A 141,619-nucleotide genomic window follows, 5' to 3' on the forward strand; every position below is an offset into this window, starting at 1 on the left:
ATTTTCTTGCAGCCCAGGAGCCTGCTGGTGAGCCAGGGACTTGCCCAGGTGGTTCAAGCAGCAGGTCAGGGCACCCCATCTTCCCTCCTGCTGGGTGAAGCTCCCCAGTAGCTCCGGTCTGCAGCTCCTTGTTGCCGCTCTGAGCTGCTGAAGCAAAGGTAAAAGGCTCTGTATCCTCTTACCATTCCTTCCAGCTCCCAGCCCTTTCTTTAGGGGCTTAAACCCGGGCGTGGTGGGTGAGGAGGGGGAGAGGGTCTTTGAGAATTAGTGCAGAGAAAGATGATGACTGTTTTAAGGCCTGTGCTGAGGGGGGTGGAAAAAGGCAGAGCTTATGCCTGTGCTGCTTCAGCTGTATTGAAGAGGACTTAGCACAGATGGATTGTGCATTACAAAATGTAACACATAATTCAAGCTGTCAGCTTAATCAGACTGTTTCCAGGAAGCAACCTGTAAAAGAGAAGGACCTCTTGTTTGCTGACCTCTGATCCGTAGCCTGCTGCAGATTGTCATACATTTTGTTTTTCTTTATGTTGGTGTCCCTTCCTTCCCCTTCCCTTTTTATTATTGTATCCCTCTCGAGTGGCACCCTGGAAGGACCACCCAGCAGGATAAAAACAATGGGAAACGAGCCTGCAGCTAAAATACAGGGTTTGTAAGACTGGGGTGGGGGGAAAGAAAAAGCACTGTTTAACTGCATATGTGATCCCGTTGGCATTGTTTTGCTTATTAAATGTCTCAGAAACTTGACTAAATGCACAGCAGCTCCCCACTTAATTGTTCACTGTTGCCCAACAGTCCGATGGAAAACAGAACTTGTGGTGCAGCTTAGCACGACTGCAAAATCCATGTGAATTTTCATGCACGGAGCGTTTCCTTTGAGGGAGGGCAAACTAAGATTAAGTGTATAAATACACTTAAAGCTTCTGCACACAGCAAAAAAGGGTGGGGAGAACGTTGTTTTGGTTTTGTTTGGTGTTTTTTGTTTTGGTGTGGTTTTCTTTTTTTTTTCATACTGCCTGTGGAACTATGAGCAGGCCCAGCTGGGGCATTGCTGGTGGAGACCTGGCCTGGAAAGTCCCCAACAAAGCAGGCAGCCGGCCTGGACCTGAATAGCCATTTACACCTCTGTTGAAGGATTAGCCTGCTGCATTGTTTCAGTGGTTAAGTCCTAATTTGCATCATTATAGAGGTGCAGCTTCATCAAAACCCCTCTGAGGTCCCAGTTATGTCCCCATACCTGTAGGTGGTCACCAGATTTCTTTTGATTGTGGAGGTGAAGGAATTGTACTACTTCGAGCAGGATAATTTCAGTGAAGACTCTCAGGCCCTGATTTGTTTTGCTCCTCTACTTTTGCCTCTCCTACAGAGCTCAAGTTTTGCTGTTTGTTTTGAAAAACTAAGACAAGGTGTTTATTTCCCAACTGGTGCAATGGGAATGCAGTTAAAATACGTGTCACAGCTCGGGTCACTTCAAGCTGTTTGTTGTCTGTCCATAGGCACAGCGGGACGCTGGTGGGACCCTCCCCTGTGCTGCAATTGATCGAAGAGGCTGCGATGAGGATGAGCCTCCAGCACCGGGCGTTGTACCAGGACGTGGAGACAATGGGGACAGCAGAGCTGCTCAGGTTAATACCTCTTCCCTGTGAGCTGCCTACACCTCAGCCCCATCCCCTCTGTTCTTGTTTGCTTGCTGCCCTGCATGCATGCAGCACTTGTAATCGTTCTGTTGTTGATTGCTTACACGCTTCTAATTGAATTCAAGCGAGCAATGGTGAGAGGCTGTTGCTGAGCAGCTTTGCAGGAGTCTGTTGAGATTCAAGCTGGGGTCCTCGCTCCTGCGGTGACAAATGGCCAGTGCAAAGAGCATGAGGTCTCCTGCAAACAAACATTGCCAGTTGCTAAGAGGTCTGCCTCCCCTTCCACCGTGTTGATGTCATGAGGAAGGTGAAATATGGCACTCAGAGCTGCATACCCAAATGGCTTCCATAATTGCTTGATCCTAAATGTCGTGCTTTTTGCAGCCTTGCTCCACAGATCCCTTAGGTGAGGTAAATACTTATTTCCAAGAATGAGAGCTGCTATGATTTACTGAGATAGACAACAATAACCAGAAAAATTATTTCTTCTTCGAGGTAAAAGAACAAAGAGAATCACCAAACCCCATGTGTTAGCAGAACCAGGGTCAGAGAGCCCTCACTGTCCTTCCACAGCAGGGACCCTCAATTATAAGAACTGGAAATGGCTTTGTAATTTCATTTAAAATTGGATGTCAGCATCCATAACCTAGGATTCTCTTAGGCATCTGATGGTTAGAGGATTCCTAGGGAATTAGGAGGTTCCCAACCCAAATCGGCCTCTGTGACGTAGACTGCACTGTGGCTGGGGCTGCCTGGCCAAGAAGCAGTTTCACCAAGTGGCCATGCACAGATTTCCTTCTCCCTGTCAAAAGCAAATGTGGGAGATCAAACCTGGCCCTTTCTAAGTGCTGGTTTTGACCTCCCTCTTTTGTTGCGCATCTTTGGTAGAGCGTCTGTTTGTCCCTCTGGGCTGTCCCACCAGTTCTTCCATTAGCCAAAGGAAGTGTTGCAGATTCTGCCTCCAGCCCAATGCTGGCTGTGTGGGCTTTGAATAAACCTTGCATGTAATACCTGCTTTATTTTGTAGCTTTTGTCATCGAGCTGACAGCCTGAAAGAAGTTGACCTTGAAGCCTGTGAAGCAGTTGTCCTTCATCAGCTGCGGGCTTTATTGCAGAGCAGGCTGAATGGATGCCTCCCACCTGAGGAAACACTTGATGCTAAAGGTGCAGGGGTGGATGAAAAGCAAACCAGGTATCTCCAACACAAAACTTGGGTGTGGGTGTGATAAACATTCTTCTTACTCAAGTCAGCTCTGCCTCTCTGGTGCAGAGAAAGCAGCCTGAGGCCAGATCTCTGATCACGCCTGGACAATAAAGACGTCTCAGTGTTGATCTTTGCACATCTTGACAGCAGCTGTGAGACTCGAAATTAAAACATTAAGCAAATTGATTTATTTTCCTTTTCATTCGTTATTTACTTATTCTGGCCCGGTCCTCCCAGTCTCCTCCAGTCCACAGCATGTCACACCACAGGCTGCTCTGGCAGGGTGAGAAATGTATTAACTGTGGAGATCTTTTAGGCAGTAATTTCTGTCGTCTTCAGCATGAGTCTCAGGCACGTAAGGATGAGGAATGTAATTTTGAGAAGAAAATTATGCTTCTGTGAAGCAAATGATGCATATAGCCTTTAAAAACAATAAACCACAGTTATTCAAAATTATTTCTTTCTTGTGTGTGTGCCACAAGGACAAGTGAGAATTGTTTTGTTTTGTTTTTTTTTTTTTTAGATCTCTTTTAATACAGTAATAAAAGAATGGAAATTGTTTTCTTACTTAGCTTCTGTTTAGACCTTCCTCCCTGTTAGAGGCTCAGCAGTGCTCAAGTGTTAGCAGGATCTGGGCACTTGTGAGTGCTGAAGAATGGTCTATTTAACTATATCTGGTTCTCCTCACAAGGCTGATACGCCTGCAAGCACTAATACCTTCTTGTATCTCCTGAATGGTTTCTTGGGGACAAAACACTTGTGGAGTTAATTGGAATTCACTCCTCTGTTTGTGAAACTTCATCGGAGCAACTGGAAAAACAAACATCTTTGGCTAACAAGATAGCAGTATTTTTTTCTGTGTTCAAAAGATATTTTTGATCAAAATAATAAAGTACTCTGGGGGAGGAAACAGCTTGACAAGGCTGGGAAGTGGGAGCCCAGCAGAGCATGTGATGGAGTGAGTGAGGTCTGCCCAAAGCTGAGACCAGGGGCTGCAGAAAAGCTTTCATGTCTCCTGAGTGTCAGGACAGACCTAGGTGAGAGATATGATGATGATTGGTCCTGGTCATCCTCCTTGTGTCTGCAGAAGTCACAATTGATTCCTTACATTTCTGCTTTGGACACTTTTTAAAAGGAAAAAATGGGAATTATGGACAAAATGTAATGGCTTTTCCTTGACTTTCTGCAGGGATGGGGCCTTAACTGCATCCTTGGGCAAACCTGTTCCAGTGTTTCACCACTCCCATTGTGCAGAACTTCCTCCTGGTGTCCAGTCTAAATCTCCCCTTCTCCAGTTTCAAGCCATTGCCCCTCATCCTATCACTCCAAGCCCTTCTAAACAGTCCTTCCCCAGCCTTCCTATAGGTCCCCTTCAGACAGTGAAATGTAGCTATAAGCTGTCTCTGGAGCTTTTTCTTCTCCAGACTGAACAGCCCCAATTCTTTCAGCCTGTCTTCATAGGGGAGGTTCTCCAACCCTCTGATGATCTTTGTGGCCCTTCTCTGAACCTGCTCCAGCAGGTCCATGTCCCTCTTCTGAAATGTAATTATAAGGTCTCCCCAGAGTCTTCTCTTCTACATTTCACTGCCTGCTGACTCGCTCATCCAAAGAAACGAGTGTGACATAGTGCCTGTGTGAGCCCTGTGTATGTAGGACATCTCACTAACGGTGCTTGGGTTTGCTTCTCAGGCCAGTTCTCCTGTGGGACACGGATATGCTGCAGAGTCAGCTGAGCCACCATGCCTTGTTCTTGAGGAAGCACCAGGTGCAGCTCCCAGAGGAAGTGGCAGGGATGTTTGACTGCCTTCTGGTTTCCAGTGAGATGGTGCAGGATGGTCAGGTGGGCACTTGGATTGGACAGTAATTTGCACCAGTAGGGTGAGACAGGCCCTGTGCCACTTCAATTGAAGGGGTGTGTCAGTGTGAGCTGAAAATTCCCCCCACACTGACAATAACCAGGCTAGCTCAGGCTGGAAGCAAATGAAGGCTGTATTTACAAGCAGAACCTACAATCTATGATGAAATGCAATTAATATGTACAAATATACAAAATTCACAACATTTACAAATATATACAATCAACAGAAAAGCACAACCACTCTCCCTTTGCTTCCCCCTGAAGGGGACCCTTCCCAAAGGGGCCTCTCTCCCAGGAGCTTCCCCCCCCAGACCCCCCTGGACAGAGAAGCAGAGTTAGTTAAGCAGAAAGTTGTTAACTTAGCTGCCAAGGTCAGTGTGTGTTATCTTCAGCCAGAAGAGAAGAAGAAACAGCAGCCAGACAGCCCAGCAACTGCCCCCACTGCCGAACGCAGAATGTGCAGAGTGCCTACTTTGTTTTGGGTAATAGTTCTTAAACATTTCTATCTATCCAATGGAAGTGTTTAGAACAATCGTTATTTTGCTTTCTTACACCCAATAGTGACTTATTTACACTCTTTCACTTTCTCTGTTTGAACTTTGCAAAGAAAAATTAAAAAAGACAGTTTCAAACAATCACAAGGGGAAAAGCAGGCAATCTTTTCATGAATCAAGAGTGGGTCCAGCAGAGCCAGGGAGGTTCTCCACCCCCTCTACTCTGCCCTGGTGAGACTGCACCTGGAATATTGCTTCCAGTTTTGGGCTCCCCAGTTCAAGAGGCACAGGGATCTACTCAAGAGAGTCCAACAGAAGGCTACCAGGGTGATTGAGGGACTGGAGCATGTGTCCTATGTGGAAAGGCTGAGACACTTGGAGCTTTTTAGTCTGGAGAAGACCAAGAAGGGATTTAATAAGTGTTTATAAATATCTGAGGGCTGAGTGTCAAGAGGGAAGGGACAGGCTCTGCTCAGTTGCACCCTGGGATAGGACAAGGGGCAATGGATATAAACTACAGCACAGGAGGTTCCATCTTAACATGAGGAGGAACTTCTTCACTGTGAGGGACACAGAGCACTGGAACAGGCTCCCCAGAGAGGTTGCAGAGTCTCCTTCTCTGGAGACTTTCAAGCCCCATCTGGATGCATTCCTGTGTGACCTGTGCTGGATTCTATGGTTCTGCTCTGGCAAGGGGGTTGGACTTGATCTTTGGAGGTCCCTTCCAACCCCTAATATCCTGTGATCCTTGGAGGTGGTTAAGTGGGAAGGAGAGCCTTCCTCTGGGCTTGCTCCAAGGTACAGGACATCCCCATACGAAACCCATGTGAGCATGTAAATAATACCTTAAATTACAGGCAGGATTGGGAAATCTTTACTGTCAAAAGAAATTGATTCCCATGTAGGAATCTGTGGGGATTTCTCATACCAGAAGTGCTTTGCTTCACTCTCTGCAGTATCATTAATGTCCAAGCAGGCATGCACCACTACCAAATAACAGTAGTCAGTGTAAACTTGAACACTGTAATTGATCCAGGCAGAAGGAAGGGTACCACCAGGAGAACCAGAGCTTGGTGTGCGGAGTCACAGGGACCAAAGCAGCTCCAGAGTGGCCAACGTTTCCACTGGGGTGCAGAGACCTCTAACATGCTGCAAGAGCCACACAGGTCTTATTTATATGGGAGCATAACTCAGTTAAAAAAGGCACTCAAGACCCCAGCTTCCATAGCCAAGAGACTACCCTGCTGCACACAAAACATGTTCCTACCACGTTAACTCTCTAAGGCTATGCCACATCTATAGGAACCATACTCGGTTTTCTTCTCTCTTTCTTCTGGGAAAGATCTATGAGAAAAGACAGACTTATAGTAAGACAGAATAGAAGACAGATGTAATTTAGCAGTAAGAGATGAGAAAAGAGCAGCAGGGGGACGGGCAGACTCTATGGACCGTTGGCATGGATGAGACACTGAAGGCACTGGAGAAGGTGGACCTGCTGCTGGTCATCATCAAACCTCCATGGACCACAAGGGCTGATGGGGAAGGAGCTGTTCTATCTGTAGAGTCAGGAACTCAAAGGCCCCTCCTGCACTGCCTCCCTGCTGCCTGGCCCTGCAGTATTATCAGCCAGTGAGGTTCCTGACAGATCTTTCAGCCTGCAGAGAAAAAAGAAGTCATCAAGATGGGCCAAAAATTTCAAACTTTGGAGTGATAAGATCCTTAAGTACAGATAACTTCTGAGTTCAATGCTACATTATGTAAGTCTTTATGGTAAAGCAATTGGTCCTGTACATGCCTGTTGTATAATCAGTATTGATCCTCTTCTGTGCCACCTGCCTGGAACTGAGGAGTTTCACAGCAGGGGATGCAGCCTACCATCAGCTTTAATTGGCTGGATCTACTTAATAGGTAATATAAATGTTAAATGCAGTAATGTGTAGCAATAAACACATTATTGTGGCCTACATTCACCCATAAAGCTGGTGTTATTAGGCTTTGACTTGGTGAAAGACTTTACATGCAGTTATAAATTTGTGGAGGGTGCTTATCTGTCACCAGTGCTCCTCTCTTCTACTCAGCTGAGCCTTTTGAGGACAGAATGCAAATTACTTGTCCACATACAGAGGAAAGAAGTTAACCTAGGTTATAACCAAAAGTGTTCAGCTGCCTCAGATATTCCATCTTCATTATGTGTTTTTAATGCTGTTACAACCAGAACCTCATAGAATCAGTAAGGTTGGAAAAGACCTTTAAGATCATTGAGTCCAACCATAAGTACAGCTGAGCAGTTCAAACTGCTTTTCATTTTCTCATTAACAATTAGAGGAGAAATACTCTTTGCAAGTAGTTTTTGGAACAGACCATGAGACCAACTTGTTATTAGTAGGCTGCATGGCAGATTCATAGATTGCATCAAGTTGGAAGGGATCCTCAAAGGTCCTCTTGTCCAACCCCCCTGCAGGCAGCAGGGACACCTCCAGCTAGGTCAGGGTGCCTAGAAACACATCAAGTCTCATCTTGAATGTCTCCAGGGACAGGGACTCAACCACATCCCTTGGCAACCTCTTCCCAGTATTTCACCACTCTCGTTGTGCAGAACTTCCTCGTGATGTCCAACCTAAATCTCCCCTGCTCCAGTTTCAAACCATTGCCCCTCATCCTATTGCTCCAAGCCCTTCTAAACAGTCCTTACCCAGCCTTCCTGTAGGCCCCCTTCAGATAATGAAATGTAATTATAAGGTCTCCCCAGAGCTTCTCTTTTCCAGACTGAACAGCCCTAATTTTTTCAGCCTGTCCTCACAGGAGAGGTGCTGCAGCCCTCTAATCACCTTCCTCTGGACTCACTCCAGGAGGCACACTGGAGCACAGATGCTTTCTGGTTTGCTTACCTTGAACATATGAGGGAGGGAATAGTGACAGCTTCCAGAGTAACCTCATGATTGAAAGAGTAACTCAAAGTTTGTGTCACTTGAAGGCAGAACACAATTCCTGAGCTAGCACTGACTTAAGTCTGAGGTGATTTAACATCTAACAAAGCCACCCTGGAAACAGATTACACCGTGAAGTATATAGATTGGCCTAAATGCATGTTGGAAGGATAATGGGGTCCTGGCTGTTTTTATTCTTTTTCATGCTGCAGGCTCTCCCAGTGTTGAGAGAGGCACTTCCAGAAGAGCGTGGGGATAGGTCATCTATTCAGAGTAATGAATCATCTTACAGCTTGCCAGCAGCTCCAAACGACAGTGGGGAAATAAAGCAGGCAAAACGTGTTCCCAGCGCTGGAGGAGAAGGTAACAAGTGTGAGAAGGTCTGGCTTAGATACTCATTGGTCTTCTATATATCTCTTTTTTTCTATCTACATCTGCAGGACATTGTGTTGCAGTGACAGGTCAATTAATGTGCATTAGTAATGAACTTGGGGGCATTTTCCTAAATCTCAGTCGTATTTGTCATTCCTGTTACCTCTTAAAATGAGTGATGCCTTTTGTGACTCTTTTTTTCCCCTGCAGGACAGAAGTGAGCCTTGTGGCTGTTGTTAAAACCAGGTCTCTAGGTGTATTTATATCTAGAAACTACTTACAGTGTAGAAATTGTAGGGTGTAGTCATTGTCTTTTAATATGTAGTCTGACTACAGACCAATAGGACAAGGGAGGTGATTCTGTTCCTCTGCTGTCATGACCACTTGCAGTACTGTGTTCAGTTCTGGTGTCCCCAGCATAAGAGGGACATGGAACTGCTGGAGCACATGCAGCAGAGGCCATGAAGATGATCAGAGGGCTGGAGAACCTCTCTTATGGGAACAGACTGAGAGACTTGGGGCTGTTCAGCTCAGAGAAGAGAAGGCTCCAGGGAGAGGAGATCTTATAGTGACCTTGCAGTACTTGAAGGGGGCCTACCTGAAGGCTTGTAAGGGACTTTTCACAAGGGCTTGTAATGATAGGACAAGAGGGAATGAATTGAAGCTTGAGGAGGGCAGGTTTAGACTGGAGATTCTTTCCAGTGAGGATGGTGAGACACTGGAACAGGTTGCCCAGGAAGGTCATTGATGCCCCCTCCATGGAGGCATTCAAAGCCAGGTTAGATGAGGCCTTGAGCAGCCTGGTCTTGTGGAAGGTGTCCCTGCTGATGGCACGGGGGGTTGAAACTGGATGATCTTTAAGGTCCCTTCCAACCCAAACCATTCTGTGTGTCTGTGAAATCCAAAAGGGTTGATGTTGAGGGAAGGTGTGTGATGCTGCTTCAGACCTTAGGAGATGAACACACTTGTGAGAACCCAGTTAATTTCTATAGACGAGGAAGTAATCCAGTAGTCTGGTGACTTGCTTGGTCTGCTCTGGCAGCATCCCTCACATCAAAGCCCAGCAGAGCCAGGCAGTTAGGTCATGCTGCTCTTTACGCAGCAAGTGTAAGCAAACTGCTTCAGGCCTCCTAAATTCACACAACTTCAGTCTGTGGAGGAGAGGGAGACTTTGATTTAAGCTAATTTTCTGCAGTTGGTATGATAAATGATGCTGCTGGAGAAAACCATGGAGTTACTGTGGGTTGTTTGTTTCTCCAATCCCTCTGGGTCTTAAATAATTTAAGACATTTGGTTAGCCTGTCCTTTTCTCTGGCAGCTACAGAGAGACAGGGCAGCCTCGCCTGCGAGGCGAGTTCACAGTAGGCGCCCCTTTTAAGAAGGGTAATGGATAGTTTAGATCAATAAACAAGAGATAACAAAAGTGAAGAAATTAAAGGGAGTAGGGCTTGAAAGCAAACAAACCAGTCTGCTCACTGCCACTTTGAAATGTGTTTCATTATGGTGTCTTCACATCTAGAAGTCACAAGCTGGTGCGAAGATGAGAGCAAGGAGGGAAGCGTGGTTGAAAAGATTCCTATTACAGGTAGAAGCAATGTGGCTGCATATTAACCTTCAGTCCAGTATTCAACTTGATTATATAATCAGAACGTGGCATTTCAGCTGGTTTGGGGTTGCTAATAGTGAGTAAATTCAGCTAGTGCATACTGAGCACGAAGATTAAACGTTCCAGATGTTAAAGTCCATGCTCATGTTTAACACAAACCAAGCTGGAAAGTAAGGGTGCCTGTTTAATTCCTTGTAATCATGTTAGACATTTAAACCATGTGAATATCCTGCCATTTAGCCTTTCAGCTCCCCCCATTGGTGTTACAAAGGTCACTCTCCATGGGGAAGATCCAGTAATTATATGGCAAACTACAGATGTTTCTGATTTTTTTTCATTCTTTTCTCTCCTCAAGTAATTGAATGTGCATCATTAGAATAAGCATGGGGGAAAACCCTGCCAGCCATGGAGCCAGGCCTTTTCCTCTGCCACACGAGCTGCCTGATAACACAACATTTTTATCAATAAGGGACTTTTATCAAGACAGGTTCAGATCCTCCTGCAGCAGATGTGATGTGTGAGGCTCGCTTGGGATCCCAAGACGTGGCTGCTTTTCAGTCCTGGGGTGTCAATAACACATTTAGCATTCAGGGCAGGGCTCTGCAGGAGTCTCAATTTGATTTGCACTGATTTCCTAAGGCTGCTTCCTTAAATGTTGATGTTGGGCTAAATATCGATGCGGGTGCTGGCTCTGACAGAGAGGTGTGAGGGCAGCTGCTTATGCAATGCTGGCTGTTGCTTTCCTGCCCTTTTATGGCTTCAAAACTCCCTGTCTTTGGGAGAGCAATTCGCTCCTTTACAGAGGTTTTCTTCTGCTGCTTGTGAAGCCTAATTGGCAGCTGAAATACAAAAAATATGCTTCTTGTATTCCTGAATTATACTGCAGTGATAATAGTCCTGTGTTAGGAAAACTTAGATGTACTTTTCTTTTCCCCCCCATCAAGTAGAATGCTTTCTGTTTTCCTGCTTCTTAAAACATCTCTGTCACATGTGGCAACCTATTTTAGAGCATGAATTCATAGAACTATAGAATTGCTTTGGTTGGAAAAGCCCTCCAAGATCGAGTCCAACTACCTACCTAACACCACCATGTCCTGAAGTGCCATGGCCACAGGTTTCTTGAACATCTCCAGAGTTGATGACTCTACCTCCCTGGTAGCCTGTTCCAATGCCTGGCCACTCTTTCCATAGAGAATTTTTTCCTAATACCCAGCCTAAACCTTCCCTGGCATAATTTCAGGCCATTTCTTCATTCCATCACCTGATACTAGGGAGAAGAGGCTGACCCCTACCTCACCCCAGCCTCCTTGCAGGGAACTGTAGAGAGCAATGAGGTCTCCACTCATTCTCTGCCTCTCCAGACTAAACAATCCCAGTTCCCTCAGCTGTTCCTTCTAAGACCTGTTCTCTAGACCTAATTCATTGGATTTTAATTCCTTTGAAAACCCATTAAGTCTCTGTGAAACAAACCACACTTCTCATTTGAAAGTTCATTTCAAGTTTTGCATATCTTAGGATTCATTTAATTTTAAGAGGATTCAAACTTGTGGATTGGGAATTAAGTTCCCTCCCTTCAAAGACTGCCATTCACCTTCTGCCTTGCTCTCCCACCTGGAGCACTGCTTCCAGTTCTGGTGCCCCCAGCACAACAGGGACATGGCACTGCTGGACTAGGTCCAGAGGAGGCCACAAAGATGTTCAGAGGGCTGTAGAACCTACCCTATGGGGACAGGCTGAGAGAGTTGAGGCTGTTCAGCTTGGAGAAGAGAAGGCTCCAGGAAGAAGAGACCTTATAGCAGCCTTCCAATACTTGAAGGGGCCTACAAGAAAACTGGGAAGGGACTTTTTACAGGGGCTTGTTGTGGTAGGATGAGAGAGAACGGATTGAAGCTTGAGGAGGGCAGATTTAGAGACTGGAGATAAGAAAGAAATTCTTTACAGTGAGGGTGGGGAGGCATTGGAACAGGGAGGTCATGGATGCCCCCTCCCTGGAGGTGTTCAAGGCCAGGTTAGATGAGGCCTTGAGCAGTCTGGTCTAGTGGAAGATGTCCCTGCTCATGGCCAGGGGGTTGGAATTAGATGATCTTTAAGGTCCCTTCCAACCCTAATCATTCTATGAATTTATGCTGAGCCATGTTGAGAATGGTGACTCCCTCCTAACTAATGTCATCACTGATCCTGTGGCTTGTTTTCTTAAGGAGAATGCTACCTCTTGAGTTTGGCTCTCTAGCTGCCAATGCTTTTGGTTTGCTTCTCCCCACCTTTCATTTTCTGCCTTACCAGACCTGGTTTTAGCTATGATTTTGCATACCAGTTTGTTAGGGAATTCTGTTGCAGTTTTCCTGCTGGGGACTTCATGTGGCTGGCTGCTGTGTTAGAGGTCAGTCAGGTAAAAGCCAGGCCAAGATGGACAACATTCCCCTTCCCCTCTTCTCCTGTAGCCTTCTAATTGAACAGCCGTGCAAATACCAACACTTCCTGCCTGTAACAATGCTGAGAAGCTTCCCAGTGCACTGAAACCAGGAACTTCAGCGTCAAATCCATTCCTCCTGAGCCTGCATTGTTTACTGGTTTGTGGCAGCACGTCTCCCAGTAGACCATGGCCACATTGTCTCTCAGAGTGAGGCTTTTCACATCTTGCTTAAAAGCAAAGTTGCTCATTTCAGATGTTTCATCCTCAGCCCATGATCTTCTCTGGGCTTCTTGTTCTCTTCTGGCTCCTTGCCTTTCCAGCTTGTCACTTTTTTGCTCATTATTTGTTGTAGACTGGTCCTGGAGCTTTGAAATTGTTCTGTGTTTAACAGAGGCAGCATCTCTGTGTGCTGTCTTAGGGGCTCAGATGACTTCTTTGAGGGTGTTCTTAGATGAACTAATATTTAGTGTCCATTCTATAAGCAATCATTTTGCAGTACAACTTTTTGTAAGGTGAAGTAATACAAATTTCATTTTTTTTCAGTACATGCTGCACTCTTTAAGGACTTGAGTGTTGGTTTGAAATGGTGAAGCTTTGGGGCTTTAGGGTATTGATAGACTTCATTGTGAGAAGCTGGATGTGCTTGTGAATAACCTTCTGTGGTAGCACAAGACCCCAAATACTGATTTTTATTTTCATGTTCTGTAAATATTCCAGAAATATTTGTTTTTCCTTCCTGTATTGGGGCAGAGAGGGGACAGCTGGGTGGCTTTGGGGAATAAGAGCTCTAGAGTGGTAGCTGGTGTGGTCATAAGAGGGACATCTAAGTGCTGGAGCAGGTACGGAGGAGGACACGAAGATGATCAGAGGGCTGGAGACCCTTCCCTATGGGGACAGGCTGGGAGAGTTGGAGCTGTTCAGCCTGGAGAAGACAAGGTGCCAAGGAAACCTTATAGCAGCCTTCCAGTACCTGAAGGGGGCCTACAAGAAAGCAGGGGAGGGGCTTCTTACAAGGGCTTGTAGTGATAGGATGAGAAGGAATTGATTGAAGCTTGAGGAGGGCAGATTTAGAGACTCGAGATAAGAAAGAAATTCTTTATAGTGAGGCTGGTGAGACACTGGAACAGGTTGTGCAGGGAGGTCATGGATGCCCCCTCCCTGGAGGTGGCCAGGCTGGATGAGGCCTTGAGCAGCCTGGTCTAGTGGAAGGTGCCCCTGCCCCGGGCAGGAGGGTTGGAACTCGATGATCTTTAAGGTCCCTTCCAACCCAAACCATTCTATGAATTTATGGTGTGGGATGTCCCTTAGCCTGTGTTGGTACTTGAAGCCACTCAGGCAAGGACTGACTACACCCAGAGCTCTTCCAAAAAGAGGCTTGGACTGAAGCATCTGCTGAGCTGTTCCCATCAGTGGCACGCTACCCAGAGCCAGCTGTGGAGGCACAGGGGCAATGTAGCTCATGGCATAAAGGTAGTTCCTTTCCTAGAGCCTTGTCCTAATCTTGTGGAAGTCCACATTGTGATAACTGACTTGAAAAGGGTTATGTCTGGTGTACAGGTTCCCCCAGAGAGGAGTTAGAGAGGAGTTAGCTATTAATAGCAATCTTGTATTATACCAGGTTGTGTGAGGATGGAGCAGGATCTGTGGATCCTGCATGCTCATTTCCTTCACAGATGCTTTGTTTTTTATCATGGGAAGACATGTGAAAGAAATTGTTCAGCTTTTTTTTTTTTCCCTGCTGTTCCTGAGGCAGGAGAATAATGTGAGATTAAAAAGAAAGGATAAAATCTATTCTTTCTTGTTTTGCTGGATGACTGTTTAAGAGTCTCACTTACAAGCAGGAAGCTGCTGTTTTATTGAAGGGGCAGGTTTGTTAAATCTTTAACAAAACCAGATTCTCTTTCTCCCCTTCACTTATGTCTTTGATTTAAATAAACGTTAAAGCTATGAAACATTTGAGTAAGAACAGTGTCACTTTTCTGCTCATTTGGGCTTTGCTTTCACAGCATCTTGAGTGTTAGCTTCCATGTAGAAAATCTCTAAGGTAGAAAGAGGGAGTAAAAAACCTCTTAAAAAAAAATAGCCCCTCTTTAGCTATCAGAAGGGGACATGAAAGAGCACAAATGCAGTTCTGCTTTCTTTTTTAGGTCACCTTTAATGAGCCAGTGATGCTGGCAATGCTCTTCCCATGCCTACACATCCTTCCCTGTGAGGTCCTCCTTTGAGCTTGCAGTTAAATGGTTCCTGAGGTTCTACTTGGAGTGTGCTAATAAAGGTGTTAATAAGTGCACAGCTTTCCTTTTGGTTTCATATCAACCCAATCATAACTGCTCTGGTGAAAAAAGTTCATCTGTAGGTGACTAATCACTGTCATGGTCTGGAAGAACCTTGGCCCAGCATGAGGTGGTGTGGTTTTCTTAAATCAGTTTGGATTCTGTACTTGAGTAGGTGATGTTTTGTGCTGCTCAACTTGAGTTCCTGAAAGACAATGGTTTGAAACTGGAGCAGGGTAGTTTTACATTGGACATCAGGAGAAAGTTCTTTACAATGAGAGTGATGAAATACTGGAACAGGTTGCCCAGGGATGTGCTTGAGGCCCTGGAGACATTCAAGATCAGACTTAATATGGCCCTGGGCAGCCTGATAGAGGTGTCCTTGCTGAATGCAGGGCAGTTGGACAAGATGACCTTTGAGGGTCCCTTCAAACCCAATGCAATCTGTAAAAGACCTCAGAGTCTTTTTATAGTTACGAATTCTGGGTGGAAATTCTTTCATCTTTGAACATCAGCAGCCTCTAGAAGTGTTCTCACTGTGTGGCTTGCTCCACTGGACATACAAATGTCTGCTCTTGAGAGGAAAGTGTCATACGTTGGTATATTATAAGAGAATTTATTTATTTTATTTATTTAAAGGGAGGGGGAGGGATTTGCTAATATTTGACCTACTTCTGGGTGCTGGTTACTGCAGTGTTCTGTCAGGTTTTAATTTGGAGATCTCTTCCATCTGTTTGCTTTCCAAAGAGCAAATCCATCTGTTGGATTTGCAGGTAGCCTTTATCTTCTCTCTGTAGGCAATATGCTTGCTTTATTGCAGGGAAAATGTGTGTGAGAGCCTGTGTACAGCCAGCACTTGCACCTAAGGCAAAGGTGTGCCCTGTGTGCTGGCACTGGCACAGCAGCTAACAAACCACCTGGAATTCCCCTACCTCTTTGTAGGTTATCAGCAAGCATGGTAATTAGTGTTGAAGTGATTTCAGAGTTTCAAATTCAAAGTTTCTCTGAGCCCAAGCCATTGTCAGTTGTCTATTTGGTACAGCAGCTACCAAAGCTAGAGGTGAATGTGAGTGCAATAACTATTACCAAGGTAACTGTACACAGCTTGCGGGATCCACTCACCCTGATAATGTCCCTTTCAAGGCATTACTGTCTTTGAAGTCCAGTGACAGCTGAAATAGCCAAGCTCCTAACTGTTTTATTGGTGATAAAAGCACACAGAAAAAGCAAAGTTCCCTTTGGTGCAGGCTCTCACTTATTCATGGATTCATAGCATGGTTTGGGTTGGAAGGGACCTTAAAGATCATCTAGCTCCAAGCCCCTGGCCATGAGCAGGGACACCTTCCACTAGACCAGGCTGCTCGAGGCCTCATCCAGCCTGGCCACCTCCAGGGAGGAGGCATCCATGACCTCCCTGCACAGCCTGTTCCAGTGTCTCACCACCCTCACTGGAAAGAATTTCCTTGTCATGTCCAGTTTAAATCTGCTCTCCTCAAGCTTCATGGAATCATAGAATTGTCAGGGTTGGAAGGGACCACAAGGATCATCCAGTTCCAACCCCCCTGCCATGGGCAGGGACACCTCACACTAGATCAGGCTGGCCAGAGCCATTCCTTCTCATCCTATCACTACAAGCCCTTGTAAGAAGTCCCTTCCCAGCTTTCTTGTAAGCTCTCTTCAGGCCACTATAAGGTCTCCCCAGAGCCTTCTCTTCTCTAGCCTGAATAGCCCCAAGTCTCTCAGTCTGTCCCATAGGGGAGGTTCTCCAGCCCTTTGATCATCTTGGGTATGGAAGATGCAGATACCTGCCTGGGTTGGGTCCTCAAAAGCTCTTTTGTCCTTCAACTCTCTCTACTTGCATAGAGGATTATTGATTGTTATTGGAAATAATGAGCCCTTCTGTAAGAGGTAATACAATTGGCAAGATGCAAATGCTGTTCATTATGAGGCCAAGAGTTTCTTACCTCTTCATTTGCAGGAAATCACATCACTTCTTTAGCCACTGAGGTGTTTGGCTATAAACTGGTAGATGCTGCAATGTAGGCCATGGAGAAAATCCCTTCTTTTCAGTGCTGTGCTGCTACAGCATGTCCTGGGTTAAAGATCACTGAGTGTGCTGCAGAACGAAATAATAGCAGTTCATTATGCAGCAACATTGTGGTTTTTTTCCTGGAATTGTTGGCTAATGAAGAAAACTACACCCATTTGTTCAGAACTGCATTGTAAAAGCTGACATGAAAGCTGCTTTCGTCCCTGATGGCAGTGGATGTGAAGTTGAAAAGTGTGGAGTGTTTTTAATTAACAGTGGCATGGTGGAGCCTTTGCTGGTCCTGAGTGGAAGGAACGAGGCACCAGGAGGGCTGTGTCACCTCAGGCCCAGCAGCTCCTGTTTGGCTGCAGCATTGCTCCAGTGATTTTGTGAAGGACTTCATGTTGTGAACATCCCAGCTCAAGTTTAAAGGCTGAGCTCATTCAGTTGTCTGCATGTTCTGGGCTGGCTGTTCAGACTGAGTGAATGCTCCAAGTGCCCCATCCAGACAGCTTCACCCTGAATGCCTGTGCTGCTTCTGAGGACCGTGGTGCACAAGAGCTGGTGGTGTGCTGAAGTCACTCCTTCCAAAAACTGCTTAGGAGGAGAACAGCAAGCAGATGGCATCTGTCTTTTAGCAAGCATTTGTTGAATTCAGATGGAAAGGACAGCTGCTTTGTTAGCAAGGCATTACAAGGCTGCTGTCAGGAGCTGCAGCTTTCCTGCACTGTCCCAGCCTTCCTCTTACCTCTGCCTCCCAACACTGCTGCTCTCTGCTAAATCACAGAATTGTCAGGGTTGGAAGGGACCTCAAGGATCATCCAGTTCCAACCCCCCTGCCCTGGGCAGGGACACCTCACACTACAGCAGGTTGCCCAGAGCCACATCCAGCCTGGCCTTAAAAACCTCCAGGGATGAGGCTTCTACCACCTCCCTGGGCAACCTGTGCCAGTGTCTCACCACCCTCATGGGGAAGAACTTCTTTCTGACATCCAATCTGAATCTACCCATTTCTAGTTTTGCTCCATTCCCCCCAGTGCTATCACTACCTGACATCCTAAACAGTCCCTCACCAGCTTCTGATTTCTATAGTGCTGTCAATTCTTTTATCCAAGTTTTTTAGTTTGCTGATGTGCTCTAAACCCATCTTTGGTTCTCTCCTCCTGCTTTCTCTGCTCAAGAGAAAAAAATATATTTGTGTTTCAGCACAGCATGCCTGTCAGGGTCCCCAGCCCTAGCTGTTACAGCATGGCATGCCAAGTTCTGTTTCTGGTGAAACACACAACAGAAACATGCTCCTCAGAATAAAAGTGCCTTCTTGAACTAAGCTGCATTTAACTTCAAACACAAGGATTGGTTTTATGAATGAAATACACAGAGTGTGGTTCTGTGAGGAGCAGAGTGCTCTTATAAGAGCTTTCTCTCCTGGCAATGTATTTCTTGTATGTTCTCTGCCTTCTATGTTGCACCACGTGCTGGTGCTTTCTTGCAGCCATGAAGCATGTATTGCCCTGTGCCCAGGCTGGGCTGCTTTTGTCATCAGTGCACATCTAGAACCAAGAGTCTTCCTTACATGCTGTTGAAGGCCTGAGCATGAAGTGGGTGAGCAGGCTGAGAGGAGGTGGTTGCTCAGCATACCAAGCAGGAGTCACCACGCACTGACCACTTACATGTGGCTTCATGGCTGCCACAGCCCAGAGGAATCACCAGAAGTGGTGTGCTCAGAAGGTTCTAGAAGGATCTCACCTTTCTGTAGGGCATGTAGGATGTTACTCATCATAGAGGTGCTGGAGGGAAGCAGCTGGACTAATTGGCAAGGCAGTCTGATGTAAGTGAAGCAAAAGTGGGGATTGGTAGTCCAGCATTGTATTGTAATTGACAGGTACGGCAAAGCTAGGCTCTGAAGGGCCTTGAAGGTGAAGAACAAGTAGTTCTTTTTTTGATATTGTGCAGGAAGGGGAGCCAATGCAGGCACAGAAAGCATGGGGAAATGGTCTTCTGGGGTTGGTGTGCATGCAAAAGCCATAAGCACAACCACTGTGGTCTGGTTTGAGTTTTGGTAGAGCTGGCCAAGTCCTAGATTTTGAAGTGCCACCCAGAAGGTGAGGCAGGTATGCCTGGATGAAAGATGGGCTCCCTGTCACACATGTGCCATCTAAGGGCAGGTGTCACTGGGGTTTACATGTTTGCAGAGTCCATGGCCTGTGGCATTCTGTTCTCCCAAGCACAACTGGCTCCGTGCAAAGCTTTCCAGAGGCAGAGGGATGCTGTCCTGGAGCAAAGCAAGAGCAGAGCTCATCACCTTGGCCACGTTGTGTAGTTTGAATCCGTACCCTGAATAATACACTTGTGCTAAATGCTTTACCGCTGGAGTCAAAGCAGTTTGTGGGAATTCTGACTTGATTAGACAGCCAGGTAGAAGGTCCAGTGTCCAAGATGTACAGAAACACTAAGTTGGAATCAGGTTGGTAACAGTTAGGGCTTGTTAATTATTTCAGTACTATAAATATATGCAAAGTAGCCTTTTAAAGTGGGGTTTGAGTATCACATTCATTGGAAATGAGTGCAAAGATGAGCAATTGTGTTGTTCCAGTGAATGAATTCATTTACCTCTTCCTTTTCTTAAATCAATCTCTACAGATTGGAAATGAGAGACACAGACTGGGGTAAAAGGAAAGTGTATGTAAAAGATTTTGAAATAGTTGAGTGTTTGGTTAAGTCCTAAAAAAACCCTAAGATTTGTCTCTCCCAAATGCAGCTCTGTTTCAAGAGAAGGGTTAAAAATATTGACGTGTCAAATAATGTTGAGAATTGGAACTGTCCAAAGTAATCTCCATTTCAGGGAAGAATAATAAAAATAACCTTGTTTTCTGATTAACTAAAATGTATGAGAACTTGGGGATGAAAAAAGAAGAGTAAAAAGGCCCCAGAAATCCTTTCAGTTGCCATGATTCGATACAGCCCTTATAAGAATCTCAGCTTTTCCCTAAAATGAGGTTAAATATGCAAAAATGTCACTATTCACAAGAAATTATCACCAGGGAACTTAACTGATAGGGAAGGGAGTCTTGTGTTCTGCAGTTTTAACTAATTAGCACTTAATCATGAGCTGTGGTAAAGTGCAGCCTTTATCTAAGAATTTGTTTCATGTTTTTGCTGAACAGGTGGGGAGAGTGATGATAACAGTTCTGAATCAAAAGCAAGCCAAGAAAAGCATTCACAAACCAGTTCTTCCCTGAAGGAAAGAAGTCTTCCCTTCTCAAGGTAAAGTTGTTAAACCCAGTCCCATTTGAAATGCTTCTGTAGAGTGAGAAATGCTGGCAGAAAAGGACTCAAACTCTCATCAGTTTTATTTCTTTCACTGGGTCTAGGGTTAAGGTTTGTATTTTTGTTTACCTCATAAAAACATCTTCAGCTTTGGTGTACACCTTACAAAATATTTGTGCCAAAGCCAAGTATTGTTTTGCAGCTGTTGTTTTCTCATTTTCAGACTCAATTGACATCTCAGTGAACCACAAATTAGCGTGTACAGCTGCTCTCAGTAGGGCTGCTCCCGGGCCAGACAATAGGACTTGTCAGGAGAGGGGCAGGCATGAAACAGAAAGTCTCCAAGAAATAAAGTAGTGGAGTTCTTCTCCCTCTGAGATGTGAACGAGCTGTGACTGGATAATACTTTCCATGGCCTTAAGGTTTGGGGGGGGGGTTTATATTTGATACTGAGGTATTTACAACAAGCCTTTCTTGCTTTCAACTAAGCATATTTAGTTAATGGTCTTACTTGCACCTAAAGGGGTTGGTTTGTTTTAAAAGAAGAAGGAAAAAGCTGATTTGTGGATTTTCCTTAAGCTGCAACAGTTCCCATTGGGTCCCTGAGCGGTTCCTCTTGGATATTTCTTGTACTCCCCACTGACCTGTAACAGCAAAGAGCAGCAATCAAATTAGTGGTCAAGAAGCAGCAGAAAATGGGATGTAGCACAGCCATCTCGTGGAATATTGGCTGGGCTTTAGATCTTATCTGCCCTTATTAGAGCAGCCCAGCGAGTGGGTGCTGCAGCCACACCACTCCTGCCCTCCAAACTGCCATCAATAGCCCTCAGGAAGAGGCTGGGAAGCAGCCTGATAAATGTTTAACTCCACCTGTTTGTAGCACATCATGCTCCTCCTGCAGCTTTGTTGTGGTGTTATTAGTGAGATCTGTCGTGATAGGAGAGACAGTTCAAATTCTGCAAGTGGTGTCCTGCTTTTTGGGTTAAAATGGTGGCATTTCTGTAACTCTCCTCAAGTACAGTAAAGCCAGGTCAGGCTGTAACACAACAGGATTAATTCTTATGCTCAAACTCTTCTTCTTTTTTTTTTTTTTTTTACACTTCCTTTTTCTTTCTTTTTAAATCTTCTGGAACTTTGATGTTGCAAGTCACACTGCCTACTGCTGTGAACTGCTAGGGTGCTCTCACAGATGAATTTTAAAACAAATGCTACCTTTTAGTCAGTCACTGAAGCCCAGGACAGCAGGGAAAAAAAAAAAAAAAACACCACACCAAACAAGAAGGATCAGGCCCTGAAGAGTTTACTTACAGCACTTGAATAAAATACGTAGAGTTTAAAATGAACTACTTTTTTGTTTAAGAAGAAAAAGTCTCCAAGCTATTTCCCCTCTTTTGGTGTTAACACTTCTTGTTAATAAAGTGCTTGGCTACTTCTGCATTTTTCAGGTATTATTCATAAGGTATGTGGGTTTTGTAATTTTTTTTTCATTAGGTTTTCAAATTATTTGTGATAGATTTTTAGGGCAGAGTGAATAAATTTTCAGTTTCATACCTTTAGTGCTGAGAAGCAAGTGCACTTCATGTGCTGATCCACCATGATGCTGCTTTAAATAAACCAAATCATTAACTTAAAGTTAGTCTAAATGAGTCAAAAATGCTGCAGCACCCCCCAAACATGAACTTTATTGACAGCTTGGTTACTCCTGCATTATTCAGGCACTGTTCATACGGTGTATTGGGGTTTTTAATTATGTTTTTATATTATTTGTAATGGATGTAAAAATCTGCCCTAAAACTTCATGCCTTCTAGTGCTTAGAGGCAAGTGTACTTCATGGTGCTGCTTTAAAAGAAACCCCAAATCTCTTAGAGCAGCTTAAAGTTAGTCTAAATGAGTTGAAAATACTGCAGGCCCTTCCAAAGTTTATTGACAGCTTGGTTACAGCTTGGTTACTCCTGCATTATTCCGGCAATGTTCCTATAGTGTATGTGTTTTTTTTTTTTAATTATGTGTTTATATTATTCACAGAGATTTAAAAATAATCCGCTCTGCCCTAAAATTTCATACCTTCTAGTGCTGAGAAACAAATGCACTTCATGAAATGCTTTAAAAATCCCCCAAATCTCTCAGAGCAGATCAAAATTAGTTGAAAACACTGCAGCCACCCCAAACATGAAGTTTATTGACAGCTTGGTTACTCCTGCATTAATCAGGCACTGTTCGTATGGTGTATGGGGTTGTTTTTTATTATGTTTTTATATTATTTGTGAGAGATGTAAAAATCTGCCCTAGAATTTCATACCTTCTAGTGCTGAGAGGCAAATGCACTGCACGATGCTGCTTTAAAAATCCACCAAATCTCTTAGAGCAGCTTAAAGTTAGCCTGAATGAGTCAAAAACGCTGCAGCCACCCCACACGTGGAAGTTTATTGACAGCTTGGTTACTCCTGCATTATTCAGGCACTGTTCATACGGTGTATGGGCTTTTTTTATCATGTTTTTATATTATTTGGGAGAGATTTAAAAATCTGCCCTAAAACTTCATACCTTCTAGCGCTGAGAAGCAAACGCACATCATGATGCTGCTTTAAAAATCCACCAAATCTCTCAGAGCATCTCAAAATTAGTCTTAAGTGAGTCAAAAACACTGCAGCCCTCCTGCCAAACGTGAAGTTTCTTGCCAGTCCTTGCTTTGGGCCACTTGGCACCAGCTCCACAGAGCTGGAGAGGAGTGAAAGCAGTGGGAAAGCAGAGGACTGGAAGGCTGTGGCCAGGCACAGCTCACACTGGAGCGCTCCCACTTACCGCAGTCACTTCTGGGGCTTTATTGCTTTTACAAGTGGTCTTGAAACCCACTACTTGAGAATAAACATAACTGCGTGGCGCTGCTGGGGGACTTTCTATGAATTCTTCTTTGGCTGCATTTTGTCACCGAGCTGATGAGTGACCTCGTGGAGGACCCCGCCGGACCCAAATAGAAAACATGGCTTCCTCTGATGTGTCCCCCAGACAATAATTACGATGCGCCGGTTAAGCCCAAACTACAGCTGAGGGATTTCACTTTAAAGCGGAGGCTGGGGCGCAAAAATGCATTTATAGCTCTTTGTCTGGCACCTCATTATGTGTGGGCCTGATTCATTAAGTAATTGGTTTGCAGTTGTTTACATGAGTATTAAGGCTTTCTATTCAGCGGCCTTTGAGAGATACATTGTGCAAATGTTGCATGTTATGAATGCGGAATGAGGGGCCGGGGACTGGTCCCATTGGCTCGACACTGCGCGCTGTTGAAAAGCGAGAGAAAGGGATTGGGTGCTGCTTTGCATAGCAATGACTTTCTTAATAAGCTTTACAGATTAATACACACAAGCTATAAAAGATGCAAAGAGATACTCTTAGCACATTTATCCATGCTCATTTCACTATTATGGTACTGGAGACGGGAAGAATTGAGGGCTTTCATATTCGTTTTTTTCAGTGCATGTCTTCAGTGCATGAGCCTTAATAGAATCCAATGTTTATTGTATTATAAATCACGGGGAAGTAGGCAGATCTGCAACAGTTTATTATTAAAGATTCTTTCAATGTAAATCTTTTTCTGCCATTGTATTTCCTACAGCAAAATCATTTTGTGGTTGAGTGGGGATGAAAGGCGTAATGTACGACGGAGCGAGTCTTAATAGGAAGCTGCTCTCCGAGTAAAGACCACTTGTTCCCTTTTGTTCGGGGGTGCATGCCAGAGCTTCCTCTCCTCCTGCAAATACAGTCTCGGCCTGCCTCCAGCTACAAACCCACTTTTTCCTGCCTTCCTTTACTTTAGGAATATTTCCATGCTTGGAGATGCAGCTTTAGCATGAGGAGTAGGGAAGAGCACATTAAATTGCAGCCTTGCATGAGGGAAAAGGCAGCAGAAGTCAGGAGGGAAACGCAAGGCCAAGGGTGGGGGCCAGGCACTGTGTGTGGCACCACACGGCATGGAGGCAGCCGGTGGAGGTCCCCAGTTTGGGTGGGGAATGCTGATTTTTTGGTGCCGCAGCTTATTTCTCGGTGACTTGTTTGTGCCGTCTCGTTTCACCATCAGCTGGAGGTTGAAGATTGCGTTGTCGGCTGAGAACCAAATGGTGATTTTAATTTGTCAGGACTTTAAAGGCAGTGCTACATGTTTTAAACTGGGATGGATCTGTCTTCTGGATGTAATCTGGGCTGGTCTCTGGAGGCTGTTTTTGAGTCGAAAGCTGCCTTTACCAAACGCAGCTGTAATGAGGTGCAAATAAAAGTTAGCAGATGATAATTTATCCTTTTCAATTATGCTCGGGGCCGATGTTTCGCCACCGGCCCTGCTGCTGCTCTCCGTACCGAGGCGGACCGGCCATCGGGGGGCACTCCGGCTCCGCGCATCCATCCCTGCGTCCCCTTCAGCCCCACCTTCCAAACCTCCTGACTTGGGGGGGAAACCTCACTAGAAAGAGAGATTCCAGAGGTTTGGGGTTGGGATTGGTCAGGAAATTCACACTCCTAAGAGGTGCCCTCTGTAAACCGGCCTGTATCTGATCGTTTTCTTCTCTTGCCTTACTTTGAGGTGTCAAATCACTTCTCTAGGAAGCTGACTGTCAATTCCAGCACATTTTTTTCTGACTCTGAGATATTTCTGCAAGCTTTGTTTTCTAAATCTTAACACCAAGCTGTTGCAGAAATAGTCATGTGGTAGTGGTGCTCTACAAACAGTGGGTTGAGGGGGAGAGGCAGCAACATGTCTCTTGAACATGCTGTCTTTGTAGTATGGAGGAAATAGTTTATTTTTGCTCTTGTTGCACAGCTTCCTCACAGTACTGTGCTGCAGGCTTTGTGCCAGTGGTTTCTCTAGGCAAGGACATTGTTCTTCTTCAGCATGGTGTAGCTAAACGGAACACTCTTAAGTGTAGCTTGGTAGGATACAAGGATTTCTAAAATAAAGCTCATCCTATTTGCAGTGTAATTAAATGCAGTGTTACTATTCTACTGTGAGGTGTCCCTGCCCATGGCAGGGGGTTGGAACTAGGTGATCCTTGAGGCCTCTTCTAAGCCTAACAATTCTATGATTCTATGATTACTCCATTTCTATCATGATGAGTGGATTGGTTCATTTACCCTGCTTTTCCAGGATGGGGAATTCTTCTGTGATGCCCAAGTTGTAGTCAGCAACCAGCAGGAAATGACAGAGCTGTCAGGATGCAGCAGGAGCCGGCAGGGAAGCACAGGATCACAGGGGTAACCCAGCTGAGAGTGTCGCATCAGAGGCACAGCCACTGAGTCCTGGCTCGCTTATGGTGAGAAGGCTTTTAGAAGTTCTCCAAAAACGCTTTTTGAAGCTGGATCAGTGGCTCTGTATCCTCATGGATTGCTGGGGAGAAGCTCCAGCACTCCTCTCAGCGAGGGATTGTTTTTGGCAGCGAGCTGCCGCAGTGCAGGACAGGCACAGGCTTCCAGCTCTCTGCAGGCTGCTGCTCTCTTTGGTTTTCTGATCAAACCTTGCAGTTGCAGGGCGGTTCTTTCTCTGGGGTGTTTTTCATGGGTTTGTTTGGGATTTTTTTTCTCCCTTTTATGTTTGGGCAATTTTCTCTGTCTATTTTTTGGCAGTTAGGTGTCTCCCTTTATTTTTTTTTCTTTTTCTTCTCAGCATTTAGGTGTATTTTTTTAAGTTGACACTAACCCAGAAATTTTACAGGTGCTTTTGCAAGATACTTAGGCTTAAGTAAACATTTTCTGCTGTCTTTCAGTGAACCACCTTTATTTATTAACTTGGCTCTTGTTGGTCTGTTTTTGTTTTGTGGTTTGTTTGGGTTTTTTTTCCTTCTTAGTATTAATTTTCTTTACAGAGGGAAAAATACTTTCCTGGAGCTTTTCCATTTCTTACTTTTGCAGCATCTTCAATACAAAAAAGCCCGTTTCATCAGAGTAAAGGAGAGATTAAAAGGCCCTTTGAAGTTAAACTGGTTTGGGTTTTTTCTTTGTCAGAGCCTGGGTTCAGTTTGGAATTATTTTAGGGGAGAAGCAAATGTGTAAATGGATATGGAAGGGTCACAGCAGGGGATTAGTCGAGGCAGTGAAACTGGCCTTACTTCATTTATACTCCTAAAATTTCTCTGGGAGGTCTGTGTGCTTATTGTGTGCTCACTGCACCAGATGATAACTTCCATGATTGAATTTGCTGATTCCTGAATGGGAATGTTCTGCAGTGTCCAGCTTTTCTTGCATTTTACCAGCCTCCACTAACACTTCAGATCCAACCGAAGGATTTGATTCTCCATTACAAAACTATCTGACAGCATTTTCCAGGCTTGGTTTGGCAGAGCTGTGATGTCCAGCATGGCCTTTCTGATGTCCTAGCTCCATTTTCCCCATCTCCCTAGTGTTTATTTGTGTGCTGACAGCTTTCATGCCCAGCCTTTGCTGACGTCCTTTTCCACCTCTCTTTCTCCCTATGGGCTGCTGTGTCACAGCTCCTGGGGTGCAGTTCTGCAGCTGTATTCCTCTGGGGGTGAAGCCCATTTAATGTGTGGTGGACTAGCTCTGCAAATGGATGGGTTAGGGTAAAATATAAACATCTGTCTTCTCTGTCCTGTCAGCATTGACCTTTTCTTCTTCATTGGAAGCTAAGGCAGAAGAGGGAAGGTTTTCTGACCCTGCTACGGCCCTGGTGGTCTTTGACCACCACAACTTCTCCTTGAGACCAGTGGCCTTCAGCCAGACCCTGGAGCACGTTGCAGTGCTTCAAGTTGTGCAAGAGGAATGAGCTGCTCTGGTGGTATGTCCTGCCATGAGTGAACTGGGCATGTTGTGTGTGGTAGCCCTCTAGGTTCCCATGACTAACCCTCTTGTGTTTGAACTGGCTTGAACTGTGGAGCAGAAAAGTAATTTAGGGGGACCTCCTGGCATGGCTGAGTAACACAACCCCACATGCCTCCCTTCCAGGCACTGGAAGTGGTACTTGCCAGCGATCTGAGTGTGTTTTACTGAACTGCTTCTGCAGCCTGCCACAGAAGTCACCTCACAATCTGTACCTCAGCAACAAGTGATTTCTATACCTTGGGAAAAACCAAGGTAGCTGTCTGAGCTGCAGCTTCATGGGTTCATCTTTATGGGATATGTGAAGCACCTCCTGGAAGATGCTGAGGGTCATGAGATCACACTAAAGTGAGCACAAGTTAGGGCCATTCTGTGTATGGCAGAACTCAACCTAAAGGTTCCAGCTTAAAATACTTGCTGGAAATCCTGTTGGAAACATCTTGGAATGAGGGGTTGAAGTGTACTGCAGGACAGGGGCTGACTGAGCGAAGAGGAAGGCATTTGGGGGGCATGTTAACAGAACCTCAGGTAAACATTTTAAAGTGTGTTGCTTAAAGAAATAATAATTAGTTTTGTCACTGTCAGCTAGTACTGTTACTACAACATGGGGAAATGGATCCAAGCTAGAGGAGGGTAGATTTAGATTTGATGTTAGGAAGGAGTTCTTCACCATAAGGGTGGTGAGATACTGCAATAGGTTGCCCAAAGAGGTCATGGAAGCCTCATCCCTGGAAGTTTCTAAGGCCAGGCTGGATGTGGCTCTGAGCAACCTGATCTAGTGTGAGATGTCCCTGCCCATGGCAGAGGGGTTGGAACTGGATGATCCTTGAGGTCAGTTCCAACCCTGACAATTCAGTGATTCTGTGGCTTCAGCCTCATTTTGGTGTCTTGGTTGAATTTCACGTTCTGTTTCTGGAATATTTTGCTGTGTTAGCTGCATGCTTATGGCAGTCACAGCTTGTAACAAAGGAATGGTTTAAATAACCATAGAATGGCTTAGGTTGGAAGGGACCTTATGAGCTTTCTCGTATTTAAAAGGCAAAGTTTCTGTAACAGAGGTTGCTGTAACATAAAGAAACTTCCTCCTGCTCTAAGTTCAGCTTTCCAGCTGCGGTCCTGAATCCTCACTGCATAGTGGTGTAAGACAAGCCATGAATCATCTCCCTTTTTCCCCCCTGCTCTCTCCTTCACAAATGACTCCCCAGTACGAGCCAGGTTATTTTTAACTCCCCTTTTTAAGCAATTCCACATTGGCTGTCGTGTCCTTGCACGCAATGAGTAGAAGTGTATGACATTTTTGATAGCTGATTGAGTCCTATTTTGACTGTGGCAACAGCTTTCACTTGCAGCCTGACATTTGCTTGTGTTTTACTAGCTTGCACAGCAATGTCACAAATCTCTCCCATTTGATCTTCCTTATTAAAATCAGCTGAAGCTTTACTTTCAGAGCTTCTTGCAGGACTGTTAGTATAACAGTTAATTCTCCTGCATCATTGCCCCCGTGTGATTATTTCACAGCACCCACACAATACACACACTACACACAAAAGATCAAAATGATTCCAGCTTGTTTGAGGGATTCAAAAGGGCCTGTGATGCTCCAGACACAAGAGCAGTCATTTAACAGAGCAGAGTTGCCACTGCATAGACATCAAGGTAGATCAAAGGCAGCTGGGCAAGCGTGCATTTACATAGGGGTGAGTAGGATGTGATGGGAACCCAGGAGCTGGGCTGGAAGAGGATGACGGCAGGACAGGGGACAGGGAGGTTCAGGAAGCATCAATGTGGAGTGTTTTGATTTGTGTTTGGATTTTATTTTTATATATATTTTTCTTTATTTTCTCTGCATTATCTGAAAGGCTGCAAGAGATAGATGGAGCTCTGCTCCTTTGTGCCCTTAATTCACTGCTGGTGTAAATCGGTGCTGTGACTAGGGAATGACTCCAGAGCATGCTGCCTGAACATCTGGGCCAGCAGCCCTGCTGCATGATAATTCTCCACCGTTTAAAGGGCATAAAAGTGAAGAAACTCTTGACAAAATAGTTATTAAAAAATAAAATAAAATGAAAAAAAAAAAAGTAGTTCCAGAAGGCATTGGTATTTTTCTAAACCATCTCAGAGTGTTTGCAAAAGAAATTCATGGATTCATAGAATGGGTTGGGCTGGAAGAGACCTTAAAGATCATCTAGTTCCAAGCCCCCTGTCATGGGCAGGGACACTTTCCGCTAGACCAGGTTGCTCAAGGCCTCATCTAACTTGGCCTTGAACACCTCCAGGGGAGGGGCATCCACAACCTCCCTGGGCAACCTGTTGCAGTGTCTCCCCACCCTCACTATAAAGAATTGCCTTAAATTCTTTGGCTTTTATGATATTATGGAGTTCTTGTGTGACGTTGTGCTGATTATCTGAAATCTTTCTCTCTCGCAGGCCTGAAATCAGAAGAGTGGAAACAGCCATAAAATCTAAAGGTAGGAATGCTCCTTAAAATCTAAGTGTGGTTTATATTGTAGGAAACTTCCAAGGTGGGCATAAGGAGATGGGAGAGGGTGGAACTTCCCAGTCTCAAAACCAGAGCCAGCAAATAGTTGATGATGACAAATCCAGAAACAGAGAGGACATGTTTCATAGTACACGGATATGGTGTGGAAGGAGTCCTGATCTTTGCTTCAGGGCTTAAAACAAAGAGTAGTGAGGAACAGAGAATACCTAGAGAAGGAAACCCCCAATATTTTCTTGATCTTCCCTTTGAAATGTGGGTGGGCAGCAGCTGTGCTTGCACAGCTCATTGAGAAGGTACACAAAAGTGCCTCTGGAACTAAAAATCAGGAACAATTTATTTTTTTTTCCACAACCAAGATGGAGTTCTGTTAAATTGGTGTTTGGGCCCTGTATGCTTTCTTTCCCCTCTGCGTTTCATTTTTCCCTTTTAAAACCACCACAAGGACCAACGGTATCTGAAGTCACCTCTGATGGGAGCCTCAGTGCCAGAAGCAGGGAGCTCTTTGCCTGGAGTTCAGCTTCAGGCACAGTCTCAGATGTTCTAGAGGTGTGGCATCTGAGCTGATTTAAGGATGCCATAAAGGATGGCAGCTTTGGTGCCAGTTGAAAGGCTCTCTTACATCCCCAGCCCCTTTCCTTCATTTTTTTGGAGCCTTTCAGCCTCTTCCCAGGTGTCAAGGGCGGGACGAGCGCGGGATGCAGCCAGCACCGCTCTGATGTTCCCAGCCAAGCGCAAACCTGCAGTCCAGGGGGCTGGGGATATAGGATGAAAGATGCAGCTGCTGCATTTGTAGATAAGATGTTTATGTGACTGGTGCCATCAAAAGCACCAAAGGCATTAACTAAGTGCCTCAGACATGAGCTGCAATTTCCTCTCCCCTGCTGCCTGAGTCCCTGTTTCTGCATCTCGTGCCTCGTCTGGGGCATCGTAGCTGTTGCGCTGGTCATAGACAAAGAGCAGCCCTCTGTAGGGGGTCATGAACAGGCAGACAGATGAGTTTGGGCTTGACTGATGCTTCTCCCTGTGCCCTGCTTTCCACTTCTTTTTCCACAAGGCAAACCTGACTTGACTTGTTGAGGAATCTCTCAGTATTTAAATGTGGTTCTCTTTATTCCCATGAGCTGTTTTTCCAGAGCTGTTTGTGAAGGCCATGGGCTTCTTTGGGGTCAGTCTGTATTTGGTCCTGTCACACAATGGTGATTTTTCTTCCTTTGTGATGTCATTGCCTTTTTAAAGCCAACTCTGTGATGTCATGCTCTGAGTGTGACTTCACCGCAGGGTCAAGTAGAAGGAGAAAGTGGGGGATGATAATAGACAAAGCTGTAATTCAGGCAGCAGCTGGTCAAGTAAATTGCTTGGAGTGGAAATGTTCTCTCAAGCCACCTTGAGGAACAATGAAGTGGGGCCCTGAATGAGCCCAGTGTTTGGCTACAGCTGTGCCTATGCTGGACACTGTGAAGCGTGGATGGCACAGTGTGGCCACACCTAGGTCTATGGCCCTCAAACCTCAGAGTTTCTCCATAAGCTGTGGGGTCTGGCTACCCCCAGAGGGCTGTAAAATCACAGAATGGTAATAGAATTGGTTTGGTTGGAAAAGACCTTCTTTCAAGATCATTGAGTCCAGCCATTCTCTGGTGCTAAACTCAGCACCACATCTCTGTGTCTTCTAAATACTTCCAGGAATGGTGATTCAAGCACCTCCCTGGGGAGCCTGCTAAAGTGTTAAACAGCCCTTTCACTCAATGTTTCTCCTGCTATCCAATCTAAATCTTACGATTCCCCTGCTGCAAAATGAGGATTTTACCTCTCATCCTATCACTAGAGAGAAGAGACTGATCTCCACCTCACTCCACCCTCCTGTCAGGCAATTGTAAGGAGCAGTGAGGTCTCCCCTCAGCCTCCTATTCTCCAGACTAAACCACCCCAGTTCCCGCAGCCACTCCTCAGAAGGTCTGTTCTCCAGATCCTTCATCAGCTTCACAGTCTTTCTCTGGACCTGCTTCAGCACCTCAATGTTCTTCTTGTGGTGAGGGACCCAAAACCTGAGGACAGAACTCAAGGTGTGCCTCATCAGTGCTGAGAACAGGGGGACAATCACTTCCCTGGCCCTGCTGGTCTCAGTATTCCTGAGAAATGATCATGTCTGTGATGGAAATGACAGAAACATGGAAAAGATTCTGTAATTAATTCTTTCTCCTCACCCTCAGCTTTCTGGGGCGAATCTGACGACAGCAGCTCCGAGATTGAGGCAGCTCTGCGCCCACAAACCGGCAGCCCCGAGGCAGACGACTTTGATGACTTCTATGATTAAAATTCCCCTGCTCACCTTTGGGAAGAAACAAACAATTTCATCCAGTACAGAGCGAGAGTGCTGCTGCCTGAAGTGCAGCTCATCACTTTACAGTCCAAGAAAATTTTAATACAAAATAAATACGACTTTGTGCTGGGCACAGCTTCCTATCCCTGTGCTTTCTCTCAAGCGCTGGTTTCCTGCCCCGTGAGACTGAGCTTTTTGGTGATGTAGTTAGGGAATAAATGAAGTTTTGTGGATGCCCACTTGCTCTGGCCTGCTTGCACAGTGTTTGGCCCTGAGTGTTATCACCTCAGGGGGTGATAAAACAACCTTCTCCTCAGGGAGGAGCTGAGTTCCTCCAGATAATGTCCTGTTTGTTTGTCAGTGGGGCTGAGAGCTGCTTGTCCACAGTCCCCTGCCCCGTGCTAGCAGGTGAAGTGACAAGTGACCCCTGTGCCTGGCAGAGGAAGAGGCTGGCAGGCAGTTATAGACTCACAGACACATAGAATTGTTTTGGTTGGAAGAGACCTTCAAGATCATCAAGTCCAACCATTACCTAACTTTACCAAGGCTGGTGCTAAACTATGTCTCTCAACACCGCATCTCTGCCTCTTTGAAACACCTCCAGGGACAGGGATTCAAACACCTCCCTGGGAAGCCTGTTCCAATCTTTGAGAACCCTTTCAGGGAAGGCATTTCTGCTGTTGTCCAACCTGAACCTCCCCTGGTACAACTCAAGGCCTCTTGTCCTGTCTCTTGCTCCTAGGGAGAAGAGACCAACACCCACCTGGCTCCAACCACCTTTCAAGGAGTCTTAGACAGTTGGTAGCCATCTGGAACTCTTGGCAGGATTTAATGGCCAAACCAGCCTGGCTCCTGTTTTGCTGGGAGCTGCTTGGTGATGGCACATCCTCTGCCCAGCCTGACCACTGCTGCTGCTGAGCTGTGAGTGCCAAGCCCATCCTGCTGCTCATGTATTCCAGCATTCTGCCTGCAGAGCTGTGGTGCTGGAAGCAGAAAGCATTCTGGGTATGCATACATATGCTGCTCGGGGTGGGCTGGCATGTTTGATCCTTATCTCTTTCTGCAACAGATCAAGAAGAAGAAATGCATAAAATGTACATTTCTAATTGGGCCATGTTTTGGAACAGAGCAGCATTTACATGTGGCAAGCCCCTGTGCTTTGCTGCTTCTGCTCGCTTTGTGAAATCCACGCTGCCATTGCTGTGTGGACATCACAGCAATTGGATGACTGGGGGGAGCTTCATGCATTTTTAATTTTTCTTCTTTTAATGCCTTTTATCTAAAATTAAGTTCATTAAGCACGAGATTTCCCTTCGAAGGGAGAAACCAGGGGACATATTAAAAAAAATAAAAAAACTTATCATCATAATGATGGTAAGTTCAAAAGCACAAAACCAACACCCCAATTAAACTGCATCTTGGAAGGCAGGCACCAGGCTTTGGGCCTGGCCCATCAAAACAGCTTTAAAGTGGTAACAGCATTCAGTTTCATCAAGCAAGCCTGCAGATCATGAAATAAAGGCTTGAAAATGAGAAGCCCTCAGTGCAATGTCTGCTGGCTTGCTTCATCTCATAGTTCCCAGCCTGATGTTAGATGTTCCAGTGACTGGATGCTCAGGTGTAGGAGCTGGAGGGGTGTATGGCCAAGCTGATGTCATTCCAGACAGCTGGACTCAGATAGACAACTGGAGCCTCCAATGTATTCCTCACTGTGCAGGGGTTTCTGTGCCTGTTTGACTACAGGGAATTTTGGATGAGGGCTCCTGTGCTCCCTCCCTTCAGAGCTGTTGAGGCAGCCTTGGCCAAACAAACAGCAAAGATCTCTCTGCACTTCTCAGTTTTTACTGTCCAGGCTCTCTGTGTCCTGTGAGACCTCAGTCCTGCAGAGAAGTCCCTGTGCTGTGTGCTGGGCAGGTTGGTCAAGGCATGGGAGACGTACAGAAAGGATGCAGCCCATGGTGGACCACCACATAGGTTGAGGGGTTCCTGAGCAGTCCTCTAGCAGCACGTCAGAGGCTTATTGTGCTTTGTGTACTGCAGGCTCAATGTCACCCAGGAAGACCTGCGAAGATTCATAGAATGGTTTGGGCTGGAAGGGACCTGCAAGATCATCCAGTTCCAACACCCCTGCCATGGGCAGGGACACCTTCCACTAGGCCTAGTTGATCAAAGCCTCATCCAACCTGGCCTTGAACACCTTCAGGGAAGGGGCATCCATGACGTCCCTGAGCAACCTGTTCCAGTGTCTCAACACCCTTACTGTAAAAAATTTCTTTATAATCTCCAGTCTAAATCTGCCCTCCTCAAGCTTCAATCCATTCCCTCTCATCCTGTGACTACAGGCCCTTGTCAAAAGTCCCTTCCCAGCTCTCTTGTAGGCCCCTTCAGGTACTGGAAGGCTGCTATAAAGTCTCCCTGGAGCCTTCTCCAGGCTGAACAACTCCAATTCTCTCAGCCTGTCCCCATAGGGGAGGTGCTCCAGCCCTTGGATCATTGTGGCCCTCCTGTGGACCCACTGCAGCAGTGTCCTTCAGAAGCAATGTCTGAATCCACCAGTTGAGAGCTGGGTCACTGCTCCATGCTGCTTTCTTCTGACCATCCCCTAGCCACAGTGATTCATCCCTCATGGTCCCATCCATCTTCTAAATCTGAGTTCATCAGTACATGACATCACTCCACAGGCAGATCATCACTGCATGATTTTTGGTGAATGTCAGGCCAAGGTTCCTCTGGAAGAAGTCTCTCTCGCAGCCTGTGCTACTCAGTACCACTGCATCAAATCTCCCCTGCTTTTGGAGTTTTAAGCTCCTCCTGAGTGATTTTGGGTTCTTGATGTCAGCCCACTTTTCATCTCCTCACATGACACGAGGTGCCCATCATCAGTCTTTGGTGCTTTCTGTTCCCTCAGTCCAGCTCTGATGCAGACATGCAGCTCCTGACAGGTGACAGATGGCTTTGGGAAGCTTCTGCTCAGGCAGTATCTTCCTTTTGGTGTTTCAGTGATAGCCAAGTTCCTCTGGAGCATAATGTATTGTACTCTTATTGTGCACAGACTCATTATATGCAAAACATTCTGCCAGTCAAATTTATTCTGCTCTTTCACAGCTGTCACCCTGACAGCCTAAAGATGATGGCAGAGGATGATGATGGACAGGGGGAGTGTGATCAATACAGCAGTAACAGATTTCAATCAGCATGCCACTCATCTCTGGAAAACACCCTAAGGAAAAGTCCTCCTCTGTTCCTGCTGTCTGCAGCCACTCAGTGCTATGTTAGCACATGTCACACACACAGTTGTGAGGTGAAACCTTGGCTCATGCCCCCTATACGGTGACGAAACCAAGTTAGCATAGAGGGGTGACCAAAAATGCAGGGTGAGTGCTGTTACCTAGTGAGCTGAAAGAGCCTGCCTGACTCTCAGACCCTACAGAGAGAATCACAGAATTGTTTGGGTTGGAGAAGACCTCTAAGATCATCCAGTCCAATCATCAACCTAACATCACCATCGCCATTAAACCATGTCCCAGAATGCCATGGCCACACATTTCTTGAACACCTCCAGGGATGGTGACTCCACCTCCTTCCTGGGCAGCCTGTTCCAATCCCTGATCACTCTTTCTGTGAAGGAATTTTTCCTAATATCCAACCTAAACCTCTCCTGAAACAATTTCAGGCCATTTCCTCTCACCCTATCACCTGATACTAGGGAGAAGAGACCAAACCCCACCTCACTCCAAGATCATTTCTGGAAGTTGTGGAGAGCCAGAAAGTCTCCCCTCAGCCTTCTCTTCTCCAGACTAATCAATCCCAGTTCCCTCAGCCACTCCTCACCAGACCTGTTCTTCAGACCCTTTCCCAGCTTTGTCGCCCTTCTTTGGACTGCTCCAGCACCTCAATGTCTTAGTTGGAGGAAGGAGTCCAAAACTGAACCCAGTAATCAAGGTGTGGCCTTCCAAGTGCTGAGCACCTGGGCACATCACTTCCCTACTGCTGACCACACTGCTTCTGATCCAGGCTAGAAGCTATTTGTCTTGGCCACTTGAGCACACTGCTGGCTGTCCTCAGGAGCTGGGAACCTGGGAAGCCAATGGAGCTGGCAATCGCTTCCAGAAGCGAATATCACACTGAGGAACAAACACATCTCCCAACTCCCAATCACAAGTTACCCTGAAACCATCACTGCTTCCAGTTTGCCAGCAAGGTTGTTTTTATTCCAAAACAGTGCAAAAGAAGGCTCTGTGTTTCTCACAATCACGGAAAACATCTGGTTGGAAGAGACCTCAAAGCTCATCCAGTCCAACCCTCAACCCAGCACTGAAGGGTCAACACTAAACCACGTCCCCAAGGGCCAGGTCCACAGGCTGCTTAAACACCTCCAGGAATGGTGACTCCAGCACTGCCCTGGGCAGACCATTCCAATGTTTGTGAACCCTCTCTGTCAAGAAATCTTTCCTCAGTTTGCTGGTGCACACCTGGCACAACAGCCACCTGCCTGCTCAGCTACCTCTGCCTTGCCTGTTTCCTTCCTAAAACATTGTGCTGCCTTCTAGCAAGTACCAGGCACTGAAGGATTCCAGATCAGACATTTCTGTAGCGTGAGTTTTGCTTTAGCATATTTGTAAAGGCTTTGGGGTTGTTTTGGGGGTTTCTTTTAAGCAAAATTTAATTGCCTTCTCAAGAAAATGTTTGTTAGAGTATCAATTTATTTTTTTTTCAGCACTTGTTTACCCAAGTAATTATAAGATAAGATGATCACACTCCATTTGCATTTGCTAGTGCTGCTGTCTTCTCTTTTGGCATTATCAGAAAAAAAAAAACAAAAACAAAAACAAACAACTGATTGCCCATCAATACAAACAAAATGTTAGTGCTAAGCTGTCTCAATCCATGATAAATTCTAAGAGGAGAAGCTCCAAGATAGGGAACTTCAATCAGAGGATGTTTTGTTAAGGAACAGACAAAGGACAATCTTCAGCCGATACCACAGATGTGGTGGTGCCTACACAAAAGTTCCTGGGGAAATTTATTCAAGTCACAGATTTAATAAGAGGAGTGACAACAGAGAAATGGCTTAACAACAGCTAAGTGAGGCTAAGAATAATGAGAAATACAATATTGGGTTAATTTGTTCTACAGCAAATTAGGAAGGTAGCAAGGTTCCTCTCCCCTCCCCAAACTGGCAGCAGTGACTCCATAAGATTTTGTTATTTTTGCTAATGATTCCCAGGCTGCTTTTTTCATGTCCTTGCCCCTGTGGCTGCCCTCCTAATGAAGTTGGTGTATGGTGGCAGGACACAGCAGACCACAAAATCTTCCTCGTCTTAATCCCCTTTAATACTCGAAGGTTTAATTCCGTTTCAACAGCGTCCAACGACCAACTTAATGGTATTTGCTTATGCACCAGGCACAGCCACGGGACAGGGTTTCCTTACCCTCCCTCTTATCACTGCCAAGCATTGCAGAGTGATTTTTACACCTGCTGCTTCTGGCAGCGTCCCCTCAGCTTCTGCTGCTACTGTCAGCACCCTCATATGCCCTTTAAACAGCTGCTAGCAGCTGCCTCTCTCCTTCCCACGGGGAAAAGGCCTCTTCCAGAGCCCCAGCCCTCACTATGCCCCCTGGCTGTGGAGAGAGGCTTGCTGGAACAACTACACCCTGGATCACCTTGTCATGTGTCTTCTGCCTAAACCATCCCACCGTGGCAAGCTGCTTTTTAGCAAGACTTTTAACCCAGGGCATTTTCACACAGCCCTGTCTGAGAGCTCATCTAGTCCAGCCTCCAGCAGTAAAGGAGGACATTTGCAACTCCATGAGATTGCTCAGAGCCCCAGACAACCTGACCAGGAATGGTTTCAGGAATGGGGCCTCCCACCTCTCTGAGAAACCTGGGCCCTCTGTGTAACAGATGTCTTCTCGGTAGACTGAGTCTCCCTTTTCTAGACTAAAACCATCACTCCTTGTCCTGTCACTACAGGCCCTGTCAAAATCTGTCCCCATCTTTCTTTAAGTACTGAGAAACCGCAGTAAGGTCCCCCCGGAGCCTTCTCCTCCCCCAGGCTGTACGACCGCAGCTCTCTCAGCCTGTCCTCACAGCAGAGGGATTCCACCCCTCCAAGCAGTGTTGTGGCCTCTTCCGGATCCGCTCCGGCGGGTCCATGTCTTGTACTGAGGGGCCAGTCCTGGATCTAGCGCTGCAGGCGAGGGCTCAGCGGAGCAGGTTTCCTCAGCTCCCAGCCCCGTTCGCGGCCGACCCCTGCCGCCTACCCTCTCAGCCACACGCCTGCGCACAGCGCCGCTGAGGGGGCCGTGCGCCTCACGTGACCCCCCGCCTCCTCTCCCCCACAGCGCCCCGCGCTGCCCTTTGCCTCCGGAAGTGCTGCCGCCGCCGCTCCTGAGCGGCGAGGTTCGGCCGCCCCACCCCGCCGCTTCCCCGGCCCGCCATGGGAGTCCCGGCCTTCTTCCGCTGGCTCAGCCGCAAGTACCCCTCCATCATCGTCAACTGTGTGGAGGAGAAGGTGAAGCGCGCTTTTGGTTCCTCTCCCAGCCCGGGGCTGGGCCCTCCGAGGGCCGCCACACGACTCCGTGTGGGCTGTGGGCCAGGGGGATGTGAGGAGGTATCAGGGCGGTGTGGAAAGCCTTGTCTGCTGGTAGTTAGCGCCTGCTCGTGCTGCGCCGCTCCCAAACTCCTGTGTACGCTCTCGGGTGCTCGGGGTGCTTTTTCAAGGCTTTCGGGAGGCGTTCTGAGGACTGGGTGCTTTTAATCTCAGTGAAAGCAGTCGGTAGTGCAGGGAAGTTAATTTGCCTGCTGGGCGAGGTTCAGCGGTTGGGGAGGAGCGCGATTTTGGAGAAAGGAACCAGTTTGTTCCTACGGTTTTCAAGTCTTCAGGCGATATATTCAAATACGAGCCCATTCCGGCGTGGTGGCCTCAGTCTCTGTGGTGTTTCAGGAAGAAAAAGTAGGTTTTTAGCGAGGTGTCTGGTAAAACTTTAGGTGAAGAGCGAGCAGGAGGGCTGTTTGCTGCCGTTTCTTGTTTCTGCGTATGTTCTTCGGAGTCCCTGGTTTTCAAAGACTTCTTTTGTGGATTACAAGATGCAACAAGCTTTAGGACTTGTTGAAAACTAAGATGAAGCTGCCTGTCTGAAAAGAGTACGGAAATGCGAGTGTAAAGGGTTAAGAAGTAACAGGGGTCTGGAAACTACTCTGTTTCTGTGAGACCAGCCTGTTTGCAAGTGGATTGGTACAGAGATGCTGCTTGTGATGTGGGCTCAGGAAAGCTGGGGGCAGGAATGAGGTGAAACTGGGCTGTCTTTTATAGCTACATAGGATTTATGTAAGATTAAGACAGTATCATGCCATATGTATGGTCATATCTTTCCTCGGGCTCTTATTCTCCTAGCATTTGAATACCTCACAATTGTATAATTTTCATGTTTTATTTTTGTCAGACTTTTCTTTCACATACTGATCTTTCCTCAGCCTCCTATTTTACTCTGATATTTTTTTGTTAGTGCCTTCACCAACAGAGGATGTCACACTTGCATCCAAGACTTAAAACAAGTCTGTAGTTGCCCTCTTGAACCTTGAGCAGCTTCGTCTTTGTCTCACTGCTGGTATTTTCAAGTATAGGAGAAATATCTTCTGCCCAAACAGGGAGTTGAGTTTTCAAAAGAAACCCCTGGCTTTGCATAGCAGTAGATGCTTTTTGGTGAAGACTTAGTCACAGCCTAGCTGCTGGGCTCCCCAGGTGGTCTTCACTAACCCACAACTGGTAGTGGATACAGGTTGTGAGTTGTTTTATGCTGCCTGGTCACTGCCTTCAGCTGGTGGCTTTTGTTTGTCCTCTTCCTTGCACCTACACAGAGGTCTGTGTGGGTTATCTGGGAAGTAACACAACAGAAATAATGTTTCTATGTTTTGCCTTGGCTGGTTGCTTTGCAGGCATTAGTGTAGCCATATAAATCACGGATTGCTACATTGAAACGGACTCCAAGGATCACCTGGTCCAACCTTTCTAAGTGATGGCATATTTGAAATGAGCTCAGCAGCTTGTCAAGCTGAGTCTTGAAACTGACCAGTCCACTGCTTTCCCTGGGAGATGATTCCAATGTCTGACTGTTCTCATAGGGAAACATTTTCCTCTGGAATCCAATGGCAATCTCCTCAGGAATAACTTGTACCCATTGCTCTTTGTCTTTTTCACGTGACTCCTTGTAAAAAGGGAGTCTCCATCCTCCTGGTAGCCACCCTTTATTTCCTGGTCCATGGTAATAAGATCTCCCCCAAGCCGTCTCAAGGCTGAACAAGTTCAGTTCTGTCAGCCTTTTCTCACATGACAGGTCTTCCAGTCCTCTGAAATGCTTGTGCCATCCTAAAGGGCACAGTGGGAGGTAGAATGTGACAGGGAGGATGGAGGTGTCTCCTTCAACTACAGCACAGGCTTGTGTTGGGTCTGTTGCACCATGGTAGCTTTGCAGGGCAGTGAACATGGCAAGTTGCTGTTTGCTTAGCTAGAGCTTTTCAAAGAAGACAAAGTCTTGAGGTCATGCTTCCCAAACTGTTTTGCCTGTGTGCTTTTCTACCTAATTTGTATCATTTTCTGTCAGGTTGTACTGGCTGTATTCTGCTTTTCATAACCCTGTTATGTGAAAGTTCATGCCCCTGTGCTGTGACTTCTATCCTTTTGCCACCTCCTCTCCTTCCCTGGGAAAGACTTTCCTCATGTTTGGGAAACACTGTGATCTGGAGGAGGTGGAGATGTGTGGGCAAGGTGGAGAAAATAAGGGATAAAACAAAAGGGCGTGGTTGAATTAATTACTGATACTGTTTTCCCTGCCTTTAGCAGCAAGATTTCAGTGTGTGTGTGGCAGGCAGATCAGGTTTAGGGTTCAGTTCTTGTTACAGCTTTTCAGATGCAGGCAGTGAAACAGAATCACCGATTTGAATTAATCAAATGTTGCACAGTTTAAACTATGAGTTGTTACTCTTGTTAAGGCTGTGATTTGTTACTCTGTGATTCTACTACAGCTGTGGTTTCAGTTACCCTCTCTCAGCATGACCTGTCAAGTGTGTTTTACCTGTTGCTGAAAGCAGCAGATTTTTTTACTCCAATGGATAGATAAGATTTGAGGATTTATCTGCCTTGGAGAACTTAGAGAAGGGAAGGAAAAAAAAAAGGTGGTCTGTGGCTTTACAAGTGTAGCTTAATAACCACCCATATGAGTGCTTACTCAAATAAGCTGTTGGCAGCCTACAGTGGTTTTTCTGGTCACTTCAGCAAACCCTTGGGTGTTGTGTTATCTCTGATCATCTTCTGATGCTCTGGGCAGCCTGTTGTCTTCAACTCACACCAGCTGATTTATTCCCTCAGCAACCAGGAGGTGCAGTTCAGTTGTGATGTTTTGAAGCAGTGTCTTGATCAAAAGAGTGCAGCTAGTTTTGACAACATGAAGCAGGTTCTTTTACAGCTTTGACTATGAATTTATGTTCTCGTCTTATAATCTTGTCCAAGTGTTTGTAGATACTGTATTAAAATTGATGACAGCTTCAACAGCAAATATATCTGCAGTCTGCCATAATTAAGTTTTCTGTAAGAGCAGAAGGCAGCTTTTTCATCACATTTATAAACAGATTCATCTTTATATAATCAAATTGCTCTAGTGTTTAGGTAAAAGAAAGGTTTGCATAGTCTTGATCATACTGAACCTGTGATTATATGTCCCTTTTTTTTGTCTCTAATAATTGAGCTTGTAAAGGCAAATGTTGTTGTGGTGGTTTGTTTTTTTTTAATGAAAAGAAATGGCAAGACACAACAAATTCCACTGGGCCAAGTTAGATTTAGGAAACTGAACTGTCAGATCTTGAGATCCTCATCCAAACCAGTTTGTTCCAACCTAAGAGTATGTGGCAGTTGCAGTAAGGACAGCACATGGATAAATCCTGTTCATTACTGCTTTTCTACATTCAAATCTGGTCATAAATTGGAGAGCAGACTAGGACAGTTGGGAGAAGCTGTAGTTTGCCTTCCTGTAGGTGAATTTAAACTTCTCTCACGATGTAATCAGCTCTGTGTGTGTTTTAGGATTGCTATAAATCTATCTAATCAGAAATTTTGTATCTCCTGGTGGCTTGTCTCTTTGAAATATTGAAAAGTTGATCTTTGTTCTCTTACCTTACTAGATTATTTCTTTTTTTTTTTCTTGGATCTGACTAATCTTCTTAAGATGAGCAGGAAGAATAAGAGGGAGATCTTGACGATAATATAAAATCCAGGAGAGAATATTCTTAATCAAATTCATACAAATTAATAAAGCTACAACTAGAGTATCGTATTTGAAGATCTGTTTTGAATGGTTTCAAAAGAGGCTGTAGATTAAAAGTGAACAGTTTAGTTATCTCACAGGAGATATCACTGCCAGATACTTAAACCTTTTATAAGGCTGTTACATTAAAAAACTGATAGGTTTATGTAGATGTGATGGTGAAGTTGCTGACATAGCAGTATGCAGATGACAGCTGAATGGCTTTCCAAGAGCTCATGCTTATTTTGCTTTACCTTCAAGACTGAAAATAAGATCTGTGACAGGGACAGTTTTGTTTTTGGTATCACATAGTTGTAAGCCTTTGATATCTTCTGAGTCACCATTACCTCTGGAAAGAGGTTTGATGGAAGATCAAGTAGAACACAAGGCAAGTTTCTTGTCCCCTTATCTGATGTAAAGCAAAAGGAAAGCTCCCTGTTAAAATTGTAAGGCTTGGCTGCCCAGAGTGACTTGATTATTATTTCACCATGAGAACAGTCAGACATGGGAATCATCTCCCAGGGGAAGTTGTGGACTCCCTTACATTGGAAAGTTTAAGACTCAGCTTGTCAGAGTGCTGGGCCATCTCATTTCGACTTGACTGTCACCTAGGAAGGTTGGACCCAGATGATCCTTGGGGTCCCTTCCAACCTGGTATTCTGTGACTGTGACCTATAGCTGACAATGAGTTTGTGCTAAAACTGCGATTTTTGTGTGTGTTTTCTAGAAGGTTTGGTAAAGGAAGCAAACTGTGGTGAAGATTTCATCTGGCAGGATTTGACTAGTTTGTATGAATAGCGAGGGGCTGGAACTAGATGATCTTCAAGGTCCCTTCCAACCCAAACCATTCTATGAATCTATGAAATTAGCAGACTGCACCTGTTTTAAAGAAGTGAAATAGAAGGATTTAGTGTCCAGTTAGTTAAAAAATTACCTCAAAAAGTTTCCCTGAAAGAATTCTATATACCCATAACTGTGAAAAAAAGAAATGCTGAATACAGACCTACTTTGCTTCAGAGGTTTGCATTTCTGGCTTTTAAGAGTGGGCTAAGTTCAGCTAGTTACTGTTGCTGCTCTGAGCAGAAAAACTAAGCAAGTTGATAATGTGATCTGTAAGTTTTGGGTTTGGTTTTGTTCTTTTTTTCATTTTGAATCTGATAGATTGAGTTTGAGCTCTGTTAGAGATGTGGGAAGTTCATTTCATGAGGGGCAGGCAGCAAGCCTGCAGATAAAAGTTCCAAGGAAGTGCTTGATGTTCATTTATCAGCTGCTGCTAAGCTCCATGTGAATGAGAACCAGAAGAATGACATTTTTCATTCCTGTCTCATGCAATCCTGTGGTCAAAGCCTTCCCATAACAACATAATATTCATTTTTTGAATTTCACTTAATGCCAAGCTATTCCGTAGTACACTTCATGCTAACTTTGATGTGTTACAACCCTTGAGCAGCTCATGTCTCTTCCATCACTGATGATCTTGGTGTTTGATAGAGTGGTTTACACATTGGGCTGGTGGTATTGCTTTGCAAGGGGGAATGCTGAGTTGCTCACAGTTGTCTTCACCTGGATTGTTGCTTGTCATTGACATACACAGAGTAACACTGCATTAATTTTTGCTTCCAATTCAGCTGAGATTTGTTTTCTTTGTACTCAAGGGTTGAGCTTGTGTAGCCTGTTTTAAGTGTTCAGGAATGTTGTAGTAGTACAGGAACATGGGTGACTGTAGGTGACTTAGAGCAATTTTAAGTTCACATCAAGTTTATCTGCACTGTGGCCTGAGTTTCATGTTCATCGGGCAGCAGCCTGGCAGCAGAGAAAGCACCAGTGTAGAGAAAGAATCAAAAGTTTACTTATTTTCTGAAGTGGAAGGTAAGGAGTGGATGTTATTTAACATTTCAGATGTATCCACAGACTAACTCAGAGGTAGGAGTCGAAGGGTCTAGGGGCTTGAGCATCTCTCTGCATTTAGTAGTCCTGAGGTACTGTGGTCAGGAAAGGCAGAGGTGCAGGTTTGTTTGGATGAGTCAGATCTGGGCAGCCAGGTGCTTAAAGCAGAAGGATTTGGATTCTTAGAGTCATAGAGTGGTAGGGGTTGGAAGGGACCTCTGAAGATTGAATCCAACTCCCCTGCCAGAGCAGGATCACCAAGGGCAGGTCACAGAGGCATGCATCCAGATGGGTCTTGAATGTCTCCAGAGAAGCAGACTCCACAACCTCTTTGGGCATCCCATGCTCTGTCACTCTTAGAGTAAAGAAGTTTTTCCTTATGTTGAGGTGGAACCTCCTGTGTAAACCAGTTTGTAAACATCTTAGTGTTTAAAATATGACTGTAGGAAGCCATATTCTGGTGTTCCAAACTCTTAGCAGATTTCTACTTAATCTTCTTGCTTGTCCCATTACAGTATCATATCATAGAACGTTAGGGTTTGGAAGGGACCATCATATCATAAACTTTGTAAGTCCCTTCGCTAAATTTTGAGGGGATTAGTGTGGTCCTGGCTGTAGAAGGAATTATTTTCTTGAATAATATGAGACTATTTTCTAGTTCTGCTAGTTTATAAACAGCTTTAAAACCTGGCAGTGCTGTCTGCAGTGTAAGCATGAATCTTCAGCTGATTATGTGGGGACCTTGTTGCTACCATTTTTACTACTACCTTTGAAAAACCAAGCTTTTATGAGTCTGTACATTAATATCTGTTGGTTATTTGTGATACTTCCCTAATCAAGTACTGAGATTTGTTTCAACTGCATTCGCAGGCCAAAGAGTGCAATGGCGTCAAGGCTCCCATTGACACCAGCAAACCTAACCCCAATGAGGTGGAGTTTGATAACCTGTACTTGGATATGAATGGTATCATTCACCCCTGTACACATCCAGAGGACAAGTAAGGCAGTTCTCTCTTTCTCTCTCTGTACAAATAGGATTTATTGATGGCATTTCAGATACTAAACAGAATGCTCTACGTTTCAGGCCAGCACCCAAAAATGAAGATGAAATGATGGTTGCAATTTTTGAGTATATTGACAGGATCTTCAACATTGTACGGCCAAGGAGACTTCTTTACATGGCTATAGATGGAGTAGTAAGTATTGATATTTAGTTCTCAGTAATAGCTCTTCATGAAATTAGAGTAAGTGCTACCTGCAAGGACATTTGAGGCAGAAAGCTTCTTTTTCTCTGTCCCTGATCCTCATCTCCATGGTACATCAGGGGATCTATTGAAAGACCTTTATTGATCCTACAGAAAGGCTGGAGAGGGACTTTGGAGGTCCCTTCCAACCCAAACCATTCTATGATTCTGATACCTTTTATAGGCTCCACGTGCAAAAATGAATCAACAACGGTCAAGAAGATTCAGAGCATCAAAGGAAGGCATGGAAGCTGCTGAAGAAAAGAAAAAAATAAGACAAGAAATTCTGGCAAAAGGTAGAACTGTGACCATATCTTAAGTTTTTCAAGTGAGAGTCACTTTCTTGGGTTTGAATGCTCCAATAACATTTAGAAAAGGGATGTCTTCCTTGGTAGATACCTCTGTATTACCAGGAGGAGGGGTGGCAAGCCTTTGATTTCCAAAATTAAGAACTAAGATAAAACAAAATATTGCTCGATGGTTCTTCTGTCTTTTGCCTGAAAGGGATTTGTGTCAAGTACTCTTAATCCCTTTAGAAAAAAAGAATAGAATAGAAGAGCAGGGATAAATGTAGTAGTGGAAAACTAACCAGAACTCTTCTGGAGGAAGTATGGATTTGTAGGGCTTGGTGAAAAGACTGCTGAGGCTTAAAAGGCAAGGACCAAATGAAAATACTGCTGCAGAAGAGTAATGAGCTGTGAGCAAGAGTAGTTATTTGACAGCGGGAAACTCTAAACTCAGTGAGGAAACAAAGTCAGTGCAACGTACAGAGGGTAACAGTGACATGATTCGAGTGAAAGGAGTTGTGTGTAGCTGAAGGGCTGGAGGAATCAGCTGTGGTGACTGTAGAAGTGAATGCTGTAGCCCAAGTGAGAGGGCCATTGTGTAACCTAGCCAGAGATTGAAAAGGGAGGACAAAGATTTTTAACATATTTTCCTGTAGCATTTCTAGACCACGAGGACTCTTTATGAAGCTCAGAGATGGGAGAAGTTGGTGTAACCCTGTTTGTGAGCTCAGGTGAATAGATAGTGGAAACAGGGGAGAATATGTAAGAAAATAATTTTCCTAATGTTTTACCTCACTTAGCAAGCTTAGTTTCTTTGAGATTTCTTTTAGTCTTTTGCAAACAGGCAGTGAAATCACTGTTCTGAAGTAACAGCGTTTGTAAATGTACTAACACCTTATTATGAGATGGAGATAATCTAATGGTAAGAGCTGTTTTAGTTGTTGCTGTTTTTATTTTTTTCACTAATTTTCAGTAAGTGTTGACTGTTATCAGGGGAGCCATCTGGGCTTTTTATCATGCAAAAATGCTTTTAATGTTCCATGCTGATTTCCTTCTGTTAAATGGTTTTATTGCTCTAGGTGGCATTCTTCCTCCAGAAGAAGTGAAAGAGAGATTTGACAGCAACTGCATTACCCCAGTAAGTAATCTTGCACTTCAACTAGCAATTGCCAGCATCTGAATGAAGGTTTAATTTATTTTCTTCCCTTCCTCTTTTTAGGGAACTGAGTTTATGGACAATCTTGCCAAGTGTCTCCGCTATTACATCGCTGACCGTTTGAACAGTGACCCGGGCTGGAAGAATTTGACAGTAAGTTGCACAGTTTGATACTTGAGCAAAATGAAGGTGCTCTGTTAGGCTGGGTTGGGGTATGATTGAAGAGTATGAATTTACCAGATTTGTCTCATCTTCTGGCACTGTGCTGTTCTTAATAATGGATCAACTGACACGTTCTGCTGGGACCTTGGAGGTAATATTTCATCCTAATAATGCAATCTAACAACATCCTTTGGTTTTATTTCCTTGAAGAGATCTGATAGTAGGAGCCACAATTTGATATAATGGAAGACAGATTTAGGAATACCTTTCTTTGAGGGGGGGAAGTGTCAAGATATATTCTGTATGTATTCTTTTCACCATTTCTTTTTCAACTCATTTGCTACCTCAGGTGTGCTGCATTTTTCTCCCTTACTCCAACAATGAATGTCAGTCAACAACAGGCAACAAAAATAATATGCAATGGCTTTCTTGCCTTTCTGGACTTGGAAATTCTCTCCTCCCATTCCTCAACCACTCCACTCCTACTCAGTTTTGTTTCTGACTATCCTGTGTTCGCTCTGTACAAGAGGACAGAGCAGGCCCTCCTCTCAGATACACCTATCTGGTTTATTTTCCACAAGTTATCTGCTGAAGTGGGTGAATTAGAGGGCAGCTGACTGCTTATTTGACTCCATCAAACATCAGTTTTAAAAATCCTGATCTGGGCATCAGTGTAAGGAATTGTATAATGTGGTCATGTATCAGCCTACCTATGTGTTCAGAAGATACCAGTACCTGAAAGGGGCCTACAAGAAAGGGAGGGACTTTTGACAAGAGTTTGTAGTGACAGGATGAGAGGGAATGGGTTGAAGCTTGAGGAGGGCAGATTTAGACTGGAGAGTAGAAAGAAATTCTTTCCAGTGAGGGTGGTGAAACACTGGAACAGGTTAACCAGGGAGGTCATGGATGGCCTCTCCCTGGAGGTGTTCAAGGCCAGGTTGTATGAGGCCTTCAGCAACTTGATCTAGTGGAAGAGGTGTCCCTACCCATGGCAGGGGTGTTGGAACTAGATGATCTTCAAGGTCCTTTCCAACTCAAATCATGCTATGAATCTGTGAAGATCCAAAGGGGAGTGGGCACATGGCTGCTTTCTCTCTTAGTTCTCTGGTGGGTATTTTGATTGCCCTAATGATGATTTATCAGGAAACTTTAAACATTAATTAATGATATGATTATTTTATTGGTATTTGAATCAATATGTTAGCTTCATCCTAGAATTAGTAGAGAAGCCTGAAGGTCTGTTGGTTCCGAACTCTTAATTTCTTTTTGAAAATTTAGTTAAAACTACAAATTAGGATTTCAAGCAGTAGTAAGTCAGGCAAAGTATTCAGTATATAACCTACATTAGTTTGTTTTTTTTTTTTTTTTTTTTTAGCTATGGCAGTATCAATTGTTCACAGAGTTTCAATGTTTTGCAGGTTATTTTGTCTGATGCTAGTGCTCCTGGTGAAGGTGAACATAAAATCATGGATTACATTAGAAGGCAAAGAGGTAAAATTCAAATAAACGTGAAAATTTTTGTAGTAAAATAAGGTGTGGTCAGTAATAGTTTATTTTACATGAATTTGGCTGACTAAATATAATTTTTTTTTTTTTTTATAGCTCAACCAAACCATGACCCAAACACTCATCACTGTCTGTGTGGGGCTGATGGTGAGTTCTCTTGTACTAACAATATGTCCTATGAAGCTTTCTTGTGCTAGGCTGCATCAAGAGGATTGTGGCCAGGTCAAGAGAGGCCACTCTTCTTTGCTCTTGTCAGACCCACCTCAAATACTGCAACCAGGTCTGGTGTCCCCATCATAAGAATGACATAGAACTGTTGGTGTGAGTCCAGAGGATGGCCTCAAAGGCTGGAGCACCTCTGCTGTGAAGATAGACTAAGGGAGCTGGGGTTGTTCAGTCTGGACCCTGGGGAGACCTTAGAGCTGCCTTCCAATACCCGAAGAGAACCTATGGGAAGGCTAGAGAGGGACTTTTCACAAGGGTGTCTAGAGACAGGACAAGGGGGAATGATTTTAAGCTGAGGGAGAGTAGATTTAGACTGGATCTGAGGAGGAAGTACCAGGGTGGTGGGACTCCTGAACAGGTTCCCCAGAGAGGTTGTGAATACCTCCTCACTGAAGGTATTTGAGGTTGGGTTGGATGAGGCCATGTGCAACCAAGCCTAGTTGAGAGGCATCACTGTCCATGGCAGGGAGGTTAGAGTATATGATCTCTGAGTTCTCTTCCAACCTAAGCTACTCTGTGCTTGAGTTGGACTGTAGTTTTTAGGCTGTCACTTGATTTTTGGGTCAGTAATGCAGTGTGTGTGGTGGTTTTTGAAAGCTCTGTGTCACATCTGGGGAAAGATCCAGCACTGCCCATAGCTGAAGGCTTAACTTTTTCCAGGTAGCCTATGGGTAAGCACATCTATATGCTTGCAGTTGCTTAAGGTAGAATATGCTTTGCTTTGAAACTTCTTCTTTTCTTAAAAAAAAAAAACAAAGCTGAATAAAGCCTTAATTGTATTTTATTCTTCTGATTGATAGCTGACCTGATTATGCTTGGATTAGCTACACACGAACCAAATTTCACTATCATTAGAGAGGAGTTTAAACCAAACAAACCCAGGCCATGTGCTCTTTGCAACCAGTTGGGTCATGAGGTTAAGGATTGCCAAGGTTTGCCCAGAGAAAAACAAGGCAAGGTAAGAGAGTCTGCCTTTTTCTGGATATTCTTTTGTCTGTAAGCTTAATGTTTTAATGAGATCCTCAAATTGTTCTTGCTGTTGGTTTTGGCTGAAACAATGCAAATTATATTATTTGGAATTTCCTAGCTTTCCCCTTATGCTAATAAGTACAAACTGTAGCAGATAAATATTATGCCAGACCTAACATCCTCACTTGTGGGGTTTACTGAGTTGTTTTCACTGGCAAGAGAAAGTGATGAGCAACTTAACAGACACACAAAGCAGCAAAATTAATGTTGATTGACAAAAAACTCAGCAATGATTGCTTGCAGCCCAGAAAGCAGCTGTGTGCTGGGCTGCATCGAAAGCAGTGACAGTAGAAGGATGTGGGGGGTGATTCTGTCCCTCTGCTCTTGTGACACCCTTCCTGGAGTACTGTGTGTAGTTGTGGTGTCCCCAGCATAAGAAGGACATGAAACTGCTAGACCAGGTCCAGAGGAGAGCCATGAAGATGATCAGAGGGCTGGAGAACCTCCACTATGGAGACAGGTTGAGAGAATTGGGGCTGTTCAGCCTGGAAAAAAGAAGGCTTCAGGGAGACCTTGTAGCAGCCTTCCAGTTACCTGAAGTGGGCTACAAGAAAGCTGGGGAGGGACTTTTGACAAGGGTTTGTAGTGATAGGATGAGGGGAAATGGATTGAAGCTTGAGGAGGGCAGATTTGGACTGGAGATTAGGAAGAAATTCTTTCCAGTGAGGGTGGTGAGACACTGGAACAAGTTATGCAGGGACGTCTTGGGTGCCTTCTCCCTGGAGGTGTTCAAGGCCAGGTTAGATGAGGCCTTGAGCAACCTGGCTTTAGTGGAAGATGTCCATCTCTTAACTCCTCAAGGCAAGCCTTTGAAATTGAGCTGGAGAAACTCAAAGGTGGGGCTGAATGTAAACTCTTTCCTGTTCTTTCAGCACGATCAGTTTGCTGACACTCTTCCTATCGCTGAACAAGAATTCATCTTCATCCGATTATGTGTTTTGCGAGAGGTATGTTGAAGCTGTTACTATCTGCTTTAGATAAATAACATTTTATATAAAACTTTGAGGTTTTAAACTCCACACATGGTTCTTTCTCTAACATCCTTTTGTGTGTGCATTGCAGTATTTGGAAAGGGAACTCACCATGGCCAGTTTGCCTTTCACTTTTGATTTTGAAAGGAGTGTTGACGACTGGGTCTTCATGTGCTTCTTTGTGGGAAATGATTTTCTTCCTCATTTGCCATCTTTGGAGATCAGGTAGATGACAACAGAGGTGTTTTTCTCCTGCAGGTCTACCCACTGTAGTGTAAAACAGTAAAAATCTCATGCTTTTTTCTCTTTGTTTTCAGGGAGGGAGCAATCGATCGCTTGGTTAACATATACAAAAATGTGGTGCACAAAACTGGGGTAAGGGTTTGTTTGGGGTTTGGTTTTTTTGCTTTTCCCTTAATGATATCTGGGTGTTTGCTACAGAAAATGGGCTTGTTTTTTCAACTCTGATTTTTCTAATTTGCAGGGCTACCTCACAGAAAGTGGTTTTGTCAACTTGCAGCGGGTCCAAATGATCATGCTAGCTGTTGGAGAAGTTGAAGATAGTATTTTCAAAAAGAGAAAAGATGATGATGTAAATTTTTCTTTTTATATTCTTGGAGTTTGGTTTGAATTCTATGTGTTACTGTCAGAGTGGGACATTCCTTGAAGAGAACAAAACCCAAACATTACTCCTGGATGCCCTCTCCTTGGAGGTGTTCAAGACCAGGTTGGATGAGGCCTTGAGCAGCCTGGTCCAGGTGAAGGTGTCCCTGCCCATGGCAATGGAGTTGGAACTAGATGATCTTTAAGGTCCCTTCCAACCCAAACCATTCTGTGATTGTACTCAGTTGCATGCCTCAGTTGATTTTCTCTTTCCTGGACTACAAGGCCTGCTTTTCTGATTGTTATCCCAAGTAACAGCAAAATGAAAACTCTGAGTTCTGTTCCTGCCTGCAGCTGCTTCAATAGCTGCTGTGAGAACTTCATTGTTTTACAGTTTGCTGCAACCTGTGGAAGTGCAAGCCATGAGCAAGGCTGAAATACTCTAGGTGATCCTGCTCTAGCAGGGGACTTGGACTGGATGATCTTTGGAGGTCCCTTCCAACCCCTAAGATTGATTCTGTTACATTCTTCCATTGCAATACCCCTGCAATTTGAAATGTGTCCATGAATCGTCCTTTCAATGTGTCCCAGCAGTCTGTACAGCTTTCTTGCAGGCATATTCGAGTTTATTCATGAAGTAGAGAGCATAAAGCACCTTGTGAATGAAGGAGCAGAACTGTTTCCTTTCCAGTCAAAAAATACTGTGCCAGTATTGTCTAAATCATAGCAATGTTTTGTTTGTAATTGCTCTGTTCTGCACCTCTTGTGAATTGGAAAAAAACAATTTGATGTTCAGGTTTTCATTGTCCATGGCCCCAAGAATAAGAAATATCTCAAAAATACCTCCCAAAATTGTGGGGCTTTAATTAAACTGCTACTTTTTTTTTTCCCCCCATAGGGTTTCAAGGTAGGGTAGAAAATTTTATCCCATTTCCATTTGTATTTACAGCTACAAGAATTGAGTTACATCTTATTGAGAACACTACATAAAAACCTTGTGGCCTTCTTGTCATTAGAGCATTGTAATGAAATATTTTTCCATGAAATCTGTGGGTAGCTGACTTCTTTTGCTCTTTATTCTCTATTTAGGATAACTTTAAAAGACGACAAAAAGAGAAAAAAAAAAGAATGAAGGTAAGTTAATTCCTTTCACAATGCAAAAAGTAGCAAGAGTTAAAAATGTGCACTAGAACTTTGAGCTGCTGTGTTGACTGAAACTGCATTTGTAATTGTGGCATTTTTTGGCCTGTGTAAACCATTTTTGTTGTTTGTTTTTTTTTTTTTTCCCCCATGGGTTTTTGTAGACTGGAATTTTGAAGGAAGGAATTGCACATTAAAGGGTTTTCAAAAGGGAAAGGAGGGAGAGTGGTAAATGTGCTGGGTGGTAGCTGTGTTGTGTCCTTCAAATGTGCACAGATCTGTACTTTCATGATTACGTGGTGATGCTTCAGCATGGTCACTGTTACAGGAATTGCTTTTTCCATGCATTGGCACAAGTCTCCTCAGCCTCTTTTGACATAAATCCAGGCTGGAGGATGATGAAATTGAGAGCATCCCTGGATAAAAGGACTTGGAGGCACTCGTGGGTGAGAAGCTGGACATGAGCCGGCAATGTGCACTTGCAGCCCGGAAGGTCAATGACATCCTGGGCTGCATCATGTGCAGTGTGGCCAGCAGATGGAGAGAGGGGATTTTGCCTTTCTGCTCTGATGAGACCTTGCCTGGAGTACTGTGTCCAGCTATGGGACCCCCAACATGAGACAGACATGGACCTGCTGAGCAATCAGAGGGTTGAGCACCTTTTTTATGAAGACAGGCTGAAAGAACTGGGGCTGTGCAGCCTGGAGAAGGCTCCAGAGAAACCTTACAGTTACGTTTCACTGTCTGAAGGGGACCTAGAGGAAGGCTGAGGAAGATCTATTGAGAAGGGCTTGTAGTGACAGGACAAGGGGTAATGGTTTGAAATTAGAGAAGAGGAACTTTAGATTGGATGTTAGGAACAAGTTCATTACTGGGTGAGGGTGGTGGAACACTGGAGCTGGTTGCCCAAGGAGGTAATTGAGGGCTAATCTCTGAAGATATTCAAGGCCAGGCTCGAGAAGGCTCTGAGCAACCTGATCTAGTGGTGGATGTCCCTGCTGACTGCAGGGGGGTTGAACCAGATGACCTTTGGAGGTACCTTCCAACCCAAACCATTGTATGAAGTCTTGCTTCCCCCAAAACCTGCCTCTCAGCCCACGCAGAAAGAACATGCAGAAAATGCAGGATTAGTTTGGGTTGTTTTTAAAAGAGTGTGGTAATTTCTAGGCATATTGGGGTATCACTTGTGTCACCTTGTGTCTGGTTGAGATTGTTAAACATAAGGAACTGAAGCCAAACTGTAAATTATTCCTGCTTTCTAGAACATGTTCATCTGAAACTGGTGAGAGCACATCATCATGCTGCTGTGGAGATTACACAGCTTTTTCAGTAGTCTTGTCTCTGTTTATCTTTTAGAGGGATCATCCTTCTTTTATTCCTGGTGGACAATTTTCCCCTCAAGCTCTGGGAAATCGATCTAGCCCTCAGGCAATCAGTAACCCTAGACAAGCTGCCTTTGAGATGAGGATGCACGACAGACAGAATCCTGTAAGTACATGTTCAAAGGTATTTACCCACAGAAGGAGAAATAATCACATCCTGTGTTAGTCTGGATGCCTTTTTCTCTGCCCCATCAAGCTTTCTTGAAAGCAGGCTCCAAAAAATTGTATTTTTCAAGGAAGTGGCTTTTAATAACCAATTTTTAGATTCAGACTACTTGAATAAAACCGTGTTCTTTAATGTTATGATGCTGCTTGTTAAATAATTCTGGCAAGGCAAGTGTGAGGTGAATGCATCCCAGTCAGATATGGTGGCTTTTCTCTCCACACTGGTTTGGTCCTTATGGAGTCAGGTTTAGGAACTTCCTCAGTAGATTGGTGAGAGTCACAAATGGAGTACCTAAGCTGAAGGTCTTTTAATGTTCCTTTTGGAATACAGGCACAGGTGTCTGTATTTTGGCAATCTGTGGTTTGCACATCTACCTGCTTGCCAGCTGCTTTTACTTTCCAAAGCATTGCTTCTCACTGGGAGGAGGAGAACCTTAATTTAAAAATGTTTTTGGAAAGGGGTTAGAAAAAGAGGAAGAACTTGCAATAAAACAAGTGCTGCTTTAGAAATCCTGTTTGCTAGCTTGAAATAACAATTAGGAATAATATTTTCTTTCTGGGTGTAAATTTTCATGCAAACAGTGAGCAAATTAAAGATCATAAAGATGTATGTTGTGTCTCTTGAAATAAATACAGTATCATTTTCAAAGTAATGATTTCTGCTATTCTTCCCTTTTGAAACTTTTGCACATGGATTAGCCAAATCAGTTCCTGTATGGAGTGAGAGAAGTTTCTTTTAGACTCTGTAGTATTGAATAGATAAATTTTAAAATGGTTTGAAAGATGAGTGGTGAAGAAACTTAGAATACTTCTGCTAGTTCTGAGTTCCAAGCTGTGTTTACAGGCTGAGGAAGCGCTGGGGTTGGTCAGCCTGGAGAGAAGAGAAGGCTCCTAAGAGACCTAATAGCAGCCTTCTAGTACCTGAAGGGGGCCTACAAGAAGGCTAGAGAGGGACAGTTTACAAAGGCCTGCAGTGATAGGATGAGGGGCAATGGTTTGAAATTAGAAAAGAGGAGATTTAGACTGGATGTTAGGAACAAGTTCCGCACCATGAGGGTGCTGGAACACTGGAACAGGTAGCCCAGGGAGCTGGTTGAAGCCCTATCCCTGGAGATATTCAAGGTGAGACTCAACAGGGCTCTAAGCAACCTGATCTAGTGGAGGATGTCCCTGCTCACTGCAGGAGGGTTGGGCTTAGATAACCTTTGGAGATCTCTTCCAACCCAATCCATTCTATGATTCTCTATACAGTTTCCACTGTCACTGTAAAGTGAAGCTGCAGCATAAGCTCTAGGACTGGAGAAAACAATTGCATTCCAAAAAGGGGAACATACCAACTGGAAATCTATACTAAAAAGGCATGTTTTATCAGTTTATGCTGTATTGTTTATTGCACCTTTTTCCTTCTTGTAACAGTGTGAGCTGAAATCCCCCCACACGGACAATAACCAGGCTAACTCAGGCTGGAAGCAAATGGAAACTGTATTTACATGCAAATCTCCAATCTGTGATGAAATGCAATGAATGTGTACAAATATACACAATTCACAACATTTACAAATATATACAATCAACAGAAAAGTACAACCAAGCTCCCTTTGCTTCCCCTGAGGGGACCTCCCAAGGGTCTTCCCCCCCAGACTCCCCTGGCAGAAGGAAGAGAGTAGAAGCTGTTGAGAGAAGACAGAGAAGCTGTTAAACTTAGCTCACCAAGGTCAGTGAGTGTTATCTTCAGCCGGAAGAGAAGAAGCAGCAGCTAGACAGCCCTGCAAGCTGTGAACTCAGACCCTGACTGCCCCAACTTTGTTTTGAGTAGTGGTTCTTAAACATTTCTATCTATCCAATGGAAGTGTTTAGAACAATCATTATGTTTTCTTACACCCAATAGTGACTTATTTACATTCTTTAGCTTTCTCCACTTGAACTTTGAGAAGAAAAATTAAAAAGACAGTTTTAAACCATCACAGTCCACCCCTTCTAAACAATTCCATTGGCTGCTACTACTATCTGTCCAATCTAAAACAATATGTACAACAATAGGTGAATAAAGATCATAGTCCATCTGGCTATCTCAAATGTAGATGATTCAAAAGGGTCAAATCACAGGAAAAACAGCAAACAGCTTGTTTCCTCGCAGATGGAGCGAAGAAAGGAACAGGGACTCTCAGGTGACTCAGGGCTCTCAGGGTTCGTGCACCGTAGATCTCATGAACTCTCCTCTTGGGCGCGATGCTGTATCTGCGCAACACTCTGAATTTAACCTCTCTCAGCCAAAGTTAGATTTCTTTGTGGAATACACTGAATTTCACCATTCTCTTGCATCACCCAATAGGTGTGCCCAGGACCTTCAGCAGAACCCATCCCTCGGACAGGTTTGGCCTCTCCTGAAGGAGAAAATACCCAAACAGTTTTGCCTACCAGATTCTTTTCTCTGATAACAGGAACTCTATCACCTTCCTCCTTTCGCAGCAAATCTGATTGGGCAGGTCCAGCTCGATTCACTGAACCTCTACTATTCACCAACCAGGTTACTTGTGCTAAATGTTTCTCCCAGTTTTTCAAAGATCCACCCCCCATGGCTTTGAGAGTGGCTTTCAGCAAACCGTTGTAGCGTTCGATCTTCCCTGCAGCTGGTGCATAGTAGGGAATGTGGAATATCCACTCGATGCCGTGCTCTTTGGCCCAGTTCTTCACAAGATTGTTCTTGAAGTGAGTTCCGTTGTCTGACTCAATCCTCTCTGGAGTTCCGTGTCTCCACAGGATTTGTCTTTCCAGACCAAGAATGGTGTTACGTGCAGTTGCATGAGGAACTGGATAAGTTTCCAGCCATCCAGTGCTTGCCTCTACCATAGTCAGCACATACTGCTTACCAGATGGAGAACGAGGTAGAGTGATGGAGTCAATCTGCCAGGCTTCACCATACTTGTACTTGGACCATCGGTCACCGTACCACAAGGGCTTGATCCGCTTTGCCTGCTTAATAGCAGCACAAATGTCACAGTCATGGATGACTTGTGTGATAGCATCCATGGAAATGTCAATGGATCTGTCACGAGCCCATCGGTAGGTTGCATCTCTGCCTTGATGTCCTGACGAGTCATGGGCCCACCGAGCTAAGAACAGCTCACCTCGGTGTTTCCAGTCAAGATCAGGATCAGGATCAGAGTTTGTGTCCACCTGGGAAACTCTTGCAGCTAGATCTGCCTGATGGTAGTGTTGTTGTTCCTCTGCAGCTTTGCTCTTAGGAATGTGAGCATCAATGTGTCTCACTTTCACTGGGATTCTCTCAATACGAGCAGCAATGTCTTGCCACAGATCTGCAGCCCAGATTGGCTTTCCTTTCCTCTGCCAGCCATTCTTCTTCCAGTCTTTCAGCCAACCCCACAAGGCATTGGCTACCATCCACGAGTCGGTGTAGAGATAAAGCTTTGGCCATCTCTCACGTTCAGCTATGTTAAGAGCTAGCTGGACAGCTTTTACCTCTGCAAATTGACTGGATTCTCCTTCTCCATCTCTCGCTTCTGCAACTCTGCGCGTTGGACTCCACACTGCAGATTTCCATCTCCGCTTGTTCCCAACAAGACGACAGGAACCGTCTGTGAACAAAGCATATCTCTTTTCATCATCAGACAGATCACTGTAAGGAGGAGCTTACTCAGCACGAGTTACTCTCTCCTCTGGAGGTTTTGCACAGCTTGTGCTTTCTGGCCAGTTTGTGATCACCTCCACCAAACCAGGCCTTTCGAGATTTCCCATTCGAGCTCTCTGTGTTATCAGAGCCATCCACTTAGACCAGGTAGCATCTGTTGCATGATGTGGTGAAGAACCTTTGCCTTTGAACATCCAATTCAGAACTGGCAATCTAGGAGCTAGAAGAAGTTGTGACTCAGTTCCAATCACTTCAGAAGCAGCTGCCTTCTGATCAAAAAATGCCTTCTTTTCTTTTGCTACTTGACTTTTGTAGTTCAAGGGTTGTGTATCTTCTGCCTTGAGTTTTTTGGGGGGGACTAGAAATAATGCATGTGATTATCATAAAGCTGTTAATTTTGACTTGCATACAAAATGCCTGATAAATCCTTTCCCCTCCCTATTTAATCTGTAATAATTCTGACCCTAGACCACTCCATCTCCAAACACCAGCTTCACTTCTGACGGCAGCCCATCCCCGGCAGGAGGAATTAAACGGAAAGCCGAAGACAGCGACAGTGAACCTGAGCCAGAGGATAATATCAGGTGAAGCCTTTTTTTTTTCTTTTTTTTTTTTTTCTTTTTTTGTAGCACTTGGTTAGCAAATTGCTGAAATAGATGCAGTCTAATTAATGCCATTTAGCTTAGAGCAGCAGTGCCTTCAGATGCTTTTCTATGATCTTTTTATCCACCGGTAATTAATGTGGAGGGTTAGAATATTCAGTAAATTCCAGTGAGATGTGTAAGCTATAGCTGTTAAATCTAAGTATCTAGATTAGTATGCGTGCTGGTTTTCGTCCTCCAAGCCACTACTCCCTTTGAGACCAAGCACTAGATTGGCTAGACAGCCACTGTTCAGCCTTGATTATGTGAGCTGAATGCTGCTGGTTTGCAGTCGAATTTTTGAGCTGTTTAACCCATAAAATTCAGTTACCTTCACATGTGCAGCATTATTTGTCTTGGCTATCACAATATGTTTTCCTCAGTCTTTTGAATTTTAGCAGGCCCTGGGTTTGTCTGCATTGAGTTCTTTAAATGGTTTGAGATGGCTGGAGCCTGGATGATTAAGGGATAGGAATTTTATGGGAATTAACTGGCAGTGAATTACCAGTGAGCCTGCATTTATCAAAGGTTTAAATCAAGTTATCACTCTGTAAGTCAAGGGTGAAGGCCCTTAGTATTTTTTTGTTCAAGGTTCTGCCCTGATAAATGCAACCAGTAGGTTTTTGTTTCTGTAGAGTCAGGGTATACTTGTGGATATGAGAAAACAATAAGGGTTAGCTGAGGAGAATCTCATGATGTTCAATAAGGCCAAGTGCAAGGTCCTGCACCTAGGTCAGGGCAACCCTCAGTTTCAACAAGGCTGGGAAAGGATGAGGTTGAGAGCAGCCCTGCATAACCGGACTTGAGAGTGCTGGTGGATGAGAAGCTGGATATGAGCCAACATCAGGCACTTGCTGTCCACAAGGCCAATGGCAGCCTGGGCTGCATCAAAAGAAGCTTGGCCTGCAGATGGAGAGAGGGGATTCTGCCACTCTGCTCTGGTGAGACCTCACCTGGAGTATTGTGTCCAGCTATGGGACCCCCAGCACAAGAGGGACATGGACCTGCTGGAGCAGGTTCAGGGAAAGGCCACAAAGATGATCAGAGGGCTGGAGAACCTCTCCTGTGAAGACAGGCTGAAAGAATTGGGGCTGTTCAGCCTGGAGAAAAGAAGGCTCTGGGGAGACTTTATAGCAGCCTTCCAGTACCTGAAGGAGGCCTGCAACAAGGCTGGGGAAGGACTGTTTAGAAGGGCTTGGAGTGATAGGATGAGGGCCAATGGTCTGAAACTGGAGCAGGGGAGACTTAGGTTGAACATCACGAGGAAGTTCTGCACAATGAGAGTGGTGAAATACTGGAACAGGTTGCCCAGAGATGTGGTTGAGGCTCTGTCCCTGAAGATATTCAAGATGAGACTTGATGTGTCTCTGGGCATCCTGACCTAGTTGGATGTGTCCCTGCTGACTGCAGGGGGGTTAGACAAGATGACCTTTGACTCTTCCAACCTGATGCAACCTGTGAATCTGTGAAGTATGCAAGTATCTAGCTGCCGGGGAGCTCCCAGGGTCAGATGCTCGTAGGCTGCAGATGTTCTTGACTCCATCCTTCAAGACTTCCAACACGAGTAGCTCTGTCCTTGCTTTGTCCTGGCTTTTTCCGTCTTAAAAACATCTCTTGGTTTCTCAATTTCCTCATCACTTCGAATAATCTTCAGACTAGCTCATGTGAGGTTTAAATAAGTATCCCTGTGCTGGGCAACTAGCTTAAACCAAATGCTGACAAGTGTCAGTTTGAGGTGGCCTCACAGGGAACTGGTGCTTCAGATTCCATATGGAATTTAAAGTGGTCGCAGCCTTTGTGGAAAGGGAGCTTATGTGCTCTGATCATCAATGCCAAAGCTTTGAATTGCTAGGAGTAAAGTTCTGTTAAAAAAGAAAAGAAATCAGTATGAAGAGGTGATCTGATTTTAACCAGCTTCTAAATCATATTTGTAGCTTGCTTTAGTTTGCTTGAGTACCAAAATGCCCATGAGCTTTGTCTGTGTAAAATGCATGCACTGGGGTGACTAATAGGTTTAAATTAAAAAGAATAAAACAAGACCTACAACAAACCAACCAAAAAAAACCCACCCTAAAAACCAGCACAAATAGTTCTTTGAGGAAGCCAGTTATGAAGCATATCATGGCTGAACCAAACATTAAATAGAGCTTAATCTTTTACACTACCTTTTTAGATGGCAGTGTCTGAGTTGAACTAGGATTTCCCTTAAGATTGCATCATGTCTGTTAAGAGTAACACCTGAAAGTTTTATGTACATGTTAATAGCTTCTTTGTGGCTCAGCTGTCCCCTCATAATGGACATGAAACAACAGAGACTGGAGCACTGCCTTATGAAGAAAGGCTGAGAGACCTGGGGCTTTTTAGTCTGGAGAGGAGAAGACAGAGAGAGGATCTAATAAATGTCTATAAATGTGAGGGCTGGGTGTCAGGAAGGAAAGGACAGCCTCCTCTCACTTGCACCCTGTGGTAGGACAAGGAGCAGTGGATGTAAACTACAACACAGGAAGTTCCACCTCAACATGAGGAAGAACTTCCTTACTGTAAAGGTCACAGAACACTGGAACAGGCTGCCCAGAGAGATTGTGGAGTCGTCTTCTCTGGAGGCTTTCAAAAGACCTGTCTGGATGTGTTCCTGTGCAACCTGCACTAGATTCTGTGGTCCTGCTCTGGCAGGGGGGGGGTTGGACTCAAAGATCTCTAGAGGGCCCTCCAACCCCTAACATCCTATGAACAAGGAACAGAGAAAATGTGGTGAGCAAATAAAGCATCCAAGGAAGGAAAGCTCAGGAGTTTGTAGGCTGCAATTCCTGTTGCTGCCCATGCCCACCACAGCTGTGTTCATGGAATCATAGATTGGTTTGGGTTGGAAGGGACCTTAAAGATTCCTCATGCCCTGTCACTTTTTCAAGGAGCTGATAGTCTGTACTTATTTTTATTTTTCACAGAATATTTGTGCTTGAAATGTGACACAATAAAGCACATTATTCACTTTTTTTCCTAACCTCCTTCAGTAGAGCCAAAGGATTCAGATGCTTGTCAGTCAAAGACGAGCAAGTGATTGTTTTCACCTGCCCCATCTGTAGACAGACATAAGGGGGAGCTGTGTGCAGTGAGGATAAATGGTGTGTGAGATGGCTTTTTTAACTCCAGTATTCATCTCTGGCAAGGGAGCTTGTCTGACATGAGTCAGCAAGCACAGGGTTCCTGAGTCTCAGATAATTCTGCTGGTAATCATAGCTTGTCTGAACAGCAATGCAATAAAATCTAACTGCTGCTGATTATTTATTTGCTTCCTTCTTCCTTTTAGTAGCAGGGACACTATACCACTTCTCTGCTTGAGAGGGGTGTTAAGAATAGAGGAATGAACTTTGATGTGAGAAGATATTCCAGGCAGATAAAGATTTTCGCCTAGGGTAGGTAAAACAAAATAAGGAAGGGGAAGAGTATGTTTGCTTCCTAGTGGTTGGAAGAGTTAAAGAGCAAAGTTCAAATGGCAGATTTGGTAGGAAATTCCTGATAAGAAAGATGAGATTGCTCAACTAGGAACAATACTGTTCTGAAAAATCCTGTCAGCAGCAGGCATGTGTTTGAAAATCTGCTCTGCTCCTAACAAAGACTTTGAAGATGTTTCTGAGGATGGTAGCCTCACAATTTCATCTGGATTTTCTGTGATGCAAATCATCACATTTTATTCCCCTGCAGTTGACTCCCGGTTTTTATGCTTTCATTTAAATTGTATCAAAATGGGAATTGAAGTAGCCAGTGACTTTGGCTTAGATTTGAATGCAGATGTGTCAGTGTGCATATATTACCAGGTATTGACATCTCTTTGTGATGGTGGTGGGTTATTTGTTTGTTTGTTTGTTTTTCTGCAGGTTGTGGGAAACAGGTTGGAAACAGCGCTACTACAAAAACAAATTTGATGTCGATGCATCTGATGAGAAATTCCGCCGCAAAGTTGTGCAGTCCTATGTGGAAGGGCTTTGCTGGGTTCTCAGATATTATTATCAGGTATTTCAAAATTTCTCCTTTGAAACCTCGCCTTTCTTTTGTGTCTGCACCCTGGTTTAGTTTAGGAAACTGTAATCGTCTGTGCTCATTTTTTTTTTCGAAAGCAGTGAGGTTACTCTTAAGCTTTTTCCAAGGCTTTTGACACTGGCCCCTGTAAACTGCTCCTAGAGAAGCTGACATGTTATGGCCTAGATAGGTGTTTGGTGTGGTGGGTGGGAAACTGGCTGGCTGGCCTTACCCAGAGGGTGGCAATAAACAGTTCTCTCTCAGCATGGCAGCCAGTCAGAAATGGGGTCCCCCAGGGATTGATCTTGGGCCCAATGCTGTTCAATATAGAATCATAGAATCAAGAAGAAGGCTGGAAGAGACCTCAAAGATCATCGAGTCCAACCTGTCACCCTAAACCTCATGACTATCTAAACCATGGCACCAAGTGCCACGTCCAATCCCCTCTTGAACACCTCCAGGGATGGTGACTCCACCACCTCCCTGGGCAGCCCATTCCAATGGCCAACCACTCTCTCTGTGAAGAACTTTCTCCTCACCTCCAGCCTAAACCTCCCCTGGCGCAGCTTGAGACTGTGTCCTCTTGTTCTGGTGCTGGTTGCCTGGGAGAAGGTCTTCGTAAGTCATCTGGATGTTGGCATCAAGAGCACCCTGATGAAGTTTGCAGGTGACACCGAAATGGGTGAGGAGGTTGACACTCCAAAAAGGAGAGCCAGCCTCCAGGAAGACCTGGACAGGCTGAATAAGTGGGCTAGCAAGAATCTTTTGAAGTTCAGTGGGACACATGTAGGGAACACATAACCTGGGAATACATAACCCAGGAGTGCAGCTCAGACTGGCATCCACCTGGCTGGAGAGCAGCCCTGGAAAAGGGACTTGGGAGTCTTGGTGGATGACAAGCTCAGCAGGAGTGAGCAGTGAGCTGCAGGACGCTGGGTTGCATCAACAAGGGCATTACCAGCAGAAATAAAGAAGTCATTGTCCCGCTCAGCACTTGTTAGGCCACACCTGTAGCCTGCAGTTTTGGTCCCTGCTCTACAAAAGGTGTGGACAGGCTAGAAAATGTCTAGAAAAGGGCCACAAGAATGGTCAGAGGACTGGAAGCCCTGGCTTGTGAGGAAAGGCTGAGACAAGTGGGTTTGTTCAGCCTTGAGAAGAGGAAGGCTTAGGGGAGACCTTGTTATTGTGAAGCAGTACATAAAGAGCGGCTACCAGGAAGATGGAGACTCCCTTTTTACAAGGGGTCACAAGGAAAAGACAAGGAGTGATGGGGACAAGTTACTGCTGGGGAGATTCCCACTGGACTCCAGAAGAAAACGTTTCCCCATAAGAACAGTTAGAGATTGGAATCATCTCCCAAGGGAAGCAGTGGATTCTCCCACATGGCTCAGTTTTAAGACTCAGCTTGTCAGGGTGTTGGCACATCTTGTTTTGACTACATTATCACCCAGAAAGGTTGGACCAGATGATCCTCAGGGTCCCTTCCAACCTGACACTCTGTGATTCTGTGAAGATATACAGTAAGTAGTTGTCCATTCTGTTGAACACTCAAGATTTGAATGCAGTTTTTGTCTCTCACATACAGTAACAATACTTTTTAGTTTATTCAGGGCTGATGCCTACTTTTCCTATGCAGTAGGTAGCCATGCAGAGTGAAATTGCAGATGACTAAATTAAGTGAACAAAGAACAACGCTTGTAAGATGCTAGTAAGAATTTGAAAGTAATAGAGTTGTCAGTCTCCTTCATAGATTGTAATGATGTTCTATGAAGTGTATTGTGATTGAAGTAATCTATGTCTGATTTAAATCTTTTGATAATTGAGATGTCAGATTGGCAAGAGATTAGTTAGGCATTGGGGTTTGTTGCACCCATGGTTAATAACTAGCTCCGTGCCCTGAAGACAAAGTGAGTTAGATCTTGTGTGTGACCTGGGAACAGAATGTACTCAGGTTGCTGAAACTGATTTCTCTCAGCAGGGCTTTGTCACTTGAACACTGTAGAATACAAAGGGAATGTGTCTATGTCCCATCCCCCTTCCCCATTAATTAGTTGAATTTGGAATCGGACTTCTCTGTTGTGGTGGGTGAAAACTGAGTTCAAGGTTTTCAAGTCTGTTGCAGTTGATAGTAGCTCTCTTTGCAAAGGGCCTGTGTAACCTGGGCACCTTTATAGGTGAAAATTCCTATGATTCACAGATTGCAGTAGGTTGGAAGGGACTCACAAAGGTCATCTTGTCCAATCCCCCCGCAGTCAGCATGGACACCTCCAACTGCATCAGGCTTCCTAGGGCCCTGTCAAGTCTGATCTTGAAAGTCTCCAGGAATGGGGCCTCAACCACATCCCTGGGCAACCTGTTCTTGTATTGTACCACTTACTGTAGAGAACTGCACACAGTTAAGATCTGCTGAAAGCAAACCGTGTCACTGTTAACCATGGCAGGGTATATGCCAAGAACTCTGTGTGCCCATATGTGCCCAAAGTGTGTAAATGCATTTAGCTGTAGGTATCTTCTTGCTGGAAAACTGTGTCAATGTGACTGTAAAAGTTTGGATTTTAAGGAAGATTTGGGAGCTTAAAGAAAGGGAGTTAAGGCAAAAATGAGATCATGTTGATGAAATGACCAAAGTATGCTCATTTGAAGTACCTGAAGGGGGCCTACAAGAAAGCTGGGAAGGGACTTTCAACAAGGGCCTGTAGTGATAGAGTGAGAGGGAATAGATTGAAGCTTGAGGAGGGCAGATTTAGAATGGAGATTAGAAAGAAGTTCTTCCCAGTGAGGGTGGCAAGACACTGGAACAGGTTGCTCAGGGTTGTGGATGCCCCTTCCCTGGAAGTGTTCAAGGCCAGATTGGATGAAGCCTTGATCAGCCTGGTCTAGTGGAAGGTGTCCCTGCCCATGTCATGGGGGTTGGAACTAGACGATCTTCAAGGTTCCTTCCAATCCAAACTCATTCTGTAAATCTATGAATGTTGTGAAGTTATGTTTGGTTTTTATCCAAAGAAGTGTGCATGGGTTGTGTGTTCATGCTGTGTGTTGGTGGCTGTGGCCTTGTACAGACAATCACTGTGTGCTTTTCACACTGTTCAAACTGGAGCTGTGTTTGCAGGTGCAAATTCTGTGGCTTTAAATATATGGGAGCTAGAAGACAGCCATATAGCAACCCTAAAACCATATGGGCAAGTCCCTCTGCAACACTCACCAGTTCAGCTGGTAAAAAACCACTTCAGTTACTGAGGTTTATGTAGGTGACTCCTTGTCCTTTGGAGTTTGTAGATGTTCTGGCTGAAGTGACTGAGGCATGTAGAAGTGGTAGATGGTTTCAGCTGCAAAGAAAATAGATCAGTGAGGTTAACAACAACTTCAGACAGGATCATAGGAAATTGAGAAGGAGTGCCAAGAAGACCTCAAGGAAAAGTTGCTGTGCAGAAGATATTTTCTGTTTCAGAAGTGTTCCAAGAAAAAAAACTTGATGGAAGTACACAGTTGTTTATATGTTCAATATACAAAGTCTAGTTGGAGGCCTGGACCTAGTGGGGTCACTCAGGGGTTGGTACTGGGGTCAGTGCTGTTCAATATATTCATCAGTGACCCGGATGAGGGCACAGAGTGCACTGTCAGCAGGTTTGCTGATGGCACCAAACTGGGAGCAGTGACTGACACTCCCTTAGGCTGTGCTGTCATTCAGCCAGACCTGGACAGGCTGGAGAGTTGGGTAGGGAGAAACTCAATGAAGTACAAGGACAAGTGTAGAGTCTTGCATCTGGGAAAGAACAACCTCATGGACCAGTATAGGCTGGGGACTGAGCTGTTGGAGAACAGCATAGGGGAAAGAGACCTTAGCGGTCCTAGTGGACAGGATGACCGTGAGCCAAGGAATGTGCCCTGGTGGCCAAGAAGGCCAATGGCATCCTGGGGTGGATTAGAAGGGCTGTGGTTCATAGGTCAAGAGAGGTTCTTCTCCCCCCTCTACTCTGCCCTGGTGAGGCCACATCTGGAATATTGTGTCCAGTTTCTGGGACCCTTGGTTCAAGAAGGACCTCAGGGAACTGCTTGAAAAGAGTCCAGCACAGAGTCACAAAGATGCTGAAGGCAGTGGAACATCTCCATTGTGAAAAAAGGCTGAGGGAGCTGGGGCTCTCTAGCTTGGAGCAGAGGAGCCTGAGGGGTGACCTCATTCCTCTTGATAAAGATGTGCAGGGCAGTGTTAGGAGGATGGAGCCAGGCTCTGCTCAGTGATGTCCAATGACAGGACAAGGGGCCATGGGTGCAAGCTGGAGCAGAGGAGGTTCCATGTGAATATAGGGAAAAACTTCTTCATTGTGAGGGTGACAGAGATCTGGAGCAGGCTGTCCAGAGAAGTTGTGGAGTCTCCTTCTCTGGAGACATTCAAAACCCACCTGGTTGTGTTCATGTGTGACCTGACCTGCTCTGGCAGGGAGGTTGGACTGGATGATCTTTCAAGGACCCTTCCAACCCCTGACATTCTGTGATCCTGTGATGTTTAGGCTTCGGTGTTGCTGTTTTGCCTCATATTCAGATTACTCAAGAAGGCAGCAAATCTCTCTCTAGACCTTCTGAAAATTACATGGCAGACTTAAAATACTGGGGAAAGAACCCCAAAAGTGTGAGATACTTGCACATGCTGCTGTTTGTCCTTGCACTGCAGAACTATGTGTAAGCAAGATGCTGTAACCTGCAGTATGTGGGCAGTCTGTATCAGTGTGGAGCAGTAATCAAATGGACTTCTGCCCATATAGAAGTTAGATTGGGAAGCTGTTGGGCTGGGGTGATTAAAAAGCTAATAATGCAGAGCATGTTCAGTGGTGAGGATATCTGTTTGGGGGGGGGGAGGGGAAACAAACAAAACAAGAAAGCAAAAAAAAATTAATCCACCTGGCTTTTGAAAAATACTGAAACCATCTGAAGAATTGCATCTAATAATTATAGTCTCTGTAATTTTATAGCAAAAATATCACTGGAAGAGCCTCATTGACATTTACTTGTTCAACATTGGAAGTCAAAATAGTAGGGTTTTGTTTCAAGTGGCACTGCTAAGAAAAATAGCTGAGGAGGGGAAAACTTGACTTGGACCTTCCAGAGCCACATTTCCTTTACCAAGTGCATTGTGTTCTGATGTGTTTTGAGTTTACTTTATTTTCTCCTTTTGGAGAGTTATTTTGCCTCTTTCAAGTGAAGGCACTTTAGATTTCCCAACATTCAAGACAGAAGAATAAGAGAGGGGAAAAGCAAAATGCTACTCAGAGCTTGTGATTGTGCTGATATTGAATGAAGAAGTGACAATTAAAACCAGAATACTTTGTAACATGCAACAAACACCATTCACATTTTCACACCTTGTGGAGTGTGTCATATAAGGGTTCTCTGATACCCCATATCACACAGTCACAGATTGCATTGGATTTGAAGGGACCCTCAAAGCTCATCCAACCCCAGTGCAGTCAGCAGGGACTCCAACTCCATCAGGCTGCCCAGGGACACATCGAGTCTGATCTTGAAGGTCTCCAGGGCCAGTGCCTCAACCACATCCCTGGGCAACCTGTTCCAGTATTTCACCACTCTCATTGTCAAGAACTTCTTCCTGATGTCCAACCTAAATCTCCCCTGCTCAAGTTTCAAACCATTGCCCCCTGTCCTATCACTCCAAGCCCTTCTAAACAGTCCTTCTCCAGCCTTCAGATATTGAAATGTAGGTTCTAAAGTCCAGGGTGGACAGCCCCAATTCTTTCAGACAGTTAACCCAAGTTAGTGGTGGGACTTTGCACTGAGAAATGCTAGTGCAGGTTGTGTGCTGCCAGAAAAATGCTTCTGTTCCTGAGAGGCCTCTATAATGGCTCTCCATCTGGCATGATTCTGACCAGCAGGATGAGGGAGGTGATTCTTCCTGCTCTGCTCTCCTGTAACCCCACCTGGATTACTGCATCCAGTTCTGGTGCCCCCAGCATAAGAAGAACATGGAACTGCTGGAGCAGGTCCGGAGGAGGCCACTAAGATGATCAGAGGGCTGGAGAACCTCCCCTATGGGGACAGGCTGAGAGAGTTGGGGCTGTTCAGCCTAGTGAAGAGAAGGCTTCAGGGAGACCTTAGGGTTGGAAGTGGCTGATCCTTGAGGTCCCTTCCAACCCTGACTGATTCTATGATTCTGTGTTCAGCAAGGCCAAGTGCAAGGTCCTACACCTGGGTTGGGCAATTCCAAGCACAAGCACAGGTTGGGTGAGGAGTGGCTCAAGAACAATCTGAAGGAGTACTTGGGGGTGTCAGCTGATGAAAAACTCACCTTGAGCCAGCAGTGGTTGCTGGCAGCCCAAAAGGCAGCCATGTGCTGGGCTGCATCCAAAGCAGGGACAGGGAGGGGATTCTGCCCCTCTGCTCTTGTGAGCTCCCATGTGGAATACTGTGTCCAGTTCTGGTGCCCCCAGCATAAGAGGGATATGGCCCAGCAGGAGCAGGTCTAGAGGAGCCACAAAGATGATCAGAGGGCTGGAGAACCTCCCCTATAGGGACAGGTTGAGGGAGTTGGGATTGTTCAGCCTAGAGAAAAGAAGGGTCCAAGGAGAGCTTATAGCAGCCTTCCAGTACCTGAAGGGGGCTACAAGGAAGCTGGGAAGGGACTTTTGACAAGGGCTTACTGTGATAGGATGAGAGGGAATGGATTGAAGCTTGAGGAGGGCAGATTTAGACTGGAGATTAGGAAGAAATTCTTTCCCGTGAGGGTGGCGAGACACTGGAACAGGTTGCCCAGGGAGGCTGTGGACAGCCCCTTTCTGGAAGTGTTCAAGGCCAGGTTGGATGAGGCCCTGAGCAACCTGGGCTAGTGGGAGGTGTCTCTGTCCATGGCAGGGGTGTTGGAACTGGAGGATCTTCAGGTTCCTGTGATAATGCCAGTGGTCTCCTTTCCCTGCCCTGTGCACTCACTCACTCTAGTTTGGCCATGAAAAGTTAAGTCCCACCCTGAAGTCCAAAGGCAAGCACTCTTCTCTATTCATGGGGACTTTTTTTTTTTTTTTTTTTTTTTTACTGCTGGCCTGAATGTTCTCATCTTTAGTGACTGGGCTGTGTGACTTACTGTTTTCTTGTCCCTTTCTGATTTGTCTGCTTTTGTTTATCTCTCCTAGGGCTGTGCATCCTGGAACTGGTATTACCCTTTTCACTACGCTCCGTTTGCTTCTGACTTTGAGGGTATTGCAGACATGCCTTCAGATTTCGAGAAGGGCTCCAAACCGGTAGGGCATCTTTAATCTATTGATGGTTTAACAGCCTGGCAGAAGTGTCCTACATATCCTTGTTTCATTTCAACAGTTTAAGCCTCTTGAACAACTTATGGGAGTGTTTCCAGCCGCAAGTGGAAATTTTCTGCCACCAACATGGAGGAAACTGATGACAGATCCAGTAAGAATCCTTGTTTTCCTCTCTGTAAGGTTGTGATGTCTTGTAGTTGTGGGAACGTGACTTACTGCTGCTTACTTCAGGCAGAAAAGTAATGGAGACCAGGAGGGAATGGTTTTGGTAGGTTGCAGAGATTCCTCAAAGATCCTTGAAAGTGATTCTTTGATTTCAGATGTTTCAGTGAGAAATGTTCTTTTGTGACTCTTATGCTTGAGGAAGATTGTTTATTGCTGTACAGAAGCCTTGCAAAACTTAACTGGGGAACTTCACCCAGTTATCTGCAATTATGCAGGACATAGAACTGTTGGAGTGAGTCCAGAGGAGGGCCACAAAGATTATCCAAGGGCTGGAGCACCTCTGCTGTGAGATAGACTGAGGGAGCTGGGGTTATTCATCCTGCAGAAGATAAAACTCTGTGGGGGACCTTAGAGCTGCCTTGCAATACCTGAAGGGATCCTACAGGAAGGCTGGAGAGGGATTTTTCATAAGCGTGTCCGGAGACAAGGGACAGTGGTTTGAAGCTAAAGGAGAGTAGGTTTAGACTGGCTCTTAGGAAGAAGTTCTTCAGTACAAGGGTGGTGGACTGTGGAACAGGTTGCCCAGGGAGGTTGTGGATGCCCTGGAGGTGTTTGAGGCCAGGTCAGATAAGGCCCTGACCAACCAAGTCTAGTTGAGAGGTGTCCATGGCAGGGAGGTTGGAGTAGATGATCTCTAAGTTCCCTTCCAACCTGAGCCATTCTATGATTGATTCTACAATTCTGTCCTGCTTAATTTCTTGTTTTGATACCATCAGTAGTGGAAGTGCCCTACCACACTTTGTGTTTAAATGGCATTTCATAAACATTGTCAAAGCCCTTTACGTCCTCCTTAGCTCTGTTTGCTTACCTGTGCTGTGCAGTACTAGATGACATTCTGAGTCAATTTCATAACTGACTTTTAATGATTTATTTTTTATTTTCTGAACTGCAGGAATCAAGCATAATTGACTTCTACCCTGAAGATTTTGCTATTGATTTAAACGGGAAGAAATATGCTTGGCAAGGTGAAGTTTCAACTTCCTTTTGGGTTTTTTCTTTGGGCTATAGAAGCCTGACCTTAGAATCTATTTAAAAACAGGAAGAAAAAGGAAGATTATCTTAGTGAGATAATGACACAAAAAGTCACATAGGTAACATGTGGTACTTGATGCAGGGGAGAAGTATCTTGCAGCAGGTACATTTTGGAGAAGAAATTAGGATGAAGAACAAATTATGGTTCAGTAACTGATTTAGGATTGGCAATGATTATTAGTACTTTCAGCAATCATTCTAGATTTGTTAATTTGTCCTGAACTAGATTAATAATTTTTTTTTTGTATTTTTATCAGCCTTTACTGTGTAATTACCTTTTGTCTCTTTTGCATTTAATTAATGGATCTTTCTCTGTTCAATCAGTGGCTCGTTAGTACCTTGTGCAAAATGCTTTGGGAAGTACAGAAGTACTTGGATGCATACAAAGAATGAATAACCAGCTGCAGTATTTAATGCAGCTTCTTCTTTCTTTAGAGAATGATAATTGTAAAGGTCTGTCAAATTTTTTGTGGTTGGTTTCACTGTTCAGCCAATAGTGTCACATCTCAATTGTAGCTGTAATTGGTTGAGCAGAAAACAGAACACAGTATATTAGATAGATGATTCTGCCCCTCTGCTCTGGTGAGACCTCACCTGGAATACTGTGTCCAGCTATGGGACCCCAACACAAGAGAGACATGGACCTGCTGGAGCAGGTTCAGAGGAGGATTTACAAAGACGATCAGAGGGCTGGAGCACCTCTCCTGTGAGGACAGGCTGAAAGAATTGTGACTGTTCAACTTGTAGAAATGAAGGCGCTGGGGAGATCTTGTAGCATCCTTCCAGTACCTGAAGGACCATTTAGAAGGGCTTCTAGTAATAGGACGAGGGGCAATGGTCTGAAACTGGAGCAGGGTGGATTTAGGTTGCATATCAGGAGGAAGTTCTTCACAATGAGAGTGGTGAAATACTGAAACAGGCTACCCAGGGATATGGTTGAGGCCCTGTCCCTGGAGACATTCAAGATCAGACTTGATGTGTCCCTAGACAGCCTGATGTAGCTCAAGGTGTCCCTGCTGACTGCACTGGGGCATTGGACAGGATGACCTTTGAGGGTCCCTTCCAGCCCAGTGCAATCTGTGAATCACACTCATGAGTGAGGCAGATGTGGATGGAGGTTGCTGCATTCCTGTGCCTGCCGAGGACTGGGAAGGAGTACGAGGATGGAGGCATGCATGGAGATGAGTTTGCTTTTCTTCCTGCACCACCACTGAACTATTCTATGATTCTATTTTTCTCTAAACAGCCTGTTTCACAACCCTGAAAACCTGGTGCCATACTTGTTAGTTCTGTTAGATCTTTCCTTGCTAGTGTCTTTATTTTTTTGTTCCAACAAGTGTGTGTGTGTGGGGGGGGAAATAATCATGTTTTGTTTTTTATTAGGTGTTGCCTTATTGCCATTTGTTGATGAGCGACGCCTTAGAGCTGCCCTGGAAGAAGTCTACCCTGACCTCACTCCTGAAGAAAGTAAGAATTATGATTGGTTTACCCTAAATGACCACAGTATAATAGACATTTGATTGTTTAAGTTATGGCAGGCTGTAGCCTCTTCTTCATGGATGGTGCTGGTGATTAGAATGATCCTTGATGGGTTTGATTTTGTAGCTCTTTTTGCTTACTTTTCTTTTGCTCAAGTAGACTTGCAGAAGACTTCTAACAGTATATGCTGTAAATGTAATGAATATGTTGCCATCAGAAGAACAAACTGTTTCCAAGCTAGAGCTGATGGTAAGGCTTGTCAGGTGTATTGGCTGTTTTGACCAGCAGCTGGCTGTGTGCAGTTAGGATAGGTGAAGCTTCTTTTTTGACTTACATAGGGAAAAGTATGTACACTGTACAAAAATCATAGCTGGTTCTTGTAGGGAGACTGCTGGGGAAGTGTGTTGGGTTTTGGGGAGCTTTATTTTGTTGGGTCTTGGTTTATTTTTTGGTTTTGGTTGGTTGGTTTTTGTTGGTTTGGGTTTTTTTTACCCAGCCTGTCTGTACCTTCAACATTACTCTGTTCTAAATTCAACATTTCTCCTATTAAACACCAGATCCTTCTTGTTTCACTGTCTGTCAACTACCCTTGTGACCAGTGACAGTTTGTTCTGGGCAGAGACCCTTTCTTTCTAACCACTCTGCAAGATTTACCCTGAGTCACAGTGGAGCTTTTCTTTTGTGGAGGTGCCAACAAGACAGTGTGCCGGTCTGCTGTGTTTCTTCCTTCCCTCTTTGCTTTGAACTCTTATCCTGTTTTCTTCATCTTTTCTAGGCAGAAGGAACAGCCTTGGTGGTGATGTTCTCTTTGTTGGTAAACACCATCCACTTTGTGACTTTATTGTAGAACAGTACAAGACCAAAAATACAGAGGTAGGTTGCACTTTGTCCTTAGGGGATTGTGTAAATGCTGAGAGTGGAGGTCCAAAAGAGTGCTTCAGATGGAAAATTATTTTTTCCACAGCCAGTGGATATACCCCCGGAGCTGTGCCATGGAATCCAGGGAAAGCTTACACTGAATGACAATGCTGTTCTTCCAGATCAGTGAGTATGAGTTCTTTGATGCTGAAGGATCTTTCCTTCTTATATGTCTGCATTTAAATGAAAGTATCTTTGTGCCTTCAACAAGAAACCTAAAACTGGTAAGGCAATGCATTTGGTTCTGAGGCTAAAGATACTTTCCATAAGGTTTCGTAGGAGGTAGCCTGATCTAGTTGGAGGTTTCCCTGCTGCCTGCAGGGTGGTTTACAAGATGACCTTTGAGGGTCCCTTCCAACCCAATGCAATCTGTGAGGTATCTATTACCACCAGCATATGTATTTCATATATATATATATTTCATATATATATATATTTCAGAGCTAGGCTTTTAAAGCAGCATCAGCAACCTTTCAAGCACTCTAATGTGTGTGTGTTTAATTGCTGATGAATTTTTGTCATTGCATCTATGGAAGCTGACTTTTTAATATACTAATAACGCTTGAACTTGAATAGGCATATATTTGACATTTATATTATAATTTTAATATTATAAAATTAATGTTATTGTTACAATAATGCTGAAGTTATGATACTATAACATTATATTATAACTTTAATATAATAGAAGTGACCTTGTTCAGTAAGGCCATTTCGTTTTGTCCTCTTTGCTGTTGTATGGATGTTAATTTAGTGCAGTCAGCAGCTTCCAGTAATGCCTGGTGTTTAAAAGAGCAAACCAACAACCATTTTCTCATGACAATACAAAAGCACAGAATCACAGCATGTTAGAGGTTGGAAGTGACCTCCAGAGATCATCAAGTCCAACCCCTCTGCCAATAGCAGGAAAATCTTAATTTCACTAAAGAAAAATCCAGAAAGAGATATATTTTATTGTTTTCCATTTAAGCTGTAGCACTGAATTCAGAACTGTTACCAGCCAGACATACAAAAAATGCTAATGTTTTTTTGTTTTCTAGATAATGTCTTTAGTTTGAGACATTATCAGTGTGATCTTCCCATTGTGCAGCATGCATTCATTTATCTACCTTTGCTTGGAGGCATAAGCAGGTGTTCAGTAACTCATTTGCATTAAATGCACAAACACTCTGGTTTTGTTGGACAGATAATGTATCCTAGGTCACACTCACTAATATACACTTCTTTATTCTTGTCATGGCTTGTGAACAACATGAGCAAGTCAGAGCTGTTGTTGGAATAGCACTGTAGGAAAAAGAAAACTTGGGGCATTTTCTTCCTAAGGGCATGAGAAATGGAGTTGGTTTGTTTGTTTCCTTTTTTTAGTTGAAGTAGTTGTTTGCTAGGGATTCTGTGAAGGTGAGCAGGATTTGTATTGCTACTTCAAAAGAAGTCTGTCTTTGCTGAAAAAAATGGATTAAACCCAGTGCCAGCACATTGTACAGTGTGTGATCTCTGTGTGAGTCTGTGACAGCTCTGTGAACAAGTTGAGCAAAGAAATCTGCTTTCTGATTGACAAGAGTCATCTCCTCAAGCATCTTGTTGGTCTGCTTGAATGGAAGAGGTGAAGTTTTCTGGAGGGAAGCAGCAAAGGGTTAAGATGCTAACTGCCTGTCAGCCTATTAAATCTCTGTTAGAAAGGAGACTCTTTAAGTCCTGTATAAAACAGCTGCTAAGTTTATTTTATTTTTTACTTCAAAGACTTTTTAGCAAAGCAATTTTGTGTCCTCACAGAGTATCTGAATATGTGTCAGGGTCTGGTTTTCTCCTGTCCTCTTAAAACCTGTTGGCTTGTTACAAGCACACACCCTGGCAGTACAAGGAGGTTGCCAAGGTGCACAGTACTGAAGTTTGTAAAGAAGCTGCTGGGCAGTGGGAAGTGTGTGAACCCACTGTTCAACACCAGAGCATCCACAGAGCAGCCACAAAAGTAGTGGCTTTAAGAAATAAGGATTCATTAATTCCAGTGCTTGCAGGAGTATTTGGTTTAAGGGAAAGGCAAGTTAATTTTTAAATCCCTCTTCTGGCTTGCAGGCTTAGTTGACAGAGAAACATGAGTGGTAGCAACAGAAAAAGTAGAGGAAATGGTGAGAAATATGATGGTTTGACAGAGGTTTTTCTCTTTTACCAGGACAGTGGTGTCTCCTGTTCCAATGCTGCGTGATCTAACACAAAATTCTGCAGTCAGGTCAGTAAACTCTGGGGTTTAATGCAATGGCACACAAAAGACAGTAATGAAAACTCAGTCTGATGTTTTGCATTGTTGAATGTGCAGCAGAATCCATCTCTTAATAAAATGCAAGATTTTACTTGAGGGTTTTCTGTAAGAACTGAATCTCAGGTAAGGGTGGTTAAGCAGAGAATGCCTAGCAGTGTGCCCTGCAGGGTTGCCCAAAATGGTCATTTCTCTCTAACTGGGACATCTGGGTCTTTGGCAAACTAAGAGCCACACCTACAGAGCTTGAAAAGTCTGTATCAAGCCTTTTAAATAAACCCAAATGTTCATAAAAGCAAGCCTCCCAGACAGAAGTGGGGATTGATTGAAAACCCTACAGCTGTGGATTTTTTTTCTCTTGGGCTTTTATCCATTTTTATTCCTAGCAATTCCCACAGCATGCATGAGAATATAAGTTTCCTGTCTTTAAGAAGGAAGGAGTAATTTGGCTTGAGTGTGATGTTTGAGAGAATGATAGGGAACTTCATAATGAATAAAAAACCCAATGCAGTCTCCAAGAGTAGCTTTTGTGGTCACAGAAGATTTTAATTACTGTTGCACTTGACAATAAATTTGTGTTGTGTGTTTTATGTCATTCTGTGTATGCAATGCTGGATCCTTTCACTTCTTGAGCTACATAAGACACTTGAAATGCTGAAAATCACTTATGATCTGTCTGCTTATATTTTTTTTTTCCTCCAAGGAGGTGTAGCTTGGCTCAGCTAGAATAACTACCTAGGGGCAGGAAGAAGTGCCAAGTTGTGGCTTGTCAGGATGTTGTGGAAAGGAAGTTCTGAAATGGGGATTTAGTTACTGAGTGATGAGTTAAAGGTAGTTTGTGGCTTTCCATCTGCCACTGTCAGGGGGGTTGAATTGTTTTTGCACTTCTGTCCCTTCCTTCATGGCGAGGATTTTTCTTCCTGCCTTTTGAGATAGTATGAGCAGTCATGATTCTGCTCTTCAGTTCTTGTGATTTGACTGGGTTTTCCAAGGGACCATTATTCTCTTTCCTTTGAGCCTCATTCATTCTCTGTGCTGAACAACAGATGTATTTCAGCTGGAAGAGTGAGATGATTCTGTTTAGCTATTCACTGTTGTCTTTCCTGCCATTGTGAGCATGGGCTGAGAGAGCTGGGGCTGTTCAGCCTGGAGAAGACTCTGGGGGGACGTTATAGTTACTTTCAAATACCCGAAGGGAACCTACAGGAAGGCTGGAGAGGGACTTTTCATAAGGGTGTCTAGTGATAGGTCAAGGAGGAATGGTTTTAAGCTGAGGGAGAGTAGGTTTAGACTGGCTCTTAGGAAGAAGCTCTTCAGTACAAGGGTGGTGAGACTCTGGAATAGGTGACCTAGAGATGATGTGGATGCCTCTTCCCTGGGGGTGTTAAAGGCTAGGTTGGATGGGCAACCAAGGCTAGTTGAGAAGTGTCCCTTCCCATGGCAGGGAGGTTGGAGTAGAAGACCTCTAAGGTCCCTTCCAACCTAAGCCATTCTATGATATCAAAGGGTTAGGTAGCGAGAGAACCACGAGTGGGTTAGTGCTGTGTACTTCATACATGTCCTTAGTGGGACCTACCTGAGACCTGGATGCTTAAACTAAGAGATTGGAATTACTAGGAGTGTGAATGAATTTTCCTAGAGCAAACCCAAGCTGCTGTATAATGTACTAGCAGAAATTAAGCTTTCAGCCACTTTTTGCTCTATTATGCTTCAGTTTGTCTAAAACTGAGATTCTTTCTGTCTGTGCTATGGCAGCCTGTGAACTGAATCAAGTATAATCAGTGCTCTGACTAGAAGACTTGTACTCAAGAGTCTGCAGAACATACTTTCATTACCATGTATAGTTTTCTAGACATGAACCTTTCTTTTGGACTGGCTGTTGATACGGGGAAGGACAAGGTCACCCTGTGGAAAACTGAGACGTCCAAGTCTAATATATAGTCAGTATACCCACATGCAAGAAATGCACTTTGCAATTTCTTGTGGGTTCTTGAAACTTTTACTTTGCTACTGTGTACATTGCTGTTAATAAAGCAGCGATTGCTTTATAATCTTTTAGTCTTAATTATCAAGTAAAGCTAATCCCCAGATATTTTCTCTTAGTATCTCTTTCAAAGATCCGCAGTTCGATGAAGACTTTGTTTTCAAGGCTGTGGTGTTACCTGGTGCAAAGTAAGTATCAGTTTCCATTCTGTTTTTTTTTCATTAGTCTGGATATTTGCTCTGATAAGTATTTATGGAACTATTTTTAACGTGAAGGAAACCTGCTCCAGTTCTGAAGCCAGGAGACTGGGAGAAAACCAACAATGACGGCAGACCATGGAGACCACAGCTGGGTTTTAACCGAGACAGAAAACCAGTCCACTTGGACCAGGCAGCCTTTAGAACGTTAGGGTAAGACTGATGGCATTGGCACTGCTTGCCTTGCGGAGATGACTGTGCTCCTTGATTGCTGTTTTAAAGCAATGAAAACAAAACCAAAGGGGATGGGGATGGACTGTCAGAGATTTATAGCCAGCAGGGCAAGGGAGGTGATTTTTAACCCCTCTGCTCCTCTCTGGTGAGACCCCACCTGGAGTACTGCATCCAGTTCTGGAGCCCCTATTACAGGAAAGATCTGGAAAAGCTGGAGCATGTCCAGAGAAGGACCACAAGGATGATCAGAAGGTTGGAGCTCTTCTCCTATAAGGACAGACTTGGAGAGTTGGGACTATTCAGTCTGGAGAAGAGAAGGCTCTGAGGAGGCCTTATTGTGGCCTTCCAGGATCTGAAGGGGGCTACAAGAAAGCTGAGGAGGGACTTTTGAGGGTGTCAGGTAGTGACAGGACTGGGGGGAATGGAACAAAAACAGAAATGGGGAGATTCAGATTGGATGTTAGGAAGAAATTCTTCCCCATGAGGGTGGTGAGAGACTGAAACAGGTTGCCCAGGGAGGTGGTGGAAGTCTCATCCCTGGAGGTTTTTAAGGCCAGGCTTGATGCGGCTCTGAGCAACCTGGTGTAATATGAGGTGTCCCTCAAGACAGACAAGCTCAAGAGTGGGGTGCAAAGCATGCTGGGACTTGGAATTTGGCTCTAGAGCAGCATCAAGGCATGTTGGGGTTTGGAGATAGCTCTAGGGTGATCCATGGGAACTGCTCTAGAGGAGGCCCCAAAGCCTCCTTTGGAGCTAAGAAACAGCTCTAGATTGGGTGCTGAGGCCTGCTGGGAGGTGTTGACAAAACAAATGAACAAAAAAAGGGGAGAGGGTTTGGACTAGATGATCTTCAGAGCTCCCTTCCAACCCAAACCATTCCATGATTATTATGAGGACAGTAATGTCTTTTCTGCTTTAAAAAAGAGGCTTTAAAGCCCTTGTTTGAAGCACACATGTTACACCATACACTCCACTGGATTTTTCAGGGCATTGTCACAATCAGTCTTTATTAGTTCTCCAGAAGTCCAAATAATTTCCTGAGGTGTTGCAGTGTAAAATGCTGCTGAGTGCAGGGTGGAAGAATGAGCTGGGGTTATGTATTGTAGATATAGTGAAACTGTTTTTCCTTACTGGGGAAGGCAAGGAGGAAAACTTTTAGCAGAGCTAAGAAATAGAATATTTTAGAGGAGGTAGTCTTACTAGCAAATAAAAGTAAACTCTGAGCACCTGAACAAAAGGGTCTATTTATGAAGATAAAATACTTTCTCCTTAATTTTCTGACTCTGGGGGAGCTGGAAGAAATAAAAGCAGCACCCTTTCCTCCATTTTTGTGTTGGAAAATATAATTGTTTCAGCACTGCACTTGTCAACCACCTCCTGTTCTTTTATGTCACAGTTCAAAAAAAAAAAAAAAGTGTGGCTGGGTTACTGATGTCTCATTAAATCACTGTCCAGGGTGACAGGCACCACAAGCATCAAAGTCTTAACCTGAATGTAGTTCTGCAGAGGAAAACCAGCCAGGGCTTGGCAAATGTGGACATCTCTCTGTAAGCCAGTTTTTGTGCTGCAGTGAAGAGGGCTGGGGCATGCCATGGGGTGGGTAGCAGCTGTGCTGTGAGGTGGAGTTGATAAAAACACTGTTCTTTTTCTTTTCCATTTCTTGTACATAACAGGCATACAATGCCAAGGGATAGAGGGATGCCAGGAATGTATGCCAATGCAGTACCCCTTGGAAGCTACGGGAGCCCATATGCCAGGCCACTTATGGGTGGGCAGCAGCAGATTCCAAAACTGTTGTCAAGTAAGTGGTTCTGCTTCCTACATGGCTCAGTTTGAAAAAAGCTCTCAGTTTCCTCTTTGTTGTGCTACACAGTTTGAAAGTGGATTCAGGCATCGCTTTTCATTAGCTTTGTGCTGCCCTTCTGTGTTAGGCTTCCTTGAGGAGATGCCTGTGGTGAAATGTACCAAAATGTATATCAGTATTGATGTCAATATCAGTCCAGGCTGGGGGATGATGAAATAGTGAGTGGCCCAGCAGAAACTGACTTGGGAATCCTGGTGGATGAAAAGCTGGGCATGAGCCAGCAATGTGCACTTGCAGCCCAGAAGGCCGATGGTATTGACAGAGGTGATTCTGCCACTCTGCTCTGAGGAGACCTCAACTGGAGTACTGCATCCAGCTGTGGGGCCTTCCCAACACAATAGGGTCCAGAGGAGGGCCACAAAGATGATCAGAGGGCTGGAGCAACTCTCCTACAAAGACAGCCTGAACAAATTGGGGCTGTTCATCCTTGATGTCCCTGGGTAGTCTGATGCAGTTGGAGGTGTCCCTGCTGGCTGCAGGGGGGTTGGACAAGATGACCTTTGAGTGTCCCTTTCAACTTGATGCAACCTGTGGATCTGTATTTATGTGCCTGTAAGTGGGATCTCATTTTGGATACTGCCCCCAGGATTCAAATACAGTTTGTTCTAAGGGTCCATAGTGTCTGTTTCCCAGGATGTACTCAGTATGTGGCTGAATCCCAACATCGCCAGCATCAGCAGACTTACTACAGACTTAGTGCTTTGTGTCTGGGGGATGCTGGCCACAGGAGAGAATTAATGCGTGATGCAAGGTGGCAGATCAGGAGGTATGGTAAGACTATCAAGGAAGAGTCCAGCAGAGGCTACAAAGATGATGAGGGGGGAGACTGGAGCATCTCTCTGCTGGTGAGAGACTGAAACACACGGCGATGCTGTGACAGAAGAGCTGTGATGGGTGCTGAGATGCCAGACAAAACTGAAACTGCTAATTCACAGTCCTGGGCTGGATTCTCCTTCCTCTGTAGGTGTTGCAACTCCAGACAGAGAGGTGGTAGGACATAGTCAGGGCTGCCACTGCTATTGGTCTGATGAATAAGGGGGTCACTGGAAGTGGCAAGATAAATCCTGTGTGGCTTAAAGTGGAATTCTTCCTGGTGGAAAGGAATAGCTTGTGCAAAGGGTTCTCAAAAAAAGATGCTAGATGAGGCTCTTTGCTGTGAGTGGGAGCTGCATTTCTATAATGATGGGATTGAGACAGGAGGAAACTTGGCTAAACTGCCTGAAAAGGTGCTGTAAGGTGAGAAGCTCTTGCTGTTCAGCTGAATTCTTGCAATGTTGAATGATGAAAGTGTTTGAAGTTTAAACAGCTGACAGAGTTCCAACATTTGGTCAGATACAGAAGACCAGATTAGTCCATAGTGAAGCTGTCAGCCTTTTCCTACCTGGCTTGCACTTTTACTGTGAATAAATACTTTTGATGGCCACTGAATCAAACTTTTACTGGCCAGTCCCAAAGTAAATGAAGTGTGGTTGAGTAGTGGGTGCAGAAGCTTTATTGTAAGAGGAATCATACTGAAATGGAAAAATGGATCGAATATGAGAGCCTGGAGCTATTGGCTTTGATTAGAGGAAAACAAGTGCGATTTTAATACAAAAACAAAAAAAATATGATCTAAAAAGGAAGAGTGTGGGGAATGGGAAGGCAGAGCCATCAGAGGGGCATCACATTTTTCATTAATCTCCAAAAAGAGAAAGTCTGTGTGGTTTTGATGTGAGAAAATCTGTTTGTGAGCCCACTATTCAAGTCCTTTGAAACTCCAATCTTGGCACTTTGTGGAAAATACTTATTTCAAAGCAGTTTTCTCTGCCTGATGTACATGGAGCTGAATTTTCCAATTAGGTGCTTAGAAACCTCTCATCCTTGTGGCATCTGAGCACCTTGTGTTGTATAGGAGGCACTCCACATGCAAATATGCCCCAGTGCCATCATTCTTTCAAATTGAGGAGGCTTGAATCCACTGATCAATATGAAATCCCAGGCCATCTGTTGGCCTTGGAAGTACTGTCTGGTGGCTTTCTTCCACGTATCCCTCACCCTCAGATTGCCTCAGGCATCTCCAGTTGCTGTTCTCCAGGTGTGCCTGGCAAAGCTTGAACACAAGGCTTTGGGTTGGGGTTTTTTTCTCCCCCTTGCCGCTCTCCTTTATGCTGCTTTTTCCATTAGACAGAGTCTGATTGTGTGCTTTCCTGTTCATGAAGCAAAAAAGAGGTGCCAGGTCAGCCTGCTGGTCCCTCCAGCCACCACCAGCAGTTATCCTGCAAAAGGCTTATTTGGATTGCAGGGGTTGTGTGCCTGCTGTTGCTCTCCAAAGCTGTTCATCCCACATGAAGCTGGTTCCTGGCACTCTCCATTTTTGAGTTAGACCACAGTGCAACAGGCTGCAAATGTCTTCTTTGTCACTTAATTTTTTTTTCCTTCTCCTCTAACATACCAGATTAGTTTTAGACTCTAGTTATCTTCTGAGTTAAACTGACTGCATTGTGAAGTCTTGACAACAAACAGCAGCAGCAACAGACTCAGTGCCAAGTGGCCGTGTGTGTCTTAACCCCTCTCTTTACCAGGCAGAGACCCTTGTTCATGGATTCATAGAATGGTTTGGGCTGGAAGGGACCTTAAAGATCTTCTGGTTCTGACCCCCCTGCTATGGCTAGGGACACCTTCCACTAGACCAAGTTGCTCAGGGCCTCATGCAACCTGGCCATGAACACTTCCAGGAAAGGGGTATCCTTCTATAGATATAGAGAGATATGATAGAATGAGAGGGAATGGATTGAAGCTTGAGGAGGGCAGATTTAGACTGGATTAGAAAAGAAATCCTTTCCAGTGAGGGTGGTGAGACACTAGAACAGGTTTCTCAGGGGGGTCATGGATTCCCCCTCTCCAGAGGTGTTCAAAGCCAGGCTGGATGAAGCCTTGAGCAACTTGGTCTAGTAGAAGGTATCCCTGCCCATGGTAGGGTGGTTGGAACTAGATGATCTTCAAGATCCCTTCCAGCCCAAACCAAACAGTGTGTTTGCTCTGATGGAAATTGAGGTCACAATTGAGCCACTTTCACCTGGTGTCTAGAAGTACTGAAAGGTGTTCCTAGATCTGACAGCACAACTCTCTTCTTGCCTTTTGTAGTTCTTCAGTTCAAGCACAAATGTCTCTGTCAAATCACAGATCTCTTCAACTGGAAAACAAATTTGTAATGAGAAGGCCTATACTGAGTTTTCTTAATGGTCCAGGTTAGCTCATGTGTCAAAGTTGCCTTCATCAGCTGTATAGTTGAGAGAGCAGCTGTTTGGTGTGGCATAATTGGGTTGGGAAATGTCTGGACCCCACCATCCTGAAGAACTTAAAGCTGATGTGGTTCGAATTCCCCCATTTTGGGGGATAGGTGCAGAACAACTTTCCCTTTTACAGATGATGTTTTTATATGGATGATGAAGTAAAATTAGACTCTAGAAGGGCAATGCGGTCAACCCAAGTGCCATCTCGCCCTCAAGAGCCTGCTGTGGGTGTTCCTTACTGTTGTTCTCTCATTTGACTTTGATGTTACAATTTTCAGCTGATGAATAATTGTCTGTGCTGATAACTTGGGGAGTCAAGTGCGGTGTGGCAGCACTCTGTGAAGGGCGGGTTTGGGTTCTGCAGCACAGGAGATCTGATTTCTGACTTTTCATTCCAGTCAGTAAACTTGTCAATTAGCTGCATTTGAAAAAATGATTTTGATTAGTGCAATCAGTAAACACAAAAATCTCTTCCTTTGATTGCCACACTGATTAGATAAATTGTTACTTGAGGAGCTGCTACAGAAAGCAGTTTATTTGGCCTTATAAGTCTATATGCCTATATAGAAATGCCCAAGTTTTGAAGACTGAAGAAAATATTAATTGTCATTTCTTCTCATGATTTCTTTTGGTCCCTTTTTGAAGTGCAATTCACTGCTTCAAGCTTTTTCCCTTCAAAGATTGTTCTCTGTCAGAGCCATAGAAATGAATAGTAATAAGGTGGCTTTAAATGTTTTGGTGATGATTTCATTAACTCTTTTCATAAACTGTTCCCCAGAGCGGCAAAAAAAGATGTGGTTACAGCAAGAGAGCTGGGTCCTTTCTTTTTCAGCTGCAAAGAAAGTGATTAAGTAGTACACATGTTTTTAACTAGCCCTTTAAGCAGGGGTCTGTGTGAATGGGGAATGTTCTACCAGGGTGAGACCAGGATCATCTCCCTGGGTTTCTCACTAGAGCACTCTCTGCCCTTGGCAGTGGAATGGAAAACGTGGTCATAAACTTAAATTGAAGTGTGAAGCTCTGACCAGGGAGGTATTAGTCTGTGTAATTGTCCTGATACTTGGGGGTCTTGCCTAGCTCAGGCTGCACAGAGGACAGGGATGGAGGAAGCATCACCATTATTCTCCATGGAAAACAGAATGTTTTTATGGAAGTTTGTGTCTCCCAGCAAGCAAAAGGAGAACTGAGACAGGCTTAGGCAACCTGCACATCTGGTTGTGGTGACAGAGCAACCCAACACCAGTGTCTGCAGGTGTTTGGAGCTACAGATGGGAGAGGTTGTGAGCATCCCAGTTTGCTGATGATACCACTCTGGGAAGACTGGCTGACAAGATCAGAAGGCTGTGCTGCTGTCAGTACAGGTTGGGGGCTGACCTATTGGAGAGAACTCTCGAGAAAAAGGACCTGGGGGTCTAGGTAGACAACAAAATGAGCATGAGCCAGCAATGTGCCCTTGTGGCCAAGGAGGCTGATGGCATCCTGGGATGCATTCGGAGGAGCGTGGCCAGTAAAGTTGAAGGAGGTTCTCCTCCTCTGCACTGGTGAGGCCTCACCTGTACTACTGTGTCCGATTCTGGGCAACCCAGCTGAAGGCAGGACTAGAGGCCTGGGTTTTCTTGGTGCACTGATCTCATGTTCCAAAGCAAACCCACCGTCACTGAAGAAGGCACAGCCTGTTTGTGTGTGTAAAAGTCCTTGTGGTTGGCAGACTGAGAGTGCCACATACCCATCTTCAGTCCTTCTGACGCTTTAGACTGGTTTGGTGACAGTGCATGTGAAATAACCAGTTACACCTCATCATGAGCATCAGTTGGTGTCTTTATCTGTGTGTGTGTGTTTCACAGAATCACTGAATGCCAGGATGGAAGGGGCCCCAAGGATCATCTGGTCCAACCTTTCTAGATGATAGTGGAGTTTCAATGAGGTGGCCCAGCACCCTGTCAAGCAGGGTCTTGAAACTTTCCAATGGAGAGGAATTCACTGCTTCCCTTGGGAGATGATTCCTATCTCTAACTGTTCTCATGCTGAAATATTTTTCTCCTGGAGTCCCATCAGAATCTCCCCAGGAGTAACTAGTACCCATTACCCCTTTTCCATGTGACCCCTTGTAAAAAGGGAGTCTCCATCCTCCTGGTAGCCACCCTTTATGCATATTGGTCCATGGTAATAAGGTCTCCCCTAAGCCTTCTCTTCTTAAGGCTGAGAAGGCTCTGGGGAGACCTTAGAGCAGCCTTCTATTACCTGAAAGGGCTCTACAAGAAAGCTGGGAAAGGACTTTTTGCAAGGGCTTCTTGTGAGGGCAGATTTAGACTGGATATTACAGAAGAAATTCTTTCCAGTGAGGGTGGTGAAACACTGGAACAGGTTGCCCAGGGAGGTCATGGATGCCCATGGAGGTGTTCAAGGTCAGGTTGCATGAGGCCTGGGCTGGTGGAAGGTGTCCCTACCCATAGCAGGGAGGTTGGAACTAGATGATCTTTAAGGTCCCTTCCAACCCAGTTCTCACAGCCTTTCCTCATATGGCAGAGAGCTGTACATGTTGGTGGGGGGGAGGTATACATGGTCACTATAAATTAAATGTAGCTCAGTCTGTTGCTGGGCTGAATTAGCTCTGCCCAGAGGAAGCCTGGGTGGGAATGAGGAGCTGCTGGGGATCAGAATTTGTTTCCCCTGACTAAAGGGTGTTCTCTTCAGCGGGGTCTGCTTGCACCCTCCCCTCACACTCAAGTGCTGCCCTCAAAGGTTTCTGTTGGGCTCAGACGGTTTCAGCCTGCAGACAATCCATCCAGAGTTAGGAGAGAGGCACAGATTTTCCCTCCTCTTTTTTTTTTTCCTTTCCCCTTTTCTTTCAATTTTTTGCAAAGCTTTAGTGTGCTTGAAATGTTGGCAGTTTAACAGGCTGCTGCTGTCCCATCGCAGTGCATCCATTAGACAACTTCTGGAACCAGCTGTTGAAATTAGGTCACACTTAAACACCATTGAGAAGAATCAAAGGTGTCACTGAAACTGAAGCTTTTGATTGATGCACAATTTGAGTGTTGTGGACTGACCAGGGAGCTATTGATTAGCTGTTTCTTTTATCCTGTTTACTGACCACAGTTTATTTAGAAGAACAACAACCCTTTAATTGCGTGGCCTGTTTAAAGCAACCTTGTTACTGCTGCATCTTTGCAAGGAGTTAATTTGGGTAGGAGAAACAATTGAGAAGTGGGTGGTCCTCCTCACTGCAGTTTCTTACAACTGCAGGGCTGAATCTCTGGCCAAGTTCTTAGCCAGAAAGGCTTTAATGCAGTCTGGTGACAGGTCTTGAAGACCATTAATAGCTTTATTAGTATTGTTGTTAGTATTACTATTGTTATTGTTACTATTATTAGTACTACTATTATTATTGCTATGATTACTATTACTACTATGATTACTATTATTATTTATTATTATTATATTTGTTTATTATTGTCTAAGTTGACTTTTAAAATATTTTTTTGCTCTCTTTAAATATAACCTGAACGTAGCTTTATACTTGCAGTCTGGTGACTGATCTCTGAGAGATCATTAATAGATTTATAACAATAAGAACAACTATGATGATGATAATAAATTGTTATATTTTATTGTTACATTATTATTGTCTAGGTTAATTTATTAATTTTTTTTTTTACTATCTTTAAATACAACCTGAATGTAACTTTATATTTGCAGTCTGGTGACTGATCTCTGAGAGATCATTAATAGTTTGGATTTTATTATCATAATCATTATTATTATTATTATTTTATTGTCACATTATTATTGTCTAGGTTAAACTTTGAAATATTTTTTTACTATTTTTAAGTGTAACCTGAATGTAACTTCATATTTGCAGCTGATAACTGATCTCAGAGATCATCAATAGCTTTCTTTAGTTAGTAATTATAAGGATGATGATAATATCTGTTGTTGTATTTTATTTATTGTTATTATCTCATAGGTCAACATGCATTTTTATTTACTGTCTTTAAATATAACTTGAATGTAACTTTATGCAATATAATTTATATTTATATATTATAGATAATATAATTGTATGACATTATACTTGTAACCTTTATATAAATATAACCTATTTTTTTATATAATGTCACTATAATTTATTTGAAGGTGAATGAAGTGTAACTGTTTGCTTTTATTACATGCTCTGATCATCTTTTTAGTTTGCTTTCTAGAATAACTCAGCCTAATCAGAGGAAAGCTTGCACATACTTGGAATAGTAATTATTTGTGGCTCAAACATGGTGTGTGGTGGTGATGACACAGTGGTGTGTGTATGTATCTATACTTTTTTGTACAGCATGGTGATGGATGAACCTGGAAGAAATATATATATTAAATGAAGTTTTCAGTTATTATGGTAACAGACATAGGTCTGCATTTTTAAAAACTCAAGAGAAGAGCCCAAGCACTAATCTGTGCTACTTGCAGCAATTAAAATCCATTCTTCTTCTAACTTGGAGCTTAGTAAAACAAACAAACAAAAAAAAGTTGCCTTTTTATTAATTAATCCTGAGCTTGCTGCTACTGATGACCACAGGGGCTCTATCGAAATCAGCAATGGTAATCCATGACTTGGTGAATTGTATTTGGTGGTGCATCCAGTTTGAGCTTTTCTATTTAAACCAAGTTCTCAGGCACCTCTAAGAGTAAGCAGAGCACAGATCTTTAAGGGTCCTTGCTCTTTTCTATGCTAACGTTTTGGTTTACCCTCTAGATCTTAGACCCCAGGAGGCATGGCGAGGTCCTACACCCTTGTTTCCACAGAGCCCACAAAGGTAAGGAGGGATGAAGTTGGGTAAAACATGGTCAGGAGGATGTATGTGGTTCTGCCAAGCTTCACAACTGGGTTTTTTCCTTGGAGTTATTGCATTTAGGGTTTTTTCCCCTCTTTGTTTTTGTTTGTTTAGTTTTTTTTTTCTCTTTGTTTTTGGTCATGGCTTTTGGTTTGGTTGGGTTTTGTTCTTTGGTTTTGGTTCTTTGTTGGGGGCTTTTTCCCTCTTTGTTTTTGGTTGGTTGGGTTTTTTTCCCTCTTTGTTTTTGGTTGGTTGGGTTTTTTTCCCCTCTTTGTTTTCGGTTGGTTGAGTTTTTTCCCCCTCTTTGTTTTTGGTTGTTTCAGGGGTTATTCCTGTTTGGTTTTGTTGGTTTGTTTTGGTTTGTTTTTTCCACCCACCCTCCCTTCTCCCCCCCTCTTGTTTTTGGTTGTTTTTTTTTTTCCTCTGGTTTTTGGTTGGGGATTTTCTCTCTTTTTTTTTTCCTCTCCTTTTTTTTTCTTTGAGTTTTTTCTTCTTTTATCTTTTTAAATCTTTTTTTCCCTTTGGTGTTTTTCTCTGCCCTCCCCCCCTTTTCCTTTTTTTTTCTCCTGCTTTTTTCTCTTTTGTTTTGAACTTTGTTGTTTAAATTTATTGCAATCGCACTGTCCAGCAGGTGTTTAAAGTTAATTAATGTCCATGATTTATTTATGTTTTGTGAGTGCACTATGTTTATCCCTTAAAAGGCTTGAGTACTTTGTATTAAAAAAAAAAAAAGACAAAAACACTTTCCATTAAAACTCGGACTTCAAAATTAACTTTACTGTTGGTGCTTTGGTATCGTTCTTGGTTCTTTGGCCTTTATCTTATTGAAGCTTTTGAGATACTATGAAATTGAACACAGAGAGCTTAAAACTGCATTAGATTTTTGGACAGGCTAAACAAATTTCTTTTTAGGAGGGCTGTGGAGCTTAATGAGGCATAACTAATGGTGTTCCACTTTTATCATTTCTGTGCCGCAACTACAGCATTAGTACAGACCAGCCATTGATTCTTGCTACAAACCTCTTGAAGTCCTAATCAGCTTCTTTGGTACAAGTTTTTCAGGCCTGACAAGCCTATTGTAGGGCAGTGTCACTGTAGGTCAGTAGTTATTAGTTGCCACTGAAAACAGTTTCTTTAACTACTTAAGACTGAACTGAATTAAATGCAGAAGGGACTCAGGGAAGGATTATGGAATCTGCAGTGCAATAAGTGCCATCGAATAGAAGGAATGTGACATGGTTTGATAATAAGGGATGTTTTACGTGCCTTCCTTCATTGAGAGGTTGTACATCCTTAAGTCAGATGGACTTTATACCTGGGAAAGCCATGAATAATGATATTTATTTATATTTATGGAGGAAGGAGAGCCTGTTGTGAGATCTTGGAAGTTTCTCTTCTGAGGCACAGGGGGTTTTTTTACCTTTTTTTTTTTTTTTTCTTTCCTTGGTTTTATTTGCGAATGTTAACCATTGAGAATATGAGCTTTGGGAGAATTTATTGAGCTCTCTGGAGGTTCCATGGCAACCATTTTGATCCCTATTGAAATAAGTCCAGCTTCCTTATCCTGTGCCACATCAAGGTGGGATATTGCATTAGAAATTCATCTTGCATTACAAACTTTAATGTGACTTTGTCCGTGGGAGTTGCTATTCCCATATCTTTAAACTCAATTTATATAGCACTATTTCTTTGTGAAATACTGCTGCAGGGCTGGAACTGGTCATTATTTTTGCAGTGCTATTCTTGAATCATTTTTACCAGGCTGTTTAGTTTTGCTGAGCAGAAGAGTTTATCAATTCACATACAAATAACTTCTTTCAGCCAGGAATTCTGTTTATTTCTCACTTAAAATACACATTTATTTGTTTTTGTATTTGCTAATTAACTGTCTCTCAAGTCAGAATTGTATCACAAGATTAGCACTGGTATTTTTAGAAGTGAGCACACACTGTCCAGGTACTTCAGATCGTTTTTGCAGGTGGATGGTGTTTGTCATTCTATCTAACCTGTCCAGTGTGCTGCTGGTGTTGCAGGAGTGGCATTATTATTCAGCTCCCAAACTTGAGGAAGTGAGTGTCCCTTGAGGTGACTTTAAATCGAAGATGTATCACCTTCACCTAGGAGATAGACTTTAGAGAGCTTTGAGAATGCCGTTGGAGCTTTTGAGTGACAACAATGTGTTTACAACACTGCCTCTCTCTGGTGCTCTGTTACGGTTCTGACTGTGAAAATCACTAACTTGCCAGTTCTCAGCAATTTTGTTGTGTTCTTGGAAGATGTTTGGTTTGGGAAACCAATCAGCAGATGCTCAGGGCTGGTGTTGAGTTAGTGGCCATACAGAGATAAGAATCATTAAAATCATAGAATTGTTTTGATTGGAAAAGACCTTTAAGGTCATGAAGTCATCAGCCTAGGACAACCATGGCCATTAAACCATGTCGTCATGTGGCATGTCCGCACATTTCTTGAACACCTCCAAGGATGGTGATCATTGAGTCCAACCATTCTCTAACTCTGCCAAGTCTGATGCTAAACCATGGTCCTCAGCACCGTATTTCTGTGTCTTTGAAACATCTCCAGGGGTAGGGATTCAGCCACCTCCCTGGACAGCATGTTCCAGTGTTTTGAGAACCCTTTCAGTGAAGAAGTTTCTCCTGGTATCAAACTTAGACCTCCCCTGGTGCAACATGGAGACTTGACAAAAGTTTAAACAGAAGCAGAAAGAGGTTTGGTTCACAGTGAAATGTGTAAAACTGTTGACCTGAAATCTCATCCAGGAGGTTTTCAGTTTCCCAGTTAATTCCCTGGGCACTGTGAGTGTTGTGCTACCCCCTGGGCTGTCCTTGCTTGCTGATGCAGCTCCAGGAGCAACAAGCAGCAGAGAATTTCTGCTGTCCATCACCTCTGCTGCTGAGAAGAAAGGAATTAAGAGAGGGGCCACCCCCTGCTCCAGCCTTTTCAAATGAAGTGGGTTGCAAGAGGCTGCAATACCCTTGATTTGCGACATCAAGCAAGGGATAACCAAAGAGCCCTGTCCCTTTTGTTTAACCTGCTCATGGGAGAGATTTCCAAATAGCCTGAGGTTGCAGCACAGAAATGTTTTGCTGTGTTAAGTTTCCTGAAGCTGTTTTAGCTACCCCTGCTTTAGTTTGATCATAAGTTATTGTAACTCTGGATAGTGCATTTGAGTAACTCTGCCAATGTGTGAGCTCCTGTGATGTTCCAAGTGGCACAGCTCTTTTGTCACCCACAAGACCTAGCAAATCTCCACCCTCAGGTGATTTGCATCACCAGTTAATAGTGGCATTAGATGAACATGAAGTCAAGTGCTGTGAGGACTTGAATTTCCTGATTGCTATTTGACAGGCAAAAATCTGAACTATCTGATTTTATCCTCTAGAATATGTAGGGGTTCTGGCTGAAAATCACCATCTTCATTCTTTCACATGTCCTTGAAGCAAAAACTGCCCCAACATTGTAGTGGTGTTGCTGTTAATGTGTTTGAATTGTTGTGGTTGGAAAAGACCTCTAAGATCATTGAGCCCAACCATTGACCCTAACACCACCACCATGGCCATTAAACCATGCCCCAAAGTGCCATGTCCACACATTTCTTGAATACCTCCAAGGACAGTGGCACCACCTCCTCCCTCGTTAACCTACTCCTACCTCCCTGGTTAATCTATTCCTAACTAGCACTTTATTAAAATAAGAAGTTGAAATGTTTGCCAAGTGCTTATTGATGCCAAATGAAATTTGTGTGGAACTCTCCCATTCCAGGCATGTAGGAAGTGTTGGCCTGTGGTCATTAGTCACTGACGGTGTTTATCACAAGCAGACTTACAGAGACAGTTGCTGTTGATGGAAGTCCTAGAGCTGAAGTAATTTAGATAATTTCCTGAGGTTTTCCTCAAGGCTGAGCAGTGTATTCTCACTGGAGGAGGATGCTGTTGTCTGGGAGTAATGGGAAGAGAAAAAGTTAGTCCTCAAAGGAATATCATACTTAGAATACTGATTCTTGAATGTTTAGTCCCTGAAAATGTAATATGCTCTTACTGTAAATCCAGTATTGCTCCTTCTAAGCAGTCATCTGGATAACATTGTTCATTACTAGGCATACCTCTGAAGCTGAAATTTAAAACCACACAGTTCAGTGTCACCACTGTTCAGATTTAGTACACTGACTGCAGAGCTCATTTATCAGTTGAATGCTTATCAGGTAAAGCTCATTCTTTTATAGCTAGGAATGAAGCTATTTCCTTTCTAGAGATGAGAGGAGTCTCCATTGCCTTTCTGTATCACAGAATCATAGAATGGTTTGGGTTGGAAGGATCCACCAAAGGTTACCTAGTTCAACCTTCACTGCAGTCAGCAGAGACATCCTCTGCTAGATCAGGTTGCTCAGATTCTTGTCCAGCCTGACCTTGAATAGCTCCAGGGATGGGGCCTTTGGCAACCTGTTCAGTAAGTTCAGGTATGTCCTTAATCTGACCAGGTCAAGCAGCTTCAGTGTGAAACCAAAGGCCATTTGCATCCAAACCCAGAAAGCCTTCAACTCCAAAATGCCCCTTTGCATTCATTTTCATTTTTACCTGCTTTGATTCTGATTTTGCCTCTGTCCCAGCTGGCAAAGTGTGTTTAACCGTCTTCTGTCTCCCACCACCATTTCCTCAGTTGCTCAAAGCTAAGTTTGCCCAACAGCTGGTGAATCCTCCCTTGCTCATAAAAGTCCTCCATCCTTCCTGTGTGTTTGAAAGAACCTCTCTCAGTTTCTGGGCAGGGTTACTCCTCCGAGGCTGAAATCCCACCATATCAATCCAGCAAATCTAGGCAGTAACTTCCAGTTCAGCTGTGCCGCAGGTAGAAATGAGCTGCAGTGCTCATGCTCTCTGCTGTTTCCTGTCTCTCAGCAGGCTGGCTGCACACCCTTCAGCTGATTCTCTCTTAAACAGGGGTCAGAGAAGATTAACTGTCTCAACTATCCAGTGTGGGGTTTTTTTTTTTTAATCCCTTTACAACAATATATTGTACTGAAAAAAACATAACTGCTAGGATTTTGTCAGGAATTGTGCACTCAGCTGTGCTCAGATTTAAAGACTATATCATGGCAATATCATTTTTCTGAATATTTTTAATCAAACAATGATTTGCTGCATTATACCTGTTGCTTTTATAATTGTAACCTTAGAATAGGTGCTTGAAGGCAATTAAAACATTTCTTGCTGTCAGTAATCTGGGATGGCAAACTAGGTTATAATGGATGTTGAATTTACGTTCCCATCTAAACTGTACACCAAATGTCAGTCAGTCCATGCCAATTAGTGCTTATGTTGCTAGGTCACCATGGTCAATTGAAAACAGCATCAATAGAACTTGAAAAGGTTTCTTCCCGATCAGACCTTCTGACATATTGAGCAGAATAATGGATGGGAAAAAGCAGCCAAGGCCCCTACCCTAGATTCAGAATACTCGCCGTAAGAATTCATTTGCAACCTGCAATTAACTAGAAAGAATGGACTCCCAGAAAGAGTCTGGACATTTAGAAAAGAAAGCCTCATTCTCCCCGTGTCCCACATGTTTACTCTGTGGATGGTGTGTTGCATTTAGCTAACTTGGTGATATCTGGGATTTAATCTGCCTTCACTGCCCAGTAAATTGGCAAATTTGTCCCTAAAATAAAAGAGGGATGGAATCCTTCCAAGGAATTTGGAAAGTTTCTGATGTGTAACACTGAATTTGCTGTCTGTGGTAGTACCTGGTTCTGTAGCTCTCCAGCTGTGGTGAAAGAAGCAGTAAGTAAATGTGGCCTTTTGGTCAGAGAATATTGTCCCCTCCCTGATTTCTCTCTCACAGCGTCACCACTGACAGCAGCACTGCAGGCAGGGGATGGGACCCTGTCTAACTCGGGGACGAATCAGATCGTTTATCATGCAAGACCCTAGAAATCTAGGGGGCTGTGGTGTGAAGCTGTCTCTGGGAGCTAAACGCATGCTGCAGTGTGTTTGTTTCTTCTTTGTGCAGAACTGCTGGGGCCACTCCTCTTCTTGCCTGGAACCGCATGCTGCAGTCCCCAAACCAGTACCCACCAAACCAGTACCAGGGGCTAGGTGGACCCATGGGTTACCCACAGAGACCTGAAGATCGGATGGACAGGGGAAGACAGGTATGGAGACACTGCCCCGTTTTGCATGTTTTCTTCTCCTCCTGATTCAGGCTTCCTTCATGTGTGGCTGTGAAGAGACACACGCAGCGTACGTTGGTATTCCTGAGCTGTTTTTAGCCCAGGACTGGTGTCATCAGGGAAAACATTGACAGATAAGCTTCCCAGCCCCTCCATGTGGCAAAAGACCTGTGCCATGACCGTGCCACCACTGCTTTCCATTTAAAACTAGATCAAGTGTGCTGCCAAGTGACAACACGCAGAGTAAACATTATCTGAAGGCAAGTATTTCAACCAGAGTCGTCCACTTCTGTGAGGAAACCTCTCAGCCACACTTTTTAGGGGTAGAAGGGTTTCTTCCTACTGTATAAAATGTAGGTTCTTAAACTTCATTAGTTTTCCTCTTCTAATATTTATTAGCTCTTAGCTGAAAAACTACTTAAATGCAAATGTTAGCTTCTGGTAGCCAGAGAAATAAACACATCTGTGAAAATAGCTTGGTGTGGTTAAATGAAAACAAGTGATGGTGATAAGAGAGCCTCATCCAAAATTAGAGGTGAATTTGTCATCAGTTCATGAAAATGCCACAGAATGAAAATGCTTCTTGAAAGCAGCAGAGGATTCTGCTTCTGTGATTGTTTGTGTGCGTGTGCTGCCAGTAAAAACATGATCTGCATGCCCTCTTCTACTAGGAATGCAAGTATTTACAGTGCTGTCTTATAGTTTAATGAGAAATTCAGGTATTTCTATTAAACTTCAAGTTATGTTGCTGTTTTGCTAAGTCAGAACTCTCCTGTGGGAAGGTTACTGACTACTAATGGGAAAAGAGGAGGAAAGAGTGCCCAGCTGCTTGGTATCAACACTATTTCCATGTCCTTTATGTGGAAACTAAGGCACAAGCTGGTAGAAATTCACATCCTGTTCAGCCCTCGTTCAGTACCTCTTATAAAAGCCCTCAAGCAAGTCACTTTTTAGTGTATGCTCTTAGTTTTCTGCACAGCCATTTGTACCTCCAGTACAGTCCAGTTTGAGGTTAGATTTCTGGGGCTGTTTCTCTGTGCTGTTGGCAGCAGAGTCGTTTCTGTGTGGGTATAAATTCCGTGTGTGCCTTGGATTGTTGCTTACACAGCAGAGGCTGTGCAGGTACAAGTCAAACTGTAGCATGTGTGAAAGCCTTCTTACAGCATTTTTAGCACTTCTCTGATTCTTTGTCTGTTTTCTGTGCAGAATGGGAGGCTCAGGTAGTGCTTATCCATCACAACCACTTCTGCACCACGACATTGTTTTGGTGCAGCAGTTTCGGGGGCAGCTAACACAATAAAAACATGCACTGGCAACCCAAAATTGGAAGAGAAGACCCTTTGGCCTTTGCAAGGAAGGGTTTTGCAGTGTCCTGTGCTTTCAGTGTCTGATTCAGGACTGCAGCCCAGCAGAAACAGCCTGTGAGCTGCTAATACCACTCTCAGCATTGTCTGCCGACAGCAGGATTACAGGGTGCTGCTGAAAAGCTCTATAGCCAGCAAGCAGTCTGCCCCAGTGCTCCCAACTCTTAAACCCTTGTTAGCAGCAGGGAGACTCCCTGATTCCACCCCCCAACTCCCAACCTCAAGCATTTTTAGTACAGTGGAGGCTTTTGAGGCTGAAGTAGGGACTGCCTGTAGCTCATTCTGTTGTCACATTGATGTTGCAGCAAGAAGCAGAGGGAAAAAGAGAGGCAAGTATGCCACTGTGCACACTTCCTCCAAGTATAGTAGGGAGGCTTGGCCAGTACAAACCTTTACAGGACTGGGTTTGACCATAAGCAGAACTAGACAGTGTGGGTTGTGATCACGTTAGCCTTAATGTCCCCATGAAGTGGGGAACAAAACTAAGAGTGGGGCTCAAATCCTGGCTGTGTTGCCCAGCTAGTCCCCAGTGTGTTGTTAAATATATTTCAGATTTGGATGAGGATTATTGATAGGATCAGTTTTCAAAACTCTTCCATTTTGTCTTGCACAGGTCTGCCCAAAGCACTGGAGACAAAGGGGTAAATGCATAGTGGCACTGATCAGGGGCTGCTGTAATGCGGAAAAATCAGCGGAGGACTTTGATACTGGGTGTTATTTGATGAGGGCTGGTAAATAGATGCTTGAAAGAAGTCTTGTCCTGCTGCTGTGTCCTAGGTGGTGCAGGTGTCCCTGCCCGTGGCAGGGGCATGGGGTTGGAATTAGATGATCTTCAAGGTCCCTTCCAACCCAAACCGTTCTGTGAATCTCTTTGCTATGCTTAAACTAGTCCATTCCTGACCTTAAATCTTCATGTGAGACAGCTACAGCTGGGATCCTGAGGGTGAACAGTGTGGGCTCAAGGAGGACACTCTCTGTTAGTTCACCTTTGGAAAGCCATCTCATAACTGGAGTGGTCTCAGAGCATCACACACATCTCCAAGCCTGGCAGGGACAGGAAGCCTCTACCCTTGCAGCTCTCTGGCTCTTTGCCACCTGGATGGTTAAAGAGGAGCTGTGGTAACAGCACAGTCTTTAATTCACCTCTCACTGGCATGAGGCATATCTGCTGGATCATGAAACCAAGTTAAAAGGGGGTGGTGGTGATATTTTCATGTGTGTTCACATCCCTGATGGTTATTAAGGACAAATCTTTCAGATCAAGTAGATTTTCTTCCTTTAAAATTGTCCTTTGCAGTTCTGTTGCTTTCTAACTGTTTGTTGTCTCTCTTTTCAGTTTGTTTGTTTGTTTTGGGATTGGGATTTGGGTTTTGTTTATTTTTAAATGAGTTTTCCAATGTCATTATTTCCTGGGGGCTGACAGCACTGGAGTAAAATTAGAAGCTACCTTAAAGGGTTTAGGATGCCAAACCAATAATTGAATTTTGCGTTGCTGCCTGTAAATTTCAAAGCTTTAAAGCCTTGAAAAGGGATTCAAGTGGAAGTGGTGACACATAGCAGCATAAATAATTATCTTTGGTCCCTTTCACCTCTGAATTCTTTTTTTTACAGCATAGAGAACATGGTCTGAAGAGGTTAATAAACACACTGCTACAAAGTGCTTACAAAATTAATGCAACTGCCATGGATATGGGCTGTTCTCTGGGAGTGGGTGTTTGGTCCAGAGAACTGAAGAATAAACTTCATCCTCTTAGGACGTTTTTTTTCTTTCAGTCCGTTGTAACATGCAGCCCAATGTCCAGATCAATGTCTCGTGCAGCTCTCACGTCTCTCACCATGCAGGGATTGCTGATACTTTGGTAACAGAATTGTTTGGTGGGTTTTTGTTGTTTTTTTTTTTTCCCAAAGGATGTAGGTAGTCAATTTGTTTCCTTTTTTTTTTTTTTTTTTTTTGATTGATAGCAATCAAACCTGAAACCAAGCATAAAGAAAAACTCAGAAGCACTTTTTAGGTTGCCTGACATGAGCAGGCTGAAGCGAAGCTTCCCCATCAAAGGTTTACTCACTTTCAGCCCCCTTAGGACAGGGCAAAGATGGATTTCTCCCTGAAAGAAATAAAAGGAAGCCACTCTTCCCCTACCCACCAAAATATAAACCTCCAAGTAAGCAGCAGACAAAGCCCTAGAGCCATCCCATTTAATTAACTGCTTGGTGGCTGCAGTCTAGCCCATTTTGAATTCATTTTAAATGTTTATGGGGGCTCTGTGAAATTTTCTGACAGATGTCTTTTTCACTGGGTAGTTGATGAACTTAAACACAAGACTATAGCTACCAGGGAGTGATCTCCAGGATGAGATTTGGGCATTCTTTTACCTGTGATTTAAAATGAGTGCTGCAAGATGCTTGCTTCTGTAACAAATGTTTTGCTACAGAAAATTTTTTTTTTTAATTCTTCAAATATTAATCTGTAATAAATATATGTGCCTGCCTTTAGCTTAAAACTAAAAGAAAAAGCTGCTAGTGGAGGGAAATTAATTTTTTCCCTCAAAAAAAAAAAAGAAAATAATAGAGATGATTAATCCTACTAAAAGCATGCAGGCATTGTACATCTCACAGCGATATTCCAGTCCACAAAAATGACTTTTCCCTTATTACTCTGGCTGAAGTGTGTGTGTGTTTATGTGCTGCCAAGTCTGTGTTTCTGTGGGAATTAAGAATTTTCTACTCAGATCTGCTCTTCAGGTGTGGCTGTGTACATACATAGATATTTGGCTTTATTATTTCATACCTCTCTGCTTCCCGCATGCTGGAAGCAGGGAACACACAGAAACGTTGCAGTTTGGACCTTAACTCATCCCCCTCAGCTCTGTCTTTTGGTGGATTTAGTTCTGGTTTGCAGGTGTGGCTCCTCTGCCCTGGTACAGCTGGGAGCTGGGGATGGAACTGCTCTCCTTCAGCAGGAGGTTACAGCCTGTGTTTCGAGAGAGGGGCTGCAAACACCACCTGGAGGGGGTCAGCCCCTGCCCGTGGTCCCATCTTGCACGAAGGGTGCATTGTTCCGTTTTCGTGTGGTGCCTGCAGCTCCCTCAAATTGTTTACTGTGATGTTAATCCAAAAAATAAACGCTGGCTTTTGTTTCTTTGCAGGCATACAGCCCTGGGAGGCCCTACCCTCTGCCACCTCCCTCAGGAAGATACAGCTGGAATTAGCTCCTCTTGGGTTTTGTTGGTTTTGGTTTTGTTTTTTTTTTTTGGGGGGGGTGATGTTTGTTTTTTAAGTATAGAAAATATCTGAGCGTTTTATTTTTTGTTCTTTTATTATTTGGGGGAGAAGACAAAAAAAAAACAAAACTGATGAAATCATTAAAAAATAATCCCTGTAGTTTTTAAATCCTGATACCTGTTTTAAATGTGCACATTTCTTACTGATTATTCTTTCCAGGGGGGGAAGGTTATGTGGCTTGGTAAAGAGCGTACCGCAAAATCCGAGTCAGCTACGACTCACTGCTTTGCCCACGAGGCAGTTGGGGAGGCAGGAGTGCTGCTCTGTCTTTACTACGTGTGCAAGCTGTGCTGAGCTCCAAACATCCTTTCCTTCACCCAGAAGAGAGCCCAGAAACAGAGAGAGTTGGAAAGAACACCTCGAAAGGGGATTTTAGCAACTCTCGGGGCTGGCCCAGCAGACAGCCTGCGGAGCACAGTGTGTACGGACACGCTGTCAGTGTTCCTGCTCGGATGCTCCCTTGGATTCCTCAGAGAGAGGAGATGATTTTGGACTCTGAAGCAAAGCATTTTGACTTTTCTAACTGGTGCCTGTTTTTGACTTGGTTTCTTGTCCTTGTAAGATAAGCAGGGGAGGTGTGTTTTGTCTGGTTTGATATATAATTTAAAGCAGCTGTGGAGTACAGAGTTTCCATTCCTTTTTAGCCCTCTTTCTAGGGATTTTTTTTTCCTGTGCCAGTGTACCAAATCAGTAAATATTTTTATTTGCTTTATAAAAAGTGGACTTTGAAATTCTGACCCAGTATCAAGTGCTTTATTTCCATCCCTCCTCCAAAACATCTTCTACCTGTGTACATGCATTTCTGTTAATTTCTTGGCGATTCATCCCACCCAGTCTCTACAAACATATTTAAAATCTTTGTTAATCAAAAAAGAAAAAAAAAAAAGGCCAAACCCCTCAGGTGAAGGAGCAGTGCTGGACCCCCTTTCCTGTTGCTGCTAATGAAACCTCTTTTCCTTGTGCCACACTTGGACTTTTCCCTTAAGCACATCTCTATTTTATACATGGGTAAACTCCAGGGCTTGAGGAGGGAGGTTGCAAGGCATGGTGGTGTTTCAGCCCCTTCCTTCCAAGGCCCAGATGTTAATTGCTAGCAACTAGGAGGACCAGACTGAGGTAACCTTGGGAGAAAGAAATCATGAAACTGGATTCATTATTTTCAAGTGATTGAGGGTGGAGCAGACTCCTTCATTGTAATGCTAAGAGTTGCTGTCCTGCCTGAAGCTGGGAACTGCCATCAGCCCTTGCCAACAGCCTTCTCCCTTGGCTGGGGAAATCTTTGGGTCTCAAAAATAATTTTGCTTTTCCTGAGCAGGACAAAACATGGATTTTCATGCAAATGCAAGGATTTAGTGTGGGATTGGAGGAAGAAGCTGTCTGGCTCATCTTCATGCTCTTGAGGATGAACCTGGGGTGCTAGTGGGCTTTTTGTCCCTGCTCCCTGTGTTTGGGGGTGCAACAATAGGGCTGGGTAACCATTCTGAGGGGCTATAATGTGCTTGTTGCTGTAGAACCCCTCTGGCCCAGGCTGCAGATCATGAGCTGAAGCTGGCTGTTGCTCCCAAACAGAGCCTGTCCCCAGCCCTGGGACCCAGATCCTTAAAGCAAATGCTTGGAGCGCTGTGTTTGGCCGGGAGCTTTGGGTCCTCTGCTCCATCACAAAGGGCTGGGAAGCTGAGCCTGATTGTGGAGCATCACATCTCATTGAGGCCATCTGCAACTCCCTGCTCAGGCTACATCCCAGTGTACCCTAACACTCAGGGCCACTGGGATGTCTGAGGATGGTCCTTGGGAGCAGCATACCCGTGCAGCAGTTGTGAAGTGGCTCCATCTCTTTATGTGTGTTTTCCAGGCTGGAGCTGATCCTGGTGCTCTAGCAGGGTTTTCACGGTGGGAGTGGTGCTTACTCATCCCACTGGGCTCCCACCCTTCCCAAGGGTCACCCCCATCCTGCCATCCTCCTAGTGGGGAGAACCACGGGGATCCTTACACGTTGTCCCGGGAGGCTAACGGCCGAGGTCCCTCCCTTCCCTTTGCAGCCCCCGGGTTGTTCCCTGGGCTCAAAGAGCCTGAAATCCATTTTTTTTTTACACCCCAGAATCGTTCCTTCACAGCGTAGCCCAGATCTCGAGGCTGAGCAAGCTGGAGGGGTTGGGGTTCAGCAGATCCCCACCCTGAGGGTGACAGAAGCGGGAGGCAATGGAATGAAATCCTCTGGGAGGAGGTGGAAAAATGAGGGGTTTGGTGTTGACCAGGGGCAGTCAAAACGCATCCGTAGGTAGCAGGAGGCAGCTAACTCGTGAGAACAACGTTTCCTTTTATTGTTAAAAAAAAAGAAAACAAAACCAAAAAACAACAAACCTAACAAACCCAATTATTAATTAAAAAAAGAAAACAAACTGCCGAAAACTTCCGAGAAGTTTCCTCAGGGATTTCCTCCGGGATTTAACAGGGGAGGCGACAGACTTCGCCGCCCTCAATCATCCCGTCGCTTCCCGCCGCCGTTCCTCCCTCCTCTGCGAGGGGCCCGATCCCCCCCTTCTCCCGGCAAGGAACTGCTGTCCATCCCCGGAAATCCCGGGAATCTCCATCGTCTCTGCGTCTCTTCGGATGTTCAGCCAAACGCCGGCGTTAGCGGCCGGGGCGCGGGGCGCGCAGCATGTCCGTACACTCATTTACTAAGCAATATTTTAATGATAACGATAAAAACAGTTTTCCCCCTTAAATTTGCGTATCGGCGTCCGAGAACTCCTCTGCCAAAACTCCCTCCGCTGCTGCCAGCCTTGGATTTGGTTTATTTTGGTTTATTTTCTTGCTCCGGCCGCTCCCCGTCCTCCAAAAGGCAGCGGCCGCTGGCCCCGCTCGCCGCCTCCTCAACCTTGAGTTACAATTCAATTTACCTTCAATCAAATAATAATGAAATTGCACTTCAAGGGCACCTTATAAAATTAATTCTGCTGAGATAAGTTGCACTTCAGAAGATTTATTGTTCGCGTTCAATGGGACTGTAAGGTATACGGGATCCCGCCTGCCTCTGGATTTGGCTGCCCGCAGGAGAGTTGAGGCCAGACCGGGCCGCCCCCGGGCCCCCCACTGGATCCTCCTGGCTCTTCCCACACCCCGATGCCGCGGCCGGACGCCCCATCGCGACGGCTTTCCCGGGCGAGCCTCCGCACATTGGCAGGAAGGGACACGGAACCACGGACACGTGTGTGCATACACGCACACATGCACACGCACATGCACGCCCATGCACACACCTACACACACACGAAAGTAGCGGCGCAGCCCCACGCCCACGCCTGGCCACGCTCCCATGCAGCGGCTCTGCCTTTGCGTCCAAGTTTCAAAATAGCTCGGAAAGTAAAAAAAACCCCAACAAACAAAAGACCCACGAAGAGAGAGCCCAGAAGGCCGGAAGAGAAATGGGGGTGGGGCGCGGACGAGACGGAGACCCGCGGGCTGCCGTCGGGGCTCCCCGGAGGCACCTCACCGGGCCGGGTCAGGCGTCGGGACCAGTCCCGGCGGGCGAGGGTGACGCCGGGGCAGGGATGGGGGACACACGGACAGACAGATGGATTATTACCATGTCCTGCCGTAGAGCAGGTTGGGGCTGACCATGCCGCCGTTGTAGTCGACGCCGGTCGAGTCCATTTGGGCCAGGGTGGGCACCTGGCCGTGCAGCGCCGGCGGGCTGGGCGAGAGCTCCTCCATGTCGGCCGCTTGCCCCAGCGAGCCGGGATGCGGGTGGGCAGCGGCGGTGGCGGCGGTGGCGGGCAGCGACCCGGCCGAAGAGGGGGGCGGAGGTGGGGGGGCGGGCTGCCCCGGGGCCGGGGTGCCTGTGCCCGGTGGCGGGCAGGGTTTGCCGTCCTTCACTAGCACGGGTACGGCTACGCGGCGCGGAGAGTGCTGCTGGCAGAGGCCACCGCTGCCGTCGGGGTGCAGCTGCTGGGCGGCCGCCTTGTCCTTGGCCTGGCGTTTCATCTTGTAGCGATGGTTCTGGAACCAGATCTTCACCTGGGTGGGAGTGAGGTGGATCAGGCTGGCCAGATGCTCCCGCTCCGGCGCCGACAGGTATTTCTGCTGCTTGAAGCGCCGCTCCAGCTCGTAGACCTGCGCCTGGGAGAAGAGCACCCTCCGCTTCCTCCGTGGGGCCGTGTGAAGCGGCACGATGGCCTTGGCACCCTCGGCGATGCCGCTCAGGCCGCCCATCCCGGCCACGTTCATCCCCGCCGACGGGCCCATGAACCTGGAGACTTAATGGAACAAACATCTCAGTGTCGGCTGCTGCCCCGTCGGGTCCAGCGGTTTCCCCACCCTCCCCTGGCCCACCTCTCACTCGCTGCCCCTTGCCCGCACTTACTGCTGGAATAGCGAGGGTCGCCGCCGGCTCCGTACCAGCCGCCGCCCGCCGCCGCTCCGCTGCGCATCCCCTCGGGGTAGGCGGGCAGCTCACCCATATTGCCCAATCCGCCGTTGCAGTACCCCCCGACGGCACCGTGCGAGAACTGGGAGACGCCGTGGGGCATATGGTAAGCGGTTGCCCCGGTGGGACCGGCCATGACGTGCTGTGGGACGGCTGCGGCTGCGGCCGGGGGCACCGGCGGCTGGCGGTAGGGCCCGAGGGGCGCTCCCAACCCGCCCGCCCCGTCCATGCCACCGAACTTCTTGTAGCTCTCCTCCATCGGGCTCAGGATGTCGGTCACCGAGAAGGGCGTCGTGTGCTTGGGGCTCAGCGACATGGCGCGGCGGGGAGGGACGGGCCGGGATGGGGGGGCCGGGGCCGGGGCCGGGCGATGCCGCCGGCACCGGCGAGCCGTCCGCGGGCTAGGCGCGGCACGGCGGCCACCAGCCCCGGCCGCCGGTATCTCGCCGTTTCTTTTAGCCCGGCGCCGGGTTTACGCCAGACACGGGGGGGCGGAGCAAGCAGGACCGGCGGGGGAGAGCGGCGGCGGGCAGCCCCGTCCCCTCCCCGCCTCCCGCCACCCTCGCCGGCCCCCTCCTCCCCGGCCATTGTCCTGCGCCCGCCGGACGCCTCTTAAGCCCGGCCGGCCCGGGGCAGGTCCGGAGCGGCTCCGAGCGGCCACGAGCCCGGCCGCCTTCGCCCGTAAGTACTTGGCAGCTCCCCTCCTCCCCAAATAAACCTCTCCCGGGACAGCGCGATGACTGCGGCGCGGAACGCACCCCCGACAACGCGGGCCCGACGGCAAAAGACGGGTAAATCCCTCTCCCGACCTGTTCCCCGGGGGTGTGCGGCTCCGAGCCGGGGCACGGCAGCGAGCAGGCTGCGGCCCGTCGGGGCTGGACGGAGCCTCGGCACCCCCTCTTCCCGAGGTCGTCGCTCCCGGAGCCGCTCCCCCGGGGTTCGGGGCCTGGTGGGCACTAGGACTGTGCCAGGTGCCCTTTCAGGAAGCATGCTTAGTTTACGGTTTGGTTTTAGTTTTTTAAGGGGATCGTTGTTCGTTTGTTCGTTGGTTTTGAGACAACGAAATGATCCCTCGGGGCTGCCCGTGCCCCCAGCTGAGGGCCGGGTCGGACGAGGAACGCTCTTCCCCCGACCCAGGCTGCGGCTGCGGCGGGGCTCCGTGCCGGTCGCGGGAGCAGCGACCGGGGTAAACTTCTGTCTGTCCACCGCCGAGCCGGAGGCGGCGGACAGCCCATTACGGACTGAGGGAATGGGGCACAGCAGCCAAACATTCCCATTGTCTCCCTGGGGCACCGAGGGACCGTGTGGAGAGCGGGTCTGGCCGTCCGGGGGTTGCTGGTAGCCTTCCCTTGCTCTCTCTGAACCAGGGCCATTCGACGGGGTGGCAAGGGGGTGACGACCCCGAGCTTGGCGCGCCTTGGCACGGATGCAGGCGCTCCGCCTGTAAGTCGCTATATGTGCGTACCCGCGGGGACAAGGTGCTAGCCGCGGCTGCCCTGGGGTGCCAGCCCACCCCCCAAGGACTGCTGCACCCATGGCGCGCAGTCTTCGCGGGATTTAGCTGGGGACGGGACAGCAGCAGAACTGCGGTTTCCCTACCGATAGAGCAAACTCGGTGGGAGCGATGAGCAGTCTCAGCACGGCACCCCTCGGGTGTGCACCCCTCCCCCAGCAGGCACCGACTGCCCTCCTCATGCCCTGCGCCGGGAAGGTCTGAGCCCCATTTTGGGGAGTAGAGGGGGTCTTGCAACTCTGGACTGGACCCCTTCCCAAACCCCGTCCTTTCCCTGACCCCTTATGGTTATGACCACTGAGCCAACCACGTCCAGCACTGGGATCATTATCAAAGACAAATAAAAGATAACAAATCAGAGAGAGGACAGTTCTGCTGTTTCAGTTTTAGCCTCTCCCCACTAAAAGCTGAAGACACCCGGTGTAGGGCAGCAGTGAAACATGCTCAGACTTCTGTATGTGCCTCTGCCACTCCAAACATCCACTCCCCACCAATTTTTCTTGCATGGACTTATTCTGATGCAGAATTCACTCTGAAGGTCAGGCAGAATTCCTGGAGCTTGCATTATTTTTTCCTGTGTCCGTTTTCCTCCTCTCTTCTTCAACCCCCCCATTTTTAACCCCCTCCATCACTGCCTGCCCTTGGGAGCATTACAGAGGGCCTGCTGCTACACCTCTCATCCTGCTCCATCCCTGTGGCTGGAGGTGACTCAGCAGTGAGACCCTCCTGCCCATCATGTCACCCTGGGTGGGGGGCACAAACTTCTGCCCTCTCACTCCTGAGGTACAGAATCCTACAGCAAAGGTCCAGGAATCCCGTGCCCACCAGCCTGGGCATTTTCAGTTACTGCTGAGCATCCCCTGGGCTCAGTTCTTCACTGGAATCTTCCTCAAAAAGTTGACAGTTACACTTGATTTTGTTTGATTTAGTTTATTTATTTAGTGTTGTTGATTTTTAAATTTAATTTAATTTTGTTTTGTTTTGTTTTATTTTACTTTGTATTTATTTTCCCAACGAGAGTTTTCTGTCCCTTTCTGAGAGTCACAATCCAGGAAGGAGCTACTGAAAATTCCATCCTCCCTGGATTTATAGGTGCCCTTTTGTTGTCAGGGCATCACCCCAGGTGATGGGGAATCGGGGCTTGAACTTCCCCAGCCAGGTGGGAGGCTGGAGGGACACTCTTCGAGAGAGTACCCCTGGGGTTACCATGGAGCTTGGCAAACCAAGGGCCCCGCAGCAGCCCCTGCTCTGTGCGGGGAGGCCCCCAGGAGGCACCTGGAATGATGGAGATTGGCTGGGAGGGGTGGTGAGGGGCGGTTCTGTTCATCTCTGGGTAGTGGGGAGGCTGCTCCCGGTGGCCTTGGGATGATTCCCCGCAATCTGCCAGGGCAGGGAGGAGGTTTGGGTCCTCTCTGAGGCCTCAGAGATGCTGTGGTGACAAATCAGGAAGAAAAAAGGTGGAAGGGATGAGCGCGACTGGCCATGTGCCTGTGAGCCTGGCAGGAGTGACCTTGGGCTTTGGGGATCTGTCACAAACCAAGTGGTCCATAAAGACTCGAGCAATGGGCATGGTTCCAGCCCCTGCTCACACACTAGGACCTTGAACTGAGTGACCATGTGCACAAACAAGAGGTTTGCCCGGCAGGAGAGCTGCTCGGGAAGCGCGAGCTGGCAGGAAAATAACGCAGAACGTCACAGCCGGGACCCAACTCCTGCTCGAGGAGCAGGCGTAAGGGGTGCTGCAGGATGGCTTAGTAGTGACAGGGCTGGGGATGAGTTCTCGAAGGCTGTGGTGGGTCCCCAGGGTGCAGCAGGGACTGAGACAGTTCCTGCACCTCCGGAGTCCCCGGGGGACAGAATCTGCTTCTCCCTGCAACTACTTACAAACCACAGGGGAAGTGCAGCCCTGGCGGGGGCGGGGGCAGCTGAAAGAGGTGCAGGCAGCAGAATTCCAGACGTTCATTTTGCACTGCAACACCCCAGAATTCTCCCCACATCAGCATCACGATACCGTAACGAGTGCTTTTCTTAAACCGGATGTTGTAACTTCCGTGAAACGGAGCTTTTTGGCAGGGTCAGGAGCGAATATTTGCTCCTCGCTGACATGAAGCATCAAGGTGATTTTTCTGCTTTGCTCCAGCAAAAATCCAACGTGCTTCTTTTATTGTTCCAGTTCAACTTCAGTGAACTGAAGGGGAGAAGATATTACAACTCATTTGAACATGCTGGATTGGGGGTAAAGAAAAGCCTGTTGGTATATCAGGCAAATGTTTCACCAAAAGGGGGAAAAAAAACCCCAAACCAACAAAAATCCCTTAAAATCATCCTCGTTTACAGAAGTGTGTGTTTTTTCTGCCTTAATCAGTCACTACCTGCAAGTGCCAAGTGAGGTGGATCAAACTGCAGACGTCAATCAAAGTCATTTCAGAAGCAGATTTTGCAGAGACACAAACACAACAAGGACAACAGCGATGGGAAAGAACCTCCGGCGAAGTCAAAACTACCAGGTTTTCATTTCTAATTTTATTTTTTTTTTAAAAAAAAACTTATTTCTCTGGCTTCTTGCCCATTCTCCTTTCACCAAAGGTCAGCTGCCTTGAGAGCTGAGGGGGGGTGCAGATGATGTGCTTTCAGAGCTCAGTTTGCCTTTCAGATAATAACGACGTATTTTGGCCTCACGGCTCATTTCCACGCACAGGTTGTTCTTGCCGTGCCTATTACAGTGAAGATGTTGACCTTGGGGAGGCACAACTGACATATATATAGAGGCTGATTCTATTTTTTTTTTTTCTTTTTGGTGGGGGAGGAGGGGCAGTGTTTTTCAATAACCCAGTATAAATGCTAATTTCTTTCTGTGGCAGCTTGCCTAAAAGCAATAGTTTCTGCTAAATAATCAGCGATGGCCGCTCGTGGCCCAGCCCCGGTGTTGTGATCACAGTTGATGGCAGTTTGCCTTGATTCAGCTCTCACCAATAATTTGCAAGAGATTAAAAGGGGGGAGCTTGGAAATGGAGGCTTGAAGAATTGCTTTCTAAAGACAGTGTTAGATTGAAAAAGGAGCCTGGGGTTTCCAGCGCACTCTACAATCGTTTCCACATAAACCCCGAGATTTAGTAGTTTTAAGTGTTGCTAGATAGCCTGTTCAGGGGGGAAGAAAGATATTTATGTGGCATAAAGAGATCTCTGCCGCTGCTGCAGATGTTGGCTTCACTGCCTGTGTCTGGGAGGATGCATGTCTCTCTTTCCAGGGGAAATCAAGCACTCTAGAAGTAATTGTGGGCAGAAATTAATGGCTGAGGTGTTTGCTCAGGGGGTTGGTGCTCGCTGGCAGGGATGCCTGAGAGATGTTGTCACAGTTTGGTTTTTTTTTGGGGGTGGGGAAGGGGTATTTAAATAAAGTCAGTGGCAGACTTATTAAGGGGTGTTATGCTTACTGCACCTGACATCTGTCCACCCTTGGGGTTGCCCTCATCCTACACCCTTCATTTCCCATCAGTTACCACCTCAAGTCTTTTTTCCCTTGTGACTGTAGGTTTTCCTTATGCTACTTTTTTTTGGGAAAAAAAAAAAAAACAAATGCTAAACACATGGACTTCTGAAATCCTTCCCTGAAAGTTCTGCTTGCTAGGTAGATTCTTTTGTCTTCCTAAGGAGCCTGTCTCCTAGAACCATGGAATTGTTTTGGTTGGAAAAGTCCCCTAAGATCGTTGAGTCCAATCATTGACCTAACAGCACTGTGGGTAGGGTGTCTGTGGTGCCCCATAGATGATGCATATTGGGCTAGAATCTTCTCCCAGGCCCCTGACCACTGATCCCATCATTTACTCCTCCCTGGAGGTGCATGGGGGCATGTTTGGCTGTGTCTGTCCTATCCTCACTGACTGCTTGGGTTATGTCCTGGCTTATCACCTGGCTGAGTGCTGGCTATGCCATCAAGGGTTCATCCCTCCTCTGCCCTTGGTGCCCAGGCACATAGATGCTGTGTTTGAATGATCTGAGATTCTGTGAATGCATTAAACTGGAAGTCATAGAATCATGAATGCCAGGTTGGAAGGGGCCCCAAGGATCATTTGGTCCAACCTACCCAGGTAATGGTGTAGCTGAAAAGAGATGACCCAGAACCGTCTGAATCTGGGTCTTAAAACTGAGCAATGTAGTTCAAATCCACTGCTTCCCTTGGGAGATGATTCCAATCTCTGACTCTTCTCATGGGGAAATGTCTTCTTCTGGTATGAAAAATTTTCTTCTGGAAATTCCTTTCAGATTTTCTTCCAGGCAACTGGAGGAGATGCTGAGCAGCACAGAAACACCCTGAGCTTGGCAATGGGTGCAGCTATCACCTGAGATCAATCCTTAACCCTGTTCATGAGGGTCACATTGATTTCATCTGTCACCAGTTGTGTGCTCAGTGACTCCCTTGGGCCTGGGTTAGGTGATGTCAGCAGTTGCCTCCATGGAACATCTTCTGCTGTTGTTGAAATAGGGACAAGATTTTGTCCCCTGATGTGTTTTGCACATTAACAGGCACCAACTCTGCTGTCAGCTCCTGATTCTTCCATTTCTTACCCCTTTTTCATGCCCTGCCATGGAGGGCCAATGAGCTGGCAGAGATCAAGCAGATGTGGGCTGTTATTTGAAGCCTTGATTGGCTCCTGGTAGGTTGATTAAGGCAGGTGAGATGCTCCTCAGAAGTTGCTATGGGCTTTGCCCCATTTCTGCTATGCCTGGAGCAGGGCTTGGGTGGAATCTTCTGTGGCCATGGGAGGACAAGGTAGCTTTCCCCTTGCTTGTGGAAGGAGTTGTTTGCAGCTGCAAAGATCCCAGGTAAATGACTTGTGTCCTCAGATATGGCTTGGGAAGGTTTCTGGCAAGAGAAACACAGTGGTGTGTGGTGAAGGAGCAGACTTCACTCCTCTGAGCATCTCAGGTCCTCCCAGTTGTGTGAAATTTGCAACTACCTGACAGAAGGATGTAGTGAAGGAGTGGGGGGGGGAGGGAGTGTCAGTCTCTTCTTGCTAGTATCAGGTTATAGAATGAGAGGAAATGGCCTGAAATTGTGCCAGGGGAGGTTTAGGTTGGATATTAGGAAACATTTCTTTGCTGCAAGAGTGGTCAGGGATTGGAACAGGCTGCCCTGGGAGGTGGTGGAGTCCCCATCCCTGGAGGTGTTCAAGAACCATGTGGACATGGCACTTTGGGATGTGGTTTAATGGTCATGGTGGTGGTAGGTTGATGGATGGACTGGATGATCTTAGAGGCCTTTTCCAGACAAAGCAATTGAAACACAAAATATCCCAGAGCTGCTTTTAATATTTTCCCCCTTATTGAGGCAGCAGAAATTATCCCAGTGCTGTGTGACAGTGGCATCCCATCCAGCTCTTCCTCCAACAGCAGAATGTAAATATTTATTTGGCATCTCAGCCCTTTCTGTGAGGTTCACTGAACCCTGCTTTGCTGCTGGCTAGCAGAGGGCCAGTGCTGCTGTGGGCTTCTTTGTAATGTGCTGCAGCCTCCTGGCCAACTTCCCCTTCCCTCTTTGTTGATGCCGTCTTCTTTCATCCCATATTGTTTTCCTTTCCTTTTTAATTAGCAGAGCTGAATAACGAGGCTGGCTTCCCTCCTGGCTGCTATGTGTGGGGCTCAGAGGTTTCTCTGTGAGTAAAATCTGGGCCCCTGAGTTCCTGCTCAGGTTATTTGCTGTCGCTCTTTAATTTTTTTTTTTTTTTTTTCCTCCTCATAACTGCACCTGGCTTTGGAGGTGGAGTCCTCTCACACAGGACATGTCTGTCTGCCCTCCAGATGTTGTGCTTAGCCCTGGCAGAGGGATAATCCAACATCTGCATGCTTCCTAGCAGCTCAGGGTGAATTGTAATGATGATTTTTGCACGGGTGCTCTGTCACGCCAGAGAGATGTTTCTGGGGATGTGGAGGCCACTCCAATCCATGTGGCTGCTTCCCTCTGTTGAAGAAGGTTCAGTGTTTCTCACAAGCTCCTATACTTAAGTATTTTGCTACTTCAACACTAGGGTTTGGTTTTGTTTTTTTTTTTTTTTTTTGTCTCCTCATAACCATACTCTCCTCCCTGGATGCTCCTTCCCTGGAGGTGTTCCCAGCCAGGCTGGATGAAGCCTTGAGCAACCTGGGCTAGTGGAAGGTGTCCCTGGCCATGGCAGGGGGATTGGAACTGAATGATCTTCAAGGTCCTTTCCAAACCATTTTGAATCTATGAATCCTGTGCTCAGAGCTGAGCTTTGTTTTGATTCTGCCATCATGGCTGGTTTGCCAAACTCCCACTCCCTGCTTGTAGTGATATTTGCTGTAGATACTGGGACCTTGTTTGCCCAAGGGTTTCACAGCCATGTATTGCTTTCTCTTGAGGAGGACAAACTCTTCTGAAGCTCAGGAGGGCTCTTAGATCCTGGGATCTAAGCACTAGTCCATGCTGCAAAGAGTTTTTTATCAAAAGTGCACAAAACAGTCAGTTATAACAGGGAGGATTAAATAGCCAAAGGTGGTTTGTATTCCAGCCTGGATGGCAAGATGAGAAATTGGTCTTCAGACACAGAGTAGGTGTTTGCCAACACATGGGTTTCCTTTGGAAAGGGAAAGAAAGATGGAAAAAAAACCCCTCCATTTGATGCCATCTGGTTTCTTTTGTTGGCATCCTTATGTCAGCACATGGTCAAGGTGATTCTTTGGATTAGATTTAGGTACAGCATGAGGAAATCATGAAGAGAGTTCCTGAAGGATCCTCTCAGTTACCTTTGAAGTCATACTAATATTTCTGGTACCATTAGAAGTAACCATAGTTACTTGGAGCCCTGGCTCTGAGAGGCTGAGCCAGAGCATGGTGGCAGCCAGGAGAAAACAACTCTGTCAGAGGAGGACTTTCTGTGCAAGCCCTGTAGAGCAGGAGTGTCTGATGAGACCTGGCATGGGGAAATGGATCATTTGCCAGTGACATGGAGAATGAGGGAAGCTCACTTTGTAGTGATAAAATGAGAGGGAATAGATTGAAACCTGAGGAGGGCAGGTTTAGACTGGAGATGAGGAAGAAATTCTTTCCCGTGAGGGTGGCGAGACACTGGAACAGGTTGCCCAGGGAGGATGTGGATGTCTCCTCCCTGGAGGTGTTCAAGGCCAGGTTGGATGAGGCCTTGAGCAACCTGGGCTGGTGAATGGTGGCTGTCAAGTGGAGGGGGCCAATCTTTTCTCAGTGGTTCACAGTGATAAGCCAAGGAACACCAGGCACAAGCTTGAGCATAGAAGATTTCACCTCAGCATGAGGAGAAACTTCTTTCCAGTGAGGGTGATGGAGCCCTGGAACAGGCTGCCCAGGGGGGTTGTGGAGTCTCCTTCTCTGGAGACTTTCCAACCCCACCTGGATGCATTCCTGTGCAGATTACCCTGAGTGCTCCTGCTCTGGCAGTGGGGTTGGAGCTGATGATCTCTGGAGGTCCCTTCCAACCTCTAAGGTACTGTGATCCTGTCATGGCAGTGGGGTTGGAACTAGATGCTCTCTCAGGCCACTTCCAAGCAAACCATTCTCTAACTCTCTGGTCTGTGGGGCTTGGTCCATCAGGTGTGTGGGTGGTGGTGCTGTGAAATGGCACTCAGCTGTGAAGCTGGGCTCTAAGGGTGTTAGCCCTCTGCCAACAGCCTGCAAAGGGAGGGCTCACCTTGACGAAGTGAAGGGGACCTGAGGAGCAGCTCCTGTTCACCCTACCCTAAGAGAGAAGGACTTGACCCCTTCTGCAGGGCATTGTGGATCTAAGGCTGGGGAGAGGAGGTCATCACTGACTGTCAAAAGCAACAGGTAAAATTATTTTCCTCCTTCCTCCACCCTCCTCTGTGTGTGTTTACCCTGGAGGGGTGGATGTGGTGGGGTTTGCATGCAGTAGAGCCCAGGCATAGCAGAGCTTTCCTGCTGGGGTAGCTGTGATATGGTAGCCAGCTTTGTTGCTGGATCATCCAGAGCCAGGACTTTGAAAAGGGTTGGCATTTGGGCTGTTCCCATCCCAGGCATCTTTTCTGACTCGGCTGCCTGTGGCTTCTGTGTGCAGGTCCTCAGGGTGAGCAGCATTGGGGAATTACTGGTGGGGATGCTCCCTGCAATGGGAGGACTGGAATACACAGAATAAAAGAAACAAATATTCTTAAGAAGTCAGAGGAGGGTAATGAAGCCATCAGAAAGAGTTTTCTAACGAAAAAACCAAACCAAGCTGACCATATCTGTGGGTTTTTTTCTTTCAACTACATTACTGGAAGGGAAGCCAATGTGTGTAAGATGACTCTTCTCCTCCCCCTCTGTTCTGCCCTGCTGAGACCACGTCTGCATTGTTTGTCCAGTTCTGGGCTCTTCAGCTCAAGAGGGACAGGGATATACTGGAGAGTGTTCAGTGGAGACTATGAGGATGATGAAGGGCCTGGAACATCTCTGATGAGGAAAGTCTGAGAGACCTGAGGCTGTTTAGCCTGGAAAAGAGAAGACTCAGAGGAGATCTTATTAATGGTTATAAATATCTGGAGGGTGGGTGTCAAGAAGGAGGGGCCAGGCTCTTCTCAATGGTGTCCTGTGATAGGACAAGGGGCAATGGATATAAACAGGAACATGAGGGAAAACTTCTTTACTGTGAGAGTGATGGAGCCCTGGAGCAGGCTGCCCAGAAAGGTTGTGGAGTCTCCTTCTCTGAAGACCTTCAAGACCCATCTGGATGTGTTCCTGTGTGGCCTGTCCTAGGTGATGCTGCTTTGGCAGAAGGGTTGGACTAAATGATCTTCAGAGGTCCCTTCCACTCCCTCCCATTCTATGATTCTACAGTATAGGCTATCAGCAATCAAGAGGCATCTAATTAACTGAATTGAGACAGGAGCTGAATGTTGTCTTGTGGGCTGAGTGGAGCTGGGCTGGCATAGGAGAGGATGGCTGGTGGTGTGCTGCAAGTTGGTATTTGAGTAGAAGAGGGAGTTTCTGTGCCCTGATCACCTCATTTCCCTGCCCTTTGTGTCAACAGATTTCTTCAGGCTACCCTGTGCTGGCCTGGAGGGTTCCAGACTATTTGACAGCTTGTGTGGTGTGAGTGGAGGGTTTTCAGACCTCCTGAAAACATTGAATTTCTCCAAGAAATTGTGCCTCTAACTGGGAGGTAGTTTCTGCAGGGGTGTTGGGCACTTTGGGCTGCATCTTGTGCTGCTGGACCACTCTGATGCACCCAGAACATCTGTGTACTCTGCAGCTAGGTACCAATGTGGTCTTGTTGGGTGCCTGTCAGCATCTCCAGGTGCTGAAATAACTTTATGAATCCCACTGGGGTGAAGCCAGCTCTAGTTTGAGCACCAGTCAGCCACCTTGTCATATCACCATTCTGTGCTGTGCCACCCTGCCTGGCTCAGCTGGGAGAAGTAGCTCGGTTCCAGCACCTGTAAAGGGTCAAGCTCTTGTGCAGGCTGACAAAGGCTGTGTAGACACTCTTTGAATCTGATTTATACATCAAATGTCTTTACAGTTCAGCACCTTGTGGCTCTCAGTCCTTGCAGAATTTTGTGGGACAGCCTGGTGTGGAGGTGATCTGAATCCAGGAGAGCTGAATGGTGCAGAGTTGGAGCTGGAAGTGACAGGCTGGTCAAGACTGGGTCAGGAGGAGTTGGTTAAGCTGTTTTTGTGGATGATGTTAACCTGATGGAGTACATCTCCCAAATTCCCTCCATTGAAATCCCTACTGCTGTAGCTACTTTTGCCAGGATCCTGGATGCCTAGGTCCAGCTGATATGCTGAAGAGAAGGGATGCCATCCAGAGGGACTTGGACAGACTTGAGAGGTGGACCCAGGCCAACATCATGATGGAGCAAAGCTGGAAGTGAGTAGATTCAGACTGGATGTAAGGAAGAAGTTCTTCACCATGAGAGTGGCGAGACCCTGGTTGCCCAGGGAGGTGGTTGAGGTCCCCTCCCTGAAGGTGTTTAAGACCAGGCTGGATGAGGCTCTGGCCAGCCTGATCTAGTGTGAGGTGTCCCTGCCCATGGCAGGGGGGTTGGAACTGGCTGATCCTTGAGGTCCCTTCCAACCCTGACTGATTCTATGATTCTGTGTTCAGCAAGGCCAAGTGCAAGGTCCTACACCTGGGTTGGGCAATTCCAAGCACAAGCACAGGTTGGGTGAGGAGTGGCTCAAGAGCAATCTGAAGGAGTACTTGGGGGTGTCAGCTGATGGAAAACTCACCTTGAGCCAGCAGTGGTTGCTGGCAGCCCAAAAGGCAGCCATGTGCTGGGCTGCATCCAAAGCAGGGACAGGGAGGGGATTCTGCCCCTCTGCTCTTGTGAGCTCCCATGTGGAATACTGTGTCCAGTTCTGGTGCCCCCAGCATAAGAGGGATATGGCCCAGCAGGAGCAGGTCTAGAGGAGCCACAAAGATGATCAGAGGGCTGGAGAACCTCCCCTATAGGGACAGGTTGAGGGAGTTGGGATTGTTCAGCCTAGAGAAAAGAAGGGTCCAAGGAGAGCTTATAGCAGCCTTCCAGTACCTGAAGGGGGCTACAAGGAAGCTGGGAAGGGACTTTTGACAAGGGCTTACTGTGATAGGATGAGAGGGAATGGATTGAAGCTTGAGGAGGGCAGATTTAGACTGGAGATTAGGAAGAAATTCTTTCCCGTGAGGGTGGCGAGACACTGGAACAGGTTGCCCAGGGAGGCTGTGGACAGCCCCTTTCTGGAAGTGTTCAAGGCCAGGTTGGATGAGGCCCTGAGCAAATTGATCCAGTGGAAGGTGTCCCTGCTCATGGAAGGTGTCCCTGCTCATAGCAGGGAGGTTGGAACTGGATGATCTTCAAGGCTTCTTCCAACCCAAACCATTCTATGATTCTATGAATCCCAAGCTGTGGCACAGGGAAAGGACCTTTGAGGTCTGGAAGGCTGTAGAGGGGTGAATGTCCTACTGATGCCTTCCCAGCTTTTGGACCAAGCTATTGCATCCCAAAGAGTGGCATCCCCAGGCTGAGCTCAATGGTTTGTGGTACCCTTATGACTGGTGAACAGAACTGAACCATTATTTTGCTGCTTCCTCCTACAGGAGGCAGCACTTTGGAGGAAAAACCAAACCAAACCCTGGAAACATTCCCATTTTTGAAGTGCTGAAATACATCACTGATGGGCCAGGAATGTTAAAACAGTGGAGGCAAAGGGAAGAGAAGTTTGGTACTCAAACAAAGCATCCAAACAGATGTTGAAGAAGTGCTGGCAAAAAAAAAAAAAAAAGGAAAAAAAAAAAAAGAGGGAACTTAAGGACCTTGTCCTCTCTGCTGTGTGTTTTCTCATCCCCAAGGCTATCCTCTCTTTCATACCCTGGGTTACTGCTCCAGCTCATTGTTCCCTTCCCTTGCTGCCACGTGTGCTGAGCAGGCTGTGACCTCCCAGTGTCACAGGTTCCCAGTGGTGCCTGTCACCATGGAGTTGCAGCCTGCAAAGCCACAGTGGCTTTTAAAAAAGGGAAGGAAAAAGAAAAAAGAGACATAAAAAGCAGCATTGCCTTTCACAACCAGCCCTTGTTTGTAAGATCACAGAATCAACCAGGTTGGAAAAGACCTCAGAGATCATCAAGTCCAACCTAGTACCTAACACCTTCTGACAACTAAACCATGGCTCCAAGTGCCACATCCAAGCTTTTTTTTTGAACACCTCCAGGGACAGTGACTCCACCACCTCCCTGGGCAGCACATTCCATGGCCAATTTCTCTTTCTGTGAGAACTTTCTCCTCACTTTCAGCCTAAACCTCCCCTGGCACAGCTTGAGACTGTGTCCTCTTGTTCTGCTGCTGGGTGCCTGGGAGAAGAGACCAATCCCCACCTGGCTGCAACCTCTTTTCAGGTAGTTGTAGAGAACAGTAAGGTCTCTCCTGAGCCTCCTCTTCTCCAGGCTAACATGGCAGTGATGGCACCACTGCCTGGGATGCTCTGCAGGCTGGTTCCTGGTGGAGTGGCTTAATTTCTCTGTGTACACTTTACCCCTGAAGATCTCCTGCAGGTGGGTGGGGAAGAGATGGGATCTGCAGGTGTCTGAGCACCACATGTGAGAGGACCTGTGGACACCTACAAGTTTCTTCCTCTTCTATTTTTTTTTTTTTTTTCCTGTAGGAGCCTGCTCTACTTCAGCCCCCTTGGGCCATTCAGGGTGAGAACTGTCTGAGCCCCAGGGTCATTTTTAGAGTGGGAACCATGTCTGAGCTGCTCCATCATGACTTGTCATGCTGCTCCTGAGCCTGTGGCAGGATGTGAGGTGACCCCATGCAGAGCTGTGCTCTGCTGAGCTCCCACTATGGATGAGCAATCTTCTCAGTGCCTGCATGTGCTGGGCATGCCTGCTGAAGGAGCAAGGGTAGGGCTGAGTGTCCTCTCAAAGGGGTTCCTTGGGCTTTTGCTCTTGCTAAGAGCTAATCCTGATGATTTTAGTTAGTTAGATATTTTTTAATTTGTTTTTATATTCACATTGCACACCTGGTGTAAGGCAGAGGGTTTGACCCAGGTCTAAACCTCCTCCATCTGCATTAGCCCATGGTGAGGCTGGTAACTGAGTGCTGATGTATGGGATGGCTTCATTGCTTCCCCTAGGAGGGGTTTGGAAGGCTTGAGGTGTAATAAGTGGCTGTGCCTTCATATCCACCCAATGCAAGGAGGGAGCTGTGGTGTGAGAGACTCTGAGAAGCTGATGTCCACTGTTGTGACTCTGCTCAACAAAATTACAGAAGCAGCATCCCTTTGGGTGGGGAGGAAAAGTAGGACTGACCTTATTGCTTTGGAAAACACTGGGATTTGGGGCTGAGCCCTGGGACCTCCTGGGGCAGCACCTGTGGTGGTAGAGAGTGTCCAAGCAATGAGACAACTGCCTGGCATGAGTTTCCTCCTTGGGGTAGGATGGCAAACAGCATGAAGGTGGGAGATGATGGATTATTCCTCATTCCTCTGATTCTGGCTGAGCTTACTACTAAGGGATGTTGATTTGGGGCCCCATTGTGTGATCCTTGGCATATGAAACCCCTCCAAACATCCCACCCAGGGCAGGCTGGCACAGCAATTGTGTGCTGCTGTGGAGGTCCTGTAGCTTGAATATTTATAGCACCTTGGCTCTGCTCATCCTAGCATTAAACTGTTAATTAATTATGACATTTGTGCTGCTTTTTTTTTTTTTTTTTCCACTGGGAATCTGCAGAACCTGGCAGGCAGTTAATTAGCTCTCTCTATGCAAAGGATACTAAGAAAAAAAAATAATTGCTTGAGGAATCATCATCATGTTCTTTCAGAAAAGGTCTTACCTATGAGCTGGCTTAAAGCTTGCTAGATTTGCACTTTGAAAGGTGCCTCTGTCAAAGGCCAATCCTTTGGAAGAGAGATTTGAAGGAAAAGGTTATCTGGGAGATGTGACTCAGTAGGTGTTATTTAGTGCTTGTAAGTCCAAGGGAAATCAATTATCTAAACAGCTCCTATTTTGGAATGGAATTCTTTTATTCCCTTTTAAATATGTACTCATCTTTGTGTTGATGTGTGCAGCTAACAGACCAGGGACTGCAGTGGGGGATCTGTCCTCCTCCAGGCTGCTGGCAGCTGTTGTCTGGAGGGTGAGTGCTTTCTATCTATGTTCTTCTTTATTTAAAACCACAGTTTCTATAAGAATGAGCTGTAGGGGAGGGGTGTTTTGCAAGCATCCTCTGGTTTCATAGGATCATAGGATGTTAGGGGTTGGAAGGGACCTCTGGAGGTCTTCCACTCCAAGCCCCCTGCCAGAGCAGGAACACAGAATCTAACACAGGTCACACAGGAACACATCCAGATGGGTCTTGAAAGTCTCCAGAGACTGTGTCCAGTTCTGGGCTGCTCGATTCAAGAGAGACGTTGAGGTACTGAAACATGCCCAGAGAAGGGCAACAAAGCTGGGGAGGGGTCTGGAACACAGCCCTGTGAGGAGAGGCTGAGGGAGCTGGGGGTGTTTAGCCTGGAGAAGAGGAGGCTCAGAGGAGACCTCATTGCTCTCTACAACTACCTGAAGGGAGGTTGTAGCCAGGAGGGGTTGGTCTCCTCCCAGGCAAGCAGCAGCAGAACAATAGGACACAGTCTCAAGCTGCGCCAGGGGAGGTCTAGGCTGGGTGTTAGGAGGAAGTTCTTCACAGAGAGAGAGATTTGCCATTGGGATGTACTGCCCAGGGAGGTGGTGGAGTCACCATCCCTGGAGATGTTCAAGAGAAGCCTGGATGGGGCACTTAGTGCCATGGTCTGGTTGATTGCTTAGGGTTGGGTGATAGGTTGGACTGGATGAGCTTGGAGGTCTCTTCCAACCTGGTTGATTCTATGAGAAGGAGACTCCACAACCTGTCTGCGGAGCCTGTTCCAGTGCTCTGTGACCCTCCCAGTGAAGAAGTTCCTCCTCATGTTGAGGTGGAACCTCCTGTGCTGGAGTTTCCATCCACTGCCCCTTGTCCTATCCCAGGGTGCAACTGAGCAGAGTCTGTCCCCTCTCTCTTGACCCCCAGCCTTCAGATATTTATATTTCATACATCTGTCTTCTCTCCCCACATGTACCCTGACCTCCTGAGCACACAAATCTGTCTAAACTCCTCAAGGGATTCAGTGACATGGCTGAAAGTGCTCATGGGGTGATGGTTATGGTGTGTCCTGCCTCTAGGGTTGCTCATTCCTTCAGATCTTGGACAAGATCACCTTCAAGGATCCCTTCCAACCTGATACAATCTGTGAATCTTACTGCTTTTGAGAGGACATTTCCCTGGGCAGGTCACACTATCACAGTACATTAGAGGTTGGAAGGCACCTCAAGAGATCGAGTTCAACCCCCCTGCCAAAGCAGAATCACTTCGGGTAGTCTGCACAGAAATGCATCCAGGTGGGGTTGGAAAGTCTCCAGAGAAGGAGACTCCACTACCCCTCTGGACAGCCTGTTCCAGGGCTCTGTCACCCTCACTGTAAAGAAGTTTCTCCTCATGTTGAGCTGAAATCTTCTATGTCCAAGTTTGTATCAATTGTTTCATGTCTTATCACTGTCCATCACTGAAAAGAGCCTGGCCCCCTCCACTTGACACCCACCCCTCAGCTATTGATAGACATTGATCAGATCCCCTCTCAGTCTTCTCTTCTCCAGACTAAACAGCCCCAGGGCTCTCAGTCTCTCTTCACAGGGGAGATGCTCAAGTCCCCTAAGCATCCTCATGGCTCTCTGTTGGATTCTCTCCAGCAGGTCTCTGTCTCTCTTGAACTGGGGAGCCCAGAACTGGAAACAGGATTGCAGCTGTGGCCTTAGCAGGGCAGAGGAGAGAGGTAGAAGAACTTCCCTGGACCTGTTGGCCACACTTTTCTTGATGCACCCCAGGATCCCATTGGCTCTTCCTCAGCTTGGCAGCCCATCAGGGGGTGAGGACCCTAGGGAAGCTGCCCCTCTAATCTCCCCTGTCTTTGCTGCAGTTCTTTTTATCTCAACCACCATGCTGGGCATTGCTCTTCATATTTGCTGGCTTCTCCTGTAACAAGACTGTATTGAGACTGGCTTATAGATGGAGTCTGTAACCATTGCAGGCTCCTTGGGATGAGGAGGAGCAGGTTTTCATTTTGGTGGTGGTGGGGGAACAAAGAAGACCAGGAAAACAGAATAATGAAAGTGATGTTTGTGCCTGCAGGGATAAAGAGGTATTTTCTTAAACAGATTGAAATCTCCAGTGCTTGCCCTCAGCCCTCCCTTGGAGAAAGTTGTTTTATTAGCAGGTAGCTACACATTGAGGTTACAGACAGAGCATTACAGTAATGGAGTTGACATCTATATAATGGAGTTGACATTTTATTGAAAAGGGATACAAAAAAAAAAGAAAAAAACCACCCCACCTTAACAAACAGTTCCCCTCCTTCCCTCTTCCTTTCTTTCCTTATTTTGCTCTCATCAATTGCAGTAAGCCACACAAACTTTGAACAGCCTCCGGTGCGGGTGGTGTAATAAAATTTCACACAGCAATAGGTGCTTCAGGAACGTTTTGTGGGACTGATCAGCCTGCCATAGACTTGAACTTTGCTGGGGAATCAAGGCAATAGGCTTCTTCAACAGCAAATCCTAACAATTTGAATCAATTCTTGGCAGCACGCTCTCCTTGGTAATTGTTAGGCACAGCCTGGGCTTCCAGTTTGTGTTAGGTGCTTTCAGCAAGTCCGGGTTCCTCTTCTGGAGGACAATGATTCCTTTCTGAAGCAGTTCACAGAATCACAGAAACATTCAGGTTGGAAAAGACCCTCAGGATCACCAAGTCCAAACAATAACCCTACTCTACAAGGCTCACCCCTAAACCACAGCCCCAAGCACCATATCCAAACCACCTTTAAACACACCCAGGGTTGGGGACTCAACCACCTCCCTGCCCAGCACATTCCAACCCCTGACCACTCTTGTTGGGGAAAATTTTTTCCTAATGTCCAGTCTAAACCTCCCCAGTTGTAGCTTGAGGCCAGTTAATAGGTGGACTTTGCTTTGTTGGAGCTGCTGGTTAGAATCTTGGAACCTTCCAATCCTGGTGTTGTAGATATTGAAAGGAGCCTCTGGAGATCATCTAGTCCAACACTCCTGCTAAAGCAGGGTCAGCCAGAGCAGGTTGCCCAGGATTGTGTGCAGACATGTTTGGAATTTCTCCAGAGAAAGATACAGCACAGCCTCTTGGGGCAGCCTGGTCCAGCACTCTAGCAGCCTCACAGGAAAGAAATTTTTCTTCATGTTCAGATGGAACCTCCTGGGTATCAGTTTGTGCCCATTAGACCTTGTCTTGTGTCCTGTCACTGAAAAGAGTCTGGCCTCACTTTCTTGACCCCCTACCCTTTAGATCTTGGTCAGCATTGAGAAGATTCCTTCTCAGTCTTCTCCAGCCTCAAGAGCTCCAGGTCTGTTAGCTTTTCTTTGCCACAGAGATGTTCCAACACCCTCATCTTTGTAGCCCTCCTGTTTTGTTTTGAATTGGGCTGTAGTGCAAAGAAAATTTGTTAGAACACATTTGAGATAAGAGGTACATAAAAAAAAAATGCTCATTTGGGCTCATGAACATGGCAGAGCAAGATGTCGACTGGATTGCAAAAACCTATAAATGAGAGGAAGCCCAAAAGCATCTTCAGTGTTTGAGCTCACGAGAAGAGTTGACAGTCCTGGATTTATAGTTGGAATAGACAATCTTAAAGGCCTTTTCCCAACCTAAATGGTTCACAGGTTCATAGATTGCATTGGGTTGCAAGGGACCCTCAAAGGTCATCTTGTCCAACCCCCCCTGCAGTCAGCAGGGACACCTCCAACTACCTCAGGCTGCCCAGAGACACATCTGATCTTCAGTGTTTTCAGGGACAGGCTCTCAACCACATCCCTGGGCAACCTGTTGCAGTATTTCACCACTCTCATTGTGCAGAACTTCCTCCTGGTGTCCAGCCTAAATCTCCCCTGCTCCAGTTCCAAACCATTGCCCCTCATCCTATTGCTCCAAGCCCTTCTAAACAGTCCTACCCCAGCCTTCCTGTGGGCCCCCTGCAGATACTGAAATGTAGTTAGGTTCTGTGATTCTAAGTATTGATGAAGTATTGCTCAGGTCAAGCAATGGAAATGATCCACAGTTGTCCCTTCTGGCTGCACCAGCCTGGCCTTCACTTGGTCTGGGTGTAGCAAAAAGGTTGTTCAGGAAGAACAAAAAGCTCTCAGCTCCAGAAATGCTTTTCAGAAGTAAAACCTTTTTAATTAACTGAAGTTACAAGTCCCTTGCTGGCTTCTGCTCTTTATTCTGTGCAGTGTAATTTAAGTAACACATCTCCTTTTTTTTTTTTTTCCCTCGTGAGAACTTGGGTTACCACAGCCCCTTGACATTTGTATTTCTAATGTAATAATCAAATGCTAAAATACAGAGATTACACTTGGATCAACACGTTCACTTCTTAAACCCTGAAAGTAATTATCTTTTCTCATGTACAAGGCAATGAAAATATTATTACAGCAACCATTAGCAGCTCAATTGTCTGAATGCTGGCCAGGGGCACTGCTTGCAATTGTCATCTGCTGCTTCTCCCAAGTTCTTCCCCAGCTGGAGGCTTTCTAGGGTGCTGTGGGTGAGCCTTCCTCAGGATCCACATCTGAGGTGCACAGCTCTGCCTTGCAGGTGATAGTTGGCCCAAGCATAACAAAGTCTTCATGAAGTGATAAGGCTCTCAAAACTTCGTGGCTGAGCATGTAGCTGATGTCTGGTTAGTTCCATTCCTGGTACCTAATTTATGGAGAACTTCTCAGAGTTGTTGAAGCTGAGCTAAGCTCATTGAGACATCCTTGGGGTGCCCACTGTGAGACTTGATCTTGGATGGGGCTGCTTCTTGACCTGCTAAATTCAAACCCACACTTCAGAGAAGCCATCAAACCTTTCAAGAGCTTCTTGCAAATTGACATAAAATGGAGAGAAGGCAATTAATTGTGTGGTGAGGCTGGACCCATTCCCAGTCTGTCTGCCTGGTACTGGTGATGTGAGGAGCCCCCTGTCCCAAACTGAGCTGGAGCCCAGGTGCACCCAGCCATCAGGAGTCCAACACACAGAAGCATAAAAGCTTTTTGGTTGGAAGACCTCTAAGATCTAGAGAAGGGCCACGAAAATGATCAGGGGGTTAGAGCACCTCTAGTACAAGGACAGGCTGAGGGAGCTGGGGGTGTTCAGCCTGGAGAAGAGGAGGATCCAGGGAGACCTAACAGCAGCCTGCCAGTACCTGAAGGGGGCTAGGGGAAGGATGGAGGGAGACTGCTTACAAAGGGCTGCAGGGACAGGACAAGGGACAATGGCTTCAAACTAGAGAAGAGCAGAATTAGGTTGGATGTTAGGAACAAGTTTTGGGCTCCCCAGTTCAAGAAAGACAGAAAGCTGCTAGAGAGATTCCAACAGAGAGTCATGAGGATGCTTAGGGGACTTGAGCATCTCCCCTGTGAAGAGAGACTGAGAGCCCTGGGGCTGTTTAGTGTGGAGAAGAGAAGGCTGAGAGGGGATCTGATCAATGTCTATCAATATCTGAGGGGTGGGTGTCAAGGGGACGGGGCCAGGCTCTTTTGGGTGGTGCACAGTGATAAGCCAAGGAACAATGGGTTCAAACTGGAGCATAGAAGATTTCAGCTCAACATGAGGAGAACCTTCCTTCCAGTGAGGGTGACAGAGCCCTGGAACAGGCTGCCCAGGGGGGTTGTGGACTCTCCTTCTCCAGAGCCTTTCCAACCCCACCTGGATGCATTCCTGTGCAGACTCCCCTGAGTGCTCCTGCTCTGGCAGTGGGGTTGGACCTGATGATCTCTTGAGGTCCCTTCCAACCTCTGATATACTGAGAGAGTGTGGTACTATGAGGGTGGTGGAACACTGGAACAGGTTGCCCAGGGAGGTGGTTGAGGTCCTTTCCCTGAAGATATTCGAGGTGAGGCTTGACAAGACCCTGGGCAACCTGATGTAGTTTGGGATGTCCCTGCTGACTGCAGGCTTCCTGGTAAACTCAGGTAGGATTCAGATGCTGCTGCTCTGTCTGCCTGCCAATTGCCAATTCCTCCTTTGCATTCTGGAGGTGAACTCTTTCACTTGAGATGTGAAAGGGCCTTGAAGGAAGGTAGGAAAAGCTTTGCTGGAGGCTGAGCTGGCAAGCACTGCCTGACTCTCTGGGTGTCTGGCTCTCCACTTGAGTCTCTGCAGAACAGGGCTGTGATCAAGGCCCACCAAGTATACTCCAGAAAGCATTTGATGGAGGGAAATTGTGTGAGTTGATAAAGAAGTCGATAGTGGTGTGTCTGAAGTGGAACTTAAGCTAACTGCTAGAAAATACTTTGAAAAGCACTGACCACAATTAAGCACTTAATCGGGAGAGAGCTGCAATTTTCTGAGGCTCAAAGTACAAAAATCCTGAAGTGCAGATGCAGAGATAGGAAGGAAAATGTCTCTTTGGCAATTAAGATCCATTCTGCTCAAAGGCTGGAAATGGTATCATTGAATTACTTTTTGTTGCACAGTTGATACACTGAGTTATCTAAAATGTAAACCATTGTGCCTAGAATGCCACTCAATGAGTAAAGCAGCTTCTCCTGCTCCTCTGCTACTCAACAGACTGACTTCAGATGGTATCTGCTTTCCCTTCTTCAAAATAACATTTTGGTAGCATGGAATCACAGAATGGTAGGGATTGGAAGGAGCTTTAAATCTCCCTGCCAAAGCAGGATCGCCCAGGGCGGCTCACACAGGAATGCATCCAGATGGATCTTGAAAGTCTCTAGAGAAGGACACTCCACAACCTCTCTGGGAAGCCTGTTCCAGGGCTGCAGCACCTCTACAGTAAAGAAGTTTTTCCTCATGTGGAGACGCAACTTTCTGGGCTCTGGTTTGTATCCACTGCCCCTTGTCCTATCACAGGACACCATCGAGAAGAGCCTGGCCCCTGCTTGACACCCACCCTTCAGATATTTCTAAACATTCATAAGATCTCCTCTCAGTCTTATTATTTTCCCAAGGAACCAGTGACAGAAGGAAAGGACACAGTCCCAAGCTGCACCAGGGGAGGTTTGGGCTGGATGTTAGGAAGAAATTCTTCACAGACAGAGAGATTGGCCACTGGAATGTGCTGCCCAGGGAGGTGGTGGAGTCACCATCCCTGGAAGTGTTTAAAATAAGATTGGATGAGGCACTTAGTGCCATGGTTTAGTTGATTAGATGGTGTTGGGTGATAGGTTGGACTTGATGATCTCAAAGGCCTTTTCCAACCTGGGTAATTCTGTGATTCTCTGATTTTTTTTTTTTCCAGGCTAAACAGCTCTAGGTCTCTCTTTTTCCTCCCCCAGGAAATAAAGTGCCAGCTGGAGGGGTCTGTCCAAACAGGCCAAGGATGAGAAGTTGCCAGGAACTTTTCTATCAGCCTGTAGCTGCAATGTCTACCCCAGAGGTGGTGTACAACACCCCTGAAGAAGCTGATGTTGATCCCACAGGATAAAGTACTGGGGTATCTGTGCCATTGTTTTCTTATACTTCTTTGGAGGCTGGTCCATCCTCTGTGCTTCACCCAGCAGATGGATGTGGGTTGACTTTCTCCCTCTTTTAGCAGGTCTACATCCATGCAACGTGGTGGCTGATGCAGTTGTCCAAGCTGTTGGTAAGGGAACCAAATCCCCATCCACAGAGTGCTGAGAGGCTGGAGGAGAAGCTTGGAGGGAGTGCAGCCTCCTGCACATGGTCTCTGCTGGGAGTGCAGGTGAAGGTGTGGTGGCTATTGACCACTACCAGAGTCCAGCGTGTCTTGAACCCCCTGTGGATCATTCCAGATCACACAGTAAAGGAAGGGGAGCCTGTGTGGGGGCTGTGGAGTTGTGCATGGTGCCTCCCAGCCTGTAGTTTTGGAGAGGCTGGGCTGCTGTGACATGCCAAGGTGTTGCCTTGCTCCATGGCCTCAAGTTGTGCCAGGGAAGGTTTAGGCTGAGCATTAGCAAAAATTCCTTCCCTGAAAGGGTTGCCAAGCCCTGGAACAGGCCATCCAGGGAACTGATGGAGTCACCATCCCTCGGGGGATGTAGAGGATGTGTGGACATGGTGCTGAGTGATGTGGCTTAGTAGTAACCTGGAAGAGTTATGTTTAGGGTTGGATTTGCTGATTGTAAAGTCTTCTACAACCAAAACAATGCTCTGAAAAGCTGATGTGTTTATCTTACAGGAGTCCACCAGTGATCTGCTAGAAGGAGGGGTCCTAGCCTCTATGGCTGCAGTCAAGGTTACAAGCTCAACTTCACACTTGAGAAGCCTCTTTGGTGGAAAGTGGAGCCAGTGCTAGGAGGAAGATAGACCAAAGTGCTCCTCAGCCTTGCAAGTGTCAGCAGGAGGAGCCTGCCTGCAAACCCACCTTGGCAGGAGGTGGAGAGAAGGTAAATTCATGCTGCTTCAGACCTGATGGAAAACATCATAGTCCTCTGGCTAACAGGAGGGGATGATACGACGCCTTCAAGTGGCACCAGAATGCTGTCATAGGTAGGTCAGTCATGGCCATGTGTGGGCTGTGATGGTGGAGGAAAGCACCCTGCAAGTGCACTGTGCTGACATCAGATTTGTAAGTGCTGCCACGGGTTGGAAGAGAACTGGCTTGGAATAGCATAGAATCATAGAATTGTTAGGGTTGGAAGGGACCACAAGGATCATCCAGTTCCAACCCCCCTGCCATGGGCAGGGACACCTCACACTACAGCAGGTTGCTCAGAGCCACCTCCAGCCTGACCTTAAAACCCTCCAGGGATGAGGCTTCCACCACCTCCCTGGGCAACCTGTGCCAGTGTCTCACCACTCTCATGGTGAAGAATTTCTTCCTAACATCCAATCTGAATCTATCCATTTCTATTTTTGTTCAATTCCCCCCAGTCCTATCACTCCCTGACACCCTCAAAAGTCCCTCCCCAGCTTTCTTGTAGCCCCCTTCAGACACTGGAAGGCCACAAGAAGGTCTCCTCAGAGCCTTCTCCAGACTGAACAGCTCCAACTCTCTCAGTCTGTCTTCGTAGGAGAGGAGCTCCAGCCCTCTGCTCATCCTTGTGGCCCTTCTCTGGATATGCTCCAGCACCTCCAGATCCTTCTTGTAATAGGGACTGCAGAACTGGACGCAGTACTCCAGGTGCTAAAAGTACTCCATCGTGCTAAAATAGCCTCTGTGCCTCTGCCCTTTCCCTTCTCACATCCATAGCTGGCATCTTCTAATAAGGGATACATGGAGGGAGATGGCTGTGCTAAAAACAGGGACATGTTGCCCTCATCCTCAGGTCACTCTGTGTTTGAACACCCTTGTGGGGATGGTTTGGGAAGAGCCTCTGTTCTGCAGCACAAGTGCTACCACCTGGCCAGCTGGCTGTGGGTAGCAAGTCACACGGGGGACCCAGGGAGCTGACTGCTGGACCAGCAGTGGGATGTAGGATGGCCAGGGAGGCACACTTCCTCTGCTCAGATTCTATTTCCCTCCCCAAGCAGCTGTGGCAGTGACTGAACTGCTGCAAGCCCAGCTCTGTTGTGCAAGAGTCTCTGCTCTTATCCCTTGTAAGCCCAGCACGCTGGTACACATCTACCACGAGTACCACTGGAAGTACTTCATGCTGCAACTGCTGCTGTTTCCACTTGTTTTACTCTTGATTATAGATGATCTTGTAGAGTTTTATTGTTGGATTTTTATCTTTGTTTGTTGTTTTTTTTCACACCTGTGACTCGTCAGAACTCCTTGTCACATCTCCAAGTGCCAATAAACGTGAAGCCCACAGCCATCAGCTGCTTCTTGTAGCTTGTCTTCCTTGGAGAGCTTGCTTCCTGAAGTCAATGTGAACCTTTTCCTCTGATTTCAGTGGATGTCAAGTCAAGCTCTGCTTTAGACTGAGATGACTGAGTCTTTGAGTTGGCTTTGAGTGCCATACACCTAGTATGATGGGACCCTTAATCCATCTGGGGGCCCTGAAGAGCTGTTTTAGTAATGAGAAGGAAATCATCCTGAACAAATTCAGATGAAAGCCTGGCATCAGCACCACATCTGGTGTTTGGTTTTTGGAGCAGTGTAGACAAAACTAGGATTGCTACAGCTCCAAGTTACCTCTTAGAGCTGTGTATTTTTGTGTGGGCAGCTTAAGAGGTGGGAGTAGACTCAAGTGGGGATGTATTACTGAGTCAAGGCTTGGGAAGGTTTGATCAACAACATGGCAAACCAGCCAGATGAATTTTTAGTTACTCCATTGAGGTGTTGATTTCCAAAGCTTCACAGAGCTTCAGTGCTACACTAACACAGCCTTAGAGGAGTCAAGGGCAGCTTTTATCCCCAGGTGACTTCCATACTGCAGCCAGATGGAATGATAGAAATCTCTTCTTACCCACAAGGAAGCCAAAACAAATAGTGTACTCTGATTAAGTGGCAACCCAAACAGAAGCAGGCATCCTGTGGGCTGAAACAGGAAATCTTGGGGTTGCAAAACTCCAGATACAGTCAAATTAAATTAGCATCTATTTTATGGCTGTCTGGAGTGGCACATGTATAATTGATGAAAACTAGAAAAGCTGTTGTTTGCCTTTAAAATCAAGCCGGGGGAAAAAATGTAGAAAATGAGTGTTTGGGAACTTAATTGATGTCTGCAATGGTCAAGTGAGAGGTTCCCACAGTTCAGCACTGTCCCTGGTGGTGAGTAGTAGTAAAAGCTGATGGAAAAGCATCAGTGGGATCTCCTCCAGCCCAGCTCTGCTAGTGGCTTGCCATGAGCTGTGTAAGGATACTTGTGCTGTGTCTAGCCAAGCTGTCTAAATAACTGACTCTCACTCTCATGGGGATGTGTCTGCAGCTTGGAGAACTCATGAAACCCCAGGACCTCTCTTTTGGAAGGCAACACCAGTATGTGACCAGCTCCTCCACCCCCTTTTGTAGGCTGGAAGTGACCAAGCTAAGGAGACATAACTGCTTTGACATTGGCAGGGTGACCTGTTTGGAAGCCATGGAATTGCAGAATGTTAGGGGCTGGAAGGGACCTTGAAAGTTCATCCAGTCCAACCCCCTGTCAGAGGAGGATTACCTAGAGCAGATCACACAGGAACACATCCAGGTAGGTTTTGAGTATCTCCAGAGAGGGAGACTCCACAACCCCCCTGGGCAGCCTGTTCCAGGGCTCTGTCATCCTCACAGAGAAAAAAATTTCCTCCTGTTTCCATGGAACTTCCTATTTCTCAGCTTCCACCATTGTCCTTTGTCCTGCCATTGGGCATCACCCAGCAGAGCCTGGCTCCATCCTCTTGGCACTCAGCCTTTGCATATTTAGAAAAATCAATGAAGTCAGCCCTTAGTCTCCTCCTCTCCAAGCTACAGAGCCCTCAGCTCCCTCAGTATCTCATAAGGAGGATGTTCCACTCCCCTAATCATTTTTGTGGCTCTGTGCTGGACTTTCTCAGGCAGTTCCCTGAGGTCCTTCTTGAACTAAGGGGCCCAGAACTGGACACAATATTCCAGATGCAGCCTCACCAGGGCAGAGTAGAGGGGGAGAAGAACCTCTCTCGACCTACTGACCACAGCCCTTCTAATCCACCCCAGGTGCCATTGGCCTTCTTGGCCACAAGAGCTGCATCCTGCCAAAACACTGGTGGATATTTGCATCCCACCCAGCAAAATCAGAATAGTCATTTAAGGTAAGCCAAAGACATTTGGTAGAGTTGGTTAGCCCCCTCCACTACTAGTTTTTGGAAAGCAGGAGCAAACTGGTTTTACTCCTGCCTCTGGCCAGGGGTTACTGTCAAGGGCCATGCTTCTCTGAAGTGGGATTGACTGAGATGCTTCTTACAAAGGAGAGGACAATTTTCCCTAACTGCTCTTTAATATGTCCTACATGTTTTAAGGAAGATGTTTTGAAGATGGGTGCTGGGGTCAACATTAACACAACCTTTACCCTGAGAAGGTTGCTTACCCTCTTCTTGTGATGCTAAGAACCACAGTGAGAACCTCAGGCACATCAGTGACAGCTAAGGAACCAGCTTATGAGGGTGAAGTCAAGCCCTGCTTTGCTTTGCTGTTGCTCTAGATGATGAACAACTTAAGTTCTTCAACTCCTCTTTGGCAGAGGTGGAACAGGAGCCTTCCAAGACCCAGATGAGTGCTGCTTTCTGTTTTCATCTGAGCAAGCAAAGGGTGCCATTGAGACTAAAACTTTCCTCCTGCTTTGCCCAATCAAGTACCTCCTCAGCAGATGCAATGACCTAAGGTGCTATGGGTCCTTCACATCTCCAAACCTTTGTCTCAAATATATTTGAAGACCTATTTACTTCTGAAATTTGTTAATATTTATCTCTCATGAAACACATTCAAATAATGACCATGTGAATGAGAGCCATGATGGTGGAGCTGTACTCACCTGGGGAAATGTTTTTAGTCTGACCTAAGCCTGGCTCCCCAGCCAGCACCTCCAGCACCTCTCACCAGCCCTGTGTCCCAGGAGGTTGTCACCCCCACCATCAGCTTTGTGCTGGATGCTGGCCAGGTATGTTCTCTCTGACAGATGATGGCTGTTTGGCAGATAACAAGTCCTGGCTGGTGTGTGTGGTATTATTTAAAGCTAAGAAGGCAGCTAAAACCCAATGGAAAGCTGGAGATGTGACAAGGGGCAGATGTGAGCACTCTACCTGAAGGATTGAGAGAAGTGTTGTGTATTTCCCTTGTGATGAGACTGTGCTGCTCAGCTGCAGGGCATGCAGCGTGACCCAAGGCTGTGTGTCCTTACCAAGGAGATGGCTGAAATGAAAGGAGTTACCTGGCAGTGACCTCTTGCTATTGTAAAAGGTAGTAAACAAGATGAAGGCAGAATGGGGAAGGTGGGTAAACAGTCATTCTTAAAACAAACATCATACTTTTATTTGCCTGGGCTCTTTGAAGGAGCACGATAACCAATTGGGAGGGCAGGAAGCATTACTTACTCCAGGAAGCCATCATGAATTATACAGAAAGCTGTGCAGGAGCTCTTCCAGAGCTGTGACCTGTGCTGGCTTGTGAAGAAGAGAGCACCTCTGTGGCAATTTGCTCTCAGCTTTAAAGGAGAGATGCTGGCTTCCACCAGCTGAAGGTCTGACCTCAGTGGTAACTGAGAGGTAAAAGCAAGGAGATGGGGAACAAAAGCCTGTCTTTAACATACTTTAAAGTTCTTAACCCAGGTACAAAGCATGGATATGCATGAAAAGGCAGCTTGAGAGAAATTTAATTTAAGCTAAACAAAATTGGGTGGTTGTGGGGTGGAGAAAAAAAATAAACCTAAACCTGCATACTGCCAGGCTTCAGCTTCACATCTGAGCTGAAAGGGGATAGATAAAGCTTAACAGTGATTAATCTTAGGTTCCTCTTTGAGTACTTGGACAGTGGTTTTAGCTGATCTTAGGTTCCTATTTGAGTACTTGGACAGTGGTTTTAGCTGAATGGGAAGTCTAGGCTTATTTGAGGAGGGGTTTTATGGCAGTGGTAAAAACCTGATGATATGTTAGGCCAGATGGCTTAAAACATGCCACTGAGTTGATTCATTCCCAGGATGTCCAGATTAAAAAAGGGTTTTCCACAGCCAAAAGTGTTCTTTAATGACATTAATAATCATCTTCAGACTTTGGTGAGCTTGGGAGCAGCAGGAGATAGACCTACACATGGGGTTTGCTGTTCATATGCTCTTATGCTGGAGCTGATAGACCACTGCCATAACCCTGTCCTCCTTTAAATCCCATCTGAAAACTTTTTTTTTTTTTTGCTGAAAGAGAATAAGGTCCTGACTTAGTGATGATGGATGTCAGCTGGCAAGTGCTAATTGGCTGCTAATTTGTTCCAGGATGAGTTTGGACAGACCAAATTTTGCTCAAGTTTCTGTCAAATTTGGCCTCATAGAGCTGAGGCAGCAGGTTGTTTAATAATCATAAATAATAAATAATTATTATTTACAGATTGCTAGCAAAATAAAAAAATAAAATAAAATAATTTAATAATTTATTAAAAAATAAATTAAACAAACTAAAACAAACTAAAAGTACTTTGTGTGCGAAAAATAGAGAAGAAAAAATAAACATGAGTGTCTTGGGCTGCAAAAAGGCAAATTTCCTTTCAATATATTACTGTTCCTCTGCCACTGGAGATTAACTCTGTAATCCTTCTATATGCATTGATTTGTTTTTCCCAAATCTTTATATTGAGGTGGGAAAGTGTCATCTATCCAATGTGTGGGCAGTACCCCGAGCAAGATTCCTGCTGGTGCAGACTGGGTGACCATACTTTCTTCCCTTCTCCTTCCTTCCTCGTGGTTCTTTGTTGTCTCTGGGTTGGGTTGTGTTTTGGCCTCATTCTGAAATGCTTACCTCAAGAGCCAAAATGCAAAAAAGCTGTAGATGTTGCCATCACTATTTTTTTTCCATAATATGGAGTTTTAAATGGCCTCCTTTGAAAGAGACTGATCAAGTGGTGTCCTGAAAGATGCAGCAGACAGCTGCTATCCAAAGTCACCATGAGCAATAACATTGAGTTGTCTTTTGTGGTGGGTTTTCATCCAGCTGCTACCTAATTCTGCAAAGGCACCATCAAAGGCAAGTTGTGCATTTATCCATTGCTTCAGAAAGCAATCTGTAAGCCATGAGTGAGTCTTTCTTTTGACCTTTTAAAACTTCTGTCTTTGGAAATCAGTGGTAAGAGTTGTATGAACCTATTCCCTTCCTGGCCAGAATACTTCTGTGGGAGGAGTAGATGAATGAGATGTCCATCATTGCCAGCCCACCTGTCCTTGCCCTTCTATGTGCATGCACCCTCATGGATTTAGGTTATTGGTGGTCATGATGGATGAGGGTGGACCCAGGAGGGTGGGGTGAATGGACAACACCATTCTTCCCTTTCCCAACCCATTTGGTGGGTTTCATGACATCCTTTCCTGCTTGATAAAGGCTTGAGAGGGGCTTCAGACCACTAGTGGTAACACCAGTTGAGTGTGATGCAGGGTGAGGTGAGAGTGCTGGCCAATGTCCTCTTTCCACTGGCTGTTCCAGGAGATGAGTTGAAGGAAAGGAGGACATCTTAGCTCTGGAACATTTGAGCTGGTTTCTAACAAAGCCAGAATTTTCCTCAAATATCTCTAATGTTTTCCTGGAAGGTGCATGTAAGCCAGAGGGGAAGGGCTGGTGCAACAGTGTGGCCAGCGGGAGCAGGGAAGTCATTCTGCCCTGTACTCAGCACTGGTTAGACCACACCTTGAGTCCTGTGTCCAGTTCTGGGCCCCTCAGTTCAAGAAAGATGTTGAGTTGCTTGAATGTGTCCAGAGAAGGGCAACAAAGCTGGGGAGGGGTCTGGAACACAGCCCTGTGAGGAGAGGCTGAGGGAGCTGGGGGTGTTTAGCCTGGAGAAGAGGAGGCTCAGGGCAGACCTCATTGCTGTCTACAACTACCTGAAGGGAGGTTGTAGCCAGGTGGGGATTGGTCTCTTCTCCCAGGCAACCAGCACCAGAACAAGAGGACACTGTTTCAAGCTGAGCAGGGGGAAGTTTAGGCTTGAGTTTAGAAAGTTCTTCACAGAAAGAGATTGGCCATTGGAATGGGCTGCCCAGGGAGGTGGTGGGGTGGACATCTCTGGAGGTGTTGAAGAAAAGCCTGGATGAGGCACTTAGTGCCATGGTCTGGTTGATTAGATAGGTTTGGGTGGTTGGTTGGACTTGATGATCTTGGAGGTCTCTTCCAACCTGGGTGATTCTGTAATACCCCTTGATCTGGGCTCTGTGACAGCCTCAAGTCATCACTGACTCCCTTTCCTTGCCTATCATCATGGCACCCGTGTATGAAGGTGATGGTCTGACAGGTAGCTGCTGCCCCTCTCCACCTGGGAGGAAGGCAGAGTGGGAATTGCCCAAACCTTTAGCTTAGGCACTGGAATGGACTGCCCAGGCAGGTGGTGAAGTCACCATCACTAGAGGTCTTTAAGAAAAGATTGGATGTGGCACTTGGTGGCATGGTTTAGCTGATGTGGTGTTAGGTCATAGGCTGGGCTTGAGGATCTCAGAGGTCTTTTCCAGCCTCAATAATTCTGTGATATACACAGGGCATGCTGAGCTCTGTGCATCTCAGCTCAATCAAGGGAGATACAGCATACTTTTAACTGGGCTATTATGGTTCTTGCTGGCCTTGTTTTACCCTGTGAGATAATGTGCCAAGTCCTTCTCTGTGGTGTGGCAGAGGACAGAACCTTGGCTGAACCTTGGACAGAAGACAGGAGAGGTTTGAGTTCATTTGTATCAAGTATATTGAAGCTGAATGAGTTGGTCTGTACTCGGGTAACAAATCACGTGTGTTTCTCTCTTTTTTAGGAACTGGTGATTTTCCAGCATTTTGTTGGACAACTTTACCTGAGGAGCTGGGGGAAAAAAATATCTGAATAAGGAAATAACTGGGAAGCTCCACAACTGGGCGAGTTTTCCAGGGATTTTTTTTCTTTACAGCCTTGGACAACAGGAGATGAACTCTTCCTGTAAATACCTCTTCCCTGCAAGATGTGTCTCCATAGGTCACTGGGGAAAAAACTCTCCTCTGTGCTGTCTGCAACCCACATCTTCATCAACAATGTGACCACAGGGCAGGGTACTGGGGGACACAGCCCCTGCCACCACTTCAGGGATGTCAATGAAACACCAGCCTATGGAAGAGGGAGGGAAGGTAGACTTAGAGTGGATGTCAGGAAGGAATTCTTTCCAGTGAGGGTGGTGAGGCACTGGAACAGGCTGCCCAGGGAGGCTGTGGATGCCTCCTCCCTGAAGGTGTTCAAGGCCAGGTTGGATGAGGCCCTGAGCAACCTGGTCTAATGGAAGGTGTCCCTGCATGTGGCAAGGGGGTTGAAACCAAATGATCTTTAAAGTCTTTTCCAACCCAAACCATTCTAGGAATCCCAGGACTTCTCAGCAGCACTGCTTATAGTTCCCCACTATAGATGCTAAACAGGATCCTGCACATGCACATTTAAAACCTGTCCTTTCTTTAAAGAGTTGGAATAGTTCAGCCTGCTCAACCAGAGCTGAGCCAGGCTGGTGATAATATGATCTCACACAATTTATTCTGAGCAGCTTTGCTTGCAGTTTTTATCTCATGGATAACTTTCCCCCTGAAACGGTGCTAAAACCCCTGAAATACAGCAGATTTCTGTGCACTGTCAAGGGACTCTCTTTAAGTGATTGTGCAAAGATTCCAGGCAAGTTTTTGTGAGCTCTCAGGTTTTTGACATCACATTTTCAATGTTTGCTGTTGATAGCATTGAGATGATTCCTAGCAGTTAAATCCCAAATAGGAGTGGAGCTGCAGCCTGTTATATGCACTTCCTGCCTTACATCAAATTGTTCAAACCTTATGTGTGTAAAAAAATAAAATATCTTAAACAATAAAATATGTTAAACATGAAAATGGAGGTGTGATAACTCGTGATTGAAGTTAGTTTTTGCCTGAGGTATAAAAATTTCGTTAAGAGGATTTCCTTGTCAGCTTTGCATGCCAGGATGTGAGTGCCTGCCCCTGTCCATGTGCACCTTCACCTGTCACACCACATCCTCTGAAGATCCTGCTCTCCCTTCATGGTAGGACAAGACAAGACAGCCTCAAGATGCACCAGAGAAGGTTTAGGCTGGACATGAGAAACAATTTCTTTCCCAAAAGGGTTGTCCTGGAACCAGCTGCCCAGGATGGCGGAGGAATCCCCATCCCTGGAGGGATTTGAAAGCCACTTAGATCTGATGCTGAGGGACATGGTTTAGTGGTGACCTGGCAGTGTTAACAGTTGGACTCAGTGATCTTCAAGGTCCCTTCCAACCTAAACAATTCTATGAGTGATCCCATAGCATGTCCCCGCAGCACCTTGAGGCAACTGCACATCAATGCTTATCTTTTATCCGTGGGACAGACTTTTGTGGTTGGCCAGGGACCATGTGGTCAGCTTGGGAGCCTGCAGGAGGAGAGAATGCTGCACCCAACCTACAAACCACCCTTCAGCCTTAAATCACTTTCTTGCCAATCAAAATCTTGTCCTTTGCACCTGGAGCACCCCAGGTGCTCTGAACCTGGTGGTTATTCAAATGTTTTGATGGAGATCAACCTATCACAGCTGTGGGTATGGCCAGGGAGGTAGGAAGCGGGGCAGGGGTGAGCCAAAGGGGAAGTGTCTCCTGTCCAACCTCTTAGGCCAGCTGGTGTGGGCAGCAGGAGGAAACCTGGAGGCATGAGCTGATGTTGGAAGCTGCTTCTAAAAACTTTTGTGATGGAAAGTGGGATGAGATTCACCTTTCTGGTAAGGTCCAAGCACCCAGGAGTAGCAGAATCTCAAATGTCACCCCAGGTGAGTTACAGCTGCCAGGCCAGCTTGTCTGCAAAGCCACTGCAGCAGCTGTGCAAGATGGGAGCAGGGCTGAGTGGGGAAGGAGCATGGGTGGGTGCATCTCTCATGAGTTACTGGACACCCCAAGGGCCCTGGTCACTCAGCACCAGTGGGTGTGTTTCTAGGTGCTTGTGTATTTGTGTAGAGAAGTACTCAAAGAAATGAGACGAGGCAGGATTGGTGGTCCTTTAAAATGTGAAGTATCATTAACTAGTTGGTGAGACACTGGAAGAGGTTGCCCAGGGAGATGGTAGAAGCCTGGAGGTTTTTAAGGCCAGGCTGGATGTGGCTCTGAGCAACCTGGGATAGTGTGAGGTGTCCCTGCCCATGCCAGGGGGGTTGGAACTGGATGATCCTTGAGGTCACTTCTGACCCTAACAATTCTATGATTCTAATGAAACAGAATATTTGCCATCACTGGATAGTGACTCTGCTGAATGAAAGTCTTGCTGTCTGCTGAATTAAATGCAAAATCCAGAGATGCATCACCTGGTGAGAAATAAGCACAGAGTAGAGAAACCTGTGAAGAAAACCAGATCTTTCTAGAGGCTGGGAATGGGTTACATTCTGGGCAAGGGATGGGAGATCTCTGGGTTGGAGCATGGTTGTTGAGATAGATCCCAGAGAGGATGGCATCAGGTCAGGCTGTGAGCCAGCAGGGCTGTAGGTTGGTGGTGGACAGTGCCAGGCTGTTATTCTCCCACTTTGCTTAACCAAGGGCTTTATCTGTAGCTCCTGAGGTATTTCCTAATGGAGTCAGACCAGAGAGGTCACTGTGAGGGGAGTGAGCATCATGGTGCTGCTCTGGGAAATGAGAGTTGGTGCTTTCCCAAACTGATTTTTTTCCTTTCTTTTGTTACAAAGGTGCTCTAACTTCCTTGCTATGAGCTTTAACCTGTGTTCAGGCACTTTCAAATGCCATAAATGGGGACAAAACCATAGCTGGGACTCTTGTTTTTCACACGGAGTGTGAGATTTGATGTTCTTTTAAAGTTTGGCTTTGATTAATACAAACAACACAAGGAGAATCCCTGTGGCTATTGCAGTGCCTGATGCTGAGCTGCCACATGCTTGGTGTCCTATAGGCACACCAAGGGCAGCCTTCCCAAAGCACTTTTGAGTTAGATCATTCACCAAAACAGATGTCCTTGAGCACCTACCTGCCATACTTAGGTGCCTCCATCACCTTTTAGGGCGTGATCAGCATTCAAAAGCAGTAAGGCCATGGTAGCCATCCCTGTAGCTGCCAACACTGGCTTCATGCAAAGGTGAGAAGAGATGAAGTGCTGGGAGGAAGCCATGTGTGCACTGTCACTTCCACTCTCTGCAAAGCTGAGATATCCTCACTGGTTAACTTCTGATATGACTGATGCTCAAAATTACATGAAACCAAGCTCTGCCTAGGATTTGGAGATGCACTATTTGCCCCAAAGAGGGGTTTCTTGGCCTTGAGGGTCTGCTTGCCCCCTGGGATGGCCGTGGGCAGAAGAGGCAGCAGTACCACTGGTGTAGCAGGAATCCCCATTCTTATGGTGTCTCCCCCCAAGTAAGGATTATTGGACAGATATTTTCACACCGTGACTTCATAGCTTGAGCTCTGCACTGTTGATGGCTTGGGACCCATGGGTGTAGGCCCAAAGATGCTCCGTCCAGCAGCAGGGAGGGGCAGGATGCAGGTAGGACACTTCCTCTTTACTCTAGGCTGTCCCTCATCCATCTCCCTGCTCCATCCTTCTTGCCTACTGTGTCACCCAGTGGATGTGGGAAGCTCTTTCTCACGGCGTGACGCTACAAGCAGGCTCCCTGCCACCATCGGGACCCCTCCAGGGCCCGGGGAAACCACGGATGCCGATCCCGGGGTGGGGCGAGGGAAAGCCCCGACGTCGCGTCCCTTATCCGGCAGCGCCGCCCCGCGGCAGCCCCGACGAGGAGGAGGAGATCGGGGGCTGGTGCCCATTTCCTCTGCTCCCCCGGGGTGCCCCCCTCTCCCTCCCTCCATCTATCCCCGTTTCCGGGGGGAGCGCGGGGGGTGGCGGAGCCCTTGGCCGGGTTGCGCGGGGCTCTGCTGCCTCCCTGCGGCCGCACCGCCGAGGATTGTGCGGGGGGTGAGGATATAAAATAGATGCCTGCTGCTGAAAAAATCCAAAACAGACCCCCAAACCAACAAATCCCTAAATTGTAGTGGGTTTGGGGTTAGTTTTGTTTGGGGCTTTTTGTTTGTTTGTTTGCTTGTTTGTTTGCTCTTCTGGGGAGATAGCGGCGAGAAGCTGGGCTGGGGGTGGGGGCTGCGGTTTGGGTTTTTTTGTAGGTGCGGGACTAAACGGATGCGGGATAAGCGGAGATGATGCGGTGATAACGAGAGGCGGTGCGGAGAGAGCATCAGTCCTGTCGCCACAAGCACACATTTCCCGGCTTGTACCTCGAGGGGCCCTCTGTGTCCGTTGTGCCCCGTCCTTCCCTCCCACCCACCCCCCTTCAAGCCCTTCCCCATCGGCCCCTTAATAAACACCGCCGAGAATTGCCCTTATACTCGGTAAATATTGGATTAGCTTTTCATTGACCGGCTCTCTTGAAAAGACCCGAAAAATCCACACCGGTTCCTAACTAAGCCAAACAGTCAATAGGTGACGAAAGTAAGTTATTTCCAGGGCTTAAGGGGGCTTCCAGCTCATTATCGGGATAGCTGAGGCGCCTAAAGAGTTCCTGCCCTACAAGAGGGTGGAGGAAGGGGAAAGAGGGACAAAATTGGGGAGAAAAATGAAAGGAAAGCTCTGGGAGCGGAGGTGAAGCTAGGTTTGGCTTCTCTCTCGCACAGGGCAAACATCCGCCTGTGCCCCAAGTCGCGATTAGCGTATCGCGATCCGCACCCGACGGGCGGCTCTCGTAACTCCCGAGACATAGCAGCAGAACGCACCAAGAACAGGGGGACCAGCAGCGGGGCAAACCGGGGGGCTGCTGCAGCAAGAGGGATGTCGGGGTGGGGAAGTGGGAAGTGCCGGACCCCCGTCCCACAAAGGGAAGCCTTGACCCTGCGCTGCGAGCCCGTTCCGACCCTGAGCAATGCCATGGGTGCTGAGAATGCCGAGGGGGGGAGGTCGGGAGCTTCCCCTTACGGTTTTTCCTTTTTTTTTTTTTTTTTTTTTTTTTAAGAAATATCTTTATTTTTTCTTTTTCGTTCTTTTTGCTTTTGTTTCTTTGTCGTCATTTAAATTTTTCTTTATTCTTTTTTCTCCTTTTTTAAAAATGTTGCTTTTTTATTTTTCCTTTTTTCTTTCTTTCTTCCTTTAATTTTCACTTTTCCTTTTTATTCTTTCCATTTTCTTTCACCTTTTTTTCTTTCTTTTTCTTTCTTTTTCTCTTTTTTATTATTCTTTTTCCTTTTTTCCCTTTTTGCTTTTTCATGTTTTCTTTTTGTTTCCTCTTTCTTGTTTCCTCTTTCTTGTTTCCTCTTTCTTCCTTCTTTACTTTTTTCCTCTTCTTTTTTTGTTCTTTTCCTCCTTTTCTTCTTTATTTTTTTTCCTGCTCTTTTTTAAAAATTTATTTCAGCTTCCCTTTCTCCCTCTCCCTCTCTGATACCCTGCCTCCCACAACACGTAGCTACAAGAAAGACCCATTTCTCCCAAGGCAGAAGTGGGACGTGCCAGCCCTCTGCACGGTACGGCCGGGCCGCGCAGGGACCCAGCCTGCATCCCATTACCGGCCCTGAATGCCGCCTTGTTCTGCTGCCCACCCCGGACTCCGGACAGCGCGGGCAGGGCCGGGCAGCGGTGGGCAGGGATAAGCAAGACGGACAGGGATGAGCAAGGGTCAGCGGAATAGGCAGGGATGGGCAGGGGTGGGTAGGGAGAGCAGGATGGACAGAAAGGGATGCACGGACAAGGCAGGAGCTGCAGGATCTTGTGGTTTAAAGGGGAGATACTCTTGGGTCTTTGTTGGGGGGGAGTCTAATTTCCTGTGAAATGAGAGAGAAACTTGTCAGGGGGACTGGGAGAAGAGGAAGGCCTCTGTAAGTCTTCAAAGAGAGAGGGACAGGGAGGGAAAGAAAGAAAGAGGGATTCTTTTTTCCCTTGTTCCCCCCGGTTTTTTTTCTTCTTCTTTTTTTTTTTTTTTTTTTTTTTTTTCCAGAATAGATATAGCACGAATTTTTAATTCGTCTTCCTTTCACAGACAACAATGCTGGGTTTGAAAGCTGGGCACAATTTGGGTTTTGTGAGGGGTCCCCCGGCCCAGCTGGCCATATGGGATACAACATGTAGAACACGCCGAACAATGAGCCCGAGTGACAGCCCGAACAAAACGCGGAGGACACTGCTCCCTGACTCCGGGATGGACTGCCTCCCGCACACCAATTGAATGGCCCTAAAAAGAAGGCGGGGGGGGTGGGGAGGTAGGGGGGGGAAGAAGGCATAGGGAGGGGGCCCCTCCCTAAGACTGTCTCTCTTTTTTTTTTTTTTTTTTTTTTTTTCCTTCCCCCGCCCCGGCCCAGCCCTGGCTGCTTTCGCCTCCATCTCTTTAATATGCACGCCTCTAACATGCTCACCTCCCTGCCTCCCCCATTGTGCTGTTTTGTGAAGTCTACTGTATATTGTGCAAAGATAGACTGCCCGGCAGCATGGGAGATATAAGGCCACGGAGGTTAGGGCCACACAACTGGTTTTATAGACTTAGCAGAGCCTGGGGGAAAGAAAAAAAAAAAAAAAAGAAAGAAAAAAAATGTGACATTTTTTCCTCTTCTCCCACTCCTAGCCCGGACGGTGGGAAAGGAGAGAGGAAAAACTGAGGCTGCCCGTGTACGCCCCACAGTTGGGGACCCCAGAGGGTGGAGAGCCGGCGTGGAGAGTCGGTTCCTCGGTTGACTCAGCCGGTTCTGCCCCGGTGAATCAACAGGGGATGCTCCGCCGGTGCGCAGGGTCCCCGCCGGGAAGCAGAGCAGAAACTTCCCTGTCTCGGGTGGCTCAACCGCGGGGAAGAATTAGCAAGAAAAGAGTTGCGGGGGGGGAAGGCGGGAGGGTGGTCTGGGAAATAGAGAGGAAAAGGGAAAAAAGCCCGCAGCCGCAGCGGAGAGGCTGTGCCGGCCTGTACCGATCGTCTGTCAGCTTTGGGCGTTGAACTGAGCTCGCTCGGTATGTCTCGGCCCCGCTCAGCCTCGGCGGGACGGGGCGGCCGCTGCCCTGGCCCCATCACACTGCACAAACCTCTCTGTTTTGTTGGTTGTTTTTTTTTTTTCTTTTTTGTGGTTTTGTTTTGTTTTTTAAAGCATCTCTACCAGTCTATAAACGACAGGGGAGACGGGGGAGCACCTAGCTGCCCCCACACCCACTCCGAGTTG

At 46.0% G+C, this 141,619-nt stretch overlaps 2 protein-coding genes and 1 long non-coding RNA gene across 4 annotated transcripts; 2 read left to right on the forward strand and 1 right to left on the reverse strand.

Moving 5' to 3' along the window:
- The first annotated feature begins 20,022 nt into the window (after nucleotides 1-20,022).
- On the forward strand, nucleotides 20,023-31,822 carry LOC128969133 (uncharacterized). The gene is made up of 3 exons (XR_008489145.1): nucleotides 20,023-20,077; nucleotides 29,328-29,368; nucleotides 31,608-31,822. It is a non-coding gene; the product is annotated as an uncharacterized LOC128969133 (long non-coding RNA).
- A 6,335-nt stretch (nucleotides 31,823-38,157) lies between these two features.
- On the forward strand, nucleotides 38,158-98,418 carry XRN2 (5'-3' exoribonuclease 2). The gene is made up of 31 exons (XM_054383434.1): nucleotides 38,158-38,232; nucleotides 44,774-44,901; nucleotides 44,988-45,099; nucleotides 45,332-45,443; nucleotides 46,514-46,572; nucleotides 46,654-46,743; nucleotides 48,171-48,243; nucleotides 48,355-48,405; nucleotides 49,284-49,441; nucleotides 50,385-50,459; nucleotides 50,575-50,708; nucleotides 50,801-50,858; nucleotides 50,968-51,075; nucleotides 52,176-52,220; nucleotides 53,583-53,714; nucleotides 57,891-58,006; nucleotides 61,939-62,074; nucleotides 69,217-69,324; nucleotides 69,401-69,490; nucleotides 70,457-70,529; nucleotides 71,980-72,063; nucleotides 72,851-72,948; nucleotides 73,040-73,119; nucleotides 75,164-75,220; nucleotides 77,351-77,419; nucleotides 77,507-77,641; nucleotides 79,336-79,463; nucleotides 87,543-87,593; nucleotides 89,587-89,599; nucleotides 93,643-93,784; nucleotides 98,313-98,418. Exons 1-31 carry the CDS (start codon nucleotides 38,158-38,160, stop codon nucleotides 98,373-98,375), a joined length of 2,853 nt encoding a protein of 950 aa, XP_054239409.1. The 3' UTR covers nucleotides 98,376-98,418.
- Nucleotides 98,419-102,030: 3,612 nt separating this feature from the next.
- NKX2-4 (NK2 homeobox 4) lies at nucleotides 102,031-103,193 on the reverse strand. Of its 2 annotated transcripts, XM_054383654.1 has the most exons (3): nucleotides 102,812-103,190; nucleotides 102,223-102,704; nucleotides 102,031-102,156 (listed from the first exon to the last, which is right to left on the reverse strand). In XM_054383654.1, the coding sequence occupies exons 1-3, from the start codon at nucleotides 103,188-103,190 to the stop codon at nucleotides 102,031-102,033; spliced, it is 987 nt and encodes a 328-aa protein (XP_054239629.1). The 2 variants fall into 2 exon arrangements, with proteins under 2 accessions (XP_054239629.1, XP_054239630.1); XM_054383655.1 differs by having other exon boundaries at nucleotides 102,031-102,704; nucleotides 102,812-103,193.
- Nucleotides 103,194-141,619: the final 38,426 nt, after the last annotated feature.

This window comes from Indicator indicator, chromosome 9 (genome assembly GCF_027791375.1).
Source record: "Indicator indicator isolate 239-I01 chromosome 9, UM_Iind_1.1, whole genome shotgun sequence".
Taxonomy (NCBI): domain Eukaryota; kingdom Metazoa; phylum Chordata; class Aves; order Piciformes; family Indicatoridae; genus Indicator; species Indicator indicator.

Bases quoted from the DNA above. Each gene is read 5' to 3' on its own strand.
- XRN2 (XM_054383434.1), top strand. From the start codon at position 38,158: ATGGGAGTCCCGGCCTTCTTCCGCTGGCTCAGCCGCAAGTACCCCTCC. The intron at 38,233-44,773 runs GTGAAGCGCGCT...CTGCATTCGCAG, and splicing joins TCAACTGTGTGGAGGAGAAG to GCCAAAGAGTGCAATGGCGT. The intron at 46,744-48,170 runs GTAAGTTGCACA...AATGTTTTGCAG, and splicing joins CGGGCTGGAAGAATTTGACA to GTTATTTTGTCTGATGCTAG.
- NKX2-4 (XM_054383655.1), bottom strand. From the start codon at position 103,190: ATGTCGCTGAGCCCCAAGCACACGACGCCCTTCTCGGTGACCGACATC. The intron at 102,705-102,811 runs GTAAGTGCGGGC...TGTTCCATTAAG, and splicing joins CGACCCTCGCTATTCCAGCA to TCTCCAGGTTCATGGGCCCG.